Source organism: Rattus rattus, chromosome 5, assembly GCF_011064425.1.
Source record: "Rattus rattus isolate New Zealand chromosome 5, Rrattus_CSIRO_v1, whole genome shotgun sequence".
NCBI classification, from domain to species: domain Eukaryota; kingdom Metazoa; phylum Chordata; class Mammalia; order Rodentia; family Muridae; genus Rattus; species Rattus rattus.
In genome coordinates this window covers 154,048,439-154,190,925 of record NC_046158.1, presented here as the reverse complement: position 1 = coordinate 154,190,925, position 142,487 = coordinate 154,048,439, and the positions used below count along the sequence as shown (strand labels likewise).

The window sequence follows — 142,487 nt, the reverse complement described above, 5'->3', positions numbered from 1 at the left end:
GGAGGAAGCGCCCTTTGGGTTTACACCCAAGAGTGGTGCAGCTGGATCTTGAGGCAGAGCAATTCCCATCTTCCCGGGGAGCTGCCAACCGATTTCCACAGAGGCTGTGCAAGGCTGTACTCCGCCAGCGGTGAATGGGTGTTCTTCCTCCACAGCCTCTCCAGCTTATCTTTTCTCACCGGTCTTCGCCATTCTGCCAGGTACACGAAATCTCAACTGGTTTTGCTTTCATTTTCCCCCGGTGGCTAAGGCTGTTGAACATTTAAGTGCTTCTCAGCCACTCAAATTTCCTCTACTGAGAATTCTCTGTGTGGATCTGTCTGCCATGTTTGAATTGGACGGTTTGTTTTCTTGATATATAGTTTTTTTTTTTTGAGTTATTTGTGTATTTTGGGTATTGGCACTCTTTTGTATGTGTAGTTGGCAAAATCTTTTCCCCGTTCTGTAGGCTGCCGCTTTGTTCAAATGAATCCCCGTTGGACTGGACCTGTTAAGTTCTAGCTACGCCAAGATATATACGAGTCCTAAAGTATAGCCCTAAATTCATAGGGTAAGGGGGTGTCTCAGGGGTAGGAGCCCTGGCCTGAAGTCTTAGATGTGACTCCCAGTACTGTGAAAAGGAAGACAAGATTCTCACACTGCTTCCCACACTCCCCCATGCCTCTTGATAAGGGGACAGGGAGGACACTTATGCTGTACCCAGACCACCTTCTCCTGGGGTCCCAGATGAGTCACAGTGGGACACAGTCAGGCAGAGATCAAGGGTTCTGCTAAGAAATTACATTTCCCTGCCCAAGCCTGAAAAACTGGAGGTCATCTGGTGGCTCATTCACTTGTCCATCCATCCATTCATTCATTCATTCATTCAGGCAATTTCCTATCTCTGAGAGTATTATGTAGGAAACATGGGTAGGCTTGAGACGGGGTCTCTCACTGGCCTGGAACACACCAATTGGGCCAACTTTCCCAGCTCTTAGACTGCAGAAGCTCATTACACACCTGACATTATTCCGTGGGTTCTGGGGATCCAGGTCCTCATGCTTGTGTACTTGAGCGACTAAGCCATCTCACCAGCCTTCGTCTTATGGGGGTAGAGGAATTAGACACAGGGACTAGCAGGGCCATAGGGCTGGGTATGGGCAGTCGACCTACTCTGGGGGCCCCTGGAAGAAGAAACACAGGAGCATAAAGAGGTCCAAGAGGCAGTTGCTGGTGTTCAAGTGCGGGAGAACAGGGCTTTTGTTTCGAGGAGAGGCAGGGGTGGATTTCCTGTGAAGTCAGAGGCTTAAATCTCAGAGCAGCTCTTGGTGCCTCCCGACAACGTGAGGGGCCAGGCCCAACCCCCACATAATCTCATGCTTTTGTGGAATTGCCGAAGTCAGGTATTTTAACAGCAACTGATTGAGAACACTGCCTCTTTCTGCTCCAACTTCCTCCGCCGTTTCCTTTCTCCCTTGGGTATCACGATGTAGCTGTGACATTTTTAGAGAGGTGGATAAGGAGAAGTCGTGAAGCAGTGCTGACTATGACAATAATTAAAGTCAAAATATGTTGTCCCAAAGAGGATGTTGACACGGAGCGTTTTAATAGGTGGTGTCAGTTCAAAAAAATCCTCAAGATTAAAGATCAAGGAAACTCAGCTTGAAAGAGCCGCGCTTTTGTTTTTTGATTTTGCAGCGCTGTGAAATCTAAGCTGACAACCATTATCTTTCGGTTGTTTTCATTTTGAAATAGAGACCTGCCGTGTTGACGAGGCTGACCTTGATCCTCAGGGCTCAAACGATGATCCTCCTGCTTCAGCTCCCTGAGTATCCTGGGATTAAGAGGCTCACAGCTATGCCCGGTTGGCCTTAAAGCTTCGCTATGAAAGAAATTTTAGTATTCCAATAATGAATGGAGATGTTGAAACTTTCCCAAGTGCCAACGGTAAAAAAGTGTTGCTCAACCACTAGAGACAAGATGCAATATCTCATTCTTTAGTAGAAAACTGACATCACAAAATTCATATACGACAGGAGCGTATTCTAAAGGTTCACAGTGAAAAGGGCAGTGGTAAAATTATTACCGAGATGTGTTACACTGATGGAAACATTGACGCACATTTAATTTACATAATTGCCTTCATAAAGGCAAAGTCGATCTCATATAAACTTAATGTTTATTGTTATTATGTAACTTTAGCGTGTTTAATAAGTTTTATTTTAGAATGGTGTAAACTCTCGCCAACTGTGCTACCAAACATGGAAAGGATTTGGGGAGCTATCTAGTGAGATCAAGGCCAAAAAAGGAGGTGAAGTTATTTCCTTCGATCTCCCAGCAGAGCAGGAATCCTCTCCCATAAGCCTCAGCGTCACAGACTTGGGCTCTCCTCCAGGCCTGTGCTGTCTCTGTCATGGGTGAAAATGACGGCTATAGGAAGTTCTGTCAGGCTGATTGCTGTCTACAGTTCCCCTTTGGCCCTGAGCATCCACAGGGCTACAGGCACAGCTAACTCCCCTTTCCACCTCACAACAGCTCTGCAGACACCTGAGGTACAGGGGTCAGTCACCTTGTTCTTGTCTAGGGTGACCTGGCATCGTTCCAAGACGTCTCTGATGTCGTGGCTTCTGAAGTCTAGAATATTCCTCAGCCCTGTTTCAGGGAAGAGTTAATGATAATGTGGAGATTGATGCCAGCTCACATGGCAGATGCTGTGTGGGCTTCAACTTTATGGCAATCCTAGAAGTGGGCAAAGCCATGAGGCACAGCTTATAGATGAGGAGAAGTTAAGTGCTTAGCTTACAGAGTACACAGGGTGGGAGTGGGGGTGGAGGTGGAGGTCGTCACTGGACTTTTTGATTTCAGAGTCTGTGTCCTTAGTCACCGTACCCCCATGGCTAGAATTAGGGAGCTGCAGGCAGTGGGGTGGAGACTAAGGCCACTAACCTACTGTGAGTAGAAGTCCACTCATCAGGCGTCTTGGGGATTACAGTTACTAACCATATGTGTCTAACAAGGAAACTTTAGAACACACGAGGCAAGACATGGTGGCATTAGAGAGACAGAATCCACAGTGACAGGATTAGAACTGTACATCTTTAACAATGTGCTGTCATAGAACCAATCTCTTGAAGCTTTATCTAGATCCATAGAGCAGCCGCTTCCACTTCCTTCCCCCAAGTCCCTGGCAAGCAGCATCCGACCTTCTGTTATCAGAGAGGGGAGCAAGTCAAATCTTTGGCCACTTGCAAAGTAAAAGGGCATTTGACAGCCCCCTGTTGCCTGGCCCAGGCACCTCCAGCTTGGCCTGGGAGAGCGAGATAAGCGACCATCAGCCTCTGACCCCACAAAGGCCCCGCTCTTCCCGGCCTCATCAGGTCCCTGTGAAAGGGTCAGGCCTCGCCTGCTGCTGACAGGGATCTCAGAGCAGGATCTGCCAGATCTAGCCCAGCCCAGCTTGGGGCCAAGAGGGAATAATTATCTTTTGTCCTTGCTCCCACCCAGTTCCTACCTTCCCAGCCCACCAGGAAGCTGGGTCCCCCGCTTTCAATGCTATTATAATAACAGCCATTCATAGCTACTGTACCCTGCACGGTTCACTAAGCAGGGTCCGCCCAGGCTTCACAGAACCCTCACAATGGGATACGTGGGAGGGAGGGGAAGAGGAGAGGTGGTGTGGGCCGTGGGGACTGGGTAGATGGCCATTTTGCAGGTGAGAACAGGACCTGGAGAGAACCAGTCGAAGCATCTGCTTGCATTTTCCGTGTTGGAGAACCATTTAAAAGAGAATACAATGGGAGCAGAGGCATGAGAAGATTCGAAATAGATGCGGTAGAGATGTGAGCACCAGCAAAATCATACGAGGCCTTGTAGATTGTGAACAGGAGTCAGGCTTTTAAGCTGGGTGTGGGTTGCAGGACTGCAGTCCCAGCACTTGGGAGGTAGGAGTAGGAGGATCAGGAGTTCAGGGTCATTCTCCATCCGCAATGAGCTCAAGGCCAATCTGGGGTACACGAGACTGTGTCTCGAAACAAAACAAGCAAGCAAACACAAAAAAGGTGCTTATTTTTCTAGGCACATTGAGTAGAATTCTCACTGACCTGAGAGAATTCACAGTATGTGAAGTAACTTCTGTCAGCTGCCGCCCTGTGCTGTCCAGGCCATGCCCTGTGCGTCCCATCCCCTGGCAACTCTGCAGCTCCCTCCCCCGTGTTTGGTTACCCAGAAGTCACTGGGAGGTGAACAGACACGAGCAGAGAAGACAATAGGCGTCAGAACAGTGTGTTCCCATCTTCTGCAGTCCCCAGAAAGTTGACCGTGGAGCTCAGAGTGTGATAGAGAACAGGGGAGGGTGACTCCAGGGGGCCTGAGAGGTTCCCAGTGAGGAGACCTGGGCATGAGCAGGGTCAGCTAGGTCAGAGGATCTAGAACGGGCAGGAACATCCACATTTCAGGATGGGAAACAGCAGGCACAACAGTGAGAACAGACACAACCCGGGACTCTTGGTGATTAGAGGCGTTGTCATCTGGCTGGATTGTTAGCTGGGTGCCCGGCAGCAGTGCCCAGGGGTGTGTTCTGCCCCTTTCCCTTCATGCGTTGTGAATGCTTCCTGATGCCAACAAGTCTTTTAGACAGCCTCCGCCTCCTCTTCCTCCCCTTCTCTCTCTCCCTCCCCCTTCTTCCTTCCCTCCTTCCTTCCCTCCTTCCTTTTCTTCGTGTGTGTGTGTGTGTGTGTGTGTATGTGTGTGTGTGTGTGTGTGTATATGTGTATGTGTATGTGAGTGTGTGTGTGTGTGTATGTGAGTGTGTTTGTGTATGTGCATGTGTGTGTGTGTATGTGCATGTGTGTGTATGTGTGAATATGTATGTGTGTGTATGTAAGTGAATGAGTGTGTGTGTATGGGTGTGTGTGTATGTGCGTGTATGCGTGTGTGTGTATGTGCGTGTGCATGCATGTGTGCATGTGTGTATGTGTGTGAGAGTGTGTGTATGTGAATGTGTGTGTGAATATTGTGTGTATGTGTGTGTGTATGTGTGTGTATGTGTGTGTGTGAGTGTGAGTGTGTGAGTGTGTGTGTGAGTGTGTGTGTGTGTGTGTGTGTATGTGTGTGTGTGTGAGTGTGTGTGTGTGTGTGTGTGTATGTGTTTGTGTGTGTGTGTGTGTGTGTGTGTGTGTGTGTGTGTGTCTGGTGGGCAGATGACAACTTTAAGGAGTTGATTCGTGCTTTCCACTGTAGGCTCCTGAGGTCAAACTCAGGTCATCAGACTTGTGTGGTGAGCACTTTTACCTGCTAAGCTGTCTGGTCAAACCCAGATTCTTTTCTTTTTCTTTTCTTTTTTTTTTTTCTTTTCTTTTTTTTTTTTTTTTTTTTTGTTGCCTTTATATTTAGAGCAGGATCTTGCTCTGTGGTCCTTCCTGACCTTGAACCTACAGCCACCCTTTTGTCCTAGTTCCCCAAGTTCTGGCCTTATGGGATTCAGTCAGTGGACCTGGCTTTCTTGCAGGTTTTCTTCAGAGCTCTTTCTTCCGTGTCTTCTAACCAGCCCCCTAGTGTTGGATACTGAGACTCTTCTAGTTTTTCTCTATTCCAAGCAAGGGACGAACATCTTTGCCCACAAGCCTTTGGGCAAGTGTTTTATCTTTGTACAATGATGGTGGGGAGTCCTGAAGGCCATGTGGTAGACAGAGTTGACCTTGGAAGGACTGAGTTGGCTCTGTTTGAAACCAGCCTGGAGGTCACAAGGGCAGTTCTTGGCTGGGTTTCTCTTCCAGGGGCCCCAAGCAGGGACGTTCTGAGAGAAGTCTTGAGCGGCAGATAGAGAGCCATGACCGGGGTCTCCGGCTTCCTGGGCCAGATAATGAACAAAGGAGAAAGGAGGCCCAGCCCAGAGAACTCACGCTCCCTTTCTTGCTGTGCGCCAGTCTGGCAACGGACTTGGTTACCAGTTGCCAGTGCCCTCTCGGGAAACAAACAGTGTTTTAAACAGCACCGACTTGGGTTCAAAGCACACCTCCACCACTGAAGAGATCTTGGGCCAGTTTCTCGGTGGCTCTTGGATTTCTGTGTGCTCACTCGCAAAGTGAGGGGAAACCACCTGCTAGACATATTATGAAAGCTAATAAGGATGAGCGAGGTCCTGACTGACTGAGTCCATGCTCCCAGAAGTCATGGTCTATACTTTCATTGTCATGTAGAGTGTCCATTCTCTTTTTAAATGTTATTGGGGACAGGGGGAGGGGGATTGCTCAGTGGATAAAATGCTTTCTGTGTAAGTGTGAGAACAGGAGTTGAGATCTCCAGCATCCATAGAAAACGGCCCACCTGTAGTCCCAGCACTTGCAGATTCCCCAGGACTGGCTGGGACTCTACACTTCCTGGAATCAGCCATCCAGCAATCAGTGGAGCCCCACAATCAGCAGGAAACCCTGGCTCAGAAAACAGAGTGGAGAGTCACACAAATGTTTGCACTTGCATGAGCATGTGTGCACACATGCATGCACGCAGTGCAAATACATACAATTATAACACACCATCTGATTCACACATTTGAAATATTTAGCTCACTGTACATTGAATTTTGTCATTCCCCAAAGAAATCTTGTACCCATCAGTAGGTATCCCTAGCCCCCCAGAAGAGCCCCATCCACCCCCCTAAACCTGCTAACTTACTTTCCACGTCTATAGACTTGCCTTTGCCAGACATTTCATACCAGCATAGTTGAGCAACATGTGGCCTTTTGTGACAGCTTCTTTCACTTAGCATGATTTTTATCAAGGTTTATCTAGGTATGGTCTCCATAGACTATGTGTTTGAATGCTTGGCCCATAGGGAATGGCACTGTTAGGAGGTGTGGCCTTGTTGGAGTGTGTGTGGCCTTGTTGGAGTGGGTGTGGCCTTGTTGGAGTGGGTGTGGCCTTATTAGAGGAAATACATCATTATGGGGGCAGGCCTTGAGGTCTCCTATGCTTGAGCTATAGTTTCCTTCTACTGCCTGCAGATCAAGATGTAGAACTCTCAGCTCCTTCTCTAGCACCATGTCTGTCTACACACCACCATGTTTCCCTGAATAATGATAATGGACAAAACTCCTAAAACTATAAGCAAACCCCAAATTTAATGGGATTCCTTTAAAAGACCTGCCATGGTCATGGTGTTTCTTCACAGCAATAAAACCGTAATTGAGATAACCCCTTTTGTTGATGAACAATATTTCATTGTATGGACTAACTGCATCTAATACGCCCTTTTCTCAGGTGACAGGCGTTCGGGTCCTGTTCTTCTCTCGACTCTTACGGATGACGTCGTGAAGAACATTTGCATGTTGATACTGGTTACTGGCCCCTGGGATCTGATGGCACAGGAACTGCAGGAATGAGACCAAGTCACCTACAATGAAGAAGAAAGGCACAGCTCCCTTACTGAAGCTTCAGCCCCAGCCATGGCAGTACTGATGGTGAGCAGGCTGCTTGCTTCACGGAGGCAGCCGAAGGGTCAGCTAAGTATGGCGATGCTCTAATAACCACAGGCACAGCCGTGCATGCCTGTATTCATGTGTGTACATAGGAGTGTGTGTGTGCATGCGTGGGTTGATGTCAGATATGTCTCTCAGTTTCGATCCACTGAACCAGAAACTTGTGGATTGGGCCAGGGACCCTCCTATCTCTGTCTCCTCAACACTGGGGTAACAGGTGCAAGCCAGCACACCCAGCTTTTTTTTATTTGGGTTCTGGGGATCAAACTCAGGTCCTCATGCTTGCATAGCAGGTATTTTGAGAACTGAACTATCTCCCCATAGTCATGACCTTAAAAACAACTTTGTGGGTGAGCACCTTGGCTTTGTACTTGGTAATAACTAAACCAGCTCAGGAACACCCGTGTCTAGTATCCCCCTCTTACATGAATGACCTCCATTTGTGATCAGGCTGAAGAACTCCCATATTTGTGTTGCTTGGAAAGTACAAGGGCATTGTAAAAGACACACATGTCTGCTCCATTGGGAATGCCCAAGGTCAATGTGCAGTATAGTCTTGGGAAAATAGCATTTCCCAATGATCAGTGTGTACACACGTAGAACTGAGCAGATTGGCTCAAAGTCTGACCCAGCAAAGGTTTGAAGACAGACGTGCTAAGCCTGTTGTCCCATGCTGGTCATCCTTTAGTGCCCATAAGTACAGGCAGAGTCAGTGTTCTTAGCAACAGTGGCTTTCTACAAAATAGTCTAGGTAACTCTTATTGCACCCACAGACTCAGGTGTTATCTACAAAGTACCTGGGGTTTTCATAGCCAGCTGCTTAGAAGCGTTACCTGCCGTGGGAGCCGAATACTACATTGCTCAGGGTGTGATCTCCAAAACCAGAGGTGTTAAGACCTACCAAGAGTACATGAGGATAGAGGGCTTATCTAGTTTTGTTCAGTGAAAATGGTCCTTTATTTTTGTTGTGTGTGTGTGTGTGTGTGTGTGTGTGTGTGTGTGTGTGTGTGTGTGGGGTGTGTGGTGTGTGTGTGGTGTGTGTGTGTGTGTCTGTTTGGGTCTGCCTCTCTCTGTCTCTGTCACTCTCTGTCTCTCTCTGTCTCTCTGTCTCTCTCTCTGTCTCTGTCTCTCTCTCTCTGAGGTCTATGTGTCTCTTTGGGTCTGCCCCTCTGTCTGTGTCTTTCTCTCTCTCTGAAGTCTGTGTGTTTCTGTGTGCTTCTGTGTGTGTGTCTCTGTGTGTACATGTGTCGTGTGTCTCTGTGTATGGACATCTTGAACTCTACTAGTTTTATCTCAGCCCTGTAACGGTGGCTTCCTAATCTGTGGACATTCTGACCTTGTGGTCTAATCAGCAGTTCTATGACAAAGCTGCAGAGAGGAGAGCACAGGACGGAGACTGAAACAAACACATACTATGCTTTCGAGCGGTAATAAAGTTTATTTGCCCTTTGTCCCCTGTGGCAGTCCTGAGCTGGTTCACACATCTGTTTTAAGCGGAAACTCCAGGTCTGAGCAGAGCTCTGATACTCTGGAGTTGGAGTGGGGCGCAGGGCTGGCTGGCCAACCGGTTCCCAAAGGAGCTGCCCCTTTCAGCCACCCAAATATAGTGCAGGAAAACTCAGCTTTCCCCACACCCTCAGCGATTCTTGTTATGTCTGTCTTGGCTGTAGCCATCTCCATGGTAGGTAGCTTGTTGTGCTTTTGACTGACATTTCCTTAATGGCCAACTTCTGTCAGTTTCATGTCTAGGTAATAAATCCCAGGATACCCTTTCCTTATTTGGAACTACTAACTTAACCTTTCTTTCTTTCTTTTTCTTTTTCTTTTTTTTTCTTTTCTTTTTTTCGGAGCTGGGGACTGAACCTAGGGCCTTGTGCTTGCTAGGCAAGTGCTCTACCACTGAGCTAAATCCCCAACCCCTTAACCTTTCTTTCTTATATTTTTGGTTGTGAGCCTAGCCTTTAACAGCTGAGCCATCTCTCCAGCCCTTAACCTTCCTTCCTTCCTTCCTTCCTTCCTTCCTTCCTTCCTTCCTTCCTTCCTCTTTTTTCCAAGATTTATCTGTTCATGCATTTTATGTATATAAGTCCTCTGTCATCGCACACACACCAGAAATCAGATCCCATTACAGATGGTTGTGAGCCAATATGTGGGTGCTGGGAATTGAACTCTGGACCTCTGGAAGAGCAGCCAGTACTCGTAACCACTGAGCCATCTCTCCAGCCCCTCTAACTTAAGTTTCAATGGGAGAAGATGACTGGGGCATCTACAGAGCATGCCTGGAAGTGGCCTTTCCATGGAGACAATTATTTACCTGCTTTAAGCACTGCAAAACCCCAGTGCTCTGACCTCTAATAATCACAAAGACGGGGCGGTTACAGGACAACACCTATGGATGGGAATAAAACTGGGGTGAAAATATATTTATTCAGTATACACGTAGTCAAGGTTAAAGACACTTGTTAAAGAGGCCGAGGAGAGCATGCCTGCATGAGGAGCTGAGTTCAATTCCCAGTACCCACATAGAAAGTCACAGATGGTTATACAGTTGTGATCCCAGCTCTGGGGAGGCAGAGACTGGTGGATCCCTGGACATCACTGGTTAGCCAGTTTAGCCAAGCTGGCAAGCCCCAGGTCCCGGTGAGGAAATGTGTCTCAGGAAGGAAGACAGGTTGGCTCCTGGGGAGCAACACCATGCTTTGACTAAGCACATGGCCCCAAGCAGTCATGGACAGTGACCTCTGAACCCAGTTATGAAACAAATAATCGAGTTTCGTAGCTGTGACGAAACACCCGACGGAAACAACTTAGAGGAAAGATCCAGCTTCAGAGGGTCAAGTCCATTGTGGTGGGGAGGAGTGGCAGGGCTGGGCAGCTCCTCCTGGAGCACGGAAAGGAGAGATGCTGTGCTCCCACTACCTGGGGCGTGGTGGAGGCAGGGGAAGAGTTGGAAGTCATCCTCAGCTCTATTAAGTCTGGAGGCTAGCCTAGGGTACATGAGCCATCTCAGGAAAAAGAAAAAGAAAGCTGCAGCCAAATATCTGGAGATTAGGGAGTCAGGTATGGCCCTGCAGGGTCTGAAAATGGCCCTCTCCATAGATTCAGGAACTCATGGCGATCGGTTCATTGTGGGTCGGGCCATCTACACCTTGGTACCCAGGTTTCCAGGTTGAGGCTGAGAGTTTCCTCTAGGCTTCCAGAGCTGCCAGCGTCCTGAGGATGTCAGGGTCTGGGGAGGACTCCCTCGGGTCCCGGTGCTTGTGGCACCAGTGAAAACAGCTGTGCTCCCTGACGAGAGAGAAGGTCTCCTCTGGACATTGTGGAAATGCTGGGCTCTCCGTCCTTGCTTCAGGCAGCAGTGATGAAATACCTTGTAATGGTGGAATGGAAGGCTGGGCTGGGTTCCGGCTTATGCCTGCATCAAAGGGGCCAAGTCTCGACTTGCTCTCAGGTTAAGCCCGGTGGCCAGGGCCTTACAAGCTCCCCACCACATAGGGCTAGGACAACATTTTGAAGTGTTTCTTCTGCTCTAATGGCTGCTCCCAGCTGTAGCTTGGCGTTGACCTTGGACGTGGAAGGTTGGGGAAAGCAGAGTTTCTTCCATCTTGACTGTATTCCAGGGCAGCTGTTGATACATCGCAGAGCAAAGGAAGCTGAGAGAGGTAGGCACCACACAGACAAATTCGCTTGCCCACACTGGCCCAGGCAATGGGATGCAGCCAGGAGTCCTGCGCTTTGGACTTGATGAGGCAGCAGCCGTTTGAGCTCTGGAGTTCAAAGAACTTTTGTGGACCCGTGCAACCAACCCTCATCACTTGTGGCTGGTTCAAGGGACATAGGACAGTCACTGTATCCTTGGCTGAGCTGGGAGCCATTTCTGAGCCAGGAAGGAAGCTATGCTAATTCTGCCCATGAGGACATTCTAGCCAGAGCAGGGCCGGTTAGCGATGTCTAGGGCCCTCTAGTGGTCAAGAGAGCAAAGCTCTCGAGACTTCCAAGCTGGGAGTCCAGACTCAGATTAAAATTATCATACTAATGGCCCCATTCAATGAGTATCTTCACAGGCAGGCATAGTACAAGGATATAACATCTGTACAATTCCTAATGCACTATTGTCACGTTACAGAAATAGTCTAGGATAGATGACACCATCTAACCCCCCTTCCCCAAAAAGAAGCTTCCAAGGCATTTTAGTTCGAAAGAAGCCCTTGACATTGAGGAAGAAAGCACCACTAAGGGACACTCCAGGGCCAGGAGAGGGGCCAGGAGCTGGACTTGGAGGTGACTAATGAGAATCCTGAGTCCCTTAAGCTCTTCACCCCTTTACACATCTCTTCCCTTTGGGGCACCCCATCAATGCATTCACATGGTCACACGGCTCGTGACATCTGCAAAAGGAAGACGTTTGTTTGCAGTTGTCTGTTAGTTGAATGTCACTGTCACTTAGGCATGAGCTGAACGTCAAAGAGAATCGGGCCCAATGGTTGGGGTCAGACTATGTCAGATACACTCCTCTCACCCGGCGCCTCCAGAAACCACGGCAAGTGCGTTTGCAGAAGGCACTACCAAGTGTCCACTGCTCCTGGAGAGGGTGAGGTTAGTGCCTCAGATGCCACTGAATGGATGTGCCTAGCCCGATGTGGGGAGAGAGACCAAGCCCCTGCTGGCTTCGGCACGGGGAAGGGTTACACAGGTGTGACGGTTTCTGCATCCCTCTTGTCTACACCCTCTGCTGGACAGTGAGGAGGCCGTTCCACAGAAGAGAAAACTGGGGTCTAAACCCTTGCTGGATAGCTGTGAGGTCATGAAAGTGCAACCGTCCAGCTGTCTCCTTTCCCATCTCTGGACTCTTCCCTTCAGAATGCCAGCAACCCCAGGCATCCCGTGGCTGGCCCTGGCTATCCATCACGTCCTTCAAGTGCGCTCTGATCCCACCACCTAAACACTCACCCCCAAGGCCTGTGAGTGGGGAGAGCAGTCATTTCCATTCGGCAGACGAGGAGGTGGTGAGCCCAGGCAGCTGACACACCTTACCTGGAATCTAAAGGCCTTCCCTGGGATCCTTGCTGCCCCAGACACTCTGTTATCCAGGTCAGTGATGGGAAACTCATTTTGACCAGCAGGGGGTGGCATGGACTCAGAGATAACACCCAGCATCCAGCACTGTGGCCAGCAGAACTCACTGCCTGGTGAAGTACCAAGCCTTCACCCATCCCAGGCTCCAAGAGGGCCTGAGGAGAAAAGAGAGAGGTGTATATATGTGAAAGGCATCCACCTCCCTGCAAGCCAGATGCTGGTCCACAGTCAGGCAATGTCGTGCCTCCTGACACAAAAAGACTCTGTGCCTTGTAAGAGAACTGTGTGTTGGCGCTGTTCTGCCCGGCTGGCCCTGTCTAACCAGCAGGCAGAAGCTACCCAGGATGGGATAGACGAGGGGTGATAAGCTTGGGTGGTGTCTGTAGGGTTGTGACCCACTTTACTGACTATAAAAGACAACCTGACAATATCTACCAGAAGCGAGAACGATCATGCAGTAAGTGACAGAAAATCCTCCCAGCTGCTATACACCAGCCGCTGGCAGCTTGTGGTCATCAAGTGCAGGAATGTGACTGGTTCTGATTTAGATATGTCACACACACACACACACACACACACACACACACACACACACACACACACACGTGCTCACACACAATTCACATGGTAATGAGGTTGTTTGCTTTTGCAGTGCTGGGAATTGAACAGCTTGCCTTGTACCAGGCAAGTACTCTGTAAGGAGAGGTCCTGATACTAAGGTCTAATTGGTTCTTGGTTTGTCAATAAAGAAGTCTGGGGGGTGAATTGCTGGGTGGAAGGTACAGGTGGGACTTCTGGGTCCCAAGAGGAAAAGGAGACGCAGGGAAAGAGAGAGGGGGCTTTTCTGCCTTGCTTTGGAAGAAGGAGACTGCTGTAATCATGTAAGGTCTCAGGGCAGGTAGGGCCTGCGGCCTCTTCTAGAGGTGGATGGCCAAGGATGTTGGCAGGGCCTAACTGATACAAACCGCTAAGTTTAGGGCAGACGGAGAGACAGAGAAAATAAATTCATAAGGGCACGAATTTCCAGGGAGGAGATATTCACACCCAGGAATTGTGCCTTGCAGGCAAGTTAAGGTAACAAGGCTGAGTGTCTTTTCTCTGTGGATTCAAGGGTCACAGGAGTGGGCTGGTGAAGCAGTGACTCCCAGGGCATAAGGTGGATACAAAAGGGATCCAGGAGGAGGGTGCAGAGCTCAGGCTGTGGTCCCTGGCAAAAGGCAGAAACGATATTAAAACTGCACACAACCGTACTCTATCACAGAATTACACTCCAAGTCTGTTACTTGCTTTTGATATGAAAGACTTCTGTGAGTGAACGGAGGTAACGGCCGCCTAGGGCCACACTCAGCATACACTTACAAGCAGTGAAGAAAGTGTGCTTAGTGCTGGGTGTCTTAGCACATAATAAACCAAGCAAGGGGAAGGGTGTGTAAGGTGAGAGAATTTCCCAGGAATGATGGGTAATGAAAATCAAGGAGAGGGTGGGACATGGTGGTGCACACCTTTAATCCTGGTACTTGGGAGGCAGAGGCAGGCAGATCTCTGAGTTTGAGACCAACATGGCCTACAGAGAGAGTTCTAGGACAAGAACAGCCAGGGCTACACACAGAGAAGCCTGTCTCAAAAAACCAAATCAAAAAAGCCAACCAAACAATAAAAAAAGCCCAAGCCACCTGATTAAATAACAACATAAAACAAAAGACACCCCACACACACACACACACACACACACACACACACACACACACACACACACACACACAAATATCCAAGGAGAGATTGAGCTGGTGTGTAACTCTCTGAGAGTTCACTTGGCCCTGGACTAGCCTTGCAACACTCTGGGATTGATCCTCAGCGACTTGGGAATAAGTAAGAGACAACAAGCCAAAGGGGGAGGGAGGGGCTGAAGAGGGGAGGGGCCCTGTGGGTTAAATATATCAGTGTGAAAGCAGACACAGGAGTCTGAGCCTGCCTGTTCCCCAGTGGACCACAAGCACAGGAGCTAAGAGGAGGAAACGAAGGGCCTGCCTTCCACTTCTCACTCCCCACCAATGACTGTGAAATGCAGGGAAAAAATGTCAAGAGCTGTGGGGGGAGAGCCGGACAGGCCCTCAGCTGAGCACACTGGGGCCACAGCTCTAGGTGTCAGGGGACCTGGGGGTGGGGTTGGTGGACGCTGGGCCTTTCAAGATCACATATGAGTTGTGTGTCCGTATATGGGGAGGAAGGCTGTCCTGTCCACTGGGACCTGCTGGAGAGGGGAAAGGAGGCAACAGTTAGCGTGGGATATAGACCCCAAGGGCCAAAAGAGAGGTTCGCAGGGTCCCCCAGAAACAGGGCTGTGCCTCTTCAAAGGTCAAGGTTGAGAGGGGCCATCTCTGTGAGAACCACTCCACTGGGTGATGGGTCCAGAGAACTGTGAAGCAGCCAGTCTAAGGACACCTGGAGTGACCCCTTTTCTTCATAAAGACCCCTACCAGGGCCTCTAGGACCTCAAGACCCAGTTGGAGCATCACAGGAGAGCTAGAGAAGAACAGGGTATAAATCCAAATGGGGAATTTCAGCCATATTTTGAGAGGAATTTTATATTCCTCTCCCCTTTCTCCTCTCCTCTCCCCCCTCCCCTCCTCCTCCCTCCCCTCCCCTGCCCTCTCCCCTCCCCTCCCCTCTCCCCTCCCTTCCCTTCTCCCCTCCCTTCCCCTTCCCCCCTCACATGGGGTGTCTCATGCACCCAGGCTGGCACTGAATTTTCTAGGTAGCCAAGGATAGCCTTGAATTTCTGATCCTCTTGCTGCCACCTCCCCAAGTGCTGGGATGACACATGTGGGCCATCATGTCCCATTCATGCAGTGCTGGGGATTGAACCCATGGCTTCACACATTCTGGGCAAGCACTCTACCAACTGAGCCACAACCCTAATCCTGGACATTCTCACTTCTAGATTGAGACTGTGTTTGCGAATTAAGCTGACCTTACATAGGTACTGTGTTCCCACGGGTACACAGTCCCTATGGGGCAGAGAGGTGACAGTGGGACTAGCGGGGAGAGACAGAGACAGGGAGACAGACAGAGAGACTGGGAGGAGAACCCAAAGGGTCGAGGCCTAGGCTCACTCAGATGTAATGCGAGGTCTCTTCTAGAACACCGTATTGATGAAGGAGATTCCCCAGATAAGGTCAATACATGCTTTAGGGAGCAAAGTGACATTGCTCTAGCAACAGGGAGATCAGACTCACTTTGATATGTCTGCTACAAAGGCCTGGCTTTCTCAGCACAGGGTAGGGGCTGAGATGCAGACCCACTGCATGTCCAGAAGAGAAAACAAGTGCAGAGAGAGTTGCCAATTCCCACCCCCTCCTGAAAGCACAACCCCTGTGTGCTCCGCTCAGCAGGGTGGCTAGAGGGGGTGGGGCCCTGGAGAGAGACAGGTTGTGTCCCCCAACCCCTGCCACTCATTGCCTCTGGTTCCACATTTGTCAAATGGGGGACAATCTACTGACTTCTCCCAAGGGTACTGTGGCCATGGAAGTGCTCTATCAATTCGTGATCATCTGAGGTGATCATTGCAAGGTGGCGAATGGCACTGCCCCTGTCCTCAAAGGACAACCAGAGTAGGTAAGAACGGAGACCCCGGCCCTGAGGTCTTGTGTTAGCAGAGGGGAGGTGGGAGAGGCTGCGGCAGGAGAGGGTCCGAGGCCTGGCCTTGGGCATGGGTTGCTTGGGCCTGGACAAAGGAGACAGAGGCTAGTACAGTGGGAACAGACACACAGGTACACAGACGTGCAGACTAAGAGCACCCGTGGTAGGTGGCAGAGTCCTGCATCCCATGATAAAAAGCAGAAATTCCAAGGGATTCGTGTTAGCTAGGCAGGAGCTAACACTGGTTCGCATGCTTGTTCCTTGGCAAGGTCGGGTTGAAAGGGGAAAAAGACCAACTGATTGGAAACAGATTCCTGGGAAGGAAGGATTCCAGGCTGGCGTGAGACAAGGGCCTGTAGCCGCTGGCCCCATCCCACCATTCCCCAGCCCTGATGCAAGGCTGGCTGGAGCGAGGCATTTCTTCCTGGCTTCATTACAAGGCCCTGCTGGCAGGGGATGAAGCTTCTGCCATCCCTGCCTGCATGCCGGAGTAAGCACTGAGGTTAAAAAACATGGACATCAGACCCCTGGCCATGCTGATTGCTCTCATCGACCTTGGATTCTCACCTCAGAGGGATTGTCTGTTTCCCAGGTGAGCCACTGTGTTGAGAAAAGTTGGGGCTTTGCCCTCCACCCAGTCTAGCTGAATGGGTGTGCTTCAGGGTCAGTGAGTGGCTTTATCCTGGGCTTCGGGTGCAGACAGGGAGGGTTAGAGTAGAAAGGAAGAAGACATTGTAGGTTCATGTGATGTGAAGGTGGTAGGGTACAGGGACACTTGTCTGATGCTAAGCAAATTTAGGGGCTGTTTGTTTCAGCAGCATGACATAACTTATCCTGACAGATACAAATCATGAAAAACTAAGGGGTTTCTCTCTCTCTCTCCCTTCCTCTCCCTCTCTTTCTCTCTCTCCCTCCCTCCCTCTCCCTTTCCCTCTCCCTCTCTCTCTCTCCCTCCCTCTCTCTCTCTCCCTCTCCCTCCCTCTCTACCTCTCTCCCTCTCCCTCTCTACCTCTCTCCCTCTCTCCTCTCTCTTCCTCTCTCCCTCTTTCCCTCTCTCTCCCTCTCTCTCCCTCTCCCTCTCTCCCTCTCCCTCTCTCTCTCTCTCTCCCTCTCTCTCTCCTCTCTCTCTCTCTCTCCCTCTCTCTCTCTCTCTCTCTCTCTCTCTCTCTCTCCTCCCTCCCTCTCTCCCTCTCCCCCTCCCCCTCCCTCCCTCCCCCTGTGTGTGTGTGTGTGTGTGTGTGTGTGTGTGTTATATTGTGTAGTGTGTGGGTACACATGCCCAAGTATAGGTCAGAGGTCATCATCAGGTATCTTCCTTGATCACACTGCATCTTCATTTGTGACATAGGGTCTCTCATAGAACCTGGAACTCACCATGCCAGTCTGGCTAGGCTATCGAGCCCTTGACAGCGAGCCCTTGGGATCTGCCTGTCCCTGGTTTCTAATGCTGGGGTTGCAGGTGTGTGACATCTTATTCAGATTGTTTTGCATGGACTCTGAAGATGGAACCCAGGTCTTCATGCTGGTTTGGCAAGAGCCCTTCCCGCTGAGCCGTCTCCCAGTCCGATGGTGCACGTTCTTTGGAATGTCAAGACTTAGCACCACCTTCCTCTTTGGAACACCATTTGCAACTTTTTAATCTTGGGGCTGGGGAGACGGCTCAGTGGGCACAGTGACTGCTGCACAAGCATGAAGCCTGAGTTCAGATCCCCAGGACCCTTGAAAAAAGCCAGGCACAGTGGTACCTGTCTGAAATACTAGCAACCGGGGGGATTAGAGACAGACACAGGACCAGGGACAGACAGGAATCAGAGACAGACAAGTGCTGGGGGCTTGCTGGCCAGCCAGCCTCATTAAAGCAGTAAACTCTGGATCCAGTGAGAGACATGGAAAAAAAAATTACAAATGGAGAGCAATAGAGAAAGACGCTGATGTCAACCTCTGCCTTCCACACATTTGGGCGTGTGTACCCCACATGCATATGTGCATACATGCGTGTGGTACTGTACAAACAGTATAGCATTTACTGTCTTAACTTTTTGAACTCAGGGCCTCACCTGCAGGGAGAATGTGCTGTGCCCTGAACTATACCCCAGCCCATCTTAACATTTTCAAAAGTACAGTTCAGTGGCACTGAGTACCTTGTCTGCAGCCCCCGCCATTATCTACCTACAGGACTCTTCTCCTACAAAGCTGAAACTGTATCATCAAATAACAACTACCCCTCTGTCCTCACCCGGGGCCTGGCAACTGCACTTTCAATCTTTGCGACTAGGCTACTTTAAATGTTTCATTTAACTGGAATCATCCAGTGTTTGGTTGTGTGTGTGTGTGTGTGTGTGTGTGTGTGTGTGTGTGATTAATTTATTTCCCATAGCAGAATGTTGTGGCATGAGTCAGAATTTCCCTACTTTTCAGGACAGAGTAATATTCCATTGTACAGACATACCACATTTTGATTATCCATTCATTGGCCACTGGGCATTTGGGTAGTTTTCATGGTTTTGCTGTTGTATACAGTTTTAAAAAAAAACATTTGAAAGCTGTGTGTGTGTGTGTGTGTGTGTGTGTGTGTGTGTGTGTGTGTGTGTGTCACTGCCCAAGAAGCAAGTTGAGTCACTGGGGTTTGGGCTCTAGTTTGCCATGCAGCTTTGAGTAGGTAGATAACTTCCTGACCCTTCCTACCCTCACCTTCATGCCTACTCTCGGCAGTGTGCCAAGGGGCAGCTGAGACCGCAGTGTGAAAGTTCTCAGCAAAGAAGCCACCACCACTGCGGGAGACTGTTATTGTTATTGCTCAGTGGGTGAGAGGCCAGTGGCTTCCCAGAGCTGTGAGTCATTCCTGGTGGGATTCCAGGCACCAGGAGAGGCTGTTCTGGGCAACAAAATCCAAATTCCACACGGAGCAGGGGCCCTGACCCTAAGCCCTTGGGTGAGCCACACCCTCTCTTCTGGGCCACTGCTGCTATGAAAAAGAGTCTGTGAATGTCAGAAGCATCCAAGTTCTTAGGAATAGAGCCTCCAGCTCCAGTGCCACACATAGCTGTTAAGGAGGTTCAGAGAGGGTGATATGTCTGCCTAGAGTTGCAAAGCCAAAGGGAATGAACTTGGGGTGTGTGTGTGAGGAATTCTCAGACACACCCGTGTCTCACTAGCTCCTACTTGGTACTGATATTAGGAAGAAGGCTTCAGAGGTGAGGTCCAGAAAGGCCCCATGGAAGCAAGAACCCAGAAGCAGGTTGAGAGTTCCTTCGTATTTCAGGGACATGGGTCTGAAGACCCAGTCAACTCACAGCAATGTGTTAACCTTCCCATGTCTTGGTTAAGATGTAGCCTGCCCCAAACCAGGAAGTTTTGGGAAGTGATCGGACCCTTCCCGCATCCATGGAGCTGAGCTGTCACACAGAGGCTCACGACAGCTCTTCTGTGAGCCTGGAACCAGCACCCTGCTGTTCAAAAGCCTTGGATCCTAAGTTCAAAGACATTTCCAAAGTCATAAAATGAGAACAGGCAAGAGCTTTGATCAGACCCCAGACAGGGGCCTGTGAAATGTGTTCGCAGAACACATGCCCTGTGTCTCCTCAGAGCTATGGCGTCTCTGCTCTCTGTGCCCATCGCCCAAGCAGGACAATTAAGGTTTAGAACAGCTTTATGACATGTTGGTCAGAATGGGAAGTTGGGGTGAGGACCAACCACGTCAAGACTGGCTTTTGCCTGATGCACAGAATTTGAGAAAGAGCTCTGTGTCTGGGAGTGTGCAAGCCAAGACAGACCAAATCTTGGAGGTGTAGGCCAGGAGGGCAGGGTGATAGGATCTGAGTGCTCCTCACTGCTTGGTGACAGCCAAACATCAATGCTTGAGGTACACCGAGGTGCTCACTATAAAGACAAAAGGCCAAAACTACAGCCATTTGGAGCCTGACCTGGGGTAACTTACATAAGACCTGCTGAGTTATTGTTAATTTTTAAATTACATTTAAATTAATTTATTTTGTGTGCTGATGAAGGCTCATGCCATGGCATGTGTGTGACAGTTAGAAGTTGGTTTTCTCTTTTAAGGATTGGGTGTCAGGAATTAAAGACAATTAAGCTTGGTGGTGGGCACTTAAAGTCACCTTCAATTGCTTTGATTGGAGAGATGGTTCAGCAGGTAGGAGCACTTGCTGTTCCTGTAGAAGGCCCAAGTTTGGTTCTCAGGACCCATGTCAGGTGGTTCACAATTACCTGTAAGGCTTAACTCTAGGAGATCTAATCCTCTGTCCTCTGTGGGTGCCTACAGACATGTGCATATCTGCTCATACAGTCACACTCAGATAAGTAAAAGTAAAATAAATCTAAAAAAACCTTTTGCTTTGGCATATGTGAGCATGCATGTATGTGTTCCTGCGTGAGCAGATGCACACATGCACAGGTGGCCGTGTGTGTGTGTGTGTGTGTGTGTGTGTGTGTGTGTGTGTGTGTGAGAGAGAGAGAGAGAGAGAGAGAGAGAGTGTCAATCCTTGGGAGCTATCCACCTTGGTTTCTGAGACAGGTCTCACTGAGACCTGGGGTTTGCACGTTTGCAGGGATCCTCTGGTCTCCTCCCCTAGTCCTGAGATGGTAGGGCTGTACCACTTTAACCAGGCTTTTAAAACTCAGACACAGGGGGGTAAACTAAGGTCCTCAAGTGCAGGCAGTGAGCACTCTACTGACTCCCCAGTCCCTGGGTTTGATTTCTTATGACCCACTGCTCCTCACTCAAATGGCAAGTCTCAAGAAAACAGCCCCCATTGTAAAATCTACTATTCAACAAGGGGGTGAGGTACTCACCTGGGCCCTCAGGTGTGGGCTTTTCACAGTAAGAACAATAACTTGTCCCACCAGGGCCAGCATCTCCACAGTGTGATGCTCTCACTGGGACCTGGCCTATCCTCTTCTGTAGTGTCCTTCACTAAGTTCTCACTTGTGTCTCATGTCCTGGTTAATTCTTTTACTTTCCACATCACCGTTCTCCCCTGTGCCATTTTTCACAGTGTGTTGGTGGCCTGTAGTGTCAGAAATGTCCCACACTGCCTCTCTTGGCCACTATTTATTCTGGTGTTTGTGGTGACAGGATGGGTGGTTCGGTGAGAGCTGAGGAACTCAGGCTAGGTTAGCACCCTATTAGAGCTTTAAAGCTGCTGCCTATTGTCAGGCCACAAGCCAGGGGTCTCCTTTAGGGCTCCGTGGATCAGTCTATGAGGGCAAGGGCTACCCTTCCTTCCTTCTGGAAACTGGCAGCTGCTGTATGGTGGAGGGTCCATGCACCATGGTGATGGGTTTCTCTCCTCCATCTCCTTACTTCTCTCTAGCACTCCACACGCTGCCCATGTTCCCAGAGCAAAAGGGAGCAGTGTCTACATGACCAGCATTTACAAACCTGCCACTTCTCTCGGGCAGATTTCCCGAAACACACAGGTGATCAGCCTTTCTCTTCTCCAGGGTGGCAAGCCTTCTTATCTCTCATAACCGATCTACAGCTGGTTTCTGTTTGTGAGTCTCCTTTTGATATTGGTTCAGCCTGACCAACTGGACACTCTGACCCCAGTGTTCCAGGAAGCTTTGCAGTCAACTGAGTTTCAGTTTCCTAAGCCAGAGGCCCTCCATTCTTAGTGAGACACTCTGGCTTAGAGTGGTCCTTAAGTCCCTCGTGGGTTCCACACCTACAGTTCCCTCTGACTCTCTCAAGGATGTCCCTTCTAACTGCTCTCTGTGCTGTGGGACCCCTGGTCTTCTCTCTTCTGTTGTGGGCCTGCCTCTCTCCAGCTCCAATTGCCTGATCCCACCTATAACTGTGTCTACAGTGTCATACTTAACTTTGCTCATTCTGTGGCCTCTTTTTGCATCTCTGGGGACAGCACTGAAGACTGTTTACTTCTTTCTATGCAGCTTCCTGATTTGACAAACTAAATACTACAGAGTCTAACCAAAGGGGCCCTTTCTTGGGAAAGTACACACAATCTTCCTCTCACTCACTCTCACACTATCTCTTATAAGGACTGCCAACAATGACCCAACTCCTCCTCCTCATCTTCTTCCCTTTCCTCTTCCCCTTCCCCTTCCCCTTTTCCTCCTCCTCCTCCTGTTCCTCCTCCTTCCAGGTTAGAAAGAATGACCATTTTAATGGGACCACTAAAAGAAAGAGAAACAACAGGACAAAGGGCCTGGGCTTCTTTCCGGGAACTTTATGAAAAGGTCCTGAGGTTGTATATATTGTTAAAAAAAAGAAAAAGAAAAGAATATATTGCATAAAGATTGTTTTGTTGGGAACTGGAGAGATGGCTTAGTGGTTAAGAGCACCGACTGCTCTTTCAAAGGTCCTGAGTTCAAATCCCGACAACCACATGGTGGCTCACAATCATCTGTAATGGGATCTGATGCCCTCTTCTGGTATGTCTGAAGAGAGCTACAATGTATATAATAAATAAATACACCTTTAAAAAAAGATTTTTTTTGTTTTCTTAAAAAAAAAAAAAAGGTTAAAACAAAACTGAAAAATTTGAATGGTGGTATGGAACAGACTGGGAAATAGGAGGCCCAAACCATAAAGGTTAAGAGAAGAGGCACAGCGGAGGAGGCCTGGTGGAGGCACAGAGGTTTGCAAAGGTGGGAATTAAAAAGCAGTGTACCCGGGTTGGGATTTGGCTCAGTGGTAGCGCTTGCCTGGGAAGCACAAGGCCCTGGGTTCGGAGCTCGGAAAAAAAAAAAAGAACCAAAAAAAAAAAAAAAAAAAAAAAAAAAGCAGTGTACAATGAAAAGCTTATTAAAACTCCCAAGGTCAGTACAATGACATAAAACCGATGTGCCTCTTCTGTTCTCTTAAGATCTGTTCTGGGTAACATTGGCAATAACTGAATTCAGGAACAAAGATTGTGTTTTATCAAGATAATTACTCCTTTTTTAAAATCTGCCCAACTTAGAAGCTGAAGTCTTAAGAAAATCAGTCGCTTAGAAACATGTTTTTCACTAAGCTTTCTCTAAATGTTACACAGAAATTAAAACTAGAATCTGTTATTTCATCTTCAAGACAGATAAAAACTGTCCTGAGTATTCAGCCTCTTAATTTTGAAGGCCTAAACCAAGGAAGACAAACGATACTACCAATATTTGATTTCTTGTCCTGTGAGGTTAGGCAGGATGAAGGGGACCATGAGACCCCTCTGAAAGGGCCCCACAAGTCTGAAAAAAACTTGGTTTCATCTCATAAAATCTGTTGGTTTGATCAGAAATACCATGGAAACCCTAGAGATGAAACTCTTAATGGGAGAACATCCTGCAAAGTGGAAAATCAGTCACTGGAGATATAAATGTCCCCTCAATTACATGGTCATCAAGGCCCTGATTCATCCTAGCAGGTGACACAGACACAGATGATAGGAGGAAATTTAAGTCCCTTAGGAGTGACCCATGAAGAACTTCTGATCCTAACAGTCTAATGAGAAAATGGTTAACTCTTGACCGTCCATACGGCCCCAGACACTGAGCAGGAAAACATTTCCAAACATATTTAGCAATAGAAACAAACCTTTCCCAGCTTCTGGCCACAGCTCTCATCCTGACCTGATTGGTGGGGGGCAGTGCTTGGTGATCCTTCAGACAGACCTACAAAGACAGTCACTTGGGTGACCAAATTCAGCCCGTTTAAGGGGGACCCAAGGGCTAACCAGGTAAGTGTCCCTGTGGACACACTTGGCATAACTTCTGACTTGGAATTATCCTTACTCGGCCAAGGCTCCCCCTCACCCATGCCCCACCAGATCTTTTCTCAACTACTATAAAAATCTTTTCAAGATGTTCTGTTCTGTCAAAACGAATTTGTCCAGCTCTGAGTAAAGAGAAACCAAATCGTTTGCTTCATTTCTACCCTGTTATTGCTGGGAAAAATATCTCCATCCCATCAGGGTTCCCCACACCCATCCTCAGTCTCCCCTAAAGGGCCTGTAACTCGAGTTACCTCAGTCCCCACACAAACACACCCCTTAACTCAGCTGAAGAGTCTCAGACTCCAGGGGAGTGCCAGGATATCCCAAGTACAGATTAACTGATCATATCTAAGCCTGTCTCCCATACTGATTCTCTCCTGCTTCATGGAGGGAGGCTTTCAAGAAAAATAAAGCAACCCCCACTGTGGCGTCATGGCTGGTGTCTTTCTTCTCCCTTTTCTGATAGGTGGAGTATCCCGTCAAGCCTGGAGTACTGCTTTGTTCTTCCTCTCACAGCTTGCATGTTATTTTTCTGGAAAACACCTGTCCCGGCCATGGTTGGCCCCCATTGTCTCCCTAGTAGGACTTCTTACTCGGCTTTGTATTTTTATTTAGTATCTGTCTCACTCAGTTACATTGTTACATTGTTACATTGTTTCTCTGAGAATCTAGTTACATTGTTTCTTCGAGAATCTCTGCGGGGGACAATTTCTGGGCAACTTCGCCAGGTGGACTTGGGCTCTCCTGGCTCCCAGGCTCCTCTCGCTGTCATTTCATCTGGCTTTGTCTTTTCGACCCCTGCTTACTTAACCTTCTGCTGTCTCGGTGTCTTAGTTGGGCTTCTATTGCTGTGATAAAAACATCATGGCCACAAGCAACTTGCGGAGGAAAGGGTTTATTTCATCTCACAGCATATAAGTCCATCACCAAGGGAAGCCAGGACAGTGGGAACCTGGAGGCAGGAACCGAAACAGAGGCCATGGAGGGATCTTGGCTTGCTCTCTATGGCTTGCTCAGCCTACTTTCTTATGCACCCAAGACCAGCAAGTGGGGTGGGGTGTGTGGTGGTGGGGGGCATCAGGGGTGCACTCACAATGGGCTGGGCCCCTCCCATGTCATCCAGCCAAAAATGCCCCAGAGACTTTCCCAGAGGCCAGTCCGATGGGGGCATTTTCTTGATTAGATCTCTTGGGGCTGGAGGGGTGGCTCAGAAGTTAAGATGAGTGGCTGCTGTTCCAGAGGTCCTGAGTTCAATTCCCTGTACCCATATGGCGGCTCGAAACTGTCTGTAACTCTAGTTCTACCGGATCTGGCACCTTCACACAAACATGCAAGCCACAATACAAAACAAAACACCAACGCACACAGAGATAAAGAAATCTTAACAAGAAAAAGGAAAAAAATTTCTTCTTCTCAGATGACCCTAGGGTGTGTCAAGTTGACATGAAGATAGACAGCGCAATTATCCTCTTCCAGACGACACTGTATTAAGTCCCAGATCATACTGTCTCGGGCCATTGCCATCTCAGAGATATCAACCGCCACCATCTGCCATGGCTATTCTTGGTTGTCAACTTCACTACATCTGGAAATAACTGAAATCCAAGTGGCTGGGTACGCCTGAGAGGGATTCCTTTTTTTCTTAATTAAATCACTTGAAGTGGGAAAATCTACCCTAAATCCAGGTCTTTTGAGGTGGGAAGTTCTATCTTAAATCTGGGTCACACCTTCCACTGGCAGCCTAGACAAAGGACACAGAAGAAGGAAGCTCTTGGGTTTGTTTTGTTTTGTTTTCCCTGTTTGAATTTGCTCCTGCTTCACTGGTATTAAAGCCTATGTCTTCAGTGTTCCAAAGCCTACTAAAGACTAACAGAGATGTCCAGCCTCATGGACCGAACTACTGGACTCCTGGACTTTCAGTTAGGAGACAGCCATTGTTGGACTAACTGGAACGGAGCCTGTAAGCCACTCTAATAGCCCCTTCTACACAGATAAATTCATTCTGTCTGTCACGTTCCTCTAGAGCGGTAGTTCTCAACCTTCCTAACGCTGCGACCTTTTAATATAGTTCATCATGTTGTGGTGACGCTCCTCAACCATAAGATTATGTCATTGCTACCTCTAATGCCAAAACTCCCTACAGTCTTTCAAAGTTTCAACTCTGTCCAAACGTGTAAGTTCAAAGTCTTTTCTGAGACAGGCAATCTCTTTACTTTGAGCCCCTGTACAGTTAAAAGATTAAAATAAAAAAAAAAGCATGCACTTCCAACATAAAATGGCACAGGGTAAAGCCTTTTCATTCCAAAGGGAAGGACAGGGTAGAGCGAGGAAAGACTGGACCAAAGCTGAAATCTAGCAAGGAGAACACCAACCCCTGCAGCGCCAATATTAAACATCTGGTGCCTACGATGGGGTAATCTGGGCCACTTGTCAATGGTTTGATTTTGCCCATCTGTCAAGGGAGAAATAGAGAGGCAAAGGGTCAAAAATAAACCAAAAATTCCCATCCTTTAACAATCAGGCTGCGAGCGCTTGGACTTGGGTCTTAAACGGCTAGAGCCTAATCTCAACGACCCACAGTATCTTACCCCAATGATCCAACTCAAAAGAACAGTTTAAACAGTTAACATCCACCGCCACCCTCCTTCGCTCCAATATCAGTTTCCCCAGGAGTCCTACACTGAGGGGGCTGAGCTATTTCCCCCTCAGCTGAGGTAAAAGAACAGCCCAGCCTTGCAGTGATCTGCTGGCCTCTCTGAGAACACACTTGCTGTGAATTTCAAGACAACCCTTTCTCCTTTGTGCAACCTGTAAATTCTTTCACCACCCCCTACCTGGCCTTCCCTGCACTTGGCCTGGAACACCACACCCCAATTCCCACGTTACCTTTCTTCTTCACCTTGTCTCTCCATTATGAACGAGAGGCCATAATAAATTTCCTGTCCGTTGGTGTCTATCGAGGTGAAGAATTTATTACCACATTGTCAGTCAACACGACACCCATTAGCCTCACCTCAGTGGAGGGCGGTCTGAAGTCCAAGGACAGATGACCCAAGGACATTTGAAATAAAAGAGACAGAGCCAGGGTTTGAATCCAGTTCTAGATGAGCCCTACTATGTGCCTAACACCATGTCAAGTACTTAGAGTATCCTTTTGTGGGTAGCAGCCTTCTTGTCTGGAAGAGGTTATAACTGTGATTGATTACTACCACCCTGTTTCCCCCTGTTCTTTCTCCTTTTCTCTCCTTCTCTTTTCTTTTCCTTTCTAAAAAAAAAATTCAGACATGCAGAAAGCATTTGCTATTTATCCATCATTTCAACTCCGCAGCTGTTGACATTTTCCTCAACTTGTTCTATGTCTTTGGTGCCAACATTTTCTAAAGGGAATCGTAATCATCCTAAAATTTCCTCTAAAAAAAAAAGCTTGACAGCAGATAGTCGACTCTGCTTTACTCCGTGGTGGTGAAAGCTGGTGGGCTTTCAATAAATAGTCACTGAATGAAAATATCTCAGGGCTCCCCATGGCAACCGTATGCAGTAGGTGCTGTCAGGAGAGGAACCCAGCTAGGAGAAGGTGAGGAGGCTGAGTGACTTGGGGCTCTCTAGGGGCAACCCCTTCACTCTCTTGGTCCACTCGTCCTGTCTAACAGTCCATGCTGGGAGCACCTGAGGGAGGACGGAGACTCAGCCTACCAGAAAAGCAGGTCACACCTCTGGAAAGCCAAGTGCTCTCATGAAGCCTGGGCCCTTCCGCCCTGCCCTGGGGTGGAGGCTCTTTCCCAGACGGGTGACCTTTGGGGTTTGTTATGAATAGAGATTCTTTCTGGGGAATGTGATGGCTGATGGCAGGAGCCTGTGTCCCCAGACTTAACACCCAGGAATGTGGACAGGCATTTCCAGCCCCTACCCCAGAGACTAGAAACTGGCTCTCTCAACTGCCCTGGTTCTAAGCAGCTCTCGTGGACATCCAGCTGCTGGAGAGGAGGTCCGGTGCCTAACACCAAAGAGACCTACGCTCCATTCCTTCCATCCCAGCTATATGGCCGGACAGGCACCAGCCTGGGCAAACCACTGTTCTCACATCATCCAAAAAATATAAAAAATAAAGAAAGATCTGGCAGGGTAAGGTGACCGGGCACCTACAATAACATTCATTCTCATGTTACTGCAGATGGGGACCAGGATACCACGTGGGACAAAACTGCTCCGTCCTAGAGCTGCCACTCCAGCTCCTATATGTCCTATTGGCTGCTTTTCTGCAGTAGACAGGATCCATTTCCTAGCCATGGTCCCTCTTGGGTTCCCCTCAGCTTCTGCCCATGCAGTCACACTCTGTCCCCTTTGGATGCATAATGGCTAGTCTCTCCTGTTCCACCCAAGGCCTCCTCTGTGTTACTGTCACAGAGCGCTTGCCAGGAGAGCAGGAGGACTTGAACTGGTCCCCCACCAAAAGCCAGGTGTGCTGTGCAGTAATTATAACCCAAGTACCGGAGAGGCGGAGTCAGGCAGATCGCTGGCCCCTGTTGGCCCACCAAGTTAGTCTACTTGGCTAGTTCTAGGCCAGTGAGAGACCCTATCTAGGGGCTGGAGAGACGGCTCAGTGGTTAAGAGCACCGACTGCTCTTCCAGAGGTCCTGAGTTCAATCCCCAGCAACCACATGGTGGCTCACAACCATCTGTGATGAGATCTGATATCTTCTGGTGTGTCTGAAGACAGCTATAGTGTATTCACACATAAATACATCTAAAAAGGAAAGGAAAGAAAGAAAAAAGGAAAAAGTGATGAAATTCTAAAAAAGAGAGAGAGAGGGAGAGAGAGAGAAAGAGAGAGAGAACCTGTTTGTCTCAGAAAACGAAGTAGACCCTGAGGAATGACACCAGAAATTGACCTCTGACCACGCTCTCCCTCCCAACCCTCATATATAGAATAGTTGTCCAGTGTTTGGCTTGGCATGTGCCAGGCACTATGCTGGCTTCCTCTAATTCTTATGATGCTTCTGTGAAGTCTAAACTATAGGCACGCATGTTTTGAAGAAACTGAGGCACGTAACCGTTAAAGAATTCATCCAAAGATGCAGATCGAGGAAAGGCTGGAATCAAGAGGATTCAAGATAGTATCAACCTCCAGATCTGCTTCTAACCTGCTCCATCCACCAGAGGACGTACAGCTGGCTCCAGGCAGGCGCCCTAATGCCTACCCAAGGGAATTGGCTTTCCTCAGTTAAGTCAAATGACAGGAATCTGAGGACAACAAGAAGGGGCGGATGCTCCCTGAGCATCTCTGGACCAGAGGATGCTACTTCCATGTTCTTTCCAGACTACAGGTCTTGCCTTTATGCTTTGATGCCTTGATAACAAGGACCGCCTTGACTCCCGTTTGCAGAGCAGACTCTCGGTACAGACGTCTGTTCACTCTCTGTCCAAATGGATCCTCACGAGAGTCCCTCCCCCGTCAACATACCCATGCAAAGGATACAGGACTCAGGGGCTGACCAGACTTCCAGGCACCAGGCCAGGGTTTCATTCCTGCCTTGGGATATGGACCTTGAGTCACTACTCACTTCCCTGTGGGGTGAAGGGGCTCTGAGGGCCTGCAGGATCCGGATTCCAGCCTCCTCCCACTGCTGGTACCCAGCCATTGTAGGAGCTGGGACTCATCGGGAAGAAGGGTCACTCCTGGGCCCCCAGCAGGCTCAAGCCTCACACAGAACACATTGATTTGGATGAACTGGGGCACGAAGTGAGTTTTGATTCAGGGAGGTGGTCTGTCACAGGAGCTATCTTAAGCCTCTTTGTTTGTACAAGCTTAGTTTCTCTCCTTGTCCCCGACTTGTAATTCACTTTCCATCCAGGCCACCTGAGTGGTCCTGTGCCTTGCCTCATGTGGACTCTGTTGAGGATTCTCCGTGCACCTCAGCCCTGCACACCAGGGTTTGTCACTTCACGAAGGGGCCATCACCGAGCAGAAAATTGACTTACCCCTTTGCCCTCCCACAAGTGGGGCCCCCTCACCATTTTAATGTGCCCTTGCCTCAAGATTCTTCTCAGGTGGGGCTGGGAGCTTCCGAGAACTCTCAGGCTTGAGGCTTGCTGTGCAATTTGACACCGTGTTCACATTTGAGGAAAGTAGCGTGTGGTTCAGCGGTTGAGAGGGGGAAGTGTCAGGCGTGGTTGTGAGCTCATTCTCAGCTCTGTCATCTGAAGATGTGGGACACATGGGATGGCCTTCCCCAGCCTTAGTTTATACCTCATCTGTGAAAGCCCTGTCCCGGATCTGTAATCCTCACAACAAATCCACTTGGAGGGGTTGGGGATTTAACTCAGTGTAGGCGCTTGCCTAGCAAGCGCAAGGCCCTGGGTTCGGTCCCCAGCTCGGAAAAAAAAAAAAAAAAGAATCCACTTGGAAATCTGTGCTCAGAGTGACATGACACTATCAAGGTGACAGAGCGAACGACAGGCCACGACCAGGTCTGTCTTATTCCTCTCACACCAGGCAGTTGTATCTAGAAAATGCTTGCTGGTCTTTTTCCTCCTTTAGTGTTGAGGGTGGACCCCAGGTCCTTATACTGCCTGACAAGGGTCCCACTACTGAGCCACATCTTCTTCCCCCAGGTCTCCATAGGCAATGCGCCTCTAAGGTTGGAGTGTCCGGTGCCCTACTGACTCAGCCATCTCCTCAGGATTGTGGATAGGGTTGTTTCTGCCTGATCCCCCCTAGGTTTGTGATGGGTGTGATACCCAGGTCTATCCTATACATCCTGGGGGTGCCATGGTTAGCACAAGGTGTCTGGGCCACTGGGCAGCACGTCCTCAGCCTTTTCAAGGGCACGAAGGCCCCTTGGAGGGAATGGGGTGGAAGGAAGTCCCCAGGGCTCCATACCATTAGCACCACAAACTCCAGAGAAAACATACCATTACTGGAAGCCCAGTCGGGCAGAGTGGGTGGAAGTGGCCATGTCAGAGGAAACCACACAAGGCCTGCCAAACCTCGGGGGGCTGGCTCACTGGGATGTTTACAGAAATGCTGGCCTTGAGGTCGCCCAGCTGCTGGGCTGGGATCCCCTTGGTAGCCTCAGGACCCCGAGTGCCCGCTTGGCAGGAACTGTGAAAGGCTACAGTTGAGCCCTATTTACCTTCATGGCCTACCTGGGAGAGGATAGTGAGGGCCAAATGAGTGAACAGGGGACAGCAACCCTCCAGACCATCCATGGGCATCCTGCTGCAATGGTTGAACAGAGGGACCAGGCCCTTACTAGATACTTCCGGGAAAATGTCATTCCCTCAAGAGACACACACAAGGGGTGACTCTGGAGGCAAAGGGTTCAGACTCTGATTGTGTTTCCACTGGCTGGCTAACTCTGTAAGGCTAATGCGTTTTCTGTGTCTCAGTTTCTCCACCTCTGGATCAGGGACAATGTTAACGAGTACCTTTTATGGGCCTATTGACGTAATTAAATGATTAAATATTTAAGGTTGCCCAGAACCATCCGTGTCTCCTATGAGTACCCTAAAGCCTTTGTTGTAGAAATAGGCCTGAAGTTATGGAGAAGCCGAAGTTATGAATGTAAATCAGACTTAGATCCCATCTGGGGAGCTTTATTATTATGCAGAAGCTCTGAATACTTTGGGGGCCACTGCCCATCTCCAGTCACAACAGCAGTGGGCTAGGGTACTATTTGCCTTTTCAGTCTCTGGAGGAATAGGGACAAACTGACGCCCTCAGGTCTACTCGTTGCTCTTTTGGGGGCACTGTCTAGATCAGCCCACATCCATGTTTTTCCTCTGGCTCTGGGATGGACAGACACACGTCACCTCTGAGCCCTGAGCATGATGTAGGTCTTGAGCCTTCTAGTTAGGGGCTCCTGGTCCAGGGCTTTCTCAGCCTCTACACAGAGGAGGAGCCAGTTGTTGTTTGCCTAGGGCACTCAGGAAAGGGTACACACGTCACAGTTAACTTTCTTGCAATGTGCACCCCTGCCCACAGCTCCCTGCAGCCGCTTTCTCAGGGGATGGGGTGGCCGCCCAACGGAGACCTGACCTTAGAGCTGCCTGCATATACCCCAGGAGAAACTCCTAACCTCCCAGACTCTAAGATCCTACAGGGCTGGCCCCAGCTACCCAGGGTGTCTCCAGCACAGGACAGATCAACAGGAACAAACACTAGTTGTGTGGCTTCCACCTCTGGGCCTCTGTCTGCCTTCCTGAGCATGAGGGTGTGAGACTCTTGTGAATGGGGCTTCTCCGGGCTGGGATGTAGATTAGTTGGTATCATGCTTATGTAGCAAACAGGAAGCCGTGGGTCCAATTACCAGCACTGCAAAAACTTGGTGAGATCGCTCAATCCTGTAATCCCAGCACTTGAAAGTTAGAGACAGGAGGAGCAGAAGTTCATGGTCATCCTCAGCTACATAGCAGGCTTGAGACCAGCCTGGGCTATGTGGGGATGTCTCAGAGAAACAAGATATAGTCTTTCATGGTGGGTCTTAGGGGTGGCTCCATTTAGGACCCCTTTTCCTGCTGTATCCGAAGCCATTTTAAACATTGGGAGTTTTGAGGGCTATGTTTTGAGTGGAGAGTTTGCTGTCTGGAGGCAGCCACGAGCAGGGAAAAATGGATCTCCCATCCCCCAACCAGGAACCCCAAAGCCCAAGCTGATGGTGGGACAATGACTCAGCCACCCCGTGACTAGAACCCTCAGGGGCAGCTACTAACCAAGCCCTGCCCTCTCCCCAGCCAATGCTCCCCCCACCAGCACAGCAGGGATGGGAACAATTAGCTCCAGGCCAGGCCACGTGTTCACATGGTCCTCCGTCTGCTGACCACATATGACTCAGGAGCCAGAAGCATCTTGGGAGGCTAAAAAGACAACCTGTGATGTCATCCCTGGGGACTGGGCTTCATAGAGTCACCTGACGTCACTCAGGCAGGGACAGGAGTGGGGTTCTGGAGAAGGCTTTTCTACCTCTCCAAGCAGCCCTGCAGCATGCCCAAGACCTTGGCATCATTCCCACCCCAGCTACCAACATGCTCGCCCGTTGACACTTGCCTGCTCAACTGCAGATCCCCTCAGCTCCCTCCCCGCATCATGGCTCCATCCAGATTCAAGCCCAACACCTCCAGGCCTCTGCTTCCTCCTGCCCCTGCTCAGATCACCCAGACGACCCCTGCATTTGCTTCCAAATTCAGTGTCTTGTCCTCCGAGGCTGGCTCAGGCCTCCCTCTCTTTCTTTCTCCTCGGCGTTCCCTACTAACTATGTGGAAACAGTCTCTGCTGGTCTCTGACCCCCGACCCCATGAGCTCACTGTGGGCAGGGACATGTTGTTCCTTCTTCTTTAACACCGAGGCATGGCCTGTACAGCCAGGGTTTGTAGAATGAATACATGGAAGATGGATGGATAGATGGACAGATGGGTTAATGGATGGACGAATGTACAAATAGGTGGACATATGAGTAAGACAGACATGAACGGAAGAATGGACATCTGAGTGGTGTGTTAGACAGATAGTGGCACCTATAAGGACCCTAATGGAGAAGTAAGACCTTGGAGCTGGGGTCTTCTGTCCAAGGCACGGGCTCTCAGGTGGGATAGGAATAACTTAGTCCCCTGGTTTGGTCCTGATCAATTGGTCTCAGTATCCTGAATTCTGAGTATCTATGGTTCTCTGCTGAGGTCCTTACTCCAAGCCTCTCACTGAGTCAGAGCTGTCCCTCTGGAAATAAGTGATTTCCAGGTAATATAAAATGTAGACCTCTGGGGGGGCTAGAGGTTCTGGAAAACACAGAGTTGCTTCTCACCCATTTTATGGATTAAGAAACTGAGGCCAACAAAGTCAAAGGATTCGGCCGAAGGCGCACAGCGACAAAGCCTGGATTGGAGCCTGGCTTCTTCAGGTCACTGACGTCTGAGAGAGTTCTGGAATTTTGGTTTCTTTAAAAACACAGAAATAGTATAAGAATGTGCTTTCATTTGAATCCCAGGTGTGGGGATCTATGGCCACTTCAGACTGCACGCAGCAGATGACTAAGATCTGCCTCGCACTCTAGCAGAAGCATGATTTTGCCAGCTGCAGATACCTTCTATGACTGTGTGAGATATGGAATTCTGGGAACTTTTCAAAGGTTATCTAAACGCTAGGGACCGAGATGAAGTTAGTGGTTGTTGGTTGTTCAGGGCAGTTGTGGTTTGTTCAAAGAAGAGACAAAAGGAAATAAATTAGTTTCAGGGCTCTCTCTCTCTCTCTCTCTCTCTCTCTCTCTCTCTCTCTCTCTCTCTCCCCTCTCCTTCTTTCTCTCCTATCTAGTGATAGGAGGTGAAATTGGGAGGAGGATAGAGGGTGGGAAAATAAGACCCCCACAAAGTAGCAGAAACCGGCCACACACTGACTCATTCAGACACTTACATGCTAGGCTTTCCCCAGCATGCCTTGAGTCAATCCTCATACAAATTTCCAAAGCCCTGTCATGTGCCACCATAACCCTCACCTCAGCTCACCGAGGGCATCACACTTGGCATCATCCTCATGCCTTCCCCTCTCTCTGGGACCCCAGCTCACACGGGCATGTGAACTATGTCACAGGTATGCGCTGTGATCACCACACTCCAGCCATTCTGTGAGCGGGTGTCATCTCCCTCTGGCTCCTGGCCAGCTCAACCTTCTGCCAACTGGTAAACTGTCCAAGTCCACAGCTGTCCCTAGGGGCCTGTCACACGGCACCTGGGAATTCCTGCCTGGCCTTCAGAACATGTGGAAGGGAAGCCACAGAGGGACCCAACCTCCCGCTCCTATCACGGCAGAGGCAGGGTTGTGGGGGGCATCCATTTTGGAGGTGCAATCCCCAGTTGAGGGGTGGGAGCCCATGCCCCCTCTGTGATCCACAGGACCTTGCGAAAGATGCAGAAAAAGTCAGCATCAAAGGGCCAAACAGAAAGTGCTGTGCGCAGCGGGAGAGTGTGCGAACAAATCAACAAGCTAGAGATCAAAAGAATTCATAAAAACAAGACCAAATTAATAGCAGACACACATGCTGGAGCAGGCTGACCAGAGGTACGAAGCAGAGGAGGGGCTGGAATGTGTGTCTCAGGGGCAGAGCACTTACCCACATCCCTGGGGTCCATCCCCAGCACCACCCTCACCAGGTAAAATAAAATATACAGCAAAATGGTGGCAATGACCTGGACCTAGAGGTTAAGTAATTTAAGGCCACGGTGAACCAGTGCTGTACTTGTGCATCTGAATACCTAAAGCCTGGGAACAAGGCATTTTAGGGAGGTATAAAGTCCTAAAGAGGAGGTGATAACTCCAGGGATAGTGGATCCAAGGTCGAGGACCTGAATTTGAATCCCCAAACCTCATATAAAAATGCTGAAAATGGCAGGATACACCTGTAATGCCAGAACTGGAAGGCAGAGACAGGAGGGTCCCAGCCTAGGGAAACAGCAACTCCGTGTTCAGAGAGAGACCCTGTCTCTGTGGAGAGCCACAGAGGAGGAAACTCGACCTTGACCTGCGGCCTCCCCACATGCAAGTCTGCACACAAACACTGACGTGCCGAAAGCTTGGCCTGAGGACAAGCGGGGAATCAAAACTGAGGCATCAGATTCCCAGTCTGATGGCAGTCAAGACCTTCCCCGTCTCAAATCAGCAGCCCCAGGGACTCTGATGGCAAAGCCCTGCTGAACTGCAGGAGACGATTGTTATGTTGTACAGGTTACAAGGGAGACTGGGGAAGGAGAGGGGAAGCTGCCAAGGAAGCTATTTCATAAATGTCCGCCGTGACAAGAGCTAGATAAGGCAACACATAAAAGAATGGTACAGGCCCACTTCATTTATGAGCAGATGGAGACACTAAATAAAATACTGGCTCAATCCGGCAAGGTTAAAATCATCACATTCCCTCACTATCAGGAAGTTTATCCGAGAGAAAACACCATTCAGAGAACGCGCCAGCATATCTGCCTCAGAGGATCAAGGAGAAAAAAATAGCCCAGTATTCATGACGCCTGGAGGAGACGGCTCTTGGAGGAGGTCCCAAGTCTTCAGGGGAAAGAAGTACCTTAATCTCACAGAGCTTTTCATGACCAAAAGCTGCGTCTGTGTTCTGAAAGGCCAGGAAAAGGCAAGAAGAGCAGATACTGCTGCTGTGGCCTGAGGCCTGGTGTCAGACAGCAAGGCAAGTAAAGATGCCATTCGTGAAGGGAGAGAGACAAGGTTAGACCAATCAACAGACAAAATAGTAAGTGGGATTCAGCATGGCTTCCGGATGTGTGGTCACCACCACCGCCACCAACAACAACAGCAAAAATGGTAGTTTTACATCACCAGTAACTCCAGGAATACCCAAACTCATGTCAGCTCAAACAGCAGGGCCTATGAGACTATAGACATACTAAAAACAGTGGCTATGGGGCTGGAGAGACGCCTCCGAGGTTAGGAGCACAGACTGCTCTTCCAGGGGTCCTGAGTTCAACTCTCACAACCACATGGTGGCTCACAACCATCTGTAATGAGATCTGATGCCCTCTTCTGGTGTATCTGAAGAAAGCAGCAGTGTACACACACACACACACACACACACACACACACACACACACACACACACACACACACACACACACACTACATACCACTGCCCCTTAATTATGTAAATTAAATCTATAAGGAGCATCCAGGACACATGTGTAGCTCTCCACATCATAAGGGATCCATCCTCTCTTGTCTATGAGTCAGGGTCTCTCTATGTAAGTAACCCAAGCTAAACTTAAACTCATTTTCCTCCTGCCTCAGCCTTAAAAGCACAGGGATGACATGTGTGCGTGCCCTTGCCTGTCTCCAAGCTCCTTTTTTAAAAAGCCTTTTTACCTCCCCCTGTGCATGAGATCTGTCTTCCAGGTACCCCCACGGTACAAGGTGGCTGCAGAACATCACCATCCCACCTTTGACCAGAAGCAGAGGAAGAAAGGAAGGAATGTCCGTGGGACAAAAAGAAAGGCCTTGCCTCTAGGGACCGGCCTCAGGATTTGCACTTGACGCTTTTGCACAGCTCACAACAGGAAGCTAGCCACATGGCCTTGCCTTGCTGAGCCTATCACTGTCCTACACAAACTCAGGTCTTGGAGACGGCGGCAGGAAATAAAGACGGTTTTTGGCGTGGACATTGTGCAGGTCTATCTGAGACCCAGAGAGGGTACAGAGTTTCCGTGAGGCCACAGAGTGGGAGAGCAATCATGACAGGGTGTCAAGCCTGGCTCAGAGCCGACTGCATACCAGCAGCTGTCTGCCCACCCCGGCATGCCAGCCACACAGCCCGGCTGCTTCTCATTCCACGCCTGCCCGATTCGGGTCCCGTGTGCCACTCCTCTGCTCCCACTACCTAACCAAACGACTGCAATCTGCCTTTCCAATCTCCCTGGTATCTGCCTACATGAGGCATAGCCTAGTCTCAACGAGCATAGAAAGGACCAAACAGGGAGCTACGACAGCAAGCGCCCAAGGTGGCCACGCCATCTCTCTCTCAGGCCCCGACTGAGGCAGGTCACATAGATGCTCATCTTCCACCCGCAGTAGTAGGCATAGCCTGGGTGTGACCCGGATGGAGTATGTAGACTCCACGCTTGTTTTTACTATGAGATAGGGTCTTGCTTTGTAGCCCAGGCTAGCCCTCTGTAATCTGGGCTCACAGGTATGTTGCACTGTAACCGGTGGAGGTGTTGGAAGCCACAGCCTTCTCCAAGCACCTCAGCTCCTGTCTCCCCGCCCCCTTCTTCTTCAAATAGGTTCTCTTGTAGCCATTCTAGACCCAAGCTCTCTGTGTAGCCAAGGACAACCTTGACTTTTGTTATCCAGCTCTACCTCCCAAGTGCTGGGGTTGTGGGCACGAACCAGAACAACCGGTTTATTGTGCAATGCTGGGGAACTGAGAGATTTGTGCGTGCCAGGCACAAGCACCACCAACTGAGCTGTAACCCTGGTATGACCGCAGACTTTTCTATCTGCACCTAAGTTCCCGAAATAATGACTCTGAGAAGGAATTGTTTCTGAATAACTGGCTAGGCCTAGAGCTTTGGCTCCGTCCCACTAGCTCACAAATCAGTTAACCTGTTTTTACCTCTACTCAGTTTCAGGTGTCTGTCTCCATCAACATTCGGGGTGAGTTTCCTCCCGCCTGATTCTATCCCAGAATCCCACCCACCCCTCCTCTGCCAGATGTCCCGCCTTCTATTTCCTGCCTCAGCTCATTGGCCAATCAGTTTTTTATTGACAGATGATGCTTCTACACAGAACACAGAAGATTATCTCTACACCTTGACCTTCAAATCCCATGTCCTTCTACCCAACATCTGTGGATAGGACCTAAGGGACATCCCCGGTACCCAATGGATACAGTTGGTGGTGTGAGTCCTGTGTTTTATTCTCTGCGTAGTCCTGCCTAGTCCAGTGCCCAGGAAGCCACCTTCTGCACTGAGTATGCCAGGCTGCTATGAGAGGTCCTTTCTCTCGACATTTGAACATGCTGTTCCCTCTGGAACATTCTACCGCAGAGCCTTGTTAACTTTCAGAAATGGCATCTCCTGCAGGCATTGTATCCCACCCTTAGTCTGAGCCAGGTGGGGGTTGTTACTATTGAGTTGTTAATAATAATAATAATAATGATAATGATAATAATAATGAGCCTACCATCCCATGCTAGCGCCGGCTCCAGTGGGCCACAAGGCATTTGCAGTGCACTTTCACCTCAAGGGCAAAGCGTCTCAACCACTAAGCTCCTAATCTCCAACGATCTCCATCACAGGCTGCCCTCTTGCAGCTCTCTTGCTGTGGACTCTGCTCATGCTCCCAGCATTTGCCCCCTATGGTTATAGTCACAACTCCCAGTAACCCGTTAAAATCAAAACTCAGTAAGTTTGTAATTTAGCAACAGATTTATCCCAGTAAATCCTCACCCCACAAGACGTCCACACAATAAACTCTAAACCAATGAATATGAATGTAAACTCCTGCCCAGATAAGACAAATCGTCCTATAAAAATCCACCCCTTGTGAAATATTCATAACTACCTGTGGCCCTTGAAGGCCACACAGACCTGGGTCGTCCTCTTCCTTCATTTGTTTCTTCTCCTTTCTTCCTCCTCTCTTCCTGCCTTACAAAAGCTCTCTTCCGTCTTACGTTTTTCACTGCCCAATCACAGGCCTTGCCTTATCTTGTGCCTGCCCTCACCTGCATACAGACATCAACTACATATTACAGTTTCCATTGTTACCCCCATTCCCCAGGCTCTGTCCCCAGGTCCATGCTCAGTCCTACTGAGCCCCTTAAAACTGATAGGGTTCAACAGAGTCAATTTAGCTCAAATCAGATCAACAGAGTCCAGCAAGTGCCAGCACACAGTAGGCTCAGTCTGCTTAGGCTTGGCCACACTAGGCCACCTTCAGAGCCCAAGAGGCTAGGGAGGCTCTTGGTTGCCAAGAGCAGACAGGCCGCCAGGGAAGCTCTGCTCAGGGGCACACCCACCTCTGGGTGGCTGCCAGTCTCCTTGCCAGAAACCGCAGGCTGGGTCTGGGCTGCCCAGAGCCTGAGCAACAGGGCTCAGGACACAGTGGTCAGATCTGCAAAGCATCTGACAGACGCTTCTGATCTCCAGAGGACCCTGGGGTGGGACAGGGGCCTTGGCAAGGCTGCAGCCGCTGGGCAGTGGCTTGGAATGGAGGTCTTTATTACTGGGAACTGAGGAGCTAAGAGACTCCTGTCAGCTTGTCCTAAACTCTTAGTGGTGGCTTGGGCTTCACACACTGTCAGACACCTTCGTGGTGGCCTCCACGGCCTTACCTTCAGGTAACCGGGCTTATTCCTGGGACTACAGGGAGAGGTGTAGGGACTATGGGGGAGAGGCATAAGGACTATAAATGTTTATGTGTGAGTGTGACTGTGACTGTGTCTGTCTGTCTGCCTGCCTGCCTTATTCTCTTTCTCTGTATGCACCCAGAAGGGACCTCATTCCTTCTAGAACATAAAAAAGACTCAGGTATTGCCTCCCAGGTTTGAAGCTGGCTCCACAAGGGACACGGTGACATGAGGGACAGCTCACTGATCCATCTTCTGGCCATTTCCTTCCTCTGCCTCCTCTCAATGGTAAGGCATCCTGGGCTTAAGGACAGCAGAACTCTGGGTGGTGGGACAGTTAATGCGGGCACAACTTAGGACCCTTGGAAAGACCCTATACTGGATGCAATCTGGTTTCTGGGTCCAGGCTTGCTTTCCTCTCTGGGCACAGAGAGCTTGCAGGTTCTGCTGTGTGACCTCGGGCAAGTGTCCTTCCCTCTCTGAGTCTCAGCTTCAGTTGAATGGATACAATGTTCATGAGGCTTCCAAGGAGACCATTGAGGAGAACGGCTCCACATAGGGTAGCACAGGTCCTGAACCTAGATGAGTGTCTAAAAGAGGACATTGGGACCCTGCAGTCTCCTCATAGAAACTAAATCAGAGGTGAGTGATGTGTAGCTCTGAACCAGGACAGAGACGGATGCTGGGGTCTGATTGCAAAGTACAGTCCAGGAGGGTACAGTATACTGGCCCTCAGGCACTCAGAGACCTCTGGCCCTGATCGGAGAGAGCAGGAGACACCTCTGCGGCAAATGTCCTTGTCCCTTGGTTCTCATAGGACACCTTTTAATTGGCTTGTGAGCAGTTCCATTTGCCTCACCTTTAAAACAGCCTCATAAGAAAGTGTCCTGTCTTAGTCAAAGGAGACTCAGAAAGGGTAAGCAACTGGCCCAAAGCCACACAGCAAAGAAGAGTCGCATGGAGGAGCTGGGGCAGACAGAGGTGTGTTTGGAGGAAACCTTAGTCTATGCCTCTCCACCATAACCTGGGCAACGCCTCACACTAAATGGAGTGTGGGTATAAGCGTCTCCCTCCCTGGCCCCAAGAGGTCTCCCTGGACCAACTGGCTTTCAGTCTTGGAAGGGGATAGGCAGAACAAGATGCTGGGGTGGGTGGGTAGTCTCCTCCTGGCGGGGTGGGGGGGTGGGTTCTGAAAGGCTGAGGAAGAGCTGCCCTGGATTCGCCACTGGAGTGACATTTGTGAGGCCGTTCTTCCCTGGTTCCAGAAGTTGATTGGCATCCGGCACAGAAACCCAGGGATGTAGTCATGGATAGGATATAAAGCCACATCCTTTCCAGGGGAGGGAATTCTGGGTCTTCCAGACAGGCTGTGAGCTCCTGGCTGTGGACTGGGAACCTGGAAACAGCCAAGCGAAGTTGATCAGACAGGGACCAGAGTCCTAGTTACTTAGTCTGGGGAGACCAAGGCAAAGGAGGCAGCTTGGATTTGGGGGCAGGATGGTTAGCAAAGGCATGGGAGAGGAGGGAGGCCAAAGCAAGAACCCCGGCCCTGCCTGCTCACTGTCCTTGAACTGAGGACAGAGGCCGAGGCAGAGGTTCAGGTGCTAACGGAGCCCCTGGAAGACAACAGTTGTTTTGGAGTTTATTTCGGAGCAACATGTCACTCTGTAGCCCAGGCTGCCCTGAAACTCACTATGTAGCTCAGGCTAACTTCAAAAATCTTCTGCCCCAGTCTTCTAAGTGTTATTTCATCATCTTTAAATCGGACAAGCCGCTCCACAGGAGAGGGCTAAACAGAAGACTGGTCCACATAGCACTCAGAGTAAGGATATCATTAGTGGCTTTTCCTAGAGTCAGGACCTGAAGAAGCCAGACACTACCGAGAGCCTGCAGCAGGCCTAGGGCTCAGTAGAAGGCGTATTTTGTGCTTAGCCAGTTCTGCCCAGCCATGGGAGTCAGACCCCTACTCTGGAAGTCCGCCTCTTTGCTCTCGGGACAACTGCAGAGTGCCCTGCTTTAGGTGGGAACCATTCACTGGTCAGGGAAAAGCCACAACTCTGGGGCGGCCCCTGCTGGCCAGAGTGAGAAGTGCGGGCCCTGGAAAGCAGGTTTTGGGAACTCTGGGTCCAGGGGTGACAGGATAGGGGCTACAGTAAACGGATCACTGTTTCCTTGGGCCCATCAAGAGGTTTGGGGTCTTTAGTTTTCTTTTCTTAACTGACAAATCCTTCATATAAGACCTTCTACTCCTGTTAAAGATTGATCGTCCACTGGTGGGGTAGGCAGTCCGGAGCATCTTGAGTGGAACCTCCCTCTTGGTCCCCGCCCTCTCGGGAGCTCAAGGCTTCTGGTACTTCATTCGTGTGTTTCTGTTCTGGGTGGGAGACGCAGTTGTGGCGCTGGGATGAAGCCCTGTAATGAATGGGTTCCGAGCCTCTGGCTTAGTTTCTGCCTTTTTCAGAAGTGTCCTCCTCTGGGGCTGTGAGTCCACGTCAGCGAGGTGCCCTTGGCACAGCTCCCAGATCTGACTACGGGCAATCACTTCCCCCTGAGGAGTCAATTTTCCCATTTGTGCAGGGTGGTGGGGGAGTGAGGTGGTGTGGTATGGGGGTGGAGAGTTGGGGTGGGCTGGGGTAGAGGGGCTGTGGGCATACATGGGTTTTAGAAGCTTCTGGACCTAGATGTTTCTTAGAAGCTTCTAGATAGCTTTTTAAATAGATCACAGGTCCTGCCTCTGTGACTTCTGGTTCCGTGAGTCCCAGAGGAGGCCTGGGAATCTGTATTGCCCTTTCTTGGCTTAATCTGATTGTGCACTTAAGGCTGGGAAACATGTTGGGCGGGGCCAAGACCAGGAAGTTGTATTTTCCGTTTGATTTCTTAGCCTGAGGGGTAAGAACGTGCCCAGACTGCTGCCTTCGCTGTATATCACCTCAGGCCTTTACACTAGCCGTCCTGTGAGCTTATAGCAAAGATGACCACCAGAGTTAACTGCTTTCGGAAGCGTGAGGAGACTGCTTGGTGGGTAAACTGCTCACGGTGCAAGTCTGGGGACCTGAGATGGAGCCCCAGCACCCAGGGGTAGCAGCCAGGCACAGTGGGACACGTCTGTACCCCCAGAGCTGAGTGGGCAGCAATGGTCAGGTCTTCAGGTTCATCTGGTCAGGCAGCCTAACCGATTGGTGATTGTCAGGCTTGGTGAGACACTCTGCGTCAGAAACAGAAGGTAGAGAATGATAATTTCCTCCACCTGATGTGGATGTCCTCATATTTACATATAAATACCTGCACATACACGTACACTACACCGGAAACAAACAGCTAGCCATGTAGATGACCTCCTACTCACGCTCCGGGGTTAGTGACATCACTTCCTGTCCCCATTTTACAAACGAGGAAACCCAGGCTCAGAGAGCTCAAGGCACTCTCAGGCCTCTCAGCCAGTAAGGCAGAGCCTAAGACTGAGACCCTGACCTGGGTCCTTGCTCACCTCTTAGGAGCACCGTGGGACGGTTAGGCTGAAGACCAGTCTGCCTGACGCCGAGGCCAAGCTAAGGATCCCACACTGTCTGAAGTGACCAGTTGTAAGAGTCTCCATCTCTTCCCTGATATCAAAACTGAGTGAGGTTTCTGTCTCCTCAGGTGTTTGCCCAGCTGTGCCGGACACCCTGTAGCTGTCCTTGGACACCACCCCAGTGCCCACAGGGGGTACCCCTGGTGCTGGATGGCTGTGGCTGCTGTAAAGTGTGTGCACGGAGGCTGGCGGAGTCCTGCGACCACCTGCATGTCTGCGACCCCAGCCAGGGCCTGGTTTGTCAGCCTGGGGCCGGCCCTGGCGGCCATGGGGCTGTGTGTCTCTGTAAGCAGGTTTGCCAGACCAGTGTGTGTGCACGCGAGTGTGTGTGTGTGTGGGGGGGCGGGTGTCAAAGCCACGGGATCCAGAGTCAAAGTGGAGCCTGCTCCTTGTATCTCTTTCACCTCACTTTGGGCGCTAGGTTTATTCAGCTCAATTAGTGACCCAAGGGCCCGCTCCTGTTTCTTCCCTCTCTGCTGGCACTGTCCTTACGGTGATTTCCATCCACACCCACTCATATCATAGCCAGCTCCAGAGCTGTCCAAACGGCTGCCCCTAGGCAAATGTACAGCCCTGTGGAGAGCCAGGGTATGGGCTGTATGTGGGGCGTGGTGTGTGACACAAGCAGTGCTGGGCACTTGTACTGTTGTGCAAGTTCTACAAGTAGGGAAACTGAGGCTCAAAGGTGTTAGGTGGCGAGCTCTATGTCCTACAGCCTGTTCCATCTTCAATCAGATTTAAGTAACAGTCCACTTCCTCCACCTGGGTTGGGAGCCTTAAGCTACTTTTTGTGACCACACACACACACACACACACACACACACACACTCACCCCGTGCTGTTTTCAGGTGGCATTGGAGTGACATTCCTCACCACTCTCTCAGGCCTGGGTGTCCTCTGACACTTTGGGGCAGGGCTTGGTGCCCAGTACCAGGGCCACGGTTGCTGGGAGACTCTCTGTGTCCTGATCTTTAGCAGCACCCGCTCTGCCTACAAGGTGCCAGGATCATCTACCAGTGGTGACCTTGCCAAGGGCGCCCAAAAGCAAAATTACCCCAGTTGAAATTTTTGAGAGAGATGGCTCAGTTGTTTTGTTTTTACAATTCGTCTATTTCATCTAAGTGTGCTTCACATTTTGACAAAACGACCTTATCCCTTCCCTTTCTTGTTCCTGCTCTCTGTTCCAGCCACACTAGCCTTGAACACCCAAGTCATGGTCTGGACCACAGGGCCTTTGCACTGGCCACTCCGCTATGCCCCTTCTATCCCTAGACACACACATGGGACGTTCCCTCACTCGCTTCACATTCTGACTCATCTGTGAGGCCCTGTCACTATATTTAAGAAATTGCAAATCCCCTCTAGTCCCTCAGCCGGGATTAGACCACTAGGCCAGATCACCAGGCAACACAACCTTGGCACATTGGCTGTGTTTATTTCCGCTGGAGATTGCCAGTGGGGAGGATGTTTGCCCACGTAGCCACATATTACAACTGCCTGGCACATGGCCTAGGCCACAGGAGGTGCTCAGCAAATATTTGTGGCTTTGCGTGGATGCCAGCAGAGGTACAAATGGGGCTGGCAGTCACTGGAGCCCTTTCCTAAGTCCTGCGAGAAAACATTGTAGGGGCCCATTTCACTTTATCCTTAACATGGAGGTACATCCTCACATAGCCCCTGTTTTGCAGGTGAGGGAGCTCAGCTCAGAGAGGGTTAAATCACTTAAGTGGGTCACACAGCTTCCAGGTGGTGGAAGGGGAAAAAAAAAAAAAACACTGTAGCTCTGTGATTCCTGCCTAGCAACTGACTTCCGGAGGGAAGGCATGGCTAGAGATCCCCAGATAGCAAGCCCGTGGCTTGTGCTCAGGGGAGGCTGAGGACCTCAGATGAAGGCCGGTATCAAGGGTGGGAAGGGGAGGTTGCCAGCAGAGAGGATCTGGAAGCAGGCTTGGGGGAAACAAGAGTTTTCGCTGCTGGGCATGGGTCCAGCTGGGTAGAATTCTGAGACAGTTCATGGGGTTTGCAATGTCAAGGTATCCCCCATAGCAAAGCTACCCTGCTGAAGGACTGACTGCCCAGACTCACATACCCTACACCCAGCCAGCTCCCAGTCTGTGAAGGGCCAGGAACTCTTGCTAAAATTATCGTCCTCCTGATGACTTCCCTAAACACGTCTCTGTTTGCCAGCTCATCCTGGCAACGGGGCCAAAGCTGGGGCAGAAGTCAGGGTGTGTGTGTGTGGGTGTGTGATGGTCTGTGATGGGTGTGTGGGTGATAGATGTGTGTGTGGGAGTGTGTGATGAGTGTGTGTGATGAGTATGTGTGTGGCTGGATGTGTGATGGGTGTGTGTGCATGCATGCTTGTGTGTGTGAGTGTATGTGTGATAGATGTGTGTGTGTTTGATGGGTGTATGTATGTGTGTGATGGGCATGTTTGTGTGTGTGGTGAGTGTCTGTGTATATGTGTGTGTGATGGGTGTGTGTATGAGTGTGTGGGTGTGATGGGTGTGGGTGAGTGTATGTATGATAGGGGGTGTGTGTGTGATGGGTGCGTGTATGTATGTGTGTGTTGATCTGTGATGGGTATGTATGTGTGATAAATGTGTATATAAGGTGTGTGTTTGAGAATGTATGTGTGATGTGTGTGTGTGTGAGATGGGTGTGTATATGTGTGTGTGTGTGTGATCTGTGATGGGTGTGTATGTGTGATAAATGTGTATATAAGGTGTGTGTTTGTGAATGTATGTGTGATGTGTGTGTGTGAGATGGGTGTGTATATGTGTGTGTGTGATCTGTGATGGGTGTGTATGTGTGATAAATGTGTATATAAGCTGTGTTTGTGAGTGTATGTGTGATAGGGGTGTGTGTGTGTGTGTGTGTGTGTGTTTGTGTGTGTGTGTGTGCATATGTGTATGTGTGATGGATGTGGTGGCATGAACCCAGAAGTGGCAAGGCCAGGTAGGAATCCAGGCACAGTGGCCTGTGTGGTTTCTAGGGAACCACTGACAACATGGCCCAGGTCAGAAGGTCTCTGTGTCCAAGGAGTTGTGATCTGGAGGTGGTGGGGACAGTGACAGTCCTCTCCGGAGAATAAGGGGATGCCCGGAGGAGTACTCTGGGCTCTCCCTCCAGACAGGCATGAAGGCCCATCTTGAAGGTATCATTGTGTGTTTCTATGTGCCTGGCCTGTGCTAGATGCCCTGTGTGTTGGTCCATGTAACCTAAGGGCACAAGCTGCTGTTATCATTGGTGGTGATGGGGCCACTCAGAGAATTTCAGTAGCTAATATACAACTCTAAAGCCAGAAAATTAAACCTGACCAGACAGGGATGATGTCACACAGGAAGGGGACAAAGAGTCTGCCACATGAACCCCTGGTCCCAGTGTGTGCTTCACAGCTAAATACTAAACGTTACTAACTTCAAAGGGTCTCTAGCCCAGGCTGGCCTTGAACCTCTGAATCTCTTGCTACCACTTCCCAAATGCTAGGCTTACAGGAGTGCCCCATGCTACCACAGAGTTTATACATTGCCCGAGATTGAGCTTAGGGGCCTTGAGCATTGTAGTCAAGCACTCTACCAACGGAGTTACATACGACCTGTTAGCCAAGGTTTCATTTTGTCAGATTCATTACACACATAATTTCACTTAGCTGTGGACTAAATCCAACATATCATACTTCTCACATGGAGAAACTGAGGCAAGAAGTGAAATTACTTGGCCTGTAGCTAAGAAAATACAGAGCTGGAGCCCAAGCCAGGCTCCTGGATGCCTCTCTGTCCTCCTGAAGAGGGAGGCCGGCCAGAGCAGCAGAGGCGTGGTGAGGAGCGGGGATGGCCCAGGGTGCCCGTCTTGTGTTCTGACCTCAGGACCCTGTCCTGGTCCTCTTTCTCCTCCCTGTGCAGTGGATGAGGATGACGGTAGCTGTGAGGTGAATGGCCGCAGGTACCTGGATGGGGAGACCTTTAAACCCAATTGCAGGGTCCTGTGCCGCTGTGATGACGGTGGCTTCACCTGCCTGCCGCTGTGCAGTGAGGATGTGCGGCTGCCCAGCTGGGACTGCCCACGCCCCAAGAGAATACAGGTGCCAGGAAAGTGCTGCCCCGAGTGGGTGTGTGACCAGGGAGTGACACCGGTGATCCAGCGCTCCACTGCGCAAGGTGAGTGAGTGCCACTAAGGCCTCAGCTGCAGCAGCTCCCAGAAACAGAGCTGACAAACCAAAAGGCAACCACTTAGGGATATAATTTTAACTAAGAAATCGTTGAAAATTAAGTTCAAGGGACTTGAGAGATGGCTCAGTAGTTAAGAGCACTTGCTGTTCTTGCAGAGGATCCGGGTTCGGTCCTTAGTACCAACATGGCGGCTCATAACCAGCCCTACCTTCAGCTCCAGGGGAATCTGCTGCCCTCTTCTGACCACTGTGGGTGCCGGGCACGCACCTGCTGTATATGCATACATGAGGCGAAACATGCACACATGAAATAAAAACAAATAAATCTCAGAACGTAAGCGTTCAAGTTCAGGTGGTGGAGTCGGGTGGGGCTGGGGGAGGGGGAGGGGGAGGAAGGCGCGTTAGCCTTCCTAAGTGAGATTTTTGCATCTCACAGCAGTGGTATAAATACAGTGCAAGTGCTATAAGAGCATATATAATAAATATAGGATATATAATATGATATAAAATATGTGTATAGAATATATATTTATGATACTTAACCCCATGTGGATAATTTAAAATATCGTGAACACGTGATTGTTTGGATTTAGGTAAAATCCATAGGTAAAAGATTACGTAAAGTCTAGCTAGATCAGGCAAGACTCGAGTTTGGGGCACAGCCCAGGGCGGGGCAGAGGGACGTGCAAGACAGCTACATTCTTCTACTAGCTTTTCAACTCTGAGATTTTGTTGTCCTGTTTCTTTAAAAACACTATTCTTACCACATGAATTTGACTGAGGAAGGGACCAGGAAGTGAGGACCAGTTCCGTGGATGCCCCCACACACGGAGGTAGGACATGGGTAGCTTAAATAGATGGACACTGTGTTTGTTTGTTTGTTTGTTTCTTTCTTTTTTTTTTGAGCTGGGGACCAAACCCAGGGCCTTGTGCTTGCTAGGGACACTGCGTTTCTAAACCCATGCTTGCTATGTGAAACTGACATGTCTGGTGAGATTCCTGGCCTCGGTTTCTCCAACTCTAAGAGGGGACTAATAAGAACGTCCACCCTGGGGTTGGGGATTTAGCTCAGTGGTAGAGCGCTTGCCTAGGGGAAGCGCAAAGGCCCTGGGTTCGGTCCCCAGCTCGAAAAAAAAAAAAAAAAAAAAAAAAAAAACGTCCACCCTTCTGAGCCATGGAGAGGGCCAAATGAATTCGTTCAAGTAAAGGGATTGTAAGAAGGCCCGACACTAGCATCGTGTAAGTAAGTGCTAAGGTCAACCTTGTACCTGCCAGGGAATATGATATATCAAGTTAGGCACATAGGAGAGAGTCATCAAATCACCTCTGTATCCCCCCACCCCAGTAGTACCTGGAACTGAACCTAGACCTTTGTACGTGCTGGGTAAACGCTCTACCATTGAGCCACGCTGCCAGCCCTCAGCTTGCGTATTCAAAAGCAACATAAAAACCCTGCTTCCCATCTGACCTCCCCTGTGTGCACATGGACAGGGCCATGAACAAACACACGTGCAGTTGTTCCTCTGTAACCAGCTGTGCATCCAAAATGGGGTAGTGCAAACAATTTAAGCTATTCCAGACTAGTTCACAAATAAAGAAGACAGACCATGGTTATTTCATTTGGCTTTGACAGTCACTGGGGGTCACCCCTAATCTACTATTCTAACTGCAGGCCTGGCTACCTCCCAGCGGTGTACCCCAGATACTTGCTGTTTCTCCTGGCCACATGCTCATGGTTCCTCTCCCCTCATGGTGGCTTCCTCCTTCTCTCTTGTTCCTCCTCTTTTCCCCTCCTCCAACCAGGTCCAATTTTATTTAACAAATAGTTTGAAAACGGGGAGCAAGGTTTGCACAACAAAGGCTTGTAAACAGGAGAAGTCACTCAACAAAAGCTTGCAAACTGGAGAAGTCACTCAACAAAAGCTTGTAAACAGAAGTCACTCAACAAAAGCTTGCAAACAGGACAAATCACTCAACAAAAGCTTGTAAACATGAGAAGTTGCTTGTAGGCCCAGGCCTTCAGGTATAGAATTTAGCATTACACTACATAGCAACTTAGCAAACCTCAACAAAATCGTTTTGTAATCCGGCCTGCACTGAGCATGTGCAGACTGTTCCTTAGCAGAAGTGGTTTCAGAACTATCCAGGAACATTTCCATTTTAGCTAGCTCCAGTGACTGTGAGATGACCAGTGTTCCTAGGAGGGTGTGTGTAAGGTCCATGCAAACACTGCACCATGCATACAGGGACCCAAGTACCCTCACACCGCCTGCCCTAACATACAAACACACGAAGGCTGTGTGTGCAGGGCAGGGTTTCTCAGCATCAGAATCAGGGACGTTTGGGGTGCGCTGAGTCATTCTTTGCGGTTGGGGGCTTTTGGGTATGAAGTGGGGTGTGGAAAGACAGCTTTACCTCTGCCCTCTAGATGTCAGTAGCAATCCCCCCAAAAGCTCTCAGGGTTGGGGGAAGGACATCAATTATAAGAGAAAAGGAGAGTCAGGGAGGAAGAGATAGGCCAGGGTGAGCCTGCCATGTTGGGCCCTTCAGGCTTGCAGTACCAAGCCACACAAGTGTGTCTGTAAGACACCATGTCTCAGTGAGTAGGGAGGTAAGGAAAAAAGAAAGATGGCCTGTGTTAGTTGCTTTGGGACCAATGTCAGCAGGGCGCACTATGCTCAGACAGCCTCAGCTATTGCCTTATCCAGTCCCAAATGTTAGAAAGCTTAGGAAGACACAGAGGCTAAACAGCCTGGCCAGGTTCCCTGTGGTAGCCAGCGGGCGAGCTGACTGAGCTTCAACTTCTCTTCTTTCTAACCCCCAGGACACCAACTTTCTGCCCTTGTCACTCCTGCCTCTGCTGATGCTCCTTGTCCGAATTGGAGCACAGCCTGGGGCCCCTGCTCAACCACCTGTGGGCTGGGCATAGCCACCCGAGTGTCCAACCAGAACCGATTCTGCCAACTGGAGATCCAACGCCGCCTGTGTCTGCCCAGACCCTGCCTGGCAGCCAGGAGCCACAGCTCATGGAACAGTGCCTTCTAAGGCCAACTGGGGATGCGGATACAGGGCCTGCCATCCTCAGCAAATGTCCCTAGGACCAGGCCCTGGACTGCTGGTAGATGCTCTTCTCCGTGCTCTTGGCTGCAGTTAACTGTCCTGCTTGGATTCACTGTGTAGAGCCACTGAGCGATCCCTGCTCTGTCTGAGGTAGGCGGAGCAGGTGACCAGCTCCAGTTCTCTGGTTCAGCCTGGGATTCTGGGTTCTCCTGGCTCGTTCCTCAAAACATCCCTGTACAAAAAGGACAACCAAAAAGACCTTTAAACCTAGGCTATACTGGGCAAACCTGGCCACCATGCTGGGGATAAGGTCAATGTTAGGACCAGACAGCAGATTGCCTGAAACTTCCAATTCCCTTCTTGGACTTCTGTATGCTTGTCCCCAAAGATGATGAATGAACTCGTAAGTGTACCTTCCCTGACCTGAGAACACCCTGCCTGCTCAGGAAGTATTCAGGGGCAGAATTCTCTGTGAACATGAAGAGATGAATCACACTGTCCTTAAGAAATTCCTCAAAGTCCAGGAACTTGAGCTTTGTATTTTCAGGAATGCACATCTCTTAAGCACTCGCAAAACAGGAGGCTCCACACCTCTGGCAGGCCAGGGCCTTTCTCTTCAGCATGAGAAAGACAAGGGACAGCAGAGTACCCTCCTCTGGAGGACTAGTCTAGCCTAGAATAAACACCCAAGTCAAGCGTGGACTTTTGTTTGGTGTCGTGTTTTATTTTGTGCAGAAAAAAAAAAACAAAAAACAAAAACAAAAACAAAGCGAAACCCGCCTGGATACAAATGTTACATCCTCTCCCACGGTCCACTTTGCGGCTTGGGAGACAGCTCGGTTGGTAAAGTGTTGGGCAGGGTAGCACGAGAAGCTGTGATCAATCCCTGGATCCGATATACAAAGACTAGGTGTGGTGATGCTGGGGAATTGGAGACGGGAAGGTTCTGGCTCCATAGCCAGACAGCCTAGCCTAGTTGGTAAATTCGAGGCCAGTGGGACTCCCTGTCTCAATAAACTCAGTGGACAGCTCCTAAGTTAACAGTGCTTGAGCACTGCGCATGCGCATGCTTACAGACCATGTGCGCATGCTTATGGAAACACGCATATTCGCACATGTGTATGGGGGGGTGCACGCATGCACATACACATGAACACACATACACACCCACAAACAACAAATATTTTTTAAACTAGCGTTATCATCAAGGTCTAACCCAGCTATGAGAGATGTCTCTGGCTATCATGGTGACACATGCCTTTAAGCCCAGAACTCCGAGGCAGAGGCAGGTGGATGGATCTCTGTGAGTCTGAGGACAGCCTGGTCTACATATTGGGTTTCAGGCCAGCCAGAGCTATACAATGAGATCGTGTCTCAAAAAACAAAACAAAACTAAACAAACAACAATGGTCTCTGTGTTTAAGCTGATTTTTTCCTTTGGAATTTTAAGACGTATGTAAGTCATACCCATGCACAATGCACAAACTCTGTCTTGAGTCTTTCCAACTGTGTACCCGTGTGACCAACACCTCCATCCAAGTATATAATGTTCCCATCACCTCAGAACAGTCCTTTTGTGCTTCTCCCAGCCTGCTTCCCCTGATCGGGTGATCCTTGTCCTACCTGATTTCCATCTCCACAGGTGTGAGTTTTTCCTGTTCCTGCGCCTTGTACATCTGAAGCCTGACACTCTTTAATGACCAACTTGTCCCACTCAACAGGAAAAGAAAAGAACCATTTACTGTAGGGACTGAGTCCATCTGAGAGACCCGCTAGGGAACCAAGATCAGCACCACACCTGGAAGTGAGAGCCGCCCCCTGGTGGCAGGCACAAGGTTGACAGACCCAGAGCTGTCCCTGAAGGCAGAAAGGAACCTTAGGATGCAGGACTGCCTCTCGCTCTCCCAATCAGGGAGGAAGGTCAGCCTCCGTGTTTCTGTAGTCAGGATGAGGAAGGGCAAAGACAGGAGCCCTCCCTGTGTGAAGAGATGGTGTTGGGCTTATAGTTGACCTTCTGACCTTCTAACCTCCTTCTCTCCAGAGTGGAGCTAACTGGGTCTGCCTGGCTGAACCCAAAGAAAGTGTCTGCACTCACTTCCATAGGGCTGGGTTGGAGCAGCAGGAGAACGTCCTGTCATAGACCCAGTGCTCTCTGGAGACTTCTCTGTCAGCTAGGGCTGATGCTCCCAGCACAGAGTCTCCGTGGACTGGGGGGAGGGAGGCACCCCATTGTCATGCATGTTGAGGGGGAAAATGAAGTCGGGGCTCCTTAGGTGAAAGACAGAGAGAGATCCCTGGCCTGCCTAGGGTCCATTCCTAACTGGGCCCTCTAGACCTTCCCTGGGAATCGGCCCCAGAATGGTACTAAGCAGCCAACAGCACCATTGTCTAGTGAGCATTTCCTGTGTCCTGCTGCATCTGTCCATGACCTTACGAAGTGTGAGGTAAAGGAATCCCTGCTCTACAGGGGGAAACTGAGGCCAGAGGGGTAAGATTACAGATACCATCAAGGCTGGGACACGCAGAACCAGCGGAACCCAGGGCTCAGGGGCCGTGCGCCTCCAGCCCCCACCTCCACCCCATCTCTCTCATCTCCCTCTTACCCTATCCTGTCCTTTCTCTCCTCCTTTGTTCTACCTGCCCCCGTCTTTCTTCTCTCTTTCCAATCTTGTTGGGTTTTTTCCCCCTTCCTTTCCTGGATTACACGTGGTCTTTTGTCTACTGTTCAAGAACAGCCCGCCTGTTCACCAGCATCTGGTCAAAGCAGGGGCTTGCATTTCCTGAGTCCGCGACCCCCGAGCCCACCTTGAGTCACCATTTCACTAAAATCAGTGCTTTCAAAGGGGCTCTGGTAGAGGAACCTGTAACACGGTGCTGCCCTCTAGTGACATTCGTAAGCATGAACAGTGGGGAGGCTGCCAGCCGATTGAAGTCTTGAAATTAGAGGTCACTGCTGCCCCCTGTTGCCCAGGTGCAAAAGTGCAGCCTGTTTGGAGACCAGCGGGAGGTGGTGATTGAGAAAGCCAGTTCTGTTTGTTTGTTTGTTTGTGAGTTTGTTGTTGTCGTCGTCATTGTTTTTGTATCTGTGCTGAGTGTATTATTTAATCTTTAGACCCTGAGCCATGTCACCTTGTCTGTCCCCTGGATGACTCCATTGTGAGAGTCTTCTATTGGCCACACTGCATAGCCAAGAAGACCTTTGCCGTGCACAACCATGACTAAGTCACTCTGCTTAAACTCCTGGGGGACCCTGAGATAACCCTCCACCCCGCTGGATCAGATCCCCACAGCTCCCAGGCCTGCTGTGTCTTCCAGATCACTTGTGCAGAGACACCTCTGATGGCTATAATCTCCTCTTGGCCAGATTCTCCACCTAGGCCGTGCTCCGGGCTGCCTTCTCGGGCCTGATGGCTCTTGATATTCCTTGTGACTCTCAGTCTCATTTTTCTGCGAGCCTAAACTCCTCTGGCTTCCAACTAAAGAACCAGCCTATGTGGATAGCGTTTGGCAGGGTTCAGAAGTCAGGGAGAGCAGGGGTCAGGTGGAATAGAGTGTGCAGCCATGATTCTGGCTGGCTTCACATCTCTGTGTTTCTGGGGAAGGAGGTGACAGACATTATCATCTAATGCCACCCAGGGAGCTGACACAATTTTACCAGGTTCTTGTAGTTAATGGCTGCAGGCCCTGGGATATAAACCTGTTCTCTAGCTCTAGAAACTTGCCCTTGACCTCACTATGTGGGCTGAGGGAGTCGGACTAGGAGGAGGAAGCCAGTAGGATGTTTCTAAGAAGGGCCTGTGGGTGAGTCTTGGAGGTTTCTGCAGTATTGGGGTTCTTAGTACCTGCTGTTTGACCTAAGCCATAAGTTAGACTTTATCCGAAACTCAGAAACAGTAGGAAGTCCCACTTAGGGGTCTGCTGTGTACGTATCATCTGACTTGATTGTCACAAGAACTTACAGAATAAGTGTGTCAGGGTAATGCTAGCTGCCTCTGTGTGACGCTCCTGGCCACTTACATGGTGACCCTCTATTCCCCAGGGCATGTAGTCCTCTGAGTCTACATTGCAGACAGAGATGGAGAAGTCCCCCTATTCACTAAAGGTCATACCTGGAACCCACATTCTCACTTGCACCCCACTGGTGACACTCACCACATAAACACTTGTGGCTGTAAGAGAGGCTGGAAAGTGTAGTGTCTTGCTGGCAGGTGTCCCAGAGTCAACACTATGCTATGGAGTCTTTGCTAGAATTAGGGTGACCACAAGACTCTTGTTAACAATCTGTTTAACCAGCTTACTCGGCTAATCAGGACTCTGCAGGCTGTTTGAATGGGACACTCCCGCCACATGCCTGCTGAGTGGCCAGCAGGCCACTCTCTGGCAACCTTGTCCCCTCTGGCTTCCTGCCACCAGATTGCATGCTTGCCAAGAGTCTATTCGGTTTGTTTCCAAACTGGCCGCGCCAGTCACACTGGCCTTTGTGAAGAGGCAATTGGATTAGCGATCCCATAAGCTGGTGAAATATGAGCACAAAAGGAACAGATTTGTTTTCTAATGAAAACTCAATGAAGACTTGTGGTTTAAAAACTACTTTAAATTGGGCATGGAGGACACAGCTCTGAAAGATCTGGAAAGAAATATCCAGGGGGCAGCTACAGTGACAGCTCAGCGGCTAAGAGCATGTGCTGCTCTTACAGAGGTCCCAGGTTTGATCCCCAGCACCACATCAAGTGACTCACAACTGCCTGTAACTCCAGCTCCAGGGGTCTGATGTCTCTGCAGGCACCTGCCCTCATGTGTGCACACACACAAACACATGTACAAATGTACGCACATGTGTGCACACACATGTTCACATGCACACACGTGTTCACATTCTCATATGCACACATGCACATGCACACAGGTGCACATACATGCACACATGTGCCTGCACACACATGCACATGCACACGTGTAAACACATGCACACACATGCACACACATGTACATACATGCGTGCACATGTACTCACATACACACAATTAAAATAATGAAAATAATGTTAAAAAGGATAAAACACAAGAATGTAGAGGAAGTCTGCACTCCTGCTTTTCCATTAGGTGCCTGCCAGTCCCTGGGTGTCCTTCACGTATGGGGGCAATGTTCGAAGCTCATGAATGGGACTAAACTCAAGGAATAGATTGGAAAACAGGGGTTTGTTTTTAAGTGAATTAAGTCTTCCAGGAGATGAGTGTGTCGACCTCTATGTTAGCTCTTGCTTATTTGATGTGCTCTGGGTCCAGGGTTCGGTTCCTAGCCCACCATTCTAAAAATTCTCATGAACCGGGCGTGGTGCTGCACACCTGTAGTCCTGGGTACATGGCAGGACTTGTACTGCGAGGTGGATTCAAAGGCCAGCCTTAGAAACTTAGCAAGACCTTGACTCAAAACAAAAGAGAGGGCTGGGAATAAGACTCCTGGGGAGAGAGCTTGTGTAGTGTGAGAACATGACTCGGGATTCAGTCTCTGTCACATCAGAGAAAAAAAAAAACAGTCCCCTGCTTGAGTAACTGATTCCCCTCCAGTCCCAGCTCTGGTGGATATGTGGGCTTTTACAGGATCATTATCCCCATTTCACAGGTGAGTAAACTGAGGTCCAGGATAACTGAAGGTTAAAACCAGCATTCAAATCCAATTTGTAAATAGCTTATGAAGCAGTGGATTCCCACACTGTTTTTTCATATGTCTTTAGTTAGGTTAACCCAGTCTCTACTCTTTCCTTTCCCATTACGAAATAAGTTATTTATTAATTTTTTGACATGGGATCTTACTGTGTAACCCTGCCTGGCCTGGAGCTCTCTTTATAGACCAGATACACCTGCCTCTGCCTCCCAAGGGCTGGAATTAAAGGCGTGTACCACCAAGCCTGACCTGAATTTTTAAAAGATGTACTTTAAAAAACAAAGTTTTAAAGATTTGTTTTTATTCTGTGTATGGTATTTCCCCTGCATGTATGTGCGTGCCTAGTGCCCAAGGATGTCAGAAGAGGGCCTCAGATCCCCTGAAACTGGAGTTATGGTTGTGAGCTACTGGGTGGGTGCTGAGAACTGAAACGGGGCCCTGCACAGGAGCAGTGAACACTGAACACTTGTAACTGTGGGGCTGTCTCTCTAGCCCCAGAATTTAGAACTGAATTTCTAAGCACAGCTTAATTATAGCACGTTTGAATATAAGTGGCCACATGTGACCAGTGGATAAAGCACAGAAGTACTGCTCCATGCTGTGCAACTTTTAACCCATGCATTTCTGTTAGTGTATGCGTGTGGGTGCACATGTATGTGCAGGCACATATGCATGTGTGCACCCATACAGTCCAGAGGATAACTTTGGGTGTTGTTTACCAAGCGCCACTCACCTTTCTTTGATGGAGTCTCCCAATGACCTGGACTCATCCAAGCTGAGGGATCCCTCTGTCTCTACTCCCCCAGTGCAAGTGCAGGCACAGGACACCATGCCTGACTTTTAACATGGCTGCTGGGGCTTGACCTCAGATCCTAATGTTAGCAGGGTAAGCAGACTCCTGACTGAGCCATCTTCCCAGCGCCCAGCACATAACATTCCTGTCCAGTTCAGCTTTTCCATGTCTTCTTGCCATCTCTAGGCCACGATGTCTTCTGCATCAGCCCTGGCCTTGTCATTTAGATAGCTCTTGATTTCAGCAGAGTAGATTCACAGCAGAAGAGAGGATGGGGCTTTTCAGCAGCTGAACTCTGTCATGTGGCACAGCCAGGGTCAACTGTACCCTTGCCTGGCACACTCCTCCCTACCAACAGGAGAGAGTATACAGTAGGTGGCCCTCCAATGCATGCCTCTTAGCCTGATGACTTCAAAGAGTCCCGAGTCCTTCTAGGCCTGAGTTGTCTAGGGTGGGATCAAAGTGCCCAGCCCACAGCCCCACTGTGAGGATCAACTAAAGGCAGGCGCGTCATGCTTCATGTGTGATTCATGTGTGATGGTACATGCCTGTATTCTCAGCACTCAGGAGGCTGAGGTGAGAGGAGGGTGGGTTCAAGACCAGCCGGTACCACACAGAGAGATCTTAAAAAGAAAAGAAAAGAGAAAGAGAAAGAAATCACCAAGGAAGTTTTAATTACTTAGAATGATCCTCTAATTCAGAACAAAGATACAACAGGAAACAGAGCGGGGGTGCGGTGGGGGTTTGAGAGTCCACTTGGCTGCTGCCGTGATAAAATACCACAGCCAAGGCACCACACAGGAGGCTTATTTGCCCTTAGAGTTCTAGAGAGAGCTCATATGTTGAACCACAAGCAGAAAACGGAGTGAACAGAGAGTAGCCCTGTCTTTGAAACCTCCAAGTCCTCTCTCTAGGCAACATACGCCTTCTAAGAAGGCCCCACCATCTAAACTTCCCCAAACAGCACCACCAACTGCGGATAGAGTCATCCTCGTTCAAACCACCACAGAGAGAAACACACTTAAAAGACTGCTCTTCTGTAGAGATCTTAATGTACACGCAGACGTGGAAAGAACTATTTGATCACTCCCAATGTTCCTTTGACTTTTTTCTTTTCTTTTTTTTTTTAAAGATTTTATTTATTCATTTATTATATATAAGTACACTGTAGCTGTCTTCAGATACACCAGAAGAGGGCATCAGATCTCTTTACAGATGGTTGCGAGCCACCATGTGGTTGCTGGGATTTGAACTCAGGACCTCTGGAAGAGCAGTCGGTGCTCTTAACCGCTGAGCCATCTCTCCAGCCCTGACATTTTTTTTCTTCTTGTTTGTTCGTTCTTTCGTTTGTTTCGAGCCATGGTCTACTGTGTAACTCTGCTGAGTTTGCTCTGTAGACCAGGCCGGCCTCACACTTCCAGAGATCCACCTGCCTCTGCTGGAATTGAAGGTGTGTACCCGACCTACAGCAGATTTTTCTTATTAACTGTTAGCAAAGTAAGAATTTATTAGTGAGTGTCGGGACTCCAGGCTGGCTGAGACCTAGAGCCAGAGAGGGAGCAAGCTTAACATGACTACCATTTGTTCTCCAAATAACTTCCCTGTCCTCCTGGGGCAGTGGTGCCCTCTAGTGTGGATGTGACTATGGTGTGCTCTCTCCCAGTCCCTCTCTCCTTCCTTTCCCTCCCTCCCTCCCTCCCCTCCCCTCCCTCCCTCCCTCCCCTCCCTCCCTCCCTCCTCTCTTCTCTCCCTTTCCTTCCCCCTTCTCCTCCCCTCTCTCTCCTTCTTCCCCTCCTTCCCCTTCTCTCCCTCCCTCCCTCTCTCTCCCTCTCCCTTCCCCTCCCCCCTCCTCTCCCCTTTTTGGGTTCTCCAGAGATTAATGTTTGTCTTCTAGTGGCCAGAACATTTGGGACAACCCTACCCACTCCTGTCATCATCATTCTTTGGTTAGCAATCATGTCGATCATGTCAATCATGTCCAGATCCCAGAGTGACAGTCAGGCTGCAGACAGGCCACAGCTGCCCTCTAAGGAGCTTCCGAAGATGTCCCCTGGGGTGGAAACAGTCAATTCTGTTAAGAGGAACGCAGAGGGATCTTATCAGGGGAAACGCCTGAGCCTGCTGGCCTTCTGGAAATTCACTGACGTGCATTCTAACCGTAAAAGTCAATTGCTTATGATCCCCAAAGCCTTCCAGAAGGCACAGGGGAGACACCAGTTGGGGGAGGGGTGCTGATATGAGCTGGTGAGGCTCTGAGCACATTTATTTGATCCTTATAGGAACCCTGTCAGGCGGATATTCTTACACACCTGCTGGGGCAGAGATGGGCAGACTGGGGCTCAGAGAAGTGTAGCCCTAGATGGGACCTAGCCCCAGCTCACTCAGATAACTGGGCTCTTGCTCACCTGCTCTTGTGTGGCCTCAGATGATTTTCCTGTATTCTGCGCTCCAGCTTCCTCTCCTCAGCATGGGAGTGGCAAAGGCTTCAAGCTTTTAAGGAGCACGCAGGCCTCACTGAAGGGCCCTGGGTACCTTGCTAGCACCGAGGAACAGAGGAAAATAACAAGGTCTCCTCAGGTCCCCAAGGTGGGGGCAGTGAGGGTAGGCAAGACAGTGTGGGGGAGCTGAGGGGAGTGCCTTAGGGAGTTCTGTTTTTGGTGTCTGCTCAGCAGATGACTTTCCAAGCTGAGAAACACACGTTACAAACTCTAACCTCCTCTTGCTTAAAATAGAGCTGCTGAACCAAAAAATGCCAAGCACAGGGAAGAGTCACCTGCCTGGCAGGGCCAGACAGTGCCTTGGCCCCGTTTATACCCCGGTGGACGGTGTCTCAGTCCTGTGTCTCAGGATCCTCACAGTGCTGAGACAGCTCCATCTACCAAGGCTCGTGCAGCTTCCTGCAGATAAAGAAAGCAAGGACCCCAGGGCCCATGGGAGGGTGACGTGGCCGACAGTGACTTGGGGACTCAGGCAGCCCCACATCCAAGTCCTGTCTCAGCCATGACCAGGTCACTACCTTCTCTTTCTCCAACTGTAGAGGTGACAATATTGTAAGGCCCAGCACACACAGGGTTCCAGAGCCTCTGGCCTCTTCTCTGTTTCTGAACACAGAATTCCTGGTATCCGTGGACGTTTGAAAAGAGGGGAAACAAGACTAGGAGCTCAGGGGCACTCAGGAAGTACCGTGCCTTAGCTTCTGTAGCATCCTTTGCGGGGAGCACAGGTATCTTGGTCCTCACATGGAAAAGTTGAAGCACAGAGAAATGGGAATGTTCTATCCATGTGCACCTGAGTAGAACATGAGGGAGTAAGGATTCGAACTCAAATCTTCGTGGACCTCAGCCATGCTCAGGATCATCCACAAGAACCCTCCACCCCCACCCCAACTTCCCACCACTGCCATGACCAAACCGGTTCCCAAACCTGCTGGTCAGCCCTTGATTAGTGGGAGGGCCCGGTGCCCTTCCCCCACCCTTAGATTCCTGCCCAGGTTTCCGCCTCTCTAATGCAGAGAAGATTCAGAAAAAAACAAACTTGCTGATGCCCTTACTAAAAATAAAGCCGTGGCAACTGTGTTAGCTCTCCTGCGTCAGCACCCCACTTCTGGGCCACTTGGCCGACATCCTGACTCTCAGGGGGTGAAGGCGTGCAAATCTTTCTCTATAGGCACTGAGCCCCAATTCTGTGCCAGAGCTGAGGTCTTGCAGGCCCCAGGCCACCCGTGTGACCCCAACAGTGGCTAAATGCTCCCAGGCAAATCGTCATGGCTTCTCCATTTACCCATGGCAGCTGTCAATCACTGAAAACATGGAGACTTACTCCTACCTCCCATTCCTCTCCAGATTACCTTTTGGGGTTGAGAAGAGAGAGCTCTGGGCAGTAAAGGGCTTGCTGCAGAAGCGTGAGAATGTAAGATTAATCCCCAGTACCCAGGTTTTAGTCAGGTGTGGTGCACAGGCTCGTAATGCCAGCTGAGGCGGTCAAGAGGGTCCCGGGCTGGCTGACTAGCCGCCTGCCTGAATCGGAGAGCCCTGGATCCTCATAAGAGATCTTGTTCCAAGAAAATAATAAGGTGGATGACCCTTGAGAAATAACACTCAAAATTGACATGTGGCCTGTGCACGCATACACATACATGTGCATGCATATCCCTCCACACACGTGCACATCCACATCCATCTCCCCTCTCCCCCAAAGAAGAACTTTTTGGTTCTCTGGACCCTGAGCTAGAATAAAGGTGCCTGTGTGTCCACATTCCTTCTTGGAGACGGTGAAGGGACCTGTCTTCTTCCCACTTCTGGCTTCTGGATGTCACCTGCTTTGCCTCATCTTGGGGTCCCTCCCCCAGTGGTCAGGGTGACTTGCTTATGCTGCCAAATCTGTGGGTATCTCTTCTGCCTGCATCCTCCCTCAGCACAGGGATCCCAGATCCCACGGATGAGGTGTAGGTGTCCTTAGGGGCCATTCTTATGCTACTGATGTTCCTTAAGAGACAGACAGGAGAAAAACCAACCAAACAAATGAAAACGGCATTCGGGCGATTGTGAAATTGAAACAACCCACACTCAGGAAGCGATGGAAGTTAGGAGCTCCTAACTGGCACACGCAAGTCCTCATTTGACCTTAAGCTGCCACTGTTTGTGCTCTGCACACACAGGTCTGAGTGCTGGACACCCAAGGATGATCCTTGGGGGAGGGGGGCGTATGTGGAACTTGAGGGATGTACTGTAGTGGGAGGAATGGAAGATGGCCGTCGCTCTGAGGGAGGAGCTCAGAGGAGAGCGCCTAGGGTGGTGTCAAGGAACAAGTCCAATGGTACTGAGTGAGAGTGGCCAGGGTGTGAGCCAGCGAGTTGGGAGGATTAAGTACATCAACACCTGAATGGCATGGCTGCCGGTACCTGGTGTCTGGCAGACATTGGCTGAGTGGGAGGGGGAGAAGGCTGTAATGAGTCTGGGCCAGAGTTTACAGCAGGAACTGAAAGTTGAGATGTGGGTGGAGCAAGCAAGAGTAAGAGGCGATCTGGAGATTGGCCTGAGTAGTCATAATGATAATAATGCTTAAAACACTGCAGCGGACACCTGGGAAGGCCAGCTGCAGCAGACACCTGGGAAGGCCACACTGCAGCAGACACCTGGGAAGGCCACACTGCAGCAGACACCTGGGAAGGCCAGCTGCAGCAGATACCTGGGAAGGCCAGCTGCAGCAGACACCTGGGAAGGCCACACTGCAGCAGACACCTGGGAAGGCCACACTGCAGCAGACACCTAGGAAGGCCACACTGCAGCAGACACCTGGGAAGGCCAGCTGCAGCAGACACCTGGGAAGGCCACACTGCAGCAGACACCTGGGAAGGCCAGCTGCAGCAGACACCTGGGAAGGCCAGCTGCAGCAGACACCTGGGAAGGCCACACTGCAGCAGACACCTGGGAAGGCCAGCTGCAGCAGACACCTGGGAAGGCCACACTGCAGCAGACACCTGGGAAGGCCGGCTGTCGCCAACAGCTTTAGGACCGGGTAACTGGCACTGTGTCAGATGTCTTTATATGGGCTCATATATAGGACTCTGCAAAGGGTACCATTTTGGAGCATGGGGACAATAGTGGGGTCCTTCAGAAGTGGGGTCCATGGAAGGCTTCCCAAACACCTCACAGCTCACCCTGGGCTCATCCAGAGTCCTTCCCTGAATCTCCACAGCCAAATCCACCAGTCACTCTTGACCCGTGAATTAGGGTGTATCAGCCTCAGTGACAGATTGGTCCCTGAGTCTCAGATCCTGCCACGATGGATCAGACTTTCAGAACAGCTGGTCCTGATAGCAGGCAGCTTTGCTTAGCTCTTTTGTGGTGCTACGCCTGTTCAGTCTGCTGTCGAGGGAAAGGGTGGCATGGCATGGGGGCAGGACTTTAGAGATCAGGCCTGGGAGTGGCACGTGTCAGTTCTGCAAGGATCCACTGGCTAAAGCTTGGGTTGGGGAAGTGTCTTGATGCCAGGGAGCATAAGCAGCAAGGCTTGCTGTGTGAGCAACTCTGGAGTGTCCCTTCTCTTCACCTGTTGTCGAAGGCTAGCCCCCTCAGCCTGTATGACTAGTGCCATTCCCCTGGCTGGTCTTCACCCCAAGCGGCAGCCCCTTGCTTTTTTCTGAGGTGTGGTGGTGAGACACGATGTCGTTTAGCCTAGACTGGATTTGAACTTCTGATCTCCCAGCCTCCAGCTCCCAAGTGGGGGCTGCCATGCCTGGCTCTGAAAAGCAAAGCAAAATAAAACAAAACAACAAACAGATTATAGTGGAACTGTGTGTGTTTTTGCTTAGAGTTTTCCCCTGGTTTTCAATTATCCTGAAGAATCAGCCTGGGATCTGGAAAGGTGGCTCAGTGGTTAGGAGCACTGGCTGCTCTTCCAGACCTGGAGTTTGATTCCCACATGGTGGTTCATAAGCATCCGTAACTCCAGTTCCAGGAGATCCTACACTCTGTTCTGGCCTTCACGGGCACTGTGCAAGTGGTACACAGCCATACATGCAGACAGATATAAAATAAAAATTAAATAATAAAAAAATGAATTTGTGGACGTTACTTCTGCCTGGCCCTCCTGTCTGTCTCTCCAGCCCGCATCCTAATTCTCCTGATTCCAGTCACACCAGCTTCTCTGCTGTTCTCTGTCACCAAGTCACCTCCCTTCTGCTTTTAGCGAGGAACCTACATGTGTGGCCTGGATTTCCTCTCTGGTCACTCCTGGATGGTTTGGCACGAACCCCTCCAAGCATTTTCCTCCTTCATCACACCTGTCTTACTTCATCTTTTCGTGCATTTGTCAACCCTCCCTGCTTGCTGGCAAGCCCGTTCTACTCCCACCGGGAATGGAGGGCACCAGAGGGCGCTTGGTAAATGTTTGCTAAATGATAGACGGGAGGAAGGAAAGGGTGCTGAGCCCCCAAGACCTAGGGCGAGTTAGGGATGGTGCTGTGCACACCTGGGCCCGGTCTCTGCTCCAGATGTCCCTGCGGGCACCTGCGTGGGTTAGGGCGGGGAGCGTCGGGAGAGCTCAGAGCCCGCCCCCTGCTGTACGCGGGGCGCGGCGGGGACGGAGCGGGCGCCGTCGGGGCGCACTGAAACCCGCACTCGGAGCGGAGGAGCCGCGATGAGGAAGCAGAGCGCGCGCACGGCGGCGCTCATCCTGTGCATCCTGTCCTACCTGCTGGTGGGCGCCGCGGTCTTCGATGCGCTGGAGTCCGAGGCGGAGCGCAGCCGGCAGCGACTGCTGGCTCGGAAGCGAGGCGAGTTCCGCAGAAAGTACCGCTTCTCCGCCGACGACTACCGCGAGTTGGAGCGCCTGGCGCTGCAGGCCGAGCCGCACCGCGCCGGCCGCCAGTGGCGCTTCGCGGGCTCTTTCTACTTCGCCATCACGGTCATCACCACCATCGGTGAGCCCTCCGGAACCTCCCCTCTGCCCCGCTCAGTCCTGATCTCTCCTCGGGTGCGATCCTACCCCCGCCCCTGTGACTTTGGAAAGGGCATGTTAGCTCGCTGAGGCTTATTTGCCTCGCTGAGAGAAATGGGGGCAATCAGTTAGCTAACGCAGGGCTGTAGGCATCAGTAAAGGATTGCACTGAGACGGGGTGGTTGGAAGAAACTTCAGGCTCTGGGTGTGAACAGAGTGAGGCTTCCTTGTCCCATTCTCAGCTTTGTGACATTAGATAAGTTTCTTGACTCCTCTGAGCCACAGTGCTCTTTGAAAACTAGGATTGCCGATAAGTCTTGCAAGGAGGAGGCAGATTATTATTAAGGAGATAATGTGTGCAGATCGTTTTAGCATAGGGCCTGACCCACAGAAAACATTATGAACATAAGATTGCTTGTATATAAGATAACAATTATTCTGTTAACCCCGTGATATCGGCACTCTCTGTTGTCTTTTGACTTCTGTTTGGCTAGTGTCCTAAAGCCTAGTAGATGTGCAATAACTTGTTAAGGGAATGACTAATTACCAAAGCTTTCACCACACACTGGGGCATCCAGAGGAGCCCTGTGTATACCATTTGGACTCCAGCTGTTACCATAACCACATCTGGCCAGGACCTGAGGGGCTAAGCCTGGGGAACTTGCAGAAGAGAGAACCAAGTTCTCCAGGGCTTGGAACCTGTCAGCTAGCCACTTGGTTCAGGGCTCTAGCTGTCTGACTAAGACGTCCCTGTGGCCCCCCTCACAGGAGCAGACCAGAAGCCCACACCTTGGAGAATGCACTTGCAAAAGAGCCATGGGTTTGAGTACCCATGCAATTCCAAAGGCTGAGTTCTGAGTATCTCCTGCTACCTGAATTCATGGGCAAGCGACTGTGCCGTCTTGGCACATGTTTTCGTCAAAGGCAAAAGGCAAATGCTCTACCTTGCTGGGGGAATGAGAACCAAGCACGGGCCATAGGCTGTGCAGGCCTCGCCTGATAGTAATAATTTATTATTTGCCATGTGTAGAGCCAGCTCCCATTCAACACTTCTGCCCTCTCTTGTCTACAAGTCCCAACCTCAAGACAGGCTCATTTGCCATACCTACAGAGGCTGTGCCTTGTCTGAGGCCTCTGCCCCTCTGCCCCTTCCCATGTTTTTGGACAGCCTACCAGCCAGGTTTAGCTCCTTCCCTCACTGATCTGAAACCCAAGCTAGGGAAAGAAACAGAAGGGGGAAAAAAAAAGATTAAAACCAACCAAACAAAGCCAAAACCTAACTGAAGAGAAACTGGAAATGTTTTTGCTTTTCTGGCCACTTGGGTGACTCAGAAAGTGTGGAAGTGGCTACCATGGCTCCTGCCCTCCAGGAGTTCAAAGTAGGGATGGGGCAGAGTGTATCCCTCCCCTGGTACCACAAGGAGGCAGCTCATAGGGCTTTAAATGTTTACGTTACACTGAGACTTTAAACATTGTGTACGTTCACATTGCACGTTTCACCAAGGTGTGCAGGGTGAAGAGGAAACTCCCTCCTACCCCCCATGTTCCTGGAAGCCTTTTGGTCTAGTGTATATTAGTTGTACGAAGCAATGGGTTTCAGTGAGGCATTTTCCAACGCACACACATCAGGCACTCTGACCATATGCACCCACCACTTTCTCTTGTCTTTCTCCCCTGGATCTGTTCCTTTTCCCAAGTTCTTTTCCCCTCATCTATCTCCTGTCTCTTTAAAAAAGCAAAAAAAAAAAAAAAAAGCAAAACAAAAACAAAAACAAAAAAACACCCAAAAAACCTAGATTCCACACGAAAGAGGAATGGTGTCATTTCGTCTTTCCGAGCCTCTATCCTGTCTCTTAACCCAGTCATTCACCTCCCTGGCTCACACACATCTTACCTGTCTCATGCATACTTGCAGCTACATGCTCTGTGTACCTGTTCCTTCAAGCACCACGCATGAAATACGGATATTATATCTATCCTGCTCTTTTCAAATGGAGACAGGGTCTCATGTAGCCCAGGCTGGCTTTACAGTCGCTATACTGTGTAGCTGAGAATAACGGAGGACTTACGGTCCTCCTGCCTCAGCCTCCCAAGTGCTTACAGGTGTGTGTCCCCATGCCTGTCTTTTATGTGACACTGAGAATTGAACCTGGGACATCAGACATGCTACTCAAATACTCTATCAATTGAGCTGTAGCCCAGACCCTGATTTAGTATATCGTAGTGCTTTTTAACGTCAACCCTAAAGAGCCACGTCATTTTTTTTTAAGGTTGAATATCAGGGCTTCTCAACCTTAGAAGCACTGACATTTTGACCCAGTTAATTCTGTAATGGGGCCTGTCCTGTGCCCTAAAATATATTGATAATATCCCCAGGCTCTGCCTCTGGATGCCAATAACATATGACATTACAACATATACACACACAGCCATTGCCATCCCCTAGTAGAGACAACTAAGAGTTTCCTTAGGTATTGTCAGATGTGTGCATGGTGACAAGGCCACTATGGTCTGGTGTAGTGTCCTATCATCTGGATGGTGCTGATATGAATCTAACCAGGCCTCCTCTATTGATGGATGAGTGCTTATTTCTAGCTTTTGCCATGACCACGGTGGCAGCTCCTGAGTCCTGGAGGGCTAACTGTGGAGCTACACAGGTCTGGGGCTCTGTATGTTTTACCTTTGAGCCAACAGGACAGGTCTGCTGGAGGAGGGATATTCCCTATGAGGGGTGGGCTCCCTCGCTCTTCAACAGCCTGGTTATGAGCCCATGCAAGCTATCGTTGCTCTCTCCAGAAAGAGACACATTTCCACAATGGCACAGTGACACATGACTCAGGGAAGCCCACGCATGCCTAGATCCATGGGGGAATCAGCGAGCAGAGCTAGCACCAGAGATACCCAGAGCCAACTGGTGTTTAGTGAAGGCTGACAGGGTGGTAAAAGATGAGGAGGAATTTGAAGGGAGCAGGGGGCCAGGAAGGGGGAGAGAAGACAGTTCAAGGAGGAGGAAAATATGAAAGAAGGAGTGTGTAGAAGTGACTTTCTAGTAGGGACCAGATGGGGTGTACCTAAAGAATGTCGGCATAAAGAGGGTAGATCTGGAGACTGGGGATTAGAAGAATGGCTGAGGCTGGGGAGTGGAGAGGAGAGAGGAGGGGTGAGTCTGGGGAGTGGAGAGGAGAGAGGAGGGGTGAGTCTGGGGAGTGGAGAGGAGAGGAGAGAGGAGGGGTGAGTCTGGGGAGTGGAGAGGAGAAGAGGGGTGAGTCTGGGGAGTGGAGATGAGAGGAGAGAGGAGGGGTGAGTCTGGGGGAGGAGAGGAGAGGGGAGAGAGGAGGGTGAGTCTGGGGAGAGGAGAGGCGAGGAGGAGAGGAGGGGTGAGTCTGGGGAGGAGAGAGAGGAGAGAGGAGGGGTGAGTCTGGGGAGAGGGAGGAGAGAGAGAGAGGAGGGGTGAGTCTGGGGAGTGGAGAGGAGAGAGGGAGGGGTGAGTCTGGGGAGTGGAGGAGAGAGGAGGGGTGAGTCTGGGGAGTGGAGAGGAGAGAGGAGGGGGAGGCTGGGGAGTGGAGAGGAGAGGAGAGAGGAGGGGGAGGCTGGGGAGTGGAGAGAAGAGAGGAGGGGTGAGTCTGGGGGTGGAGAGAGAGAGGAGAGGTGAGGCTGGGGAATGGGGAGATCTAGAGGGGTGAGGCTGGGGAGTAAGGAGGTGAGAGGGACCTGATGCTGGGGGATAAGAGGAGGGATGAGGCTGGAGATGGGGAGGTAGGTGTAGGGGTGAGGCTGGGGGATGGGGAGATGAGCAGAAGGGTGAGACTTGGAAGTGAGGGAGAAAAGGAGCTGGGGGTTCCTTGTGAGAACTGGAACCCTGTAGGTACTAAGAAGTCACTGAAGATGTCTCCTGTCCCTCCTACCAACACATAACTTGCCAAGACTGACTGACATTTTCTGTACTCTGTAGGTTGTCAGAGCACCTGTCAGGTACATGCACACCAAGTCACGGAACCTTTCCCGTACCGCCCAAATTCTTCACACCCTTCAACCTCCAGGCCAAGCAGCCACAGAGCTATTCTGTCTCTCCAGCTGTTGGGTCCATGCTTTGGGGCTGGACTTCCTCCATTGGGCAAAATACGGTTAAGATCCATCCTTCGCTACCTCTGGGAACAGAAGTTGGCCCAACCGAATTCTGTGGTTCTGAAGGACCACGGGTGGACTATCCACCCCCAGGGGGAGGGACACTTGGGTTGTGAATAGCCACGCAGGAGTTCAGAAGACAGGAATGACATGGGTGGGGCTTGGAGCTCCTGGGGACAGGAGTGCCTTGGGACAGGCTGGGCTCTCAGAACCACATCTCTCTTCCTACACAGGGTATGGCCATGCTGCTCCAGGCACCGACTCGGGCAAAGTGTTCTGCATGTTCTATGCCCTCCTGGGCATCCCCCTGACTCTGGTCACCTTCCAGAGCCTGGGCGAGCGGCTGAACGCGCTGGTACGGTGTCTGCTGCTGGCAGCCAAGCGCTGCCTGGGCCTGCGGCGGCCACACGTGTCTGCTGAGAACATGGTGGTGGCTGGGTTGCTGCTGTGCGCTGCCACCCTGGCCCTGGGCGCCGCTGCCTTCGCGCACTTCGAGGGCTGGACCTTCTTCCACGCCTACTACTACTGCTTCATCACCCTCACCACCATCGGCTTCGGAGACTTCGTGGCGTTGCAGAGAGACGAGGCGCTGCAGAAGAAGCCGCCCTACGTAGCCTTCAGCTTCCTCTACATCCTGCTGGGGCTCACAGTCATTGGTGCTTTCCTCAATCTGGTGGTCCTGCGATTCCTTGCCAGCGCTGACGCCCCGGAGCGCGCAGCTCTCCGCCGTGCTAGCGTGTTCCGCAGGGGGGCGCCCGAGAGCCGCGTCCGCATCCCTTACCCCTTTCATCCGCTGGAGACCTGGGCCCGTGACAACCCGGCCTTCTCACCCCCTTTGAGCCCAGAAGCCGTGCATCATTGCCACAGCAGCCCGGACAGACTCCGGGCCCGGAGGAAGTCCATCTGACAGTCTTCTCCCACTCGGGGCCAGGTCTGGCCAATGTCTAGCTCTGCCTGTTAGCAAACCCACCCTTCTTTCTGGCTTGGAGGGGGTTGAGGTTCCCGTTACCATCTGTGGATCATCCCTTCTAGATATACATGAAAGCTGCACTAACGGCACAAGCCGACTCCACAGCCACCTGGAGGTACACTGTTCAGTCTAAACTTGTAGGAAAATGTGGCCATCAGCCCCTAGGAGGGGTGATGCCTATCTGGTCCTTCAGAGGATGACAAATGGCTAGTTTCCACTCTGAAGAGGACACACAAGATACCTTGCAGGGGAAAGGTATGACTTTAAACGCCAGAATTCTACTAGTAAGGCTGGATGCTCATGCTAGAAGCATGGATATAAACAGACTCAAGGGAATGTATGGCTCAACAGTGGGCATTTTTTTTGTACTATACAGACGACTGCATTTTCTTTGCTCTGCATGAGGAGTGGAATTAGCCCGTGTGTAAATGGTTGTTCCCACTGTCAAATAGATGCCCTGTCCCTGGCCAGCCCCTTTTGGATGAAGAGATCACTTCCCCATATCACTACCTATAGGCAGTTCAGTGCTGTGGGATGAGTTCCCTTCTGGGTCCCACTGATCACCAGCAATATATCTTTGGGATTCTCATCACTTTCCTGGGCCTTAGCTTCCCCGTCAGTAAAACAGGGTTCATCTGAAGGCCCTGATTCACATAGGCACCTGTGGCAGAGTTTCCTGATGCAGGCATAGGGAGCGTTGATGAGAGCGTTGGAAGAACCTTGGCATCCTAGAGCACTCATTCCTTAAAAGGCCAGCATCCTTTAACTTCCCAGGTAGAACTGTCTCCATGCAAAGCAAGAGCAAAACCAGGGTAGAAAAGCCAAAAACTTTAATTTCCAACATGAGCGATATAGTCATGAATACAATGCCATGTGACCCGCTCCAACTCAGACGCCCCCAAATCCCTCCCTCCCTGGAGGACCAGGCTGTTCCTGCCCCCCAAGAGGAAACAGGGAAAGGTGGGTAGATGAACGGAGGCTCCCAGCCCCAGGACTCTGGGGTCCCACCTTCCTGCCACCTTGCAGGACGGCAAAAAGGACTCAGAAGTAACACCTACGTCTACTTCCAGCCTCCGGCCCAGCCCATACAGGATCTCTTGATGAAACGAAAAACCCCTGGGGCTTGCTAGGTAAGCCTATAGAAACTCTCTATCCACCAAGGTCCTGTTCTGCAGACACAGGCCCCCTTGGAAGGCCAAGAGAACCATTGCAGGGGACGGGAAAGGGGTCTAAGGCTCTGGGCCTAGTGTAGTGCTGCTGCTCAATAAATAAATGCAGGTGACCTTGCCTGGTGCAACAGCTCTGCCTTGGGAGAATGTGGGAGCCCCTGTGCTGTTCGCGAACCCCAAAGTACTCAAGAAGCTCCTGCCTGAAGGAACCTGGAGGTGAACTGCTTAACTGCCTCTGTTACGTGCTTGCACGCCTGTGCTATGGACCACTGGAGAGCGAGCTGGCTCTGTCAACGCCATAACGTGAGCAAGCACCTTTCTCTCTCTCAGGACCTTCGTTCCCTCCTGAAAACAAGGCTGACAATTGCAAGCATCCCTTCCCTGCCTATTCGGGGCTCTGATGGGGGTCAGAGTGAAATCACGGGGGACGCGCCGTGGGAGGTGTTATGGGATGAGGTGCTTCTGAAGGTTAGAGAGGACTTCCCTGAGCCCCCGCTCTATGAACCCAGAAGGGAACTTGTTTTTTTTTCTCACCCCACCCACTCGCAGCTAGACCTGAAGAGGTAATGACCCAGAATAAAACCCTTCAGCTCATGATCCCTGGGGAGATAGCCCAGGACATCCAGGCCAACCCCGTACCCCTCCCCCCAGCCGCCCTCTTCTCCCAACTCAAGCCCAGAAAAGGCACTAGCCCAGGAAAGAGAGCCAAGCAGGGCAATGCCACCTGTGCCTAGAGGACAGAAATGATGATGGTGGCACCCCTGAGTGGTGGTCTCCCAGCTTTGTCCCCCCAGTGCATATTGCTGAGGGCCCTTAGCCAAAACACTTCCTGCTTGCTATGGCCTGAGTTTCCTAACCTCTCAGATGGGCTACCGTTTGTCCTGTCATAACTGGGAGCCACTAAGAGGCTCCAAAGAGAAGCAATGGAAAGGATGAGAAATGCTGTCCTCCTTCATCCTTCCCTGGCACTAGCTCAGCATGAGACATGAAGGGGAGACCTGGGTGGAAATGCCAGTGGACCTTCCAATGACCCCACGATGGCTCTCCTCAGGCAGGGCCTTGGTATCCTTTTGTTTTTTTTTTTAATGCAAATTGAGTAGAGAGCCACAGGCCTGTCCCTTCAGAATGCAGAGGCATTCTGGGTAAGGAAAATGGAGATGGCTCTTTACACGACAATCCTACACATGACCTTTGTCCAGAGGGAAGAAAGAAACACTCTTAGAGACACAGCACCAGAAAGGCTCCCCCCCCCACTCCACCCTCTCGACTCCCCTCCAGACGGTAGAGTTTGAGTTGACAGAGGGTCGGACAGCAGTGGGAACAGGCTGGGCTTGTTGGTCCCCAAGGCTAAGGATGAAAATCACTCCCCGTCCCCAAGCCCCGTCCAGTCCTTTGGTGAGGACAGAAATGGGTCCCACACCCAGTGGTCACAGCCCCTCGGGCACACGCTTACAATGGTACAAAGAAATGGGGCTCCAGCCCCCCCCACTCTACCCCTCCAGGAGGTGAGTGTGATTTCACAGAACAAACAAGAAAGTCTCTGAGGGGCCTCGCTGACCACCTCAGGGTGTTGTTATTGCTTTGGAGTCAGTGCTCCCCTCGTCGCATCTCTCTCTCTCTCTCTCTCTCTCTCTCTCTCTCTCTCTCTCTCTCTCTCTCCACATTGGAGCTGAGCCTCTCCCTGCTGGCTGTGACAGCCAGGCTCCATCCGACCCTGAATGACCACAGCGATGACAGCTGGAGAGGGAGGTGCCCTCCTGGCTCAAAATACTCCCAAACGGCGAGTAATAACCTAACAGCAAGGATATCACACTGGAAAAATGGGGTGATGGCTAACTGTGGGCCTCGAAGACAGCCCATCGAGAGCCCTGCTCCCTTGTCCAGGATGCCTGACCAAGGACACTCCCAAAGACACGCTGAAGACCAATTGGAGAAGAGGGGCCTGTTCACAGCCCCTCCCCGTGTAGCGTCAACAGCTGCATGGGGAGGTGACAGAACCCTAAAGGGCACCCCAGGCTTAGCCAGGCTGGGAATGAGAGAATTTCCAAGTTGAAGGAATCCCTTGGTGAATGAACCAGGAACAAGGAGGGATTCAACAGAGTCCTGGCGTCCTTGGCGGGAAATGATTCTGTCTAAATGTAGTCCAGGCCTCTCTCTGCAAGGCCCAGCAACCCTCGGGAGTGCGTCGTAAAGAAAATCAAGGCCGAGGGTCTATTACGCCAGAGTGCTGAGTGTGATGGACAGTTAGGGCTACAACCTTAGAAGGGAGGAGAGAGGAGGGCAGGGAGGAGGTGGAAGGGCTGGCCTCCGGGGAGCCAGGCAGCCCATCCAGCCCAGGCTAGAGAGAGAGTCTATAATCTTCTGGAATGTACTGGGGGGCCTCCCCTCTACTCACAGCCTGGGGCTTGAAAAAAAGACTACATCTGAGCTAACAGGCCTCAGGTGTGAACACTAATTACCCAGCTAACCTGGACTACACCCTACACAGCAGGGACTACCTGAGGAGGACTGGCTGCTGGGCGCCTCCCAGGAGTGGGTGATAGAAATGTGCTTCTATAGGGGCCAGACTGTGTCCTCCCTCGCATGCAAAAGGGCTCCTGCAGGCCCCAGGGAGGGCCACAGGAAGGCAGCTACCCAGGCCTCATTGGCGCCTCAATTCTTAAGCTTTTAGCTCTGTATCCCTCCTCCTGGAACGCCATCTCTCCTTGAGCCAAGGTGATGAGGCTGGGCAGTGGCTTTTGCCCTTCCTACGGGATGGTTTATTTAAACAGACTAAAATGTGAGTGGCTCTAATGCCTCTCCAAGACCCTAGCCCAGAGGCAGGGGGATAACAAGATGACCTTTGATCTCATCCAACAAGAAGGGATCTCCTGTTTGGAAAACCCTCACCTTGGTGCCACATATACCTAACTCCAGCTTTCTTCAACGCTCCGCTCCTCCCACTCTCCCACAGGAGAGTTGTTCCCTGCGTACAAGGTTCTGGAAACTCAGAACCTCCACCATATCACAGATGACAATGTCCTTTCCAGTCCACCAAGAGCTCCAGACCAGCTTGTTGCAATCCCATGGAGCAAGGACCCTTGGGGATCCTGCCAAGCCTCGGGTACCTCCTCCTTTCCTTTGGTCTCTGCTGGCCCCCAATTCCTAGAGCTTACAGCAGAGGGACAGGCAGGAGGGGATGGATGGATGGACTCAGACAGGCTGCGGCAAAGCTCCTTCCACGGGCAGGCAGAGGGAGACCCACGCTCCCCTTCAAGTGGGGAGCTCTGGGCACCCCCTTTGGGAGCTGGCTCCGGATCCTTGCAAACTGCCCCGTCAGCTCTGGGGCAGGAGTAGCTGCCGGAACCCGGTGCCGCAGGAAAGACACTTGCTGGTAATTGGCACCATGGAGATGGCCGGCTTGGTTCTGGACTTGGCTCTGGGCAGCGAGCTTCCAAGGAGGCAAAGGGGGGATGGGTGGGGGTGGGGTAGGGTAGGGCGGAAGAGTGGTTTGCTCTGCCACTTCAGTCTTTCTCCGATTGTAGCCGCATCCACCAGGTCAAAACCGGCCAAGTCAAAAGTGTAGCCAACCCACTGGGAAAGGGAAGGTCTCAGGGGTAGGAGGTGAAGGAGTGAGGAGGGGCCCATGGGGGGCAGGTCTCCCCATTCTGCTTCCCCACTGTGGGGAAGAACCCCATCCTCCAATGTCCAATGTGCCCCTGGGCCTGGGGTCCCAGGTCAGGGCTGGGTGGTCTCCAGGCCATCTCGGGGAGCCCCTCCCCATCCCTGGCATTAAGATCGCTCGCCACAGGGCCCCACGGTGCTCTCGAGGGACAGCTGGGATGCCTGCCGAAGCAGGGGACCTGTGGCTGGGTCCACCATGGAGGAGGTGGGGAAGAGCTTGTACCAACCCACGGCCAGGGTGGTCAAGTCCAGTTCCTCCAGCAGCACTCGAGCCACGCCCATGAACTGCTTCCGCTCCATTCGTCCGTAGTTTCCCCATACAATTACCTGCAGGACAAAACACGGCTCGTTACATCTTTTTTTTCTCTCCATCTTTATTAAATTGGGTATTTCTTATTTACATTTCGATCGTTATTCTCTTTCCCGGTTTCCAGGCAAACATCCCCCTCCCCTTCTCTATCGGTGTTCCCCTCCCCATTCTCCCCCCATTACCGCCCTCCCCCCAACAATCACGTTCACTGGGGGTTCAGTCTTGGCAGGACCAAGGGCTTCCCCTTCCACTGGTGCTCTTACTAGGATATTCATTGCTACCTATGAGGTCAGAGTCCAGGGTCAGTCCATGTATAGTCTTTTGGGTAGTGGCTTATCCCTGGAAGCTCTGGTTGCTTGGCATTGTTGTTCATATGGGATCTCAAGCCCCTTCAAGCTCTTCCAGTTCTTTCTCTGATTCCTTCAACGAGGGTCCTGTTCTCAGTTCAGTGGTTTGCTGCTGGCATTCGCCTATGTATTTGCTGTATTCTGGCTGTGTCTCTCAGGAGAGATCTACATCTGGTTCCTGTCAGCCTGCACTTCTTTGCTTCATCCATCTTATCTAGTTTGGTGGCTGTATATATATGGGCCACATGTGGGGCGGGCTCTGAATGGCTGTTCCTTCAGACTGCGCCGGGCAGGGCTGCTCAGCTGGTGAAGCGCTTGCCTCAACCCTGGTCTAAGACCCTGGGTTTGATTCCCAGGAACCAGGTCCACAAGCGGTACACAGACATACGTTCGGGCAAAATACCCATCCACATAAAAGCAGACATAAAAATATATAAATGACCATCCCAGTCATTTGTAGGCCCTGAGCCAGAACCTGAGGTCCCTGGGGTCAATGCGGCTAACATGTGTAGAGCCTGCCTCTTTAAAAACCATGCTAGAGGGCGCAGTAGCAGGTAGGGATGCCTACTGCCAAGCCTGGGGACCTAAGTTCAACGCTGGAACCCACATAGTGAGAGAGGAGAGCAGACTCCCACAAGACGCCATTTGACCTCCACATGCGTGCTGCTCACATAACATAATCAATAAAATATAATAAAAACCACTCAAATCCAACTGTGTTTTCCCGGCTCTAGTGTCCCCATGACTGCCATCCCATACCTCAGCTGTCTCTCTCTTACTCTTTCTGTTCCTTCCTCCGCGCGGCCCCATCTTTAAACGAAGGCCTTGAAGGATGTCCCCACATCTGCGACATGACCCCTCTCCCTGCTACCTCCACGGGGGACCTTGGAACCCCACAAGAAGCATTTTTGTAAAGTGGAGATTACAGTATACTGTTAACTGTTGTTCCTGTTCCGACCAATCTTTCTCTGTCGCCCTTTCCGGTCTCCCGGTCAACATCGTCTTGGAGCTGGTCTGTGGCTCTGAGTCTAGGGCTGCAGGCTCCTCATTGGCTGGCCTCTATTGTGCTGCTCTATGAGGGTGGGCTGGCTCAGCCCTGCTTAATAGAGGCTTACGGATAGTCCTTAATCAGACAGGATATCACTGACTGGCTTTTGTTTTTAAACTTTTTAGAAGGTCGTTTTTTATTTTGCGTGTAGTATGTGTTCAGCTGTGTGTGTGTGTGTGTGTGTGTGTGTGTGCGTGCATGCCCTTACAGAGCCTGGAAGAGGGCACTGGATCCCTGCAGTTAGAGTCACAGGTAGCTGTGAGCCATCCACTGTGTCTTCTGAGAACTGAACGTGGGTCCTCTGAAGACCTGTAATCACTCTTAAGAGACATCTCTCTAGCCACCTTAGGCTGGACTGAGCTAGCTAGTAGCGTGTGTGCACGTGCACACATGTGTGCATGCATGCATGGGGTGTGCATGAGATGGCATCCATAAGGAGGTCAGAGGACAAATCAGGGGACTGAGTTCATCCCTTCTCCCATGTGTTCTAGGGATGAAACAGCCAAGACTCAAGAGGGACCAAACCCACAGTGACACAAGAAGTTGAAGGTAAGAGTCAGCTCCAGGGCTTCAACTGCCCTGGGTATGGCACTTGAGAGACCCTGCCCCCAAGGAACACGCCCCCGCCACATGCACGCATGCACACACGCACGCACAGGACTCTCTTACCTGCAGGACTTTGCCCTGGGGACTCTCAGGAAACAGAAGCACCTGGTTGTACAACGGGTCCAGTGACTTGCGGGCCACTTTGGTCTTCTTCTTGGCAATGCAGACACCATTTTCCAGCAGATAGGCCTTGATATAGGCAGCTAAGAACAGAGAGCAGAAGGCAGGGTTCGAGGCTGCTCCTTCAAATTGTATTAGGTGTGACAGAGAGAGGTCAATCACCTACTTTTGGGGACCAGAGAAACCCCCAGGGTGTAGGGTGGCCAGCATGCGTAGCCATGTCTGGGTGGGTACCATGTGAGGTCTCGTCTGGGTGAGCCTGCTTTTCTCTTAGTCCTTACTGCCTTTCCTTTGCTCACTGTTTCTTCCCTCAGACCACAGCTTGCCCACCATACTACTCTCACACATTCACTTGCCAATTTCTCCCCAAACGCTCTCTGGGCCCCACTGTGTGACAAGTATTCTATTAGGTACCAGGGTTTAATGATAAACAAGAAAGACCTCTCCCCCCACCACGCATTTCAGTCCAGTGGGCCACACCAGATTTCTCTCTCAGACACCCCCACACCTGGCAGTGTCTTCGAGCCTGGCTTGGCAGTCAGCCCGCGTGCCTGGATGATGTCCACCTCCAGCTGACCGTTCCGCTCCTGCAAACCGATCTCCACATCCCCTGCAAGGAAAGTGACCCACAAGCTCCAGCAGGGCCTTGCTGTCCCCATGCGTCCACTCCCAGCCCAAACATGAGCATGCTATGTCCTACAACTGCAGCTCGGACACTTCAGAGGCAGGCACTGTGGAGGGTGGGACTGAGGGACTCAGGCGCCAAGCCAGGTGCTTAAGAGCATGGCACCAACAGGCTAGGATAAGGAGGGAGGGGCACAGGGCTTCAAATACTTACCCATGGGTGTGGTAGCCAGGGTCTGGCGGCCCACAAACTGTGCTGGTCCCATGCTCCCCAGGAAGTCACTGAACTGGGCATCTGAAGCTAGACAAACTCCTCCATAGTTCAGGCTGTAAGAAAAGAATGTGCGGGCTGGGATTTAGCTCAGTGGTAGAGCGCCACCTAGGAAGCGCATAAGGCCTGGGTTCGGTCCCCAGCTCGAAAAAAAAAGAACAAAAAAAAAAAAAAAAAAAAAGAAAAGAATGTGCTGATGTTTTGTTTGTTTGCTTGGCTTGGTTTTTTTTTTCAAAACAGGGTTTCTCTGTGCATCCCTAGATGACCTGGAACTCACTACGTAGACCAGGCTAGCCACAAACTCAGACATCTATCTGCCTGCCTCTGCCTCTGCCTCTGCCCCTGCCCCTGCCCCTGCCCCTGCCCCTGCCCCTGCCTCTTCCTCTGCCGCTGCCCCTGCCCCTGCCCCTGCCCCTGCGTGCCCAGTCTCCATGGTGGTCTTCACGCACATCCATCACTGACCTATATACCATGCTGCCTTAACTAGCCAGGGTGACTGTAGGGAACATGGGAAATGGTTTTGGCAGGTGCTGGTGCAAAAGGCTTAATGCCTTGATACTCCAAGTGTGGTCCAGGGATCGGCAGCATCAGATACATCTATAGCTGGTTAGAATCATTATCTCACATGACACCTCCACCCAGCTGCTGGACCAGAATCAGCAGTTTAATGTGGGGCATACTCAAGACAAAGCTGAGACGGCCCATGCCCTGCACAGCAACCTGGGACACCAACACGCGCTGCAGCCATCTGGCTTCTTCTCCTCCCTTTGGTAATAAAACCTCCAGTTTCCCACAATGAGCCTACTTCTCCAAATCTCGTGATTGTAGCAGGGAGAGCCACCTCTTAGGGCACTCAGTTTCCTCGCCCAGGTCTCCAGAGCAGGTGTGTAGCACAGTTAGAGAATCTGATGTGGAAGTCGTGGTGGCCTTCATGAACTGTGAGGGGGCACAAAGCTCCTTTTTCCTCTCAGACTTGGCTTGGGCCATGGAACTGGAGTGTTTGGTGTAGAGAGCCCAGTGACGAAGCCATTATGAGACTGAGGTGTTACGTAGGCTTCCGGATCAAGCTTTGCCTGATACATCGATCTCTTCCTGAACAGACAAGTCAGCAGGTTTACTTGGGTCAAACCAGTTTGAGCCACTTCCCCTCCTCTAACCTGGCCATGCTGACACTCTCCTCCCTTCTCCAGGGTCTCTTGTAGTACTGAGATGAAGTGCCCGACCCTGTCTGACAGATATCTATGGCTACCTGCAACCCACATTCTCAGCTCCTCCTCACATGGCCATCGGAGGTTGAGTGTTCCTTTAGAACAACAGAAACAACAAAAACAAACAAACGAACAAAAACAAAAGCCAATCTTTCCCACCAATACTCAGATAAGAAACGTTTGCCCAGCCTGAAGGGTGACCTCAATTCTTGGGCAGTGGTAATGGATCCAAGATCAGATGCCAGAGCCAAGCCAGGTCATTCAGCAACTCTGGCATTCAGCCCCATAGGGCTAAACTGGTGGTGGATGCCCTCACCGAGAGCCTGCAGATTTCTGGGTGGGGGCTGCTCAGGGCTTCCCTCCACCTTGAGAGACAAGCAGCTCAGACAATAGCTTCCCTTCCTGTGTAACCAACGGGCAGGGCCACAGCAGGCACAGGGCACCTCGTCCATTACCACCGGTTTCCTACTGCCCCTTAGGTCCTCCACCACCCAGTAGCAGGGTGGCTTTAGAAGAGGGGTGGCCCAGTAGGGTGCAGACTGAGACTCGGCTTCCTGGCTTCTAAGTTGCAAATCTAAGAAACAGACTTAGAAAGATTGTAACAAAAATCGGGATAGTCATGACCAGAAAACAAACAAAATCAAAACAGAACCCAGGCCTGGAGAGCAGGGGGAGTCCGGTAAGATCTACGAGAGCTGTGACCAATGGTTCCCAGTTGAGCCTGGATGCTGAAGGACCACAGAAAATCGCAGGCATCTGAAAATAGAAGGCTCGCACTGCCCTCCTTAGAAGGCAGAGCCAAGGAAAGGGCACAAGGCTCTGTAGCTGCCTTCTCAAGTGTCTTCTCAAGTAACCCTGGGACAGTCTCTGAAGTCCCAAATGTCCCTCCACACCCTAGACACTAAAGTTGCATGTACACTTGAGAAAAGGACCCATGGGTGATGGTCTGGTAAAGGAAGGTGGCTGAGACCAGAAAAAGGATGACTAAGGAACAGGCAACCGTGGTCAGAATCTGGAAGACCCTGGTGTGATGGATGAACGATGCCTGTGGACCACACGGCTCTCCTTGATGGTCTCAGGAGCTCAGTGGTAATGGCCAGCATGCCCGGCACTACTGGCATGGAGAACCCTCAAGGATGCAGGTATTCCAGTCAGCCGACACTATCCGCCCAGTCACCAAACGGTTTTTAGCGCATCCCTGTCACTCATACAGACCATACCAAGGAACAAGGCAGACAGTGAGTTTTGCCCTCCTAGGAACATAGCAGGAGAATATCAGTGAGCAGAAAGATAGCTCAGCGGTTAAGAGTACTGGTTGTCCTTCCGAGGTCCCAGGTTTGATTCCTAGCACCACGTGGTGGCTCACGACAGTCTGGAACTCCTGTTTCTGAGGCTCTGATGTTCTCTTCTGACCTCTGTGGGCATCGGGCACACACACAGTACACAAACATTTGTCCAGGCCAAACATGAATACACACAAGTAAAAAAACCAAACATATCTAAAAATAAGACCAATTACAAACCACGAAAGAAGGTGGTAATTGCTATGGAAACACTGGAGGATGAGGGGTACTTAACTAGAGAGTAGGTTCGATATCTGTTCTCCACCTTATCAGACCGGTTGGTTGTCTCTTGGTACCCATGATGGATTTATTCCAGTTCCAGAAGCCCTAGAGGTAACTAAGTGCACAGACGCTCCAAGTCCTTCCTATAAGATGGATGGATTGATAGTGATGCATAGACCTACGCGTGTCCCCTCGTGTACTTTAAATCACGGATAGATTGCGTGAGACGCACGCCATTGCACACGATACAGTAAATAGTTGTGATGCTCTGCTGTTTAGGAATGATGACACGGAAACCTCGTACACATGTGGCACAGATATGACCGCTGCAGAGACAACATGAACAAGGCCAATGACGCTCCCATGCTGGGAACATGGGGATGGGGGCTGCCAGAAAAGGCAGATGCCACATACATTTGTGCACCGTTCCCCGCGTGTCTTCTCATTACAGTGATAGGCATGTGGCAAGCTCAGGTTTTGCCTTTTGAAACTTTCTGTAATTTTTCCCCCAAATCTTTCTGAATCAAGGCTGGTTCAGTCTACAGATACAACTCAGGGATGCCAAGGGCAGATGTATTTTGGCTGTTTTAGCAGTTTACATGAATTCTCTCTACCTGTACTCTCTCTGTGCCTAGGACATAGATGTAACCTTCTGGAAATCCCTGGACCACGTGAGACTAACCCTCAACAAACCAGCAAAGTGGAGATTTGACTCGGAGATCTGTAACAGCAAATGGGCAACCCTAACTATGGCCGCCAGAGGTCTAAGAGCATCTGCTACAGGTACCTGATTCATTTGAGCCTTAAAGTCTTTGGTCCGTATTATTCATGGGCCCATTTTATAGATGAGCTGGAGGGGGCAGTGACTACTCAAGCCATGCCGGTAGTGTGTGGCTAACTGTCCTCCCAGCATGCACCTCTGCACTCTCAGCTGCTCTCTCTCACATGAGCCACACCGTCTGAGGGTATCTCTTCTGGCTGTGAGAATGCCTTATGCTTATATGCAGGGCAGGAAGGAAGCCTCTAAGGATTAACCCCTTCCATCTCACCCCAAAGACAACATCCAACTGATGACGACTGGGAGTGGCCTGCAGCTGGGGTGTCTTGGTCTTCCACGGCAGCCTCAAGTTTGGCTGCCTGTGGGGGAGAAGGCCAAAAACAAATTAAATGTTTGGAGACTAAAGTGTGCATTCACCATTTCTTACAAAACCAGTGCCTGAGTTGCTCACCATGAGACTGACCCCGAGATGTGTGCTTTGCTCTGTGACCCTGGGTCTGTCTCTCCACTCTACCTCCTCTGCACTCTGAAGGATCCGAGATCTATTCTGGAAGGAGGGTGTGGGTTTCTAAAACAGAAAGGTAGTGCGGCCTTGTGGGTTCCCAGGCAAGGAAGGAGCCCAGCCCCCAGACAGCACGGGGCCTTCTGCAAGCCAAAATTGAAAGTTTCCTCTAACATCCTCATCGTCTGCTCCTTGATTCCTGGTGGAGTGCAGGCAGACAATGGGGAATTGGCAGGCCTGGTAATTAGCGGTAATTGTTTCTAATATCTGGGCGGCTGCCTGATTTCCCATCCCAGGGTGCCTCACTGGCTGCCAAGGCACCAAGCTGCCACCCTGAGCTAGCAGAAGCAGCCTCCATGGGGCAAGAGGCTCAGTGTGCCTGGCCTCCGCTGGCTAGAGGGTCAACCTTGCAAGAAGCCATGCTCCGCCATGGGAATTTCCCTGGAGGTGTGGAGAAGGCCGACTGATCAATCAGATTATGCCTCACTGCCCCCCCTGCTTATGGCGGTGCCCACCAGCAAATCTCTACCCTTTGGTTGGTGATTTTTTTTTTTTTTTTGGTTCTTTTTTTCGGAGCTGGGGACCGAAACCAGGGCCTTGCGCTTCCTAGGCAAGCGCTCTACCACTGAGCCAAATCCCCAACCCTTTGGTTGGTGATCTTAACGAGAGCACGCTGCCTCCTGCACAGTGTGCTTGTGAAATGTTTCCAGGCTCTGCGCAGGAGCAAAGGGACATGAGAGAGCTTGCAGACTGGAAGGCGCCACACACGTGCACTGCACACAATAGTCCTTGTGTGCCACAGGAGCTCAGTGAACGTTCCCTGCCAAACTCCCAAGCAAACAGAGTAAAAGACAGCCATCGAGATGTGGGGCACAGGCGCTGGGAACTGAACTCGGGTGGTCATGCTTGGCCACAAGTGACTTCACACACTGAGCTATCTTTCCAGCCCCTGGGGCTTTTCGCCTCCCTGGGCTACGATTTCCTCACATATCAAGTGAGAATGAAGAGTGCCTGTCTTGCTGAACTGCTGGAGAGCAACTGATAGGACAGCACAGGTTCATGCAGAGATGCTCCCAAACCAATCACAGAAGGACGCCATAGCTGCCAGCCCCTACCGCCCAACCGGGTGCAGCTTCCTCTGCTTCTGGTAGAGCAGCATCTGGATGCCTGGGTCCAAGCACAGGCCATGGGGGTGGGGGAAGGCAGCAGGAGCCACACAGGCAGAGGCAGAGCCTTGAAACAGGGTTTTACCCATTGTTCCTCTAGCCCTTTATTTTGTTTTAATGGCGAAATGAGATTTCCTGCAACTCAAATTCTATTAGTTTTGTTTGTGGAGCGCATTCCATTTTGTCTTTTATTATTAACCTTTGGGCTTAGCTTGGACCCTGTGTTCTCGGTGGTTAAAGAAGTAATTGGGTAATTTACAGGTTCGGCTCTGTTCTCCTTTCCAGTTGGATCGCCCGACTTAATGGCATCAGAGATTAAAAGGCTGTACGGCCTTGTGGCAATTACAGGCTGTGGTTCTGAAGAGTTCTGGAAGTCCCTTCTCCTGACCATTTACTCACCGCCCCCTGCCAACTCCACGCTCGGCCGTCCTCCCAGTCACCTCCCCACAGGTTCACTTCACCTGCAGTATAGCAATTCTGCTATAAGGCAAACGTGTAGTCCTATAAATGACTGAAGAGCATATATATATATGTGTGTGTGTGTGTGCGCACACACACACACACACACACACACACACACACACACACACACCCTGTAGTAGAGATCACAGGTTAGGAAAAAATGGGGCAGCATCACATAGAAAGGGAGAGAAGGAACCTAATATAGAGTTTAATACACTTTAAGGGCTTAAGTATTACAATAAATACGGTACTTCACCTTGACAGGGCAGAGATAGCTGGCTACCTGGAAAGGATTGATTGGCTCCTGTGATTTGTTGGGCAGTGATGAGGACTGGCTGAAACCAGGTGGGGAAACTGTACCAGAGCTGATGCTAACACCTGGATAACTGAGGCAAGGCGGTCTCAGTTGTTGGGAATGTGTGAATTCCTTGGTGAAATCCGCTTTCTTCATTCACCCTCCACTGCTCGTCGCCACCCGACTGAGCACATACAGAATCCACGCGAAGCTCACACTGTTCCCCAATACTTCAATTGTGTTGGCACAAATTCTAGGTTTCAAAACCAGCACAGTAGCAGGACTGACCACGGGCTAGAGGACACAATATCACATGATCTAGACGCCCACTCTCAAGTAGCTAAGACTTTTCCAAGCCTGCCCCTCCCTGAGAATGGAGCTCCTACAAGGAGCCAAGGATTAGATTCTCATTCATCAGTGACTTGCAATGAGCCAAGCCTGATAATATTAACTGATTAATGTTAACTCATTTAGTCCCACGCCTTTATGAAATGTAGTCAATGTCTCTTTTAGAGAAGGGTAAAGCAAGACAGAGTCACAATAATCCAACCAAGATCTCTTGGCTAAAAAGTGGCTGATCTGTGGCCACTTCTTAACCATTAGAAGACACAGCTGACCCCAGGGCATTAATTCCCAGATTTCTCCTGGATATCAGACCTCGTGTGTGGTCAACACGATTAAATGAGATGGTGTATTTGCATATAAGCTATGAGCGTTCTCCTGTAGACTTTAAATCACGTCTAGATTGCTAATAATGTCTAACACTGTGTAAACTGGATGCAAATGCCTGCCTGGCCTTACTGTCTGATTTGGGAGGCAATGACAAGAAGACACAAAAGCAAGTAGCACATCTTCAGCACAGACACAATTATCCATCCAAACATTGTTCCCGTGATTGTCTGTACCCATGGACGTGGAGGTCTCGAACAGGAAAGGCTAATGTCCCCATGTTCCCAGAGCAGAGCATGGGACCCTATAATTCAATCTCTGGGGTCAAGCAGTCCTGGGTTCGCATCCTGCCTACCCTGCTCATTAGGTATGGAGAACCATGGCTCCCTTTTCTGGGTCTTGGTTTTCTTTCTAGTAAAACAGGAAGAAACAACTCCGAGTGTTGAACAACATAAATTGCCGAGGGTTGAGTGTGCCACAGTCAAATGCTCAGCCAAGCCTGGTGCTTATGGAACAGGAAAAAGCCAAACCCGTTCCTCTTAGCCCACGGCCACACTGTCCACTAGTCACGATGACTCTGGGAGGGGAAAGAGGGCATTCTCGCTATCTGCTGATCTCCTGGGTCTGAGCATGCAGCCCTGAGCCCGGGTTGCAATGACCCTGGGTGAGCTCACAAGTTACTTTCCCTGGCTGTGGGCAGAGTGACCCAGACACCTCAGGACAACAACACAGAGAGGGAAGAGGCAGCTGGGTCTAGAAGCCAGCGCTGGGAGTTACTAGGTTGGGAGGATGCTACATTCCTGGCTTTTATGAGATGAAAGGGACAGGGAGGACAGAAAGGAGTGGAATGTAGAGCTGCTTCTGTCCTACATACCTAGTCATCAAAATCTGAGAACACCAACTGTGGACCGGCCAGGCACTGAACTCAGTGTCTAGTGGGGCACACAGATACGCAGGCAACAATTATAGTAGACAGTAGAGAGTGCTGTGGCTAGAGAGGCCAGGGCTGTGCAAGCTGCCAGTCTAGCCAGACAAATGGTAGGCAGACTTGTGAGCCACTCCATTTTTCCTGCCTGTGCCCAGAGCAGACATTGTTAATCAACTGCAGAACTCCAACCGGCCTGATTTTGGCTCCATAAACCTCCTCAACATAAGCACTTGTAGGAGTCACTACCAATGGACTGACATTGGCATAGGAGCTGAAGCAACAAGCTAGCTCTTCACTGAGATCTGAGGGGAGTCAGAGGGTGAAGAGGAATTTGGACAGGAGTGCATGTAGACGAGCCATGGATGTTGAGACATGAGGCAAGACATGAGCCTAGAAGGCTCAGGGAGGTGGACTCAGAGAGGCTGGGAGAGGTCAGCAGAAGGAAGTTCGGGATGACAGACTATAGAGTCTGGACCAAAAATGACTTGCAGGAAGGAGTCCAGGCAAGAGCAACGGGCATCTCAGCTAAGACCCCTGTGGACGGAAATGGGGGAATGGTCAGTTCAAGAGACAATTAAAATGGGCCCATCACTGAGGGTTAGGGAAGGAATACGAGAGAAGGAACAATCTAGAGGGTCTCTGGTGGGGTAGCTGGAAGGTTGAGTGTCCTGAGCACTCAGTGGGGTAAGCTCTGCTGAGCCATCTACCACTCCTAAGGTCATCCCTGTGTGCCTCTGTCCATGTTTCCTGAACCTTAAAGATGGTCTCTAGCCCCTCAAGCAGGTGTAGCCACAGTGAGGGGTAGTTACCTGCTGAGAGGCAGCATCCGGGAGCCTGCTCCATGCTGGCTACCAGGTTCCCCTTCAGGACTGAGCTGCCCATGGGGGAAGCTGGCACCACACAGCGCACACATTGACCTTCTCCCTTGCCCAGTCTCTCACACTGATTTCCAGAGTCCTGTCTCAAGTCAACCCCTGACTTCAGATGTGAGGTCTGGGACAACTGGTCCTGAGAAAACCCAAAGCAAGGTAGACAGCCAGGCAGGAAGCATCTTAGGACTGGAGGCAGGAGTGTGTGTGTGTATGTGTGTGTGTGTGTGTGTGTGTGTGTGTGCAGGTGTGGGTGCTGGTGAGTGTGTCTGTGTGTGTGTTCTAGGTATATGTGTCTAGGTATGTGTGTATAGATGTGTGTATGTGGTATAGGGGTGTGTGTATGTATGTGCTGGTGTGTGTGTGTGTGTGTGTGTGCACTATCCTCAGGACTCTTTCTTGGGCTTGACCTCCCTCTAGCCTGTGCTCTTTGTTGAGTGAGATGACCCTGCTCTGACTGTGGCCCCTCCATCCTTAACAAACAAATCCCCAACTTGGGACGTGGCAGAAACAGGAAACAGGAAATTCCTTCCAAGCTCCAGAAGATAACCCATGGCCCGTAGGGGAGGAAGATGAAGGGACTTTGTGTTCGTGCTGGTCTTGCCGACCTCCCAATCCACCAGAATCCTGTGCCGTCAGGAATATTCATGGATGCAACGTTTAAATGAGAGAAGGGGGTGAGTGTAATTGGGCAGATGCCTGGACATGAGTCCCCGCTCAGCTGCTGCCTGGCCCTGTGACCTTGGGCAAGCTACCCCGTGGCATCTTCTCATCTGTGAGTGGGGCTATTAGCATTCATCCCACCATCCGGCTGTTGTGGGGGATTAAATGAGTCAACACGGGTCAAAGCCCTTGGCACGGTGCCTGCCCAAAGCCCTCGACAGCCTTCACATGGCTGCTATGGCCATTAAGCCAGGGCGCCTTGACAGTGTGCACATGGACCAGCTGGGGATCTTGATGACATATGGATTCTGACTCAATAGGTGTGGACGGGGCCAGAAGTTACGTATTTCCAGCAGGCACTCAGGGTGTGCTGCTGCTGCTGCTGCTGCTTCTGCTGCTGCTGCTGCTTCTGCTGCTGCTGCTGCACTGCAGTCCATGCTTTGAATAGCAAGGGATAAAGCCACTGTCCATGGGACTTTGTCACCTGGAGCCCACAGCATGTCACCGAGTATGAGCAGCGATCTAAGCTGTTTGCATTTCTGTATCTCGAGACCCAGCTGGGATAACAGCCTGGGCGATATCTTCATACCTGCCTTTTGTATCGGTCTCCAGTTGACTGGCCAGTGCCCCACAGAGAAGCTCTCAGGAGACATAATTTCCATGGTGGCCAGCCCAGCTGCCTGGCATACTACAGATGCCTCATCACATGTGTTGACATGGAAACCCATGTGGGAGGCCCCTTTGCCTTTATAGGCATGATAGCTGGTGCTCAGAGGCTGACCCTAGCAGTGCCAGGGACAGCAAGCAGCCATGTGTGGCTCCTCCAGTGAGGCTGGCTCCCTGTGAGCATCTGCTGGGCTGGCAAGAGCCCAAGGGGTGGGTGGGAGGAGGGGAGGGCACTCACACCCCTTCCTGTTCCAGAGCCTGGCAGCTGGGGCTATCCAGCTCTCCCGATACCTAAGGAACAGAAGATGGCCATGGCTGAATTGTCCCCTGTCCTCTTTTCATCCAGGGGTCCGGTGAGCTGGCAGCACCTGGCTGGCCTCCGACAAGGTGGAACCCCTTCTAGGCCTCTAGAGGCTGTTAATTCTGGGATGGCCAAGTAGGCTGCCAGTGCCACCAAGGACACAAAGGCCCTCCACCTCTCTCCTTTCAAACTTGGCAGATGGCATATTGAAGTAGTCGTGTACTTGTTATTTTCTGGCGCCACTGCTGGAACCAGTATGTTCCAGACCGTTGATTCTTCTTCAGATTGGCTCAGCCTCCTTAAGTAAACTTTTAATGCCCACTAACAGCCAATACCTTCTGGGCGCTCCCTCGTGTTCTCTAGACTGGTTGGTATCTGGGACGGCTCACCCTATCTGCTCGGAGGCAAATGACCCAAGACAGCAAATCGCTCAGCTCACAGTGGCTGGATTAACATTAAAGGACACTAACAGTGACCCCCATCAGTGGACCATGTGCCGGTCACCGTTCTAGGTGCTTCTCATATACCCATCCATCCTCACTGCTGCTCTCTGCCCAGCCCCCTCTCTATCTCCCCCTCTCTACAATGGAGAAACTGGGCTCAGAGAGGAGAGAACTCTCCCGAAGATGCATGACCACTAAGGCGCATAACCACAGGCTAAGACCGCCTAACGCCGAGTCTGTTTGACCTGCCTATAATGTGCTTGGACTCTCTGGTCCCTGTAAGCATATTCAAGCAAACAACACCCGAGCCCCTTTCCACACCCACAAGCAGGCAGCGCCTCTTTCCTTCCTCATAGCAACCTCTTGCTATGCTTCCCCCGTGGGAGTCGTGTGATGGGCTGACTCGCCTTTCTCTTCTGTGATGTAGGACCACAGCTTCAATGTGCCTGCTGCCACCTAAGGCATCGCACTGCATCCTCAGGACCTGGTTCTTCTAATCTCCCAAGCCCAACATAATGCCTTCTGGGCCGGAGATCACAGATGTGTCCAAGGACAGACACCCAACAGGCCAGTAGCAGAGACATGCCTGGACTTGAGGCCTCCTGAGTGGGACTGGCACCTGAGGGAAGGAAGGGCATTACTCCTGGGTGCCTGGATAACTTCCTCCAAGCCCAGCCATGTGGTTATAAAATGTAGGCCACTTCCCCCCTCCCTCCCTCCCCTGATGTTTCTCATCCTCTCTCTTCTGCTGTCCACCCATCTTCCCTCCCACAGGAAAGTGTCCCTTGAGGTGGGCGGAACAGCAGCTCTGCCAAGTCCAGGCCCATTCAGAAGGACTGAGATGCCAGTATGGGGGGGGGTGCAGGTGGGGGGAGGGGACAAGGCTTTTAGCCAGCGGGAGCGCAGCTGACAGGCAGGTCAGAGACAGAGGGCAGAGGCTGAGCCCCATTCCACCCCACACTGGCTGGAGTCTGCCCCCCAGTCCACAGCGGTGAGGGGTGGGCCAGTGCAACCCAGCAACACCCTCTGTGAAGAAATGCTGTTTCCTGCCTTACTCGGTGCAGCTGCCATGAACCACGTGCTGCCACGAGCACTGGAATAGTTAGCATGGCGGGAGCGGGGTGGTTTATTTTAAATTTCAGACCTTTTACCTTTGCACAGCCATGTGCAGCAGACGCCTGTAGACAGAAAGCACAGACGTGAACTTTCCCACGCCTCAGTTTCCTCATGGGTCACGACAGGGAGTGTGACCTTCCTTGCCTCAGAGGACAATTGGGAAAGTGAAGCAAGGTGATAGGGTGAAGGGAGCTCCAGCTCGGAGTCAGAACTCCTGAGTTCCAGAGAGTAGTGGCTCAGTGGCCAAGGTGAGGCCTCGAACCCCTGAGTGCCGGGTTCTCTGAACAATGTGGAGTTATTCTGAATCTAAGAGTCTTAGCCAGGATGGGCTAAGGATGGATAGGGGAGGAATCTGAGAAGAGTGTGTGTGTGTGTGTGTGTGTGTGTGTGTGTGTGTGTGTGTGTGTGTGTGTATCTGTCTGTCTGTCTGTCTGTGTTCATCAGAGGAGGCAAACCCCAAGACTTCCCCCAAGGGTCCGAGGAGTGTGAGAGGCCCCTAGCGTAGATGGGTCCTCCAGAAGGCTGGAAAGCCATCTTGCTCCCAGACGCACTGACTAGATGGCTGGGATGAACAGCCCTGCCACCTGCATTCTGTCACACGTCCCCAGATCCTGGTGTGCAGTCCTGAAGGCAAACCCTGGCGAGGACCTCAAGACTTGACATACACGAGCCTTCGCCAAGCCCTGGTTTGTATTTTTAAAATCCAACTGGGACTTAAGAAACTAAAGAATGGAAACTGTAAGGACATGTGGCTAAACCACAGACTCCTTTCTCTGGGTGATCTACTGACACTGGTATTCAGTAGGTGCCAAGCCCTGTCCTCCGTTCTCTACACATATTAACTCAGGAATGCACAGACTGTAAATACTTAATCCTCAGAATGTGTGTGTTTTAGGTTTGTTTTTCTCCTGTTACTGAGACGCAAACCACTAAAGGGGGAAGGCTCACCTCAGCTCACGGCTCAAGGGTGCACCAGAGCAGGAAGTCGGGTTGTACCTTTAGTCAGGAAGCACAGGGCCATGGCTGCTAGTACTTGGCTAGCTTCCCCCCCCCCTCTCTCTCTTTCTTTTCAGTCAGGGTCTCACTATATAGCCCTTGTCATCCTGGAACTCTGTGTAGACCAGGCTGGCCTTGAACTCAGAAATCTTCCTGCTTCTGCCTCCCAAGCGCTGTGACTGAAGGCGTGTGCTAGCACACTCAGTCTTAGCCATCTCCTTCATAATGCAGTTCACGACCTATGCCCAAGGAATGGCACCGCCCGCTTTGAGTGTGGGTCTTCCCAATTCAATTAACCCAACTAATATGACTTTGACGGGTAACCCAGAGACTCAATGATTCCTTACAGTCGTGCCTGGAGGCCTGCCTTCTAGGCGATTCTATATCCTGTAAGTTGACAGCTAACATTAACCCTCACAAGCCCAAGGTGGTTGATGTTATCCCTTCATTTTACAGATAGGAAAACAGGTTCAAGGATGTCCCCTGTTCATGGTCACACAGCTCTAAAATGGGAGGGACAAAGCATAAAACCTAGGCTCTGCCCCTCACTGGTTTCTTCTGAAGGCCCCAGAGGTTTAGGCAAAACCCCACCAGCCCAAGGAACCAGGGTTCTTGGGGGGCTTGCCCAGCCCCTCTCTCCCCACTGATTGGGGGCGGGAACTCTGCGGGGAGATGTAGGAGCCATACTTACTTGCCCTCTGAGCCATAGCTATTCATGCTGTCCTCGATGGACTCATGGCTGGCTTGGCGTAACGTCCGGCTGGGCATCTCCACGGCCAGCCCTGTCTCTGTGCTTCTCTGGATGGCACCCTTCAGCCTCCGGCTGTCTGCTGTTGAACACGGGGGAAGGGCAAAAGAGGTGGGGAGAGACACGGGGTGGGGGTGGGGTGGGGGAAAGGGACAGAGAATGGAGTCTGGTTAGTGGTTCAGCAGCTGAGGGCAGCCAAGCGTCAGCCCTAACCAAGCCCGCCAATGTCCTTGCTCCCTCTGGCTCACCTGTGCCCACTCTCCCTGGGGTACACGGTGCGCTTCACAGGCTCCCAGCCAGCACACAACACTGTCTAGAGCTTTGTAAGCTGGTCGGCTGATTTACATATTTTCTCCCCTGCAGTTTTCTCCAAACACCCCTTGTTCTCTGCTGATAACATCTCAAGCATCTACTGTGGGTCAAACTCTTTCCTGTGCTCTGCCGGTTCAGGCCAGGGCTTCTCCGTGCCAGGGTGACTATGGGTGGCCTCCTGCCATGTTGCCACTAGATGCTAGTAGCAACCCTGTGCCAATCAAAATGTCTGCAGACATTGCCAACTATTCCCTAGAGAACAAATTCACCCTCGCTGGTAGCCACGAAGATCCCTGGTTTTGAAGGCACATGGCTGACTCAAATCCTCAATGCCTCTCCCCTTAGCTACAGAGTGTGGGAAGTGCTCAGCTTCCCCGGGCCTCCATTGGGTTATCTGTAAAATGGGAGAGCTGCAGGGTTATTATCAGACAAAATGGCCTTTGTGTTAAGAATTCCTTCCCATCATGCCTTTCCTGACCAGCCACTTTTTTTGCCTCCATCTTGGGATACAACGCTCTCTCACTGAAGGCCTGTGAACTCCCATCGGCCCTTCCACAGCCAGCCTGTTCTCTGTTTCTTCCTGGTGCTGACTGGTGTGGGCTTTTTATTGGCCAGCTTCCACAAAGATGTGTTCACCAGTGGGAGCCTCTGAGCCAGGGACTGTGGTGAGTTCACTGGGGGGTTCTTCAACTGGTGGCTGTTGGATAAACCACGGTGTCCCAAGTACTCCACAAAGTCGAGGTTCCTATTACTCTCCCTGCTTCAGTGTGGAAGACAGTGGTATACAAGTCAGGGACTGGCTCGCAGAGCCGGCGAGGAGAAGCAGGTATATGCCAGGTAGGCCATGCCACCTCCAGCCTCCTCTGTTGGACTCCTCCCAGTACTGTGATAGCATCATGGTGTCTGAACCCTAGGAGCTCATATGCACACGGGGAGAGCCATCAGAGTTGTGTATACATGTATATGTGTTTGCCAAAGCGTGTGCTCACATGTTCCTGTCTCCCAGGAGCCTGTGGGCTCAGAGAAACACATGTGAATATACGCACAAGAACCAAGGAATCTAAATGTCTGTGTTTGTGTTTCCACCCGTGGTCTGTGGGTCTGAGGGCAACCAGGTGGTCATCTGAGTGTCTCTGTGTGTTTGGCGTGTGTCTGAGAGCGACTGGGTGCACCAGATGTGCATCCTAAAGAATTGCACACCCACTCACTGGGGAAAGCACACTGAGGGGAGGCAGCAATGTGCACTTCTCTGTGGGTCACCTGGTGTCTATGAACATGTGACGGAAGTGTGCTCCCGTCGGTCTGCATTCATTCAGGTTTTCTAATTAGCATCCCCATGACCACTTCTGTGTTCCCCCCACCCCATTCATATTAGGTAACGGGGACAGGGACAGGGACAGAAACACATCCGGGTGAGAGAAACGTCCCTCTTACACATGTGCAGTCGTGCACAGGAACAAACAATCCTTCCCTGAGGCTACAGACCCATGACCTGCAGACATGCTTCAGACACCTTCCTTGGCACCTCACCTCCCATCCCTGAACACCTTGCGCTGTCCCCATGTCACTGTCACCGACTGACATAGAATCAAGCATGACAAACAGCTCAATCTCCAGGGCTGAGGAGGCCAGCGTGTATTTCATGTTGGTGACAGCCTGAGACCTTCAAGGAACCCTGCACTCAGGCTCCTGGGCCTCATGCCAGCTGGATTTAGCCCACAGGGAGCCCAGGCAATGGCCACAAAGGCCAGACTGCTCACTGGTGGAAATGTGAAGGGTGGATGCCACCAGGTCTAGCACACAGTAGGTGCTACTACAGCTACTGAAGAGAGAGGATGACCTCATGACACTTACCAGTTTACCCTCCCCAGCTGTCCGGTTGATGCTTTCACGACCATGACACTCTCCTACCTCAAGACTCTATGTATCCAAGCACACCAAGAATGCTCACCATCTAACCTCAGCTGCCCGACCCCTCCGTCAGTCATCCCTTGCTGATGCTTACTCTACAGGAGGAAGATCAAAATGCAGAAGGGGCATCTTCCAGTCTAATCCCGAGAAAGATCACATTAGGATGGATCGGTATACAGCCAAAGGGTAGGGGAGCATGGATGTGGTCCCTATGGGGTCAGGGACGCATCCATAGATAACGAGGACTAAAGTGTCACTACATAGTAGACCAACCATGGAGGAGGCTTTCGGGAGGTGGCAGACACTGGGCAATGGACTGTCGCCATCATGCTCAATTTCCATTTTGGGGGCTCAGAGCTCATGTTCTATAAACTCTGGGTATCCAAAGTGAAACTGACTGCCTCAAGGCTGGCCACCCTGATGTATAATAGACTGAGTATGGATGTCCCATTTCTTCACTGTGCTGTATTGTTCACTGGGCAATAGTCCTTGCAGGTGCAAGATGCAGTGAACACAGCCATGGTGGTCAACAGAGATGGGGACTAGCTTAGAGCCAGAGTTACCGACTCCCTCTTTCTTTCACATCTTTGATAGTGAATTCTACTGGATCTCCAGCTGTCTCTGGTCACTGCCTTTGCAGTTCACAGCCCGACTGGCTTCTACACCTTACCATCATCCATGTATCCTTGGGGGGAAATATCGATCTTCTCTTCTCTCTCTCCTCTCTCTCCTATTGGTGGTTCATCAACACCACAACTACAGACCCACCCTATGCAAATGAGCCCTACCCTCTAGTCACAGACTGTTTGCAGCAACTGCATTCCATCTATCTGAAAGAGAGTCTCGGGCTCCCTCGACTTACCACACTGAACAAAGCTCCTACTATGGGCTTCCTTCTCTCAGTAAGCTTTCAATCCATCCCCCACCCAGACTCAGAGCCTCCCCAGAGCACAGAGCCTTTTCCTCTCCTTCACTGTATCCCAAGCTTGCAAAGTCTTTGCCCCTTGGATCATACCTCTCCCGCCTTGCCCATCTTCACAGCCAAGTACCCTGGCTACCTCGAGCTTGAACTCTAAATGGCTTCCAAACCACTACCCACAAGCCATTAACAGAGTGAACCAAGACTTCAGACTGAAGCATTTCACTCTTAACCGTTTGTCCTATCCTGACAATCACAGAAGAACACAGAGCGATACACCAAGGAGTTCCTCACTGTACTGTTCACATCGATGAGATGTTGGAGTTAATGGCCCATCGATGAAGGACCGGTTAATTAAATAACACAGTTGCACAGTAAAATACTGTGTAACTGCTGAAAACACTTGTCTACATCCACAGTGTTACAGCCTGGCTCCCTTAACACACTGGTAAGTTAAAAGAGCAGGTTGCAGGCAATATGCAAAAAAAATGGTGCCATTTCTGTAAAGTTATAGATAGCTGTGTGTATGCATGTGCACATGTGTGTGCACATGTGTGTGTATGTGCACACGAAAATGCCTGTGTGCCTGTGTGTGTGTGTGCACATGCATGTCTGTGTGCCTGTGTGTGTGCCTGTGTGTGTGCCTGTGTGTGTGCCTGTGTGTGTGTGTATGTGTATGCACACACACACATGTCTGTGTACCTGTGTGTATGAGTGTATGTGTGTGTGGATGTGTGCATGTGTTCATGTGTGTATCTGTGTATGTATGTGTGTGTCTGTGTGTGTGTGCCTGTGTGTATGTGGATATGTGTGTGTGCACATACACGTTTGTGTGCCTGTGTATGTATGTATGTGTGTGTATGCACACACGCATGTCTGTGTACCTGTATGTATGAGTGTATCTGTGTGTGCATGTGTGCATCTGTGTATCTGTGTCTGTGTGTGTCTGTGTGTGTATGTATGAGTGTGTGTTTGTGTGGTGGGGGAGAGAGAAGAGAGAACAGTTCATCTTTATATTTATTCGTATGAACAGAAAAATCTAGGAAGATATGAACTGAAAGGCCAGCAGTGAGTAACTGGGGTGGGGTTGTTGGAAGGAGTGTGCCCAAGACCATTTTTATATCTTTTTAATCTAAAAATAAGTGCACAGACTGTGAGCGTAGAGCTTGGCGAATTTTTACAAACTAGGGAAGCTTGTATAATCACAGCATAGATTTAAACAAACAAGCAGTCAGTGTTGCCAGGACGCTGAGGAGTCCAGCTGCCCCCATCACCTGCCCTTTACCGGGGCAGCGACCCCACGGTCTCTAATGGCAACGGTTACGTTTCCCTGGTTCTCACTGTTATGTAAGGCATGAGTCTTTCCTGGTGGGAAGAGGCTGCTCTCATCTGCTTGCTTCCCCCTTTGAGCTCCATGCACGTCGCTCCAAATGACTTCCTCACGCATGGTCTGGGTGGTCCCTCCGTACAGCTTGTTTACACAGTCTGGGTGGTGGGTGGGCTTTTGCTGGCCTTTTCTCAAGTTCGAGGCTATGAGGGGATGACATTGCTATGGGTAACTTAGCGGGAGGCTCTTGGGGGAGTCTGCACCTGTGTCTCCTGGAAATACACCTGACAGTGGAGCCGCTGGGTCACAGCATAGATATTTGTTCTGCTTTAGCTGACTGGCAAACGGCGTCGCCGATTCAGGCTCTATCTCGAGCACGGGGGAGGAGATTTTACTTCTCTCCAGTGTGCTTATTTGTCGTTTGGATTTTTTAAAATAGTTAAATGCATTAGGTCCACAATATAAATGGAACTAAAATACAAATAAATTCGCAAATAGATCACAGTTCTAACCACGCCATGACCTTACTTCAAGCCTTAGAATTGCTCTTCCTGTCCTGACAAATTAAATTTAATCGCTGTACCAAAAATGCCACTGATTCTGTCTAAATCAGTTCCCACACTGCCTCCCCTCTCCCACCACAGCCCGGCTGGGCAGCTCATATTGTTCATCGATCCTCAGACCTCTCCCATCTTTGTTCCTTCTCCTCCCCCCCCGCCCCCATCCACCAAACTTCTAACCATCCCCTAGAGTCTACCTTAAACCACACCTACACTAGGCACTACGTAACTCAGATTGTCACAGACTGGGACAGCACACAATTCTTAGAAGCGCTGTGAGCATTAAATGTAACAGGTTACAGTGTGGCACAGCCAGTGCTGTCAGGACCTCACAGCAACAGGGCCCCCTGCAACGGGTCTGCACGAGACTGGCATTGCCAACAGCCAATAGTAGACTGGAAAGGAGCAACCGTGCTCTGATCCTCCCTGCAGAACTATTGGCTACTGGTGGGTTCTGAGAGGGGAGCACACCTATTTTTTTCCCAGTTGTGTACCCAGGGATGAGCCCACCATGCTCCAATGGACGGTTCTGCACTCATGGTCACACAGATAGCTCAGGTTAAACTTAGTAGGCTACACAAACAAGCACACATGTAAGATATAAGAAAGGGACTGGTGGAGAGGAATGGGGGTGGTAGGAATGGGGAGGGAAACAGCAGCAATCAGGAATGTATGGTGTGTGTGTGTGTGTGTGTGTGAGAGAGAGAGAGAGAGAGAGAGAGAGAGAGAGAGAAACTGTCAAAAAACAAATTTAATAAAAGATTAAAATAAACATAAGGTTATGCAATAATGTAATAGGATTTTAGCCTCTGGATATTCTAGTGACACGGGCCAGCATGCAGCAAAGGTGGCTGTCACCAGTGTATTATTATCCCCACGTCAGTGCCATCGACCCATTTAATTCTCACAATGACCTTTACAGAGTTGTCACTCCACTGTACCCAGAAAGAGAGTTGGGAGCTGAGAAATGACTTCCACTGGGTGTGGCAGTGCACAGGGACAATGCCAGGACTTGGGATGTGCAGGCAGGAGAAATTCAAATTTGTGGCTAGCCTGGGCTACAGTGTAAGCCCTTATATCCAAAAGTAACATTCCTGAGGACGCACAGACATCCACAGCTGCTCAGGGCAGAGCTGAAGCCAAATCCATGTCTTTCTGATTCCCATGCCAGGTGTCTTCCCCCCCCCCGCACTCCCTCCCTCCCTCCATCCATCCTCCGTACTCTATGGTACGTGTGGAAACCAGAGGAGTCAGGTCTCTACTCCTACCATGTGGGGTCGGGCTTGGCGGCAGCCACCTTTCCTGGCTGAACCACCCTGCCGGTAACCCTTATACAGTTAAGATACAGTTTTTCTTATTTTTACTTATATGTAGATGTGTGCCTGTGTACGTGGGTGATGCCCAGCCAGAGGCATCAGACTTCCCCGGAGATGGAGTTACTGGGAGCAGCCAGTGCCATCTCTCCAGCCCCCGAGAGAGATTGCGAATGAACCACCGAGATGGATTCACTGAGCTCTACCACGGAGTTCAAAGCCATCTCTTCTGAGGAGACTTTTAAACCTGGGTTGAGTTGACCCCTGACCTCCACCTCTGCTGGCCATTGGATTCTGCTACAGGTTGGAGCAGGGGCATGCCGGCCCTGTGTAGGCAGTGTGAGATCATTTGCTTCCAATTAGCACAGAGGGCACCACCCAACTACTCACCCCACTAAACTTGCGTTTCACTTGGTTGGGGTAAAGACATAGCCCCAAGAAGACCACGTCTAGCAAGGGACCATTACTCAAGTTGTTCAGACCCAAACAGGAGCGGCTTAACTTGTCTTCTTCTAGGAGCATTTACAAAGAGCGGGGAAATAATAATGACAAATTACGAGAGCAGACACAATTATTTTTAGCTGCTACCCCGTTCTGTGCACTATTAGACACGTAATTCGATCCTCTGAGAGGCAAGCGTTACAGCCTAATTTTACAACAAAGAAGCCGGCTTGGAGTCGCTCAGTATCCAGACGTACATCAGACGAGCTAGATGGAGCGTGAAGCCAGGATCAGAGCTGGAATAGACCCTGCGCCCTCAGCCACCGGAGGCCTCAGGAGGCGGACGGGGTGGAGGACGGTGGGTAGAGGCTACTCTTCACCTGGGCATTTCACTTCGGGTGAATGTTTGTTCGGCCAGCTTTGTTCTCTACACAGAAAGCCTGACGCTGAGAGAGGTTACATGACTTGTCCCAGGTCCCCAGGCCCTCCTTCCTAGTCTCACGACGAGTGTCTAAGCCCATTTCTGTGAGTGTCCACTGTGGGACCACACAGCAGCCTGTGAATCCCAAGGCACAAAAGAGCTCTGGGTGACTCAGTTAATTAAAGCCAGGATGAGAGAGACAGAAGCTCTAGTACATCGCTGCCCTTTCTGACGGCGATGCTTCCTCCGTGGCCGACTTCTCCCCGGCCTTGTTATTCCCAGTGGGTTTAGCTTCCCCTGCCTTACTTGGCTGAGCTTTCAAATTCACCTGAAAACTGAAGGCTGAAACCATCCGTGAGGTCCAGAGTACTAACAGTACCTCTGACGGTGTCTCCACGGACAGGCCCAGTAATCACAGAATTTCCATGAAGACCCTTACCACCCCGTCTTTGCCCTAGAGCTATCAGAGCCTGACTTCCCGGGAAGCCAAGACAGGCTCCATTTGGAGCGAACATTTTCCAGACCAATACCTTCTCAGTTCAGGGGACAACTGAGGCTCCAGGAGGGGCTATGTCTGTGATGTCTGGCTATCAAGCTCTGTGGTCCACAGATGCTCCCTGAGAGGGCTACAGCATCTTCAGAACACAGCAGTGTCTGCATTGGGAAGACTTTAGAGCCTGGTGGCCCGAGTCCTTCAGCCCGCTCCAGGCACACATACCACTGGCTATGCCATTCTGAGTAAGTTGTCCATCCATTTCTCCCTGTTTCCTCCTCAGCTGGGCATGGCTGATTATATCTGTAATGCCAACACTCTGGGGACTGAAGTAGGAAAATCAGAGTTCAAGGCCAACCTGAGTAATACAGTGAGATTCTATGGCCAAAAAGGGGGAGGGGGGCTGCAAGTGTGGCCCAGTGGTAGAGCACTTTAAAGATACATGTGAAGTTCTGAGTTTGACCCCATCACTGAAACACACACACAAACACACACATATATACAAACATATACACACATACATACACACATAACATACACACATACACACACACATACACTAACACACACCTATACACACATACATACATTCATACACAAACTCCTACACACACACACACACACACATACACTCATACACAAACTCCTACACACATACACTTACACAAACACACACAGAACTTTAAAATATCTCACTGTCATCTTCCTCTTTTATGCCAAATGTTGTGTCCACTACAAAAGTGTCCTTTCCCACCAGCTCCCTCCTATGGCCTGCATGTGCTTTCTATAGAACACGATATCTCTTTGATTAGAAACTTTTGAGACAACCCACGGCTTGCAGAATACATCAAAGGCTGTGACACACTGCTTTCCCGACCTGGTCCTAATTTACCGCCCAGCCTCATGCTGCTGAACCATTTCCCTTTCCCCCAGTGAGCCCGCTTGGCATGCTCTTAGGTGGAATACTTCCAAATGTGGTCAGCCGCACCCCACCCCAGCTTCTTACACCACAGTGCACAGAAAGGCTTAGACCCTCTCTCCTCCTCTGGACAGAACTTTATTTTGGAGACAAGGTCTTATCATGTAGTTTTAGCTTGCCTGGTACTTGAAACAGATGCCAGGTTATCCTTGAACTCACGGAGCTCTGCCTGCCTCAGCTTGCCCATTGCTGGGATTAAAGATGTGTTTAACCATACCCAGCCTAGGAAGGAGATGATTTTAAAGCAACTGTTCACTGAATTATAACACACACAAAGACAAGTATACAATTATGTGGTATATATGGTTTTGGGGTGCTCAGAGCTTAATGAATATTACAAAAGTGTCAGCTTCCAGATGTGAAAACGGAACTTTCCTGATGCCGAGAAGCTCCCTTGCCCACACCCAGCTACCCAACTGCTGGAACTCCTAAGAGGAAGACTGTGCTGTCCATTGTACCTTCCCTTCCTCTCTTTATTTGAGTGTGTGTGTGTGTGTGTGTGTGTGTGTGTGTGTGTGTGTGGTTTACGTTTGTGTGGATGTATGGAGACCTGAGGTCAATGCTTTGTGTCTTCCTCAAATACGACCCCTCCCCCTATCTCTTGAGACACAATCTTTCAGTGAGCTTAGAGTTCGATGATGGGCTAGAGTGCCTGGCTAGTGAGCTCCGAAACTTGTGTGTCTCTGCCCAGGCAGCACTGGCATTACTGATGTGCACTGCTGCTTTTGACGTGCCTGCTGGGATCGGCCTCCGATGCTCATGTTTGTACAGCAAGCACTTTATTGGGTGTACCATCTCCCCAGCCTGGCTTGCAATTTTAATGCCTAGAACCACCTAATAGATTTTCTTGACTGTCTGGCTTCTTTCACTCAAAATTCTGTTTGTGAGGTTCATCGTTCTAACGATTTCATTCACTCTCTTTATTGTAGTACAATGTGTGAATGCATCAAAATAATCCCCATCCATTCTATTATTGGTGAGCACTTGGGTGATCTCCATATGGAGATATTACAAATGGCTCTGCCAAGACTATTCTTGTATGCGTCTTTTGGTGACCATTTGTGCACAGTTCTGCAAGGCACAAACCTAAGGCTTGGAAATGCTAAGCCATAGGATAGAGATTTAGGAGGCCCCCACAGCATGCTCTGGGCTGAGCTGGGTAGGTTAACACATAGATTAACCTTCGGTAGGAAGCCACGTCTGACGAGATGGCTGTCAGAGCAGAGAACCTGTGCTGGGGAATGATGGGGGAAAGATTGCTGATGAATGTCGAGTTGGCTCACACCTGAATCTTCCAAAGGAAAGATCTGTTAAACCTACAGAAAGCAGATGACACTCAGGATGGGAGAGGATGGAGTAAGGATCTAGTCTGGGACCATCTGGCATGAAGTAAACTCTGCATATTATCAGATTAATCGTTCAGTGTCATCCATTCTCCAATACCAGGCCGAGAGGTCATCTCAGTGATATTGCAACACGCATGTCAGCATCTCCAGGATTATGGTGCTGGATAACCAATGCTGGCAGAAGCTAAATTCTACGAGGCTTTGGCCCTCTTGGTGGTACAAAGCCATGGGTGCCTCTTAAGGGCCTCAGACACTGTTGTGTGTAGGAACCAAGCAGCAGCAGCCTCCACTACCACACTGCAGTTGTGGGAACTGTCCGTGGTGCTAGGCAAGTGCAGAGGTCGTGGTACTGCTCAGGCACAAAGACCTGGGCCTGGCTGGGGGTGGGTGGGGGTGGGGCTCACAGGAGGGACGATTTCAACAACGATTTCAATCCGCCTCATCTAGTGTATTTTTAAATAACACTTCCTCTCCATCAGCTGCCACAGAAGAGTCCCGTTTCAGGGGCTGGAGAAATGGCTCAGCGGGGAGGAGCTACAGCAGGAGGAGGACCTGAGTTTGGACCTCGAGCATTCATGAAAAAAATAGGGGTATGGTCGCAACCATCTGTAACCACAAGGATGTGGAAAGAGGAAACAGGAAGCTCACGGTGGCTTGCTGGCCACCAGCCTAGCCCCTGGCTTAATTGAATGACAGAAAGCAAGACACCTTACATCCTGCTTTGCCCTCCATAAGGCACTGGCACGGACACCTGTATTCTGTACAACACACACACACACACACACACACACACACACACACTTCATATACATACAACACACACACAAGAACACTGACAGTAAAAGTAATTTTTAAAAAATCTTATGCTTTTTCACAGGAGATGAGCACATGGAGAAGTGCTCATGGTTATCCCCCTGTCCCCACATGCTCGCACTGATGCTGAGTCTGGACCATCTTCACAAGGAGAGGTGGAGCTCTGGGGCTAATGAACCAAGATGGGCAGGAAGCTGAAGCAGGAGCAGGAAGTTGGTTCTGTGCAGTCCCTATCACTTTTGCCTTTGGGTGTGAGGAGAACGGCTCTGGCTTTCTCAGAGGCCGACTACAGAGGGTCTGAAGAAAAGACCGTCTTGACACAGAGAGGGGAGACAAGGAAGAATGGAGGCAAAGGTGGGTGGCAAGGATGTGAACGCCCTAGAGACAGAAGGGAGGGCTGTGAGGGGCTCTCCAGCCTACTGTGCATAACACATACACAGGGCTCTGTAACCCTACTGGCTCTGCCCTGTAAAGGAATTCTATTTGCACCTACATTTCTTACACCATGTTTTCCTCGGTGTGGGCGTGGGGGTGTCTGAAAAACAGTCTCTAAGGGGCCATCAGGTGGGGGAGGGGGAGGGAAGATGAAGCAGGTAATTTTCATTCACCAGTCTCTTCACTAATTACCTATTCAGTGCCACAGCCCGTGCTGGAGGCTCACAATGCGGATGAATGAAACCCAGACTTTGCTGCAACTTTGTCTACCTGAAGAGGCAGACAAGTAAAGGGGCAATTATAAGGCAAGGTGCTATAATTACAATGTAGCATAGAACAAGGGCAGGAGGTGTGTGCCCAGCCTTATGAGACCCAGGGAGAGAGATAATTAATCTTACCCCAGAGGCAGAGGCGGGGTCTGGCTTGAAAGCAGAACTGTCTCAACGCTGAATTATACTTAATTGCAAATAAAACAGTATTTCATTGACCATGCAAACGCTGTGCTCTGGTGCAGCTGAAGGTTACGTTGACAAGTGGCGAGCGTGTGGGCAGAAGGTGGGGAAAAAGTGTTCGCCCAAGAGGTCACCAATGGCGGCTCGAACATTCTGGATGCAGAGTAAATACAAGGGGGAGGGGTCCTATGCCCAGCAGAAGAGAAGATGTGGCTATTCTCTCTGTTCTGGCCAACACGAAATGACCTTATAGAGAAGGAGCCTCGAAACAGTCATCGAGAGACAGCCTATATCCGCCAGCCTCTTCACAGGAAGCCATTTCCACCAGCGCTCAGGGCAAACTGAACACAACACATGGAGAGCAGTGGGCTGTGGGCAAAGGTACAGCCTATATCTCCGTCCGGCACTGGGAAGCTTCACGGTACACACAGCATCCAAGACTTCCAGGATTTGCCCCAAACCTATACTACGAAGCCTGACACCACACACTGAGCAGGTGCTCCATCTACACCGGTTACTCATCCTTCAGCAAACAACCCACTCACTTCCGTCTCAGCAGCACAGGCTCTGGAGCTGCGTAACCGGGCTGAGGAGTGGAGTAGCCCTCTTCCCCACCACCCGTCTATACTACTGGGGTCTGAATCCAGGGCTTTGTCCGTGCTAGGCAAGTGCTCTGCTGCTGGGTATCTCCCCAGCCTAGCCTCCATCACTTTCTGAGCAACTAGAAGAAAGTGACTGAATTTATATAAGCCTCGATTCCCTTGTATGCCAGACATAATGACCTTCATGAGGAGCCGATGTATCAGTCAGCTCTCACTAGGCTATGCTGCAGTAACAAAAGGTTCCAAATGTCAGTGACTTCTACAAAAAAAGGTTTAGTTCCTGTTCATATTCAACGTTATTTCTGAGTCATCGGGAGTCCTGCCTCAGGGATAACTCTGGGGTCTGGGGTGAAGGAGCAAGCCCTGTGTGAGAAGTGATGCTCGAGTGGCTCTAGTGTCGTCAGGAAGTAGGAGCGACAGCCGCGGAGAGCGTTTTTAGCCACCGTACTTTTTCTCTTTGTATATTTCAAAGGTTTAATACAAAAAATGTATAAAAGAAAAGAAGAAGAAGGGAATGCAATGCTCCCAATAGTTCGAAAAGGCCAAAGGTTCAGAGGATGGGGAAGCTTGGGCGTGCATGCTGGAGAAGGAGAGAGAGAGAGAGAGAGAGAGAGAGAGAGAGAGAGAGAGAGAGAGAGAGAGAGAACTCATCTAGTCAGTAAATGATTCATTACGATGAGGCAGCAGCAAGCCCGTCATAGCAGAGAGCCATACTGTGAACTAGATTCCCTCCCGTCCCTCGTGGGGCTGGATTCAGTGGCACAGCATGTGCACTGCTCCTGTCGTAGCAAGGCAAGGGTACAGAGTAAATTACAGCCACCATCACCAACGGCACTGAGGTGGACACTAGTCTTCCCAGTTCCCAGAAACTCATGAACCAAGCTCCGAGAACTGGAGCAATTCGCCAAAGGTTCCTCACCAAGGAAGTGGTAGAGGCAAGGGGCAACATCAAACTGTGTTAGAGAGAAAAGCGGCAGCCATCACTACGTCCAGAAAGTCCGAGAGTCTATAAAGATATGATATTAGATAAGCAAGCCACGGCATATACACACAATTAGATGATTACTCCACTATAAGAAGGAATAAAGGGGTTATATCTTACGACATAGATGAACCTTGACAACATTATGCTAAATGAAAGAAGCCAGACACACACACACACACACACACACACACACACACACACACACACACACAAATCCAGTGACTCAATTTACACAAGATGCTGAAACGGAACTGTTGAAATAAAAAGGCTACTTGTCCCTGGAGTCCTTGCAGGTGTGGCTGCTGTGTCACACGTGCGTCAGTAAGTGACAGAGGAGAGAGGCCATGTCTATGCTCAGGGTTCTGCTCTATGAACATCTGAATGATTAGCAGCCTAACATATCCTGTTAAGTGAGCCTGAGAGGACCAGCAGTCCAGGTGCAGTGCTGGCCCCGACAGAGCGTGCCAGAGACTCGACGAACCCCGCCTGGAACGGAGAGCCCTGGGACAGACAGACGACCCTCGCATGGGGTCATTCAGATGAGCCAGGTGAGGAGCTACCCCAAGATGACAACCAGACAGGCGCCACTAGGTCCAGACAGGGAGCTAACCCGAGATGATGACCCACTGGGCGTGTGCAGGCCTAGGGGAGTAGACCATGCCAGAGATGATCCCTATCCCCTGCCATAATGCCTGAGTGGGGCATAGCCATCCTGAGACCACTCCTGAGGTGACCTCAGACACTCAGAGATCCGAGGCACCACTAAGAGGAGCAAATAGGTGGTAGAGAAATGGAAGAGAAAGGCAAACAGAAGGATGTAGGCACAGTGAAGAGGGGCAGAACCGGAGACTGAGAGAAGGGTCTGTTACCACCAAAGGCCAGGCAGATGTCCCTAGTCTGGGATGCTTGCTCAAGGACACGTTGGTGTCTGAGGACTGTGCAGAACTGTCCCTACCCTTCACCTTGGGCATCATGGGAGAGCTGGCCCTGGGGGGCTTGTGAGCAGGAGAGTTAACTCCGTCCCCTAGCAGCTGCAGTACTCAGGACAGAAGCCCCCACCCATCAACACCCACTACCCTGTCCCTAACATTTCATTTTGGGAGTTGTGGATGAGCCGACCCCAAGGATACTGGGGTGGGAGAACTGGCCCTACCACTCTTCTCCCATCCGGGTATGTGGACAAGGGACAGATACTCTCCTCCTCCCTTGCTCCTCACTACCTGTGGCAGACAGGAGACTTGGCCCTGGGATCATGACAGCAGGAGAGCTGACCCTGCCCTTCACTGGCTGCAGTACTTTGAAGAGCAGGCTCCACACGTCGTCACCTGGGCAGCACAGTAGAGCTGACCATGATCCTGGCCCTGGTGGCGGGGGTGGGGGCGAGCTGGCCCTGACACTTTTCTGCTGTGAAGTGTCATGGAGGAGGGAGAGATGATGCCACCCTCCCCCAGACCAAGTTCCCTGCTTTACCACCTCCTACAGCAGGCAGGAGAGCTGGCCCAGAGGTCATCAGTGTGGGAGAGCTGGCCCTGCCCCTCACTGTGTCACTCAGGAGAGCAGGCTCTGCACCTTGCCTGGGCAGCATAGTGAAGCTGGCCCTAGATGTGGGGGTTATGGGTGAGCAGGCTCAAGGGTGTGAACATGGGAGAGCTGGAGGGCTGACCAGTTCAGATACCTTTCAGGCTCAGGTCCAGGGCTTTGAGTTGGTCCACCAGAACATCTATCCCATTGATGAACTGCTGGAGTGCATGAACGGGTTAGTTTTATAGATCCAAAAGTACAGGATCTTCAAACAGAGCAACTACAGGACATCCAAGAAGAGCCCCAGTGAGGTTCCAATAGCCATAGAGTAGTTTCGTACCAGAACAAGTCATGTCAATGAACCTTTACAAGCAACTAAGTGTGGACAAAAGGGTATACTACGGGACACACTGTGACACACTACAGCTTCCACAGTGAGTTTTTTCCCTCTGTTGTGGGGAGGTTACAAGGGTGGAGGGTGTGGGAAGATGAGTGGGATTGGAGTGCATGATGTAAAATTCACAAAGAACCAATAAAAAATTAAAAAAAAAAAAGACTAGTGTTTGCCAGGGCAGGAGTGAGGAGGGATAGAAAGTAATCACGGATACAAAGTATCTTTAGGGGGTAACAAAATTGCACAGCTGATTTGGATGATAGTTACTTATCTGTGGATATACTGAAACCCACAGAACTGTATATTATATAAACCAAACAGGTGAACTATAGGATATGTGGATTATATTCCAGGAAAGTGTGTGTGTGTGTGTGTGTGTGTGTGTGTGTGTGTGTGTGTGTGTGTGTAAAACATATACCTCTCCGTCCATATCATCTCATATCCAGGGCTTGACTTTAACCCCATCCTACCCAGAGCCCACAAAGTCAAGGAGACAGTAGTGTAGGGGTAGGGAAGGCCTCTGTCAGGGACAGGAAACACTGTAGCCGAACAGGGAGCTGGCTTGTGAGCCTGGATAAGTCTTCATCTCAGAATGTACTTGAACACCGAAGGAAACACCATGACAGGGGTGGCCTGGACCAGCAGGTTGTTCTTCAGTGACACGTCCCTGAGAGGAAGGACCAGGGGATCAGAAGATAAAGAAGATAGCACACTTTGGGATCAGGAGGTTGGTGACCAAGCTGACTTAGGCCAAGCAAGCTTATTAAGAAGTGCGGCCTCTTATATACAGTTTTCCTGAAAGGAAAAACGCAAGCGTCAGCAAAAATCATCTCAATAGAACCAAGTCAGCAGGAAGCTGGTCAAGCAATACCACACACAGGAACAGAGGAATATCTCAAGCACTCCACAGACTGAGCACATGGTAGCCTTTGGGACTGATAACCAGAGTCCCTTGGGAGGTTGGGGGTGGGGGGAAGGTTCTCAGAATCCAAAGCCACAGCCTCCCTAAGGCCCTGGCCTCAAGCCATTACTGGCCTTGCCAAGCATGTACCTGATTTTAGGAATCAGGTTTCTTAGGAAACTAAGTTCCTTCTCCATACATCGGGGTCTAGTGGAGAGTCCCAGAACAGCCTAGTCCTCCACAATGGTGAACACGATGGGGACGGAGGGTAGGATGGGGATGATGGAGTCCCTTCCTCCCAACTCCACCACGGCAAGCTGCTTGTCTGTGCTTCAGGCTGGCCATCTCCACGACGTCAACTGACATACGGCCAACCTCCTTAGAGCTGAAACCAGCCGAGAGCACCAAGCAGCAGCACCCTTGAAAGCAACTCCAGCCCGGCAAGCTGCCTTCAGCACTGGGGGCTAGGAGAAATGGCAGCCTTGAGTACTATATTTGCTGCTGATCCTGTTTAGCTTGGCCCCTAGATCCCAAGGCCAATCCCTCTTTGCACTGCTCTGCAGGACAGCACCTCCATGTGCCAGCTAACTCCTTCCAACAAGAAACTTCCGGCTAAATGCAGGCTGGGTCCTTCCCCTTCCCCTGCCCCCAGATTGAACAAAGATGTCTCTTCAGTAGACCTGAAGAGCTGCTAGGCCCAGCTTGGCTGTGGCACCTGTTTCTTTTCACTCTCTCAAATGAGGGCAGAGACCACGCCTGCCTCAGATCGAGCGAAAGCGAGTCCTGTACAGGTGCCTGGCAATCAGCAGCGGGTGCTTCACACAGAGGCTGTGCCCAGGGGATTTCAGCCTGGCACCTCTCGGCATTAATGTGCAAAAGGTCCTCTGTGGGGGTGGGGGGCACGGTGTTGTTAAATGCAGATTCTGACTTTGCAGATTTGTGGTGGTGGGACCTAAAAGTCTGCTGTTCTGACAAGTCCTAGGTGAGGCCAAGGCTGTTGATTTGTGGCCCACATACTGAGCTGCAAGACTCCTCTCTTTTCTGATTTCACCACTTTTCTTGGTCTTGTAGGAGCCTCTTGAGAGCTGATGAGTGCCGTTCCCTCTTCCCTTAGAAAAGAACCTGCCAGACAGACAATGCACCGCAGACATCTTTAGGGCTTGGAAGTCTCAGGTTAAAAGCTATTTTTCAGCACCTAAAATCCTTGTTCCTGATGGGGAAAAGGAAGCAATAAGGGCAGAGAAGGCCCCAGCAGGGACTCGGGCATGGTGGGTCTGGCCGCAGCTGTGGACTTTCCACATGACATCATAAAAATTGCCAATCCCTCTGGCGGATTGGTGATGATCAACATATTCATATTCTTTCTCTCTCTCATTCCCTCTCTTCTCTTCTCTTCTCTTCTCTTCTCTTCTCTTCTCTTCTCTCTCTCCTCCTCTGGTAGCTGTTGCCTAAAATACCCCATGCTAAGAATTCTTACACTGTGTCTGGATTTGGAAAAAAAAAAAAGTGCCATGGTTGATTGGTGATGCCTGCCATGGTCCTGGGAAAGAGGGACTTGATTAACTGGTGCTGTCTGCCAAGGTCCTAAGCCTAGAGGGCCTCTGGGACTTCCTGCCAGATGTCTGCCACCCCAGAGAGCCTTCCAGTGGTGACATCCATAGCTCATTCGACTAACACTAGACTGGAGAGCGAGAGGCTTGGGCTCGCCCTCTAAGATAACAGGAGGATGATTTCTTCAAGGTGTTGCCTTCTTGGATCTGTAGTCACACACACACACACACACACACACACACACACACCCCTCTTTGAGAAGAGGTAGCAGAGTCCTTGTTGGTGGCAAAGGACAGGGTGTCCTTGTGCTCCCGTCCCTGGCTATTTTTAACTGCAAGGGCACAGGTTCAGGTAGAAGCTGAAATACAGAAGGGCTACCCAACTCCCAAGGGAGGGGATGCCACCATCCTCCCACGGTTCCCAAGTTGCCACATGGGTAGCCAAGTGAGGCACTAGGCAATGTGCCAAGGGACAGGAGAGTCCTCACCTCCCATGAGACTTCCCAATGGCTCTATCCCATGGTTCCCCAGGTAGGGTCAGTCACCCGTCCTGGGTATATCTAAGTTCTGTCAGCTGGTCCCAGCCTCATATCGCTTCTTCAGACACTAGATGCACACACAGGTGCGCTCTTGTCCTGGAGAGAGGGAGAGAACACTGAGCATTGGGTGTAGGGCTCCAAACATGTCAAGTGAGTTGGGGTGGGGAGAGCACAGAGCATGGCAGCTGAGTTCCTTGTCCCTGGGCCCTTCCAGTCTGGGTAGAAGAGACAGTTAGAGAGGGGCCAGCTACAAGTGTAGGAAGTGCTTTTGCAGAGCCCCACCTCGGCATCTGTCTGCCAGGGGCCTCAGAAGCACAGGTGTGCCCGCTCCCACTCCATCCCAGTCTATCTCACTGCTCCACTGGAAGCCTTTAGGGAAAAAACAGTTTGTTGAAATATTACATTACAGCCATCTGTGGAGTGTAAGAAACCAAAGGATCCCACCTGGGACCAGACAAGAGCCGTTCACTTGTCCATCCACTCCAGGCTTTTGATTGTTGCTTTGTTTCTTTGTTTGTTGTTTTATTGGGGGCGGGGTTTCAAGACAAGACTTCTCCATGTAGCCCTGGCTGGCCTAGAACTCACAGAAATCCGCCCACCTCTGCTTACCACGTGCTGGGATTAAAGGTGTGCACCACCACTGCCAGGCTATGAGGTATTTTCTAGACATGTCTTATACGACAAGTAATATTCTGTTGCACCGGAACTCACGTGGTCATAAGTCTGCAAACATTAGATATGGCAGACATCAGACAGAGGACTCATATGCAGGGGGTGAAGGTGGGAGGTTCTCTCACAGAGGACCTGGCGTGCATAAGCTGGTAAAGAACTGAAGACGGAAGCAGGGTGTGGCATCACACACTTGAAACCCCAGCACTCAAGAGGCTGAGGCAAGAGGATTGTCACACGTTCAAGGTCGAACTGGACTACGCAGTGAGTTCAAGGGTAGCCTGAGCTACATAGCAGAATTCTGTCGCCGAAAAATAAAAAATAAAAGTGAAAACTGAAGAGACCCGAAGGTAGTAAAGGAATGAATGTGTGAATACCTCTCCAGGGAGAGGAACATAAAACCCATAGCAGCTTTATGCGTAGTTTGTGCAAAGAACAAATTTGGAGCTGGGGAGATCACTCATTTGGTAACGTGTTTGCCTGGCAAGCATAAGGACCAGGGTTCAATCCCCTGAACCCCCAAAATAGCCCAGTGTGGTGGCTTATGCTTGTAACCCCAATTTGGGAGGGGTGACCCCTGGGGGTTACTGGCCAGCACCAGGTCAAAGAGAGACCCTGTTTTACAAAAAAAAACAAAACCAGTGGATCACCTCTGAGGAATGACAGCTAAGGTTGCCTTCTGACCTCACACATACACTTCTGCATGTGCACACACACACTGGCACAAGTGGCTAGGACGCACTGATGGGGGGTGAGATTAGTGTGCAGGAGAGGGGGGTTGAAGGGACGTCCTCAGCGGTTAAGAGCACTTCCTGTTTTCGCAGAAGACCTCGGTTTGGTTCCCAGCACCCACATGAGCTCATAACTGCCTGGAACTCCGGGGGATCTGACACCCTCATCTGGTCTTTGCAGGCACCTACACACATGTGCACACACCCCACATAGACGTATGCAATTAAAAATAAAAGGAAATTTTAAAGACGAAGGAAAGGTAAGAGAAGGCACAGTTTGCAAGACAGGCCCTTCTGTCTGGAGGCCTGTCATACAGTGAGGACCACTCTGACAATGACAGTGACAGTGTGTTGACGACAGAGGCAGTCCTGCACTCTCTGGGTCTTACACCAACTTCATGGACAGGAGGCTGAGAGTCAACAGGTTTACGGTGCCTGCGGTTGGCAGAGTGGCCCTGTAGCCTGAAGCTCCCTGACTTCTAACACACCCAGCACCATTCCGTATAAACCAGAAGCACAAGTTTCAGAGTTCCTGATCCTCGTGGACTCCTTTGACAATCTACCAAGGATTGTCTTCCTCCTGAGAATAATTCTGATTTCCCCCAAGGGGAAAAACACAGCACACAATGATACCACTTAACGTGAAATTCCATGAGATTCAAGGTTATGAGCGGAAAATAAGCATTTTATAAACACTGGGGCTTCCAGGTGTGAGGACTTACAGGAATTAGGTTGGCAAGAGAAGTGGGCCAGGAGCAGGGAAGTGGGACCACGGCAAAGAAGGAGGATAAAGGATTGGGAGGGAGGGAGAGAGAGAGAGGCGTTTGTTAGGACTCCTTGCCAGAGGTGAACACAGACACAGTGTAACCATGAGGGAGAGAGGCGTTTGTTAGGACTCCTCGCCAGGGGTGAACACAGATACAGTGTAACCATAGGTACATTTTAGGCTACACCACTTTTTCTAGTTTCCTTGGTGTTGTCTGAGGTTTCCTGGCCAGGACAAGGGCCTTGTCTAGTGGAGAGAGAGCAGGCCCAAAGCCCAGTTTCCCTAGAAGAGGAAATACAGTAGCAGACTTCTCACTTTCTTGGATAAGGAGGACACTGACAACGGGGGACATTTCACAGCCCGCCAGCACCAGCCTTGAGCCTCAGAAATCTGAGAGAACATTAGACTTTGGTTTTGGCAGTGACTAAGAGTGGAGACGGATGGGGCTCCGGACAGGGGACAGGGTTCGGGCTGCACCTGCAGCTGACAGAGCAGATCTGAGCCCAAGCTGACTGAGTAACCAGGTATATGTGCTCCCCGGGGGCCCTTTTTGCCCGCAAGATGCTCAAAGGCATCATAATTAGGTCTGCAGGGATACTGTGCAGAGAGAGAGGAAGGTTCCTACAGCTGTTCCTAAACCGTCCAGCACAGAAGAAACCATGCAGAGCTAAGGCTGGAGACATCCCCGTAGCCAGTGCACAATGATCTGCCAGCCCTCTTCCTTCCTCCCTTCCCGTAGGGACTGTTGGGAGACTCTAATACAGGTAAAGAAAAGGAGAGAAAGATGTGGAAGGCCAAGGCCTCCCGTCTTGCCAGCTGAGTGGATTTTATAACCGACCCCTTACTCCAACTTTTCTGGCCTTCATCTTCCCCATCTTGTTTATTTTGTTTCTATAACACAGGGTCCCACGTATCCCAGGTTGGTTTTGAACTCTTGGACTTCCTGCCGCCATCTCTCAAGTGCTGGAGCCACAGTTGTGCACCTCTACCTGACCCGTGTCTTCTCGCCGTACCACCCACCCTGCCAATGATGATGGTGACAGTACAGGGTCAACAAAGCTGCCGCTAATAACAGCCATCTGGAGAGAATGTCCTCGCAATGTGCCCATCACCCAGGGCAGGGCTAGTCACACAGCACTCAGCGAAAACTTTCTGGGTATTGATTTCACCATGCAAAAGTCCTCCAGAGTAGTAACGACAGCATGGGGCCTTTCTCACACACGCTCGCTTCAACCTGCCAGGGGCCTGACTGCAAGAGCCATTAGGTGCCCAGCTTACTCATGTAGAAACCGAGACACAAAGAGGTTGAAGACGCAGCCTACAGGGTGGGATGATGACAATGATGATGATGGTGATGATGGTGATGATGGTGATGGTGGTGGTGGTGATGATGGTGGTGATGATGGTGATGATGATGGTGATGATGGTGGTGATGATGGTGATGATGATGATGGTGATGATGGTGATGATGGTGGTGATGGTGGTGATGATGATGATGATGGTGATGATGGTGGTGATGATGGTGATGATGGTGATGATGGTGATCATGATCATTACGATGACGGTGAACATGACGATGACGATGATGAAGGGAGATGTTTCAACTCAGGTCTGGCTGCATTTGAAATCTATTTTTTTGGCCTCTCCACATAGTTATTTTATAGATAACAAAAGTATCTATATAGGCTGGATCATCCATGCCATCACTATGTTAGGGCTGATGGTGCAGGTGACTTTGGATACAAGAGGTTGATCCAGCAAGAGGCACCCAAGAGAGACTTGGCCCTCATTCATCGGGGAAATCAGGGGCTGAGCCGTGGTTCCCAGATGGAGACTGGACGGCATGTTGAATCCCCAGTGGCTGAGCACAAGCGTCACCAGGGGAGCCTGTGAGGCAGTGAATTCACAGGCTCCGTGAAGATATTGGATTGTCTAGGCTGAGCCAGGAATCCAGAGAAGCGAGGACTCAAGGACCATCAGTAAAAGGGAAGGCATCCCCCTTCCGTAAGACTGCGGAAGCCTTATGAGTCATTTTGGTCAACAGAACACAGGGCCCACTTTTACTGTGTGTAGTTTGCTTAGCAACAGGGAAGGCTGGGTAAGTACAGGACTGTGTCCAGCATGGTCACCTGGTCTGCTTCTTCCCTAGGCTCCCCGGGAAGCCTCCTTTACTTCCCAAAGCCAAGCTCTCGCTGAGCTTTTACTCCAGAAAAGTCTTACCTGTAGACCACTGTGTCTACACCTACCTTCCCTGGAAGGCAAGACTGGGTTACCCTCACAAGCCTGAGCACCCAGCCCAGAGGGTGTGGTCCTGTTGGGGGTGCTCACTAACTACTCACAAACAGGGCCTGCTCTGCTCTATGCGGGACAGACAGGAGGTGGCAAGGAACGCAGCCACTGCAGGGAGGAAGTAATCCAGGTCACCAGGTTGGGAGGAGCAACCTACAAATGCTTCCTGCCGCTATGAAGTAGAGGCTGGGGCTATTTATAGCTCACGAGCCTTCTGCTTCTTGCATTGAAATGCAGGGTCAGGCCTAGAATAAAATCCTGTGGAGGTCTGTCAGGTTTAAATTTTATTTACTGATTGATTTTACAAGAAGAAGGACTGGGAAGGCAGAGATAGATACGCACCACGGCCCTTCTAGCTAAGCTGCAGGCGCTGTGCTGTCCCCATGCAGCCTGGCCAAACCCATGACCAACAGCAGAAGGGCATTCAGTTCGAGGTCTGACCCTAGGAATCCGAGCAAGGCCAGCCAGAGAAGGTCCTTTTGAGGAGATTTTTGAATGGCGGTGGCTTCAGCTCACAAAATAGTGTCATAGCACAACCCTGGTTTAATTTAAACAACTCTCCCTGTGCACATGCATGCGATCTCTCTCTGTCAATCTTTCTCTCTGTCTCTGTCTCAAGTCTCTCTCTGTCTCTGTCAATGTCTCTCTCTTTCTGTCTCCATCACTGTCTCTGTCTCTCTATTCTCTCTTTCTGTCACTGTCTCTGTCTCTATTCTCTGTGTGTGTGTCTCTGTCTCTGTGTCTCTGTCTCTGTGTCTCTGTCTCTGTCTCTCTCTGTGTGTCTCTCTCTGTGTGTCTGTCTCTCTCTGTCTCTGTCTCTCTCTGTGTCTCTTTCAATCTCTGTCTCCTCTCGGTGTCTCTCTCTGTGTCTATCTCTGTGTGTGTCTCTCTGTCTCTCTGTCTCTCTGACTCTCTGTCTCTCTCTCTCTCTCTCTGTCTCCCTCCCTCTTCTGAAAACAGTCCCAGTGTATTCTAATTTTTTTCTACTTTTGCAGCAAAAGATTAGGATTTCCCTCACTTTGTGTTGTGGGCTTGTGTACCCATGTCAGAGCATGGTGTGTGTGTGTGTGTGTGTGTGTGTGTGTGTGTGTGTGTGTGTGTGTCCCCTCGAACACTCGCAAGGACATGAATGTGACTATGTACATCAGGAGGCCTGAGGTCAATCTCAGGTGTCCTTCCTCAGGAGCTGTCTGTCCACCTTGTGTTTTGAGACAGGATCTCTCAGTGACCTAAAACTCACCTAGCAGGCTGGGCTGGCTGGTCATTGAGCTCTGGGAATAGGGCAACATGCATGTGACACTACACCTAGCTCTTTTTTTTTTTTTTTAAACATGCTTTCTGGGACTTAAACCCAGCCCTGGAGTTGTTTTGATTTTTACTTTTTTTATTTTCTTTTTCTGTGTTTTCTTCAAGTTGTCACTGTGGCTACACCCTGTGTCATCTGAACATGTGAGCCCCTGGGAAGCCAACAGTTGTTTATCCGCTGTATGTACAGCTCCAGCCACTGAGGTCTTTCCTGGGACCACAAAAGGGAGCACACATGAAACCTCGGCACATGGCACACTGCAGTGTGTAAAGGAGATAGAAGCTAAAATGGTGCGTGTGTTTGCAACAAGTGTCAAGGTTAAAACGTGGAGCCGGGAGATAGCCAGGAAAGTGTTTGCCCTGCAAGCTTGAGGTTCTGAGTTTGGATCCCCAACATCAAAGTAAAAGCCAGATGTGGTGGTGCACACTCTAACATCAGTGCTGGGGAGGCAGACAGAGGGTGTCCAGGCAAGTCAGTGAGTGTTAGGTCCACAAGGAGAATCTGCCTCAAAAAACAAGTCTGGAGAACAACCAGAGAAGACATCTGACAGCAACTCTGGCCTCTATGTTCACAAACAGGATGCAGCACCACTATACACACACTTACATAAACACACTCATACACCCTTGCACATACTCACACATATGCACTTTCATACACACTCACACACACTCATGCACACTCAAACATATTCACACATATGCACTTTCATATACACATGCACTTAGGCACTTACACACACTCATACACACTCAAATACTCATACACATGGATTTTTCACACACACACATGCACTTACACACACTCATGTACACTCATACATATTCACACATGCACTTTCACACACACATGCAGTCATACATACACACATGCATTTTCACACACAGTCACACACAAGCACTTACACACGCACTCATACACACACTCACATGCACTTTCATACACATGCACTAACGCACTTGCGCACTTACACACACACTCATTACACACTCAAACATACACACATGCATTTATGCGCTTGCACACTTAAAGCTGTAAATGGCAACTCTGCTTTCCTGGGAATGAAAGGTCCCCTATGCTAGGACAAGATCACAGTCCAGGATGCTCAGAGCCAAGATCCCACCCAACCTGTCGGAAGTGTATGTGTAACTGGCTCCTCTCCCTCTCCATCCACACTCTCTGAATTTCAGGATGCTGAAGACAGAGCTTAAGTCCGAAGCTAATGGTGTAATTCTGGTTTCCGAGAAGGATGTTACTGGGAAAAGCTCCGGGACCTTTTCCAACCCACCTGTCCCACCCCTCTTTCCCTGTACCCACAGCTCCCAGGAGACATAAATAATATATCTGCTTTGTCCCCAGAAAGCCCATCTTGTGGCCTGTCACTTTGCAGCAAGTAAGCAGCTTCTCATGAACCACAGGAGTTCTCAGCATCCTAAGCTCACCGGAGTGCCACCCAGCACCTGCCCTGCTGTCTTTGCCCTGGATGCAGAAAGGTTCTGTCTCCATGGCAACATCCCCTCAAGATGCGGCTCACAGGAAACAGTGCTGGTGACTACTGGTTGACTCCATCAATGAAAGGTGGCCTAGTGTGACAACCTGGGTGGGATCCTTGGAACCCACATGATAGAAAGCCACCTCCTACAAGCTGTCCTCTGACTTCCATGTGCACACTGCACCATGCCCTGCTCCTACCCACAAGATCAACTAATAAATGTAAAAGACAAAGGTTTAAAAAAGAAAAAAGAATGATGAAGGGGGGTATGGGACAGTGGTTAGACTGACGGACTCAAGGACCAGGCAGATCTGGATTTGAAATCACCACTGAACAATCCTGGGCCAAATTCAAACCTGTCTTTTCTGTGCCTCAGTTTCTCTATCTGGGCAATAGCTGTGACACTGTATTCCCCTCCCCATTATCCATAGGATAATGGAGGTGAAGTGCTTAGTGTATCTGGCAGACCGGGGCACACACCTCCTGTTTAGACAAGGATGACTTCAACAGTGGGAACAGCTTAGAATCCCAGAGTCTCAGTACCTTCCCTTTGAGTCCTGACTGAGGCTCTTCCTGGTCTGAGGGATGCTGGGAACTCTGGCTAGCTGTGCCCTGAGCAAAGGTGCCTAGGCGAGGGTGGCTATGACTTAGCAGAAGCTGTTGCCCAATGAATGTATCCTTCTGGACCCTGGGAGGGGCTGTCTTTCTGCAGCTCACCCTCCTGGAGAAGGGGTCTTGGGGTATGGGAAGACATACTTTTTCTGATCTAAGCCAGGTTCCTGTACCTGGTCCCATGCTGTGGACCACGAAGTTGGAAGGGCCAAGGCACACTATCTCACTCTTAGTTCAAAAGATGAGGTAAAGGCCCTAATACGTAAGGCTCTGGCAGGAATACAAACGAGGCTCTCATACTTATTCTAAATATTTAAAAGTTATAAATCAGGGCTATTAAATAAAATATGTCCCCTCCTTCTATTCTGAGAAATATGTCTTCGTAATGGCATAATGACCTTGAAGGCCCAGGCAGGTTCAAATTTAGAATCCCCAGAGTCCCGAGACTGATCAGCAAGTGAGGAGGGTGCTGGATGTCAGCCATAGCCCACCCCTGCTCTCCACGCCCAGCCCCCACTGCACACCTGTGTGCTGTCCGAACCTGCACAAGGGTTCAAGGCCACCTGCGATTGACAAGCTTAACGATGTTATTTGTAGCTCAGGAGACTCTCAATTTTGCTGTAGAAGGGAGGCAGTAATAACCCTGGCTCACTCATTCAAGCCTCCCACATGAACACAGGGAAGGGCTCTGGATATACCCACTGGCTCATGGCCATTCAAGTAGGGAATTCTGGGGTCCCCAGACCTGAAATCTGACCTAGCATGTGAAGGACACATGACATATCCCCTTCCATGGTCCTCATACCTAGGCATGAGGTAGGGCTTGGATGGAGGAGCAGGCAGAAGCAACCCAAGGAGTCTGGCAGCCTCATATCAGATGAAAAACGGGGACCAAGACAGCAGTGACAAAGCCAGCAGCTGCCTGCAGGTCACAGGAACAGTGGTTGATCCCTGCAACACTGTGGCTCAATTTTTACCAAACTCTTTTACAAATCTAGAGATGTGACAACTCCTGGGGGAAAGGTGGGCCTGAGGGTTCTCCCATTCTCTTCCCCCAGAAAGCCCAGATTTGGGAGTTCAAATTTGAAGGCAGACAGGAGGATCTGCAGGTCTGGCCTGATTTTGAGCCCTCTTGGGGACTAGAGACATACAGCTGGGGTCAACCCCACCAGCTTCAACCTTTAACTAAAGAAAAGTTTTCTCTTTTCTTTCTTTTTTTTTTATTATTTTAATTTTCTAAAAAAGACTTAGACAGTCACCTCTGGAGAGAAATTATGGGTTTCAAGAACTCTTGACAAAGAACCCCGTTCCAGAAACGTAAAGCCAGCGTTTTAAATTTGGTTCTTATTCACTGCTGGAAAGCATTAGAACGAAGATTACAAATTTAATAATGTAACACGGCAGGAACTGGCCCGGCCTCGGCTCTGCGAGAGTAATTTGTTTCTGCCTTCCAGCCGGCACTTCCCTGCCTCCTAGTATCACCAGACCAGCCTGGTGACACACTCCTGACTTTTTTCTGGTGCTCTGGCCCACGAAGCAGCTGGATGCTGCCCCATCACAGGCCTGGCTGAGGGCCTGGCTGGGATGGAGAGGTATATGTGAGAAGAACCACCGTGTGCAAAGGAGGCCAATCCTGACCACTGTCTCCATTCCTCCCCGTCAAGCCAAAGAGGTCTTTAAGGTTTGCAAACCCCAAGTCTGAGTGCATAACCCATACCTGCTAAAGTCAACAGGGGCTCCAACTGTCCATCAGTTCAGGTGCAAGATTTAACAATGAAGTATAATCCAAGGCTACCCCATCAACCACATGGTCCTTTCTTTGGGCTTTCAAGTCCTTTCCTATTTTTGAGCCGTTGATAGCTGCTGACAATGGCAAGAACTAATATTTTCTTGAGCACCATATCTTAGGCACTGGGTGAGGGCCCTTCTCTCCTAGCCCCTAACCTATGAATGGCAGCAAAGCCAAGAAGCTAAGCTGGGACCCCACAGCCAGGCCACAAACAAGGATTCTGCCTCAGGGCCCCGCTGCGTGATCTTGAATGGCCCTTTCGCAAATAGCATAGTTAAGTTCGTTGGTTGCCAGTGGGAGCCTGGCTTCTGACTCCTGACTATGAAGCCCTCATTTTTACCATGCTGCATGTATTGGAAAACGTTTAAAAGACACAAACTAAAGGGCAAAATCTACCCATAATTCATGGACAGACCTTAAATTAATTATCTCTATGTGTGTGCATACTCCTGGGAGAGACAGAGGGACAGAGATGGGGTGGGATGGGCAGGATAACCACATGGACCATGAGAATTCAGTCCTCCACTTGTATCCCCATGGCTGTCTATCGGAGCTTGGCACAGTGGCCTCCTGTCACTCTCACCCTCTGCCGATGCACAAGGTCAACTGTACTCATCCCTCTCATCAGCTTAGCTATCCCCTCTGTCCTTCCTGGGGCCAGATCCCTTGCCATGGCCTTTCCTGGCATGCATCCTCAAATGGTGCTTACCATGGGGATAATGGAACCATCTGTTGTTTCTTTAGGTTGTCCAATAACATCCCCAACCTCAGACTAAGAACTCCATGAAGATGAGAGGTAGCTTGTCTTGGGTTCCCAGAGCAGGCTGGCAACAGCAACCAAAGGAGAACCAAGGGAGAAAGGAAGGAACGAGGTGCTGGGAAGGGAGGGAGAGGCTAGGAACTGCTTGTCCTAAACCAGTGCTCCCGGGTGGGACACGGGTTCACACAAGTCCCTGGAGGAAGTGTAAAGCAAAGAACCATGGGAACTCACAGGGCAAAGTAGAGGGTCCTGGGAGTGCTTCCCAGAGGAGGGAGAGGCACCCCAGAGGAGGACAGCCCAGCAGAGGTGCAGAAGTAGAAAGCTAGAACAAGACCATCAGTTGGGGCTGGGGATAGAGCTCACTGGCAGAGTACTTACTTAACATGTCCACACAGAGTGTGGCAAACAATAGAACAGCATCAGGTAGAGAGAAGCCATTCTGAGCCAGGAGGCATCAGAATGCTTGCTAAAGGCAGACATGTGCAGTCAAGTAATCTGGCCCTGTCCTGTTTATCCTTCAGCCTCCTCTCCAGTGGCTTCTCTTCTAATGGTCAAGCAAGCCACAGCCCTAGCTACAGTGAGCTGTTGCCAATCCCCTAATTCACACCCCTATCCTGACCCAACCTCTCTTACCGGCACCTGCATTTCTTTGCCTATGGGCTACCCCCGCCCCCACAACCCCATTCTGCTAGAAATGCAATATCCACTCTGGGTGCCCATCCCAGCTCTCTGCCATTATGAAGGAAGCTGACACACAAACAGTCCTATTCGTTTGTTCTGGGTAGATAATTCAAGTGTGTTTTCTAATCCTAGAAATTCAAGTGTGATTACAAGCCTAGTACAAGCCTAGGGGTTCCTAAACTACAGCCATTAGACTAAGTTCACTTGTCAATAAAGTTTTATTAAGATCCAGTCTCTGTTCATTTACATAAAGTCTTTGTGGCTGAAAAGTTGTAACAGAGATCCTAGACCTGCAAAGACCAAAATATCTGCTGTCTGGCCTCTTTCAGAACAGTCGTATATGAGGCAGTCTCCCCAAAGTCTCCAGGAAGGTTCACCTCCAGTGTCCCTCACTCAGAGGTCACCAGCCTAAAGATGTGCCATATCCTGGCTACCTCCCTGGTTCACTTTTCCACCTCCCTCCTGAGCATCTGACCACTTTTGTAAACTATGTGAATAATACACAATCGCTATTCAACTTTCAACTCATGAAAAGCCAGCAGCTTCAAGTGGCATCTCTGCTGCTTAAACTTCAATCCTGACCTCAGAGTTTACACCTGAAGAAACCCAAACATGGACAGCGGGGTGATGCTGTTGTCCCCCTTTTGCAGAGGACCCCTAAACCAAGACTATTCCCTATGCATACATTGTTTCTTCTTCCACAAGCCTGGGGGTCATCGGTGTTTCTCGGCTACTCCACCATTGGCCAGCTACGGACAAGTTCTGGGTTCATATGGCATCTTGAACTTACAGGATCCCTGCCACTTGATAGCCACACACTCATTCAGCTCACATGGAAACCAAGGTTCAAGAGGATAGTGGCATGCCCCAGGGTAATGCAACCAGTAAACTAACAGAAATGAGCTCTGAAATCAGAAAACCCTGACAAACCAGCCCCTGCCCACCTCTCCAACTTAGGCCAGTGTTCCATGGGGCTCCAGGAGTCTGAGTAGATTGAAATCCTTTCAGTATGGAAGACTCCGGAAGATGCAAAGTGGTAATCAAGACAGATGCCCTTCAAGGTGGCACTGGGAAAGAAACCCTGAGAAGTCTCAGATACACATATGTTCCGGAAGAATTAGAAATGCCATGCAGAATGCAAGAGAGACCAGCCTGGGTTCAGGCTTAGAGAATGAGTCTTGCCCCAGTTTTCATGAGGCGAATGACCCTGGTCAAGACAGGGGTCAAGCCAGAGGAGATGCATCTCATGATCTTGAAATAATCAGGCCCACTTCGTGGACTATGAACAGGGGACACGCCATTGCCAAGGCATGGTGCAGTACAGAGCTGAATTCCCCTGTTCACCCTGCTCTAGTCAGAGGTTCCCTGACAGCAGATGCCAGTGCCCTGGACAGACCTTTTTACCAAGCAGGACCCTCACCCCACCAAGCAGCTGTTGTATAAAGACACACCTTTGGCTGGTGGGAGCTGCCTGGCCCTGGAAGCCCTAGCTAGAGGGCTATTAACATGAGAGATCAGAAGGCTGATTTATGGTGGTACCACTCTTGGCACAAGCCACTGAACAGCCATGGTGGCTCCGGTGTTCCTTGACCACCCAAAACCCTCTCTGTTGCTTCTACCACCTATCGTCAGACAAACCTGAAGCAAAGGCTAGGTAATGAGGTAGAAGGGATAGTTTATGCAGTTCCATATTGAGTTTGTGCAACCCCCACATTGCCTTCCACCTCAAACAACCTCCAGGACTCCAAGCGTCATCTACATGCTCAACTCCCTTGCAAGAGACTCCTGGTTCATTGTTCAGTTTGAAGGTCTCGCCTTTTCACTGATACACAGCTTCCTGGGGCCAGGAGGCTTGAGGATGGCCTAGCCTGTGCTGCACGGGCCCCCCAGAGACTCCTGGTCCAGCATGGTCTTGGGCCCAGTCACATGAAAGATGTTTCTCAAGACTTGTGCTGAGGAACTAATTAATTTTCATGGCAGGTCCCAATTAGTGACACATCCTCTCGCCCGGGCCCAGGGTGACTGCTAGTGGCATTTTCCAGGGACACTGAGTGCTGGATATGTATGGTACAGACTTGAAGCCTCAGGGGCCAGCAGGATCTATCCATCATAGCACATGGCACATCTGGGGTCAGAGGAGGCTCTGAGTCACGAGTGTGGGAACGCTGGTGCTGTTTCTGGTTTTCTTGGCCGCCTGCTGTGAGGCTCTGGACAAATGAAGGTGCCTCTCTGGTCTTTACCCAAGATAGTCCATCAATCTCAGGGCTTAAAAAACGCTATACTATTAAGCGCTGGCATGTTTCACTTTTGGTGTGCACCAGGCCCTCTATAAAGCACTTGACACATCCTGATTCATTTAATCCTCGTGACACCTTTGCAGCGGGAAGGGGCTCTGATGAACCCATTTTACAGATGGCTCAGAGTGGGTCATGGAACTTGCGCCATGGTCACTCAATCAACACACGGCAGAGGCAGGATTCGAACCCACGCCTTCTGATTGTGAAGTCTGACTCTCACCTATGTCCTTCTAGCCATCCAGGATCATCTGACGCCTGTGCAGCCCTCACAGAAGGCTCAGAAACAGGCAGTGTCTTAGGCACTTAAATGATTTTGGTAACGGGAGAGTAAGGGGACACTGGCAACCTTAAAGATTACCATGGTGACCTAGGTGGTGGAGGCGCATGTCTTTAGGTACTCGGTAGGCAGAAGCAGGTGTAGCTCTGAGTTCAAGACCGGCCTGACCTACAGAGCTAGTTCCAGGATAGCATAAGCTACACTGAGAAACCCTGACTTAGAGGAAAAACAAAAAACAAAAACAAAAACCAAAAAAACAAGACTGTCAGGGTGGCCATGGGAGTAGGCCTGTGCAGCAGCAGCAGGAGGTGGGTGGACAGTTTCTCTGATGTCCTTTGGGGCTATTCTGCTCTTTCCAACACAGATGTTTTCAACACGACGGTAACAGACCCAGTTTCAAAGTCTGGTAACAGCGCTTGTATCCGGAAGTGAGCAGGAAGATTCTCGATGATGGGGCATCCAGAACACTTCTTGGAAGGGGGGGGTCTTTGTCCAATACATTCTAGACTCTGCATATGCATACACTAATGTCCAAAATCCTTATTTTTAAAAAAGAATTTGAGACAGGGTTTCACTGTGTAACCCTGGCCATCCTAAAATTTGTTCTGTAGACCAAGCTGGCCTTGAACTCAGAGATCCCCCTGCCTCTGCCTTCTGAGTGCTTATTTTTTTTTTTAAATTATTCAGTGCCCCACCCACTAAGGGACTTGGGCTGGGCAATAAGTGGGAAGTGAGGCCCTTTCTCTCTAGAGGGCTCTGCCTGCATCTGAACCAACCCCCAAAAGACTCTGGAAGTCTGGGAGACAGGGACACTGAGTCTTGGGGGCACCTCAGAAGATGGCTCAGTAAACCAACCGCTGTATAAAGATCTGAGTCTAGCCCCCAAAACACCCATAAAATCATGGGTGTGATGGTACATCCTTGTAATCCCTTGTACCTCCTCAGTACTGGGAGGTAGAGACAGGTGGCTCCCTGAGGCTCACTGCCCAGCCAGCCCAGAGTAACTGTGAAAGCTCCAGGTTACCAAGAGGCTCTGCCTTAAGGATGCTTCCCAAAGAACAACATCTGAGGTTGTCCTCTGGCCTTCAGAGCACATGTCCATGTGCATACGCATGCACATACACAAGCACCCACATGAACACACGTATACATGCACACACGAAACCAGAGGAGACACTAAGATTCACGCTCACTGCTGTGCAGACTTCTCTCTGACCACCAAGGCAGCCTACAGGGCTCCATGGGCACACGGAGCCATCATCTCGCCAGGCCCAGACACCCCCGCCCCAGCCTGTGGTCACCTCATTCCGGGAAGTCTACAATGACAGGAAAGGCAGCAGCTCCCGTTTCTCCACATGAGGCACAGACAGCTTCACCTCCTCATTGGATCTCTATTTTGTGCATCATTTTTGTAACACACAGGGCTGAGGCCCGGACCACTTTATTACAATGGACTCGTAACAGCAACGTACATCCAGGTCACTGCTAGCCCAAGCCACCCCTCCAAGAGAGCACTCCCATCCACTTAGGTCACACTCCACCAGCAAACTAGTTCGAGGCGCCTTGCCTTGTCTTCTTATTTCGAGTTTTCTTTGGGCCAGATAAGAAATCTATTACTCCACAAGGTCTGCCTCCTGCTAAACTTTCCCTAGAAACTGGCCACCCTGTCTCAGAAGCATCTCAATAAACTGACTCAGCCAGCCCATTGGCAGCTCTCCCCAGCAGTATGCCTTCTACATCCATGATCCCTCTCACTTACTTCTTCCCAGTCGAGTCTGTCCTCAAATGAACTGCGTGCTTGCACACATGGCCCTGCCCACTTTTCATCAGTGCAGGAGAGAGCGGTGCCCTGTTGCATCTGGTAAAAGGCACTAGACCCGGACTCTCTGAGATCCAGGGGCTGCCTGTGACCAGCCCTCGGCTCGTTGCACCTTCTATGACACATTGGCCTAGTCATTACTTGTTCACATGGCTTCTCAGAGGATGCCGGGAGCTCACTGTAAGCCTCACACAGCTGAAGTTCTTCTGGATCGGAGACCGTGAAGAAACCGCAGGGCCTACAGATAACAGCCAGCACTGAGGCCTGAGACACAGTGAGTGCACTTAAAGGACTTTCATATGAACCGAGGAGGGGGCTCAGTGGCTAAAGTCCTTGCCACAAAAACATGATCTCTAAACCTACATATAAAAAAGCCACATATGGTAGACATCTCAGGGTTGGGAGAGTGGAGATGGGCAGTCCATTGGCCGTCTAACCTAGGGCACTTGGTGAGTTTCAAGTCGCTGAGAGATCCTGCTTCAAAAAATAAGGCTGGTAGTGCCTCTGGTCTCTTGCACATCCCGTGCACATGTACGCATGAAACTTCACAAAGATACATACAAGGGGGAGGAGGGGCAGAGACAGAGAGACAAACTGCAAGGGAGAGGAAGAGGGAGAGAGCCGGTTGTGTTCCAGAATTGGCGTGTGTGTATACTGTCTGCCTGGGAACAGACCTAGGGAATGCTGGGATTCATCGCTCCAATAGATGGGACAGCCATAGTAGCCAGCACTGGCTAAAACCTCCTGTAAACGGGGTGTTGGACACACCACCTCTTTGATCCCAGTCACCGAGGCTACAACCCTGCTCTGGAGAAGCACATTACATAATTCGTCCCTCAAGGCAACCTTTGAGGTGTGGTCTATGGTCGTGGCCCATTTTACAGAGGAGGGAATTAGGTGCAGAGAGACAAAGTGACTTGCCCCAGAGTCCCCCCCAGGTCAATGTGAGTTAGAAGAAGCAGAGCGAAAGCAGGCATCCTGCAGACCCCACCCCTCGCTCTCCGGAAGAGAGCAGGCAGGGTGAGCAGTGAAGTTCCTGGACTCTACAGGATCAAAACAGCCAGGCTGTGCACTCAGTCCAGCCACTGTTTCCAAAGATGGGGCTGAGGAGAAGTTCTCAGTCTCCGCCGTGTCTCGACTCGCATGGGGGCCTTTCCTTCCCCACTCTGGACGCGTTTCCCAACCAGGTGCTCTGGTCACTTCCTACCAGGCGGTGATGATCTGATTCCTCACTTCTGCTCCCTAAAGCCCCCAAGTCACGCCGAGCCCAGGACCTTTACCCTGGAACACGGGGAAGAGCCTCCTGCCTCCCAGGGCAGGGCGCTTTGTCACTGCAGCTTCAACTCTACTGTCCCTGCCTCGGCTTTCCCCAACTACTTGATGCCATCTCCTCTTGTCACTTGACACCATCTGAAAATAAGTGTTTTAAATTGGTTACCTGGTTATTGTCTGTATGCCTCAGGCTCCAGGACATGATAGCAGAAACCGTGTCTGACTCCGCCCCCGCCCCCCACCCAGTATCTCCAGCACCAAGAACTCAGTTTGGCACTAAATAACTTAATGAATGTCAGATAAGAAGATCTAGACTTAACAGCCAAAACTCTGGACCACTCGACCTTGGCAAGCCACCCTACCTTTCTGAGCCTCGGTTTCCTCCTCTGCCTCATGAGGAGAATAGACCACGCACTACACTCCAATGACCCTTCCAGGACAGCTTGTCTTAGAAAGCCAGACCTGGAACCCACCCAGTTCAGTCCATCCAAAACAGGCAGCTAGCCAGGGTCCGGGCAGTGGCTACTCTGTCCCCACCTCCACCTATGTCCCTGCCCAGCCACACAGCCCTCTCACTCCCCCACCACAGAAACTGTTAATGAAGTGCGCACTGCTCGATGCGGCTACAATTACGGGGGCTAAGAATAAGGCGCTGACATCAGCCTCGTCAGTTTCCAAGTGAATCAGAAGGGGAGGGGGGGAGGAAGGAGGAGGGGAGTGGTGCTCCAGAGCTGTCAAGTAGAAATAGCACAGTGTTAAATATAATCCAGTCCTGGCCTACATCATTCTGCAGAGGCAGGTGATGGCTGGGCCCTCAGGGCTAGGGCAGACAACTGGATCCTTCAAGGAGGTCAGCATAGCCACAGCTGCGGCTGGCCAACTGATGGGGACCATCCAGGAATGGTGGCCTGGAGCAGGCTGCCAGTCCCTGGGGTGTTTATAGAAGCCAAACAGACCCTTGCACCATGACCTGTGCCATGTGCTATTGTGAAAGCCCCTTCCTACATAGAAGGAACTCATCTCCAGCACTAGAAGGTAGCCTCCAGGGAAGTATGGTTGGGCTAGGATCACCACCCACAAATGACTCCAGATGAGTAGGGCTCAGCATCTGTAAAATGGGCACATGTGTAGCAGCAGTCAACACCTCTGTTGCTATAGAACTCCGAAGAAGCACTTCAGTCATTTCATTTTTTTTTTAATCTCCCTGAGAGATGCTCTAACCAAGATCATTATCCTTCCCCCAACGCAAGAAGGTGAAGGGATTTGCTTGAGGCCACTGGGCATGGAATCAAATTCAAGCTTCACACAAAAAGATAGCAAATGGGCGGTGGGGGGGGACTAGAGAGATGGCTCAGTGGTTAAGAGCAATGACTGCTCTTCCAGAGGTCCTGAGTTCAAATCCCAGCAACCACTTGTAATGCGATCTGATGCCCTCTTCTGGTGTGTCTGAGGATGGCTATAGTATACTCATACACAATAAATAGTTTTTTAAAAAATAAGATAACAAATGGTACAGACCGTGGGAACTGGTGGGGCTCTTTTCTGGTAGATTTTTTTTAAAGCTGTGAGATGATGGTTGTTGGGTAGAAGGTTGGAGGCAGAGAAGAGCAGCTGGGGGTAGGGGTGAGAGTGGAGGGTGGGGAGTGAGGGGTGGCTGCCTTCTTAGCCCAGTCTCCTCCACAGTCCAACTGCCCCCAACTCAGCCGCCAGCTGGGGCGCTGGAGAGTGGCAAGGAGGAAGGAGGGGCCTCGTTCCCCAAAAAGAACCAAGGTAGATGGTGGACCTTTCCTTTCCCCTCCCCACCAAGCAGAGCCACAGGAAGCTTGGTAGGTGCAAACCAAGGAAGTTGGAGCTGGAGGAGGGGAAGGCAAAATCCCCAAGGAGGGTAGTAAAGGAGAGAGCTCTGGGGATCAGAGAGGACCCTAGCAGCAGCCTAAGACTTGCACAAGGGTATGTGTGCATATTTGTGTGTGTGTGTGTGTGTGTGTGTGTACATGTGTGGGTGTTTGTGTGAGTGTACGTGTGCATGTGTTCCTGCACCTGGCTCTCCTGAGATGATCCCTTTATCATGATTAGATTGAAGTGCCTTAATCTACATGTTCGCCTTACGGCTCAACTTGAACTAGAGAGGCACTTGGCTTGAGACACCACCAGGCTTCAGTTTTCTAAATCTAGAATGCTTCCCAGTCTCGAATCTACAGAAGATTATGAAGCTGGGTGTGGTGGTGCAAACCTGTAACCCAAGCTCAGGAAGCTGAGGCAGGAGGACCACATGTTTGAGGAAAGCCTGGGCTACACAGCGAATGCCTGGCCAGCTAGGGCTACTTCGTGAAACCCTTTCTCAAAAGCAAAGGAGGAGATTACAGTTCTAGGTGGCAAACTGGGGGGTTGGGTAGTAGATGGCAGAGAAGAAAAGGGCACCGGGAGTGGCCTCCCCTGGGGTGAGGGAGGGTGAGGAGGCTCTGGAGCTTAGACTCAGGGCTTTAACGGGACCCCATTATGAAGATCTCCTAGGGTCTCCCTGCATCATGCATGCAGCCCAGCCCCCCTTCTGGAGCTGAAGGACTCAGTCTGTTCCCACCATTTTTAGGGGAAGGATGGGGGCAGCAGGACATTTTGTTTCCCAGATGAAGCTCAGGTCAAATTTCAAGGACAAAAGTTAGCACTTGCCTGGGAAAGAAAACTCTGCCAAATCCTGCAAATTTAGGAGGGAGGGTGAGGCTTCAATGTGGTCATTCCAGGTGCCTGGGGGTGCTGGCAGGAACTGCAACCCTGATTCCCCCTGCCAAGATCTGTCTGGCAGGAAATGGGGGAGCTTCACATCCTTAAAGTAGCTCAAACAACCACCTCCATTTCCCCTCTGTTCAAAACCGGGGGTGGGGATGAGGGCTGTGGTACCAGTTGTGGATCCCACCCACCATGCTCCCCTCGAGAAGATTTGGTCTGAGCGGAAGAGGGAGGCGCCACGAAAGGCTTCCCAGCCCAGAGATGTGGCCTAAACTGCTAGGAAAGGGACTGGTAGCCGGGCTGGTGTTGCCATGGTAACTTCCTCCCAGAGCTGGATCGAAGCATCCATCCTATGGGCAAATCAGAGCTGGTTGCTCCAGCTTCTCCTCCCTTCTCCTGGGCGGGAGGGGTAGAACTAGCCGCCAGATCACTTGGTCAGGCTCAGGAAGGAACACCAGCCTAAGGTCCAGACCCTGATGTAACAACCGCTTTTGGTATCTACCAGGAAGGGGCTACACCCCTGCTCCCCATCTACACCCCCAAGGAACTGGCACGCGGTTGTGCGACAAATAAACTGATTAGAAAGAAGAGGAAAACCGATAAACCAGAATGCTTCCCACCTTCCTTTGGCTTTCAAGCCCCCGAAATACCCACCTTTTAAGCACTCCAAAGAAGGGAGGCCCAGCTCTACCACTATAAACTACAACGCAATAAAATTAGCCCATTAAAAGGATGACAGTTAACATTTTGAGAATCAGGATTTTTCTTTGCCCAAATGCACAGGAGTCTTCTTTATGGCCATGCTCAGCGACAACTCTCACTTGTTAATAAGACAGAGCAGAACCAGCACGCACTGAGACGTGCCAGGTACCTCGCCAGGCACCGTGCTAAGACGTTGCATATAGCAAGCAGCACAATTAAAAGCAAGTGTGCTTGAATCAATTTGTCCAGATTTGAACCCCAACTCCCTCACTTCCGGGCTAAATGACCTTGAAGGGATTGCTCTGCCTAGACCTCAGTTTTCTTATCTGAAAACGAGAATGTTATACAGGATATTAATTTTATGGAGAATGTTATGAGCGAAGATTAAAATTATGCATTTTAAATACCTAGAAAGACATGCAGCACATGGTAATAATTTTTAAAGCGTTGACCCAATGGAGTCTACTGGGAATACTGTTATTTTTCCTCCTCATATAGGTGAGGAAAACAGGGTCACACATCTAGCTCCTCCCCACCCTAGCTGCAAACCATGGCCAGTAAGGCTGAGCAACAAAGATGTGGCCACAAATATCCCAAGTGTCCCTGAGTGCCTGCCTCTCTAAAGCCCCAGTGTCCTTGGGAACAAGGCAGGCACTAGCAACATCTGAGAGGTATCCAGAACATCTGAGGGAAGATTCCTCCTGACAGGCATTGTAGCAACCTGCAGCGATCCTTTCCTTGGGCTCCGGGGTGCTAGAAAGACAGACAGCAACCTCTTCTTCCCCCACCGCCTGACACTCCTAAGTCCAAAGCAGGGATCTGCTATGCCCCATTTAAAGCTAGGGAGAAGTCTCCTCCTCAGCCTATGACTCAGGAAGCTAGCTGGAGACAACATGAGAACCTTGAAGATGACTCTGGCCTAATCCAGTAGATGGGAAAGATGTGTCAACATGAATTGGAAGCCACAACTAAAGGGGAGGCTCTTGTGTGAACCTGAAGCCTGTCAGGGACACACTCAGAAATGGCACTGCCAAGGACAGAGTCAAAAGGGGGCCAGCAGGAGAGGGGAGGAGGCCAGAGGAGCCAAGTCTGCACAGAACACTTCTCATTAGGCCAATCCTTGTGCAGGACCCCAGACCCTATTCTGCTGCCTTTAGACATTACTTAGCTCAGTGCTGTTTTAAAGGAAATAAGCCTGAAAGGTTTCTTTTAGGAGAAAATGGATGAGATGAGATGATCAAGAGAAATTCAACATCCAGACAATGGTCCTTACTTCCCACTTCCACGAGCCCCTCATTATTCTACCGGGTATGGAAATAGACTTTTTCCCTGTACCTCCCAAGCTCCAGGCAGCCACAGGGATGAGTAGAGAGGGAGCCTGAGATGTCCAAACAGAACCCTGGGCTGCCAACTGCTCCCCAAGGCCTCCTCACCTGGGAACCATTTTCTGCACAGTGAGATCTGGCTTTTTAAAATTCCTCCTCCAGCAAGAGAAGCCACTGGTGTTCTGAAGGGAGCCAAAAGCCTGGTTCTGTTCTCAGCTTTGTGCAGGAGACACCAGATGACCTTGGTTTACGCATACACACACACATAGACGAATGCATACCACACACCAGGGCTTCAGTCATTTATACTCAACCACGGATACCCAGTCCCCACCCCATGGATTTGGGCCCTAGGAGGGCTGAAGAAGATGATCTCTAGGTCTCTTACAAGTGAAACACAAGAATTTGAAGAAACTCGCTTAGAAGGGGGGAAATTAGACTGATGTTTAGAAATCCTGTTAATAGTGTCAATGAAGTTGTCTTTGACTCAACTGAGACCTAGAGCAGGTCCGCAGTAAGAGCCAAGGTGTCCGACCCGCAATGTGTAGCATGACTTTGGAGAAAAAGCAAACCATGCCTGGCTCAGGTGCTCCTTGCCCTCCTGCCCAGCTGGTCCCCTGAGACACAAGGAAGTGGCCTGAGGAACTTTGGGAGAATGCCCTGCCACCAAGCCTGCTCTCTCTCCACGGATGCTCCAAGACTTGCCCGGCCTTCATCCCTGCAGCCAGCCCAATTTCCTCTCTCTGACTTAGCTGCAGTAGAGGCCACTGTATCAGGGACCCCGCCCCAATTCCACCTCCCCTAGTCTTGTCTAGAATAACAATTCAACACTCCTCAGCTCTGTGAGGGGGAAGATGAGCTCCTGAGTCTCAGCTATTCGGTCTGTAAAATGGTGAATCCACAGACCAGATGGGTGATAACCATCGTAACCCCCAACTCCTATCGCCAGGTCCGTAGAAAATTCTGTCAGGTGTTGGCCTCGACTGTTACCATTCCCCCACCACCTGGCTCTGGGGAACTTTCCTCTTCCCATCTTTCTTCCCATAGGTGACAGCCTATTACCCACCATTCCATCCCATAACAGAACTGAGACAGAAAACGCCTGCAGGCAGAGAGTTGAAACCTGAACTCTTGAATTCGCTAAATTGTGACATTTTGGGGGTAGTGCATACATGATTTCTTTTCCTCTTAAGAGATCATCCGTGTATTTTAATCAGTATCGAACCCACTTGTTCTTACACACACACTTACACACACACTTCTCTTCCTCACCCACCCTTCATTAACTTCAAATTCTCTCAAATTATCAGTTTGAAAGCCATTTCACTCCACCCTCCCACCACACAGAGCCTTGTAACCGAGGCAGTGTTAACTGTACTTCCTGGTGAGGAAACTGAGGCTCGGGTTGGCATGACTTGTCCAAGGTCACAGCTTATATGGAGAGAGTAAAGACTGGAACCTGATTCTAACTCCTAATCTTGGCACTCTTTGGGGGAACTCTCACCCAAACCTTCTAGGTACCCCCACCTGTTGTTGGATTCCCCTTTTTATCCAAAACCAAGCTCAATGCTCTCAGTACCCTCTGCCTGGTTCCAGTATCCATGAGCTGGCTTCCTCCCAACCCTTGGGCTGTGGCTACCGGTTTTTTTGTGGGGTGTGTGTGTGTGTGTGTGTGTGTGTGTGTGTGTGTGTGTGTGTGTTTTCAGGCCTAGAAGCTAAAGGTTTGACTTGAAGGTTGGCAGCTGGGTTCAACCCACCCCAAAAAGGCCACTCCAGGGACAAGATCACCTGAAGTCAGGGGCGCACACTGAAGGGTGCGCTGGTGTAGTTAGCACTTACACTACCTAGCACATCCCTGGAGAGGAAGGAGGAAAGACCAGCAGACACCGGGCCAGTTCTGTGTGGCCCGCCCCAATCTGATTAGAGTCTGGAGCCCCAGCCTGTGGGGGAAGGGATTGAAGAACAAATCGGGACACTAGAGGCTTTGGCTGTCGAACAAGGGGGTCTTGGGCAGGGAGCCTCTAGATGCAGCTAAGACAAAGACCTCAGAGAGGTCAGGTCTGTGCGCCACCTCCAACGACCAGGAGCACGTCGGAAGCTCAGGGGTGAAGCGGCCTAAACCCCAAGATCTGACTAGGGAGTCTATACCAGACTTGGGTGGTGGCAAGACCAGTTGAGAAACAAGTCTGGGAGGGGGTCGCAGAGGAATCCTGTAGGTGCACATAAAAAAGGAGACTTGGGTCCAGGAGACCGAAGGGCCCACTTGCGCAAGAAGGATGAATGCAGATGTTCAAGGGGTCCCTGGGGCGCAGGAGGGGGGGACAGAACCAGAACTCCTCCTAGACCCCTGGGGTCCTGAGGGAGTGGGAGGGGCCCCTGGGTATCTATCCGAGTAGGATCGAGAAGGCAGCGGAGCCAGTGGCCGCCTCTCCGGAGCGCCCCGGGTCCCCGAGGGTCCCTGGCTTCTGGACCCGGAGACAACCCCCCCGGGGTGGGTGGACCGCAGCGCGCTCACCTGCGTCCTCATCATCGAAGGAGTTCATGCACGGGAAGTAGATGGCGAGCGCCTCGAAGGAGGCGGACAGGCTGAGGCGGCTCTGCGAGCGCTCCATGCCCGCGCCCGCGCCAGAGCCTCGGCCGCCGCGGCGGGGGCAGGCAGCAGCGCCCCATTCTTGACGCGGGGAGTATGGCGCGCGGCGTGGTGGCGGCGGCCGGGGCTCCGCGGGCGGGCGGCGGGGCTGGCGGCTGGGCGCAGAGGGCCGGACACTGGCGGCGCGTGGAGCAGGGAGACGCGCGGTGCTGCGGCGGTGGCGGCGGCGGTGGCGGTGGCGGTGGTGGCGGCGGCGGCGGCGGTGGCGGTGGCGGTGGTGGTGGTGGTGGTGGTGGCGGCGGCGGGCGCGCTCTGGCCCGCGGCGTCCCCAGCCTGCCTGCCGCGCAGGGCGGGCCGGAGCCGAGCGCCGCAGCCAATCGCCGAGGCCGGGGGGGGGCGCCGCGAGCGGGGCGTGGGAGCCGCGAGGGTGCGGGCTGCGCCGCCGCCGCCAACCCGGCAGGTGCACGAGCCCGCCGCAAGGCTGTCTGCGCCCGGCTGCTGCGGCTGAACCTCCAGTACCCGCTCTGACCCGTGGCTGTCAGTCCTCAGACTCGCTCCTGAGGCAGGTGTCCAGTAACCCCGATTTGTGCAGGCCTCACCCAGATAGCCTCAGGCGTCCAGAGGGACACAGTCCAAGAAATCTAAGAAACCTGCCAGGTACGCAAGCACCCACAAGGATGTATTTGCTAGGCAAAAGAGATCTCGGACTCCCTCACACCCGGAGACGGAGGGACACCTGGACAGACACCTTGACAGATACCTGAACAGACAATCTATAGACACTCAGTGACTCGTACAGACATAGTGGCAGAGAGACCCACTGGCAATTTCAGAGGGTCCACAGAGACCTGCAGAATCACAGGGAGCAACAGGCAGGCGGGACATGTCCTCCCACTCCCGCATAGTGGAGACCCAGAAACCCCACAGTAGTTTGCACAGATACACACCTTCTCATGCACCCACACTTGCTTGCAGACACATCCTAGAAGTCTCTCTCAAAGAGAGAGCATAGCTCCAGACCACCTCAGACACTTAGCACCCCTCCTCCTGTAGTGATCTGTCCCAAAAACTGGGACAGCCACCCTCGAAACACTCATACCTATAGACACAGCCATACAGACTGAGTCACTCACAGGGATGGATTCATTCTGATGCACAGACACCCTCAGACTCAAGATCCCGAGACACTGCTGCAGGCTCACACTGGCACACACTCTCAGACACATTCTGATGACCACGGTCCCCCGAATCACACCCACAGGAACAGATTATCAGAGCAGGAGTAGAAACAGACAAGCTCAATTGCAAACCCCCTCTGCCCTCCAAACCTGAATGGCCAGAGGCCCGCTCTACAGCAGAAGTGACTGCCCTTTTCAGGTGTTCTCACCCCTCCCCTGAAGCAGCCGTCTGAGATGGCCTCGGGAAAGGACTGCTCAGTCCTTCCTTTCCAAGTGGCCTAGGGTGAGCCCCTCTGTCTCACTAACCTATTTTCTCATCAGACAACAGGAACCCTCTGTTTTGGATGGTTGTATTTCTGTTGATTCCTAGCCAACCAAGTAGCTTAAAAGCAACAGACCTTTTATTAGTATACAATCTGTCTAGATTGTAAGTCTGGGCAGCTGAGCCGGGTTCTCAGAATGTTACAAAGTATTAGTGAGGTGTGGCTTGTTACTACTGGCTTTGTAGAAGAATGGGATTCCAGGATCATTCAGATACCAGCAGGATTCAGTTCCCTGTGGCTATAGGACTGATGTCTATGGATGCCCTTACACATGGGCTTTCCGTATTCAAAGCTACTACGGGACGAATGGGTCCTTCTCATGTCTGTGATGTCTTTCCCTAGTCCCACACAGTCAAAGGGTAGAGGTCCCTGGACCATCTCCTCAATTCTGTCATCTCACTGAGTACCTGGCACAAAGGAGACACTACTCAAGCCTCTTCCCCTTTCCAGGAAACAGACTCTGACCTTGAGAACAACAGAAATATGAGAATGTTCCACCCATAATCACCCCACCTTGGTAAATGGAACCTCGCTCTTTCTAGTCATTCAGAAACCATACATCTCAAAGCAGCTGCTGCTGCTGCTTCTTCTTCTTCTTCTTCTTCTTCTTCTTCTTCTTCTTCTTCTTCTTCTTCTTCTTCTTCTTCTTCTTCTTCTTCTTCTTCTTCTCCTCCTCCTTCTCCTCCTCCTCCTCCTCCTCCTCTCCTCCTCCTCCTCCTCCTCCTCCTTCTTCTCCTCCTCTTCTTCTTCATCTTCTTCTTCTTCCCTCCTCCTCCTCCTCCTCCTCCTCCTCCTCCCTCGCCCCCCCTCTGCCCACCCCCAGGGCCTAGTAGGTACCAGGCAAAAAAGTGTCATTAAACCAGCTTATGAGGGCAGGGTCCTCAGCACCTCTCTCCCCCATTTTACAAAGAGCTGGGGCTTGCAGAGGGGACCTGATGTCCCCAAGATCACAAGGAAAGGATGAGATTGGAGCCTGTGTCAGCCCAGTTCCAAAGTTTGCGTATTTTCCACTGCTCCTAACATGGGGGCAAATTCATTCAGGAATGCACATGGGAGGGGGCTGTGGGAAGTCACTGAACTAGGGAAGAAATCCCAAAGACCCAAGAGGAAAGTCGGAGACTAAATATTGAAAACGGCATACAGATCCTGAGCTGGCCTTTGGACAGTCAAATGCCACCTCACCACTGATCAGTAGGACCTCTGGGCTGCTCCTAAAAATGTGTGAACAAGGGCTGGAGAGATGGCTCAGTGGTTAAGAGCACTGACAGCTCTTCCAGAGGTCCTGAGTTCAATTCCCAGCAACCACATGGAGGTTCACAACCATCTGTAATGGGATCCAATGCCCTCTTCTGGTGTGTCTGAAGAGAGCAACAGTGTACTCACATAAATAAAAAATAGATAGGATAAATCTTTTCTAAAACTGTGTGGGCAATGTTTGCCCAAGCCCCTGCCCTTAAATCCAGATGAAGCTCAGTGACTGTGTTTTAACCAGAAGAAGACAGGGATGCTGCACATGAAATTCCCAAAGGTGGATCAGAAAGGTCCTGCAGCTTCCTCCTGGTTTGCTCGGGCTCCAAACTCTGGGAGAAGGCAGCCTCTACCCAAGATGCCTAGGTATGGGAAGACTCCATGCTGGAGATGCCATAAGAAAGCCCCACGTACCTTCCAGCCATTAGCCAGCCTCGCCAGGCCTTGTGAGAGCACCATCCTGGGGCTCATTCTGGTTGAACCTTGATACAACCACAGCTGGCACCTGCTGGCAGCCGAGTGACAGACACTGAGTATTTGCTGCCCCACTGAGCCCTTCCTGAGCATATGTCAGCCTAGAGATCATATTTTATACCACATTGGAACAGCAACCTTGAACAAGTGGATCAACCTCCCTGGGCCTCGGTTTCTCCAAATGTAAAACAGAGACCCGCAACGTGGGTCTCACTATCAAATGAGTCCCTCAGCCTGGCGCTCTACACGTGTGAGTTTATGTTCTAATGTCCACAGCTCCTCACCTGTCAGAACCTGGCACACACAGCAAAAGGAACCTGAAATACCATCAACTGGCTCATCTTGGGGAGAGGGAAACTGAGGCTCGGAAAGGCACATGTGGGCAGAACTGTTGAAAGACAGAGACCTCTTGCTGGTTCCATCATGATCCGGGTCACCTGTACAACTGACCAGGGCCTCGGGAGGCTCCTGTGGGTAGCACAGATGATGCTGACTCTAGGGAAAGAAAACAGTCTGGGGGCCAGTGAGATGGCTGAGAGGGTAAAGGCAACTGTCACCAAGTCTGACAACCAGAGTTTGATCCCTGTGATAGACCCAAATGGTAGAAAGAAAAAAAAAAAAACCTTCTCGTTGTTCTCTGACAATTTTAAGGGTCACACTTCCCTCCCCCATGTGCACAAACTGATTCTCCTGTTGTTGTTGCTGCTGCTGCTGTTGTTGTTGTTTCACATTTTTGAGGCAGTGTCTCACTATGTAGTTCTGGCTGTCCAGGGACTCACTCTACAGACTAGGCTGGCCTTGAACTTACAGAGCTCTACCTGCCTCTGCCTCTGGGGTGCTGAGATTAAAGTTGAATGCCACTATACCCAGCTCTGTTTTGTTTTTGTTTTTGTTTTTGTTTTTTTTTTAAAGAAAAGAAAACCTAGTCAGCCTTCAGTGTGATTTCTCCTTTCAGGGTTAGCTCGTGGCTAATGTTCTAAGAATAGGGTTTGTATTTATACGCCTAAATATTTGATCCCTTATAAAAATGTAGTTTCATCATTGGAAATGTCACAGCCGGCCACTTGGACCTGAGTGTGAGAAAGGCTTGAAGAACAAATTTGAGAGTGAGAGGAGGCTTGGGATTGTGGGTGGGGACTAGTGAGAGTTGATCCTACGGAAAGGCAATATGGAAAACCAGAGGAGAGCTTCCAGTTTAGAGGCAGAGAAATGGAGAGCGCCACAGGCTGGTGACTGGGGCTGAGGAAGCATTGCCTGGGGCACTTCAATGCCCCTCCTTATTTTGGATGTGTGGTCTGTCTTGGAAAAGTCCTTTCAGGATTCTCCACTAAGAAATAAAGACAATGAGCTGGAGAGATGGCTCAGTGGTTAAGAGCACTGACTCCGCCTCCAGAGGTCCTGAGTTCAATTCCCAGCAACCACATGGTGGCTCACAACCATCTGTAATGGGATCTGATGCCCTCTTCTGGTGTGTCTGAAGACAACGACAGTGTACTCATATACATAAAACAAATGAATCCTTTTTTTTTTTTTTTTTAAGAAACAAAGACAAGGAGTTTGAGAGATAGGTGAGTTGGTAAAATGCTTACAAGTCCGGAGAACTGGGACCAGACTCCCCAGACATGTGTCTATAATCTTAGTACTACTGAGGGGAAGATTGCGACATCCCGGGAACTCACTGGCCAGTCAGTCCAGCTAAACCACAGAGCTCCAGGTTCAGTGACAGAGCCTGTCTCGAAAACTAAGGTGGAGAGAGAGTGACCGAAGGAGACACTTTAGGTCAACTTCCGGCCTCCATGTGTGCATGCGCTAACACATGAATGCAGGAGCCTGTCCATGTGCGTGTGCATATGGGAGAGCGGGAACACACACACACACACACACACACACACACACACATACACACACACACACACCAGAAAAAGATCAGACATACAGAGCATGCATGACATTTACTGAGCAGCCACTGAATAGAGTTTCTCGGTGCCTATTGCATGAATTCTGTATCAAGAACTCAGGAGACGGAGGCAAATAAAACAAGCCCAATCTCTGCCTTTGTGGGGTTTGTAGTCCGCCAGTGATCACCGACATTATGTAATAGTTCGATTGTGTCAAATTTAATTACAACTATGATGAAAGGTATGTAGCATAGCCCTGTTTTATAGTATTGCACATCTCTATTTTATAGTATTATGGGAGTTGAGTGGGCAGACCATAACTCTGCCAAGGATTGAAGGCCATCTGCCCTGGGGAAGTGATATTCAAGCTGGAGATGCTATCTACTAGGGCCCTGGTGTTGTAGCAATAAATAAAACACAGCCAGTGACTTCATACTTACAGTTTTTTTTATGTGCATGGGTGATTTGCTTGTACGGTTATGTCTGTGGTTTGCCTGGATGCCTGGTGCCCACAGAGGTTAGGAGAGGTCATTTGGGACTCTGTAACTGGAGTTATAGGTGGTTGCGAGCTGCCATGTGGGTTCTGGGAACTGAACTCAGGTCTTCCGGTAGAGTGGCAAAGTGCTCTTAACCTCTGAGCATCTCTCCAGCCCTCCCCCATGTTAAAATAACGCCAGGGCTGTTCCGAGGGTGCACAGGATTTGGAGTGGATCCAAGGGAGTGCCTTCCCCTCTTCTAGGTAGGCAGCTGGGTCTTGGTTTGAACCAAAATACCATTGATTGTTTTTTGCTTTTTCAACAAAGGCAGACAGCTGAGAGAGAATATCCCTCTGACGGGTGACATGGAGGGGCACAGAGAACTGTGGATCTGAGGCCAAATGGAAGGATGTGGTCAAGACTTGTATGGGAGGCAACAAAGTTCCAGGCCAAGAGGTTGTGTAAACGGGAATAGGTGGTGTTTTAAATTAGGTGAGGGACCAAGATAAGGCTGATTTTCTGAATGTCTAGAGACAAAAATGACAGGTGGGCAGAGCCCCTATTCTTCATGCCCCTCTACCCTAAGCTGAGGGAAGAAGCCCTTACATCCTACATGATTCACAAAACCATAGTTTTGGCCTAGAAAAAATAGACAGGGGCTGGAATGCAGCTAAGCTCAAAGTGGGTCTGTGTGCGGCTGGATCAGCAAGAAAAAAATGGATTTTGGCTATGCCTGTGTTCTGTCTGCTTGGGTAGGAGCGTGCGTGCGTTCCTGTGTGTGTGTGTGTGTGTGTGTGTGTGTGTGTGTATGTGTGTACATGCACGAATGCACATGTGAGTGTGTGATCTCTACTTATGTGTGCACACCTATGTCCTCATCTGTGCAACAACGACCTTGTCTCTGAGTATGTCCTTGCAAGGTATACACCCTTGCCCTAAGTGTGTCCAGGGCATTTGTATGTTTTGTGTGTGTGTGTGTGTGTGTGAGAGAGAGAGAGAGAGAGAGAGAGAGAGAGAGAGAGAGAGAGAGAGAGAGAGAGAAATTGAGGGCACATACTCCACGAATCCCGGTTTTGTGCAGCTCAGTGTCTGCTTGAGTATCTCCTGCTGATGGCGTGTCCTTTTCAATGTCTGCTGTCTCTAAGTGTATCAGTGTCTGAGTGGGTGTAACTGGGCTGGGCTAGCTATATTTATGTACAGTGTAAGATTTCTGTTCTTGTCTCTCTTTGCATCCTGGTTGATGTAAGTGCATCCTAGACTATGTGTGACTACTGCTGTATGTGACCTTGACCGTGGAGGCTGGAAACTGGAAAGGAAACACTTGTATTTTCTTGGGTAAATATCTGCCTTCAAAATGTCTAAACTATAACACAAGGATGTTTAGAATGCAGATATTAAAGACTTTAATGAGCTCAAATTCTAGCTACCTATCTGTTAACTTATTCTTTCATCTATCTGACTATGCTGATAGCTAGTTACTCTGAGGTTATCTCTCAGACAAATTACTAAACTCGGTGCCTCTGTTTTCTTATCTATAAAATGGGGCTGATGGGGCTGGAGAGATGGCTCAGCAGTTAAAAGCATTGGTAACTCTTCCAGAGGACCAAGTTCAATTCCCAACACACACATAGTGCCTTATAATCATCTTTAACTCCAGTCCTAAGAAAACTGATGCCCTCTTCTGACCTCCTAGGGCACCAAAAGCAATGTATAGTGTATAGATCTGCATTCGAGCAAAACAGTCGTGCATGTAAAATAAAATGAAATGAAATAAAATAACATGAGAGGAGTGACAAAGGCTACCTGATGGGGTTGGGGTAGCTGACAAGACGCATAAAACACTTAGTTGTGCCGTATGCTCCCTCTAAGTGCTCACTGGAATTATGGTTTTGGAGTGTGTGGTGTTTGTATATGTTCCTGTGGGTGTTTGCACAAGTGGAGGCAGAGGTTGATGTCACGCATCTTCTTGGATCAGTCTCCACTTTATTTTTTGAGACAAGGTCCTTCCCTGAACTTGAACCTCATCTATTTGACTAGGATGGCTGACTGATGAGCTTCAAAGATCTGTCTATCTCCCCCATCCCACTCTAGTTCTGAGGATATAGCCATACTGCTGGATCCATCATTTTACATGGGTGTTAGGGATTAGAACTCAGATCCTCATGCTTACCAATTAAACCCTTGCCCCAGCCCCTGTATTGACCATTTTACCATTTTTTATGCTTTGGTTATGACGTTTCCACAAATCCTCAGCAATTCATTCAGTGCTACCTCTGAGCTAGAAGGCGGTCAGGCCACCGCCCTCTGAGTGACCGTGGATGACCACCTCCTTGTAGAGATTCCAGGGCACCTAAATTTTCAAACACACCGAGAGCTGTGCAATCACACGGCAGAGCAGAATCCCAAAGCCTGAGACCGGCAAAGACCATTTAGGGTCATTTGGAAGGTAAAGTAGAACAGTAACACAGCTAGACTCATTCTTCTGTAGACTCAGGCTACTTCTGCCTCTGGTTGCTTCCTTCCTAAAGTTTCCAGTCTCTGCTCTCCTCTGAAGAAGTATCCATGAGAAGTCCCAGGCCAGGACACAGATTCTCCTGGTCTTCAATGCTGGACTTAACTCACTATTTGATAAAGGGAATGGAGTCAGGCTTCGCTACAGACTCGGGGGTTCTGGTGCACAAAGCAAATCTCCACTTGGGACAGCCATCCCCAAAAGGACATAGTCGCTTTGCCCAGGCTGTCTTCAACCAACACACACACATGGATGCACATGCATGCACGCACATCTGCTCATACACTCACATGCCTGCAAATATCCTCAAACTTATACCACAGAGACTCACAAAGTAGAGGGAAAGAACCTATGTAGAGGTGGTTCTGATTCCGTCCTGTTCCACAGTTGGTTCCTGATCTGTCAGTAAAGAAATCATAGGCCAATTGCTGGGTGGAAGGAGTAGGCGGGACTTCCGGGTCCATGAAGGGAAGGAGACAGCCACAAGGGAGGAGAGAAGAGTTTGCCACGATTCTGATGGAGAAAAGTTGACCAGCCACGTGAGATCTCAAAACGGAGAGGCCACAGAGGCTGCTCCTACAGGCTGACAGTCAGGGATGGACCCGAACAACTAAGTTTAGGGTAGGTGGAAGGTGCAGGATATGGTAGCACCTCCTTTCCGGGCAGGAGATAGTAGCACCTAGCAATTGTGTCCAAAAGCAAGTTGGAAATGAGCTACGTGTGTGTGCGTGTGTGTGCACGTGTGTGTTCGTGTGCATGTGTATCAGGTATAACCCCCCCCCCCCCCGCCGAATCCCTCTTTAGTAAGGGGCGGACCCTGGAAATCATCCATTTCAACTGTGCAGAATTTTGGCTGCCTTGACCTTGTACAGGTCTTGGGAGGATAACTCTCACTGCTGTGAGTTTCTGAGGTAGGGGATCATATTTTGTTGAATAGATGCATGAAATTCCTAGGCATGAAGAAAAAATTCGAATGTTCTTGCTTCTCTGGGAAACGAAG

The 142,487-nt window shown here is 50.6% G+C and overlaps 3 protein-coding genes and 1 non-coding gene across 5 annotated transcripts; 3 read left to right on the top strand and 1 right to left on the bottom strand.

Moving 5' to 3' along the window:
- The first annotated feature begins 39,658 nt into the window (after positions 1–39,658).
- On the top strand, positions 39,659–51,237 carry Ccn5 (cellular communication network factor 5). Its single transcript, XM_032902502.1, has 5 exons — positions 39,659–39,723; positions 39,928–40,020; positions 43,372–43,588; positions 47,209–47,463; positions 50,300–51,237. Exons 2-5 carry the CDS (start codon positions 39,961–39,963, stop codon positions 50,518–50,520), a joined length of 753 nt encoding a protein of 250 aa, XP_032758393.1. The 5' UTR covers positions 39,659–39,723; positions 39,928–39,960; the 3' UTR covers positions 50,521–51,237.
- A 12,821-nt stretch (positions 51,238–64,058) lies between these two features.
- Positions 64,059–70,814, top strand: Kcnk15 (potassium two pore domain channel subfamily K member 15). The gene is made up of 2 exons (XM_032904867.1): positions 64,059–64,415; positions 68,791–70,814. The coding sequence occupies exons 1-2, from the start codon at positions 64,133–64,135 to the stop codon at positions 69,462–69,464; spliced, it is 957 nt and encodes a 318-aa protein (XP_032760758.1). The 5' UTR covers positions 64,059–64,132; the 3' UTR covers positions 69,465–70,814.
- A 2,874-nt stretch (positions 70,815–73,688) lies between these two features.
- On the bottom strand, positions 73,689–133,431 carry Rims4 (regulating synaptic membrane exocytosis 4). 2 transcript variants are annotated; one of them, XM_032904868.1, is made up of 6 exons: positions 133,304–133,431; positions 91,004–91,142; positions 77,629–77,741; positions 77,299–77,400; positions 76,734–76,873; positions 73,689–74,686 (listed from the first exon to the last, which is right to left on the bottom strand). In XM_032904868.1, the coding sequence occupies exons 1-6, from the start codon at positions 133,398–133,400 to the stop codon at positions 74,468–74,470; spliced, it is 810 nt and encodes a 269-aa protein (XP_032760759.1). In that variant the 5' UTR covers positions 133,401–133,431; the 3' UTR covers positions 73,689–74,467. The 2 variants fall into 2 exon arrangements, with proteins under 2 accessions (XP_032760759.1, XP_032760760.1); XM_032904869.1 differs by having other exon boundaries at positions 91,004–91,139.
- LOC116902577 lies at positions 104,641–104,770 on the top strand. Its single transcript, XR_004388170.1, has one exon. It is a non-coding gene; the product is annotated as a small nucleolar RNA SNORA17 (small nucleolar RNA).
- Positions 133,432–142,487: the final 9,056 nt, after the last annotated feature.

Coding starts and splice junctions, on each gene's coding strand:
- Kcnk15 (XM_032904867.1), top strand. CDS start 64,133: ATGAGGAAGCAGAGCGCGCGCACGGCGGCGCTCATCCTGTGCATCCTG. Junction 64,416..68,790: donor CACGGTCATCACCACCATCG/GTGAGCCCTCCG, acceptor CTTCCTACACAG/GGTATGGCCATGCTGCTCCA.
- Rims4 (XM_032904868.1), bottom strand. CDS start 133,400: ATGGAGCGCTCGCAGAGCCGCCTCAGCCTGTCCGCCTCCTTCGAGGCG. Junction 77,742..91,003: donor AGCTATGGCTCAGAGGGCAA/GTAAGTATGGCT, acceptor CTTTTCTTACAG/CCTGAACTATGGAGGAGTTT. Junction 74,687..76,733: donor CCCAGGGCAAAGTCCTGCAG/GTAAGAGAGTCC, acceptor TTTGTCCTGCAG/GTAATTGTATGGGGAAACTA.
- Ccn5 (XM_032902502.1), top strand. CDS start 39,961: ATGAGGGACAGCTCACTGATCCATCTTCTGGCCATTTCCTTCCTCTGC. Junction 43,589..47,208: donor CCATGGGGCTGTGTGTCTCT/GTAAGCAGGTTT, acceptor CTCCCTGTGCAG/TGGATGAGGATGACGGTAGC. Junction 47,464..50,299: donor CCAGCGCTCCACTGCGCAAG/GTGAGTGAGTGC, acceptor TCTAACCCCCAG/GACACCAACTTTCTGCCCTT.